General features: G+C 46.7%; 2 protein-coding genes across 2 annotated transcripts; one reads left to right on the top strand and one right to left on the bottom strand.

The window, feature by feature from the left end:
• Nucleotides 1-14,167: 14,167 nt before the first annotated feature.
• LOC134353523 (toll-like receptor 13) lies at nt 14,168-25,223 on the bottom strand. Its single transcript, XM_063061522.1, has 2 exons — nt 22,240-25,223; nt 14,168-15,855 (listed from the first exon to the last, which is right to left on the bottom strand). Exon 1 carries the CDS (start codon nt 25,148-25,150, stop codon nt 22,253-22,255), a length of 2,898 nt encoding a protein of 965 aa, XP_062917592.1. The 5' UTR covers nt 25,151-25,223; the 3' UTR covers nt 14,168-15,855; nt 22,240-22,252.
• A 15,814-nt stretch (nt 25,224-41,037) lies between these two features.
• Nucleotides 41,038-105,045, top strand: LOC134354071 (neuronal pentraxin-2-like). The gene is made up of 5 exons (XM_063062810.1): nt 41,038-41,782; nt 85,646-85,868; nt 98,132-98,376; nt 99,917-100,096; nt 100,639-105,045. Exons 1-5 carry the CDS (start codon nt 41,180-41,182, stop codon nt 100,870-100,872), a joined length of 1,485 nt encoding a protein of 494 aa, XP_062918880.1. The 5' UTR covers nt 41,038-41,179; the 3' UTR covers nt 100,873-105,045.
• The last annotated feature ends 39,134 nt before the right edge of the window (nt 105,046-144,179 follow it).

The raw sequence follows: 144,179 nt of genomic DNA, 5'->3' as shown, positions 1-144,179 counted from the left end.
GACTCAGTCTAGGGGACAGCACCGTAGGGGGGCCGTTACTGTCACGCCATTACGGCGCCAGTGACCTGGGTTCGGTTCCTGCCGCTGCCTCGTAGGGAGTTTGTGCGTGCTTCCCGCGACCGCGTGAGTTTCCTCCGGGTGCTCTGGTTTCCTCCCACAGTCCAAAGACGTACCGGTTGGTTGGCCACGTGGGTGTAGTTGGGTCGTGCGGACTGGTTGGGCTGGAAGGGCTTGTTACCTGTATCACTAAATACAGAACAAAAAGATTGGCTTGTACTTTAGGAGTGTGAGCTTTGGCTGAGGGCTGACACCTTTTGTCCTCTTTGAGTCAGAAGGTTGTAGGTTCGAGACCCACTCCAGAATCTTGACTGTAGCCTATTGGTCGCTGCTGGTGTCTATCTAAGGAAGGTTACCTCCCTGACTATTGAGTCTTTAAATTGTGGTCATGGCCGAGGTGGACAAAAAACCCCACTGTGGTTACTCTAAGAGCCTTTTTGGCCTGTTGGGATCTGCTGCCAATAGAACCACTTGAAGGGGACTAGATGTGACATGGAGATTCCTGGAAGCCTTCTGTTAATTGTACCGTAGAATTCCCCCCCCCCCCACCTTGCTGGGGTTGAGGATTCAGTGAAACCTCAGTGTGGGTGCCCTCTGATCGTGGTGGGCAAGGGCGAGTGTGTCTGTGGGCACTTGGTGTTGTGAATGGCCAAGCGATCTTTCGGGATTGGGGAAAACGGCGGGTGGGGTGGGGCAGGGGGTGGCGAGGGTTACGCAGGGTGATGTCGCCACGGGACCGACCTCGGCTGGACTCCAAGCCTTCAACTTGATGCTGAATGTTGGGGGATTTGATTAGAAGTTGGGATTCCCCCGCTATAGTGCGGGGAGTGTTGGGGGAAGTCGGGGGGAGGATACACTGGTCAAGGTAGCGTTGGAGAGCTCCAAATAGTTTCTGTAATAATCTTTTATTACTTTGCCGTTGATGTGACCTTGTATAGTAATGACTTCCTTTGGGAGCGGCCACCGTCATCGTTTTCCTCCCCCCACCTTTGGAATTGATGTTTTTCTTTCATCCCCCTCCCATTTTTAATTGGTTTTTCCTTCCCACCCAACATTAAAGGGGGGGGGGAATGAGGTGGAGGAGGGATCCTCTGGAGGTGGGGGGTTGTGAAAATGGGCAGGCAGGGGTTTCCCAACTTTGTTTTTACAGCATGGCGCTCTACCGTTAACCAAAGGAATCCATGGACCCGGGGTTGGGAACCCCTGGTAGTGGGACGGAAGCGTAATGTAACAGTGGGTTAAATTAAGTGTGTGGGGGTGAGTTATGATGACGATCCCAACCTTCCCTACCAGAGGAAGTGTCAAGCGATGACCGCGGTGTACCTCGTGGTAGGTCAGTGATGTGGCTGTTCCGCACGGCCGACAGAGATGCAGCGAAGGACGTGGAACCGGCGGTGGGGGGTGTTGTCTGGTGATGGAGGCACGGTCTTTGATGTCTTGAGAGTGTTACACAGGCAGCCATTTTTGGCGATGCGGTTATCCATCGACTTATTCCCAGGGAGAGGGGAATTCCCGTTCTCTGGAGTTAGTGCGGATGTGTGTGTGGTTCTCTTGCCTGACTCGAGCCAAGGTTGCTGCCGACGGGATTGGAAGGGGAGGGGAAGTGAATTTTGGAAGGAGGCTGCGTTTGTGGTGATGGTGAGTCACAACACTTGTGACTCCAGTGCTATCTGGGGACCCCCCCCCTCCCCACCCACCCACCCAACCCCTCCCACGACTGTGTGCTGGGGGGGGGGTATTGTAGTTGCTTGCACTAGTTAAGACCGGCTTGCTAATACTGCCCCCAGAGTCTTGAGATGAACTCTGTAAAGGGTGTGTTTGGTGACTGTTACCTGTACAACTGTGGACAGTATAGGATTAGTCTGTGTGCGAGAGTTATACTGAAAATAATCTCTCATCTGTCCCGTTTCTGGATCCCGTCCACCCAATGAAAAATCACCTCTGAACAGACGATTTTCCCCACCCCTCCCCCTTCCCCCATTCCCCAATATTTGTTTTGTAAGTACTTTTTTTTGTAAGGACGATTAACAATCGGGAAATGTCTGTCAATAATGTGTTTGCTGTTTTTTTAAAAAATCTTTGCATTAACATAGGCAGCACTTGGCACTTGTGTCGCGCTTTGGAAGTACAAAATAAATAAATGTCACATTCCTAAAGAAAGGTGTGAGAGGTTCTTGTCTGTAAAGGCACGAAGGTTTGCAGTTGAAACTGGAAGTGTGGGAAACGACACCACGGTTACCTGGAGAAACTTTAGATGCCAGAAGCAGCCGACACAGTTCTCGACTTTTGGGGCCCAGTGTAGGGGTTGACTGAGATTTCACTGCGGCCTCCATGTTCCACGTTTAATTCTGGAGCAAAGAAATTTCATGAGCAAGCGGTGGGAGAGGAGAGGGGTAGAGGAGTCGGTGAGTTCATTAACCAGCAAACTAAATACTCAGTGGCCACTTTGTTAGGTAGACATCTACAGCTGCTCATTAATGCGAGTATGTAATCAACCAATCACCTCAATATATAAAAGCACGTGGGCATGGTCAAGAGTTTCAGAATGGGAAAGAAACGTGATCAGTGACTTTGCGGAACTCTTGTTGGCGCCAGACAGGGTGGTTTGAGTGAGAAACCACTGGTCTCCTGGGATTTTCGGGCACATCAGGGGTTCCCATCTTGGGGTCCTGGACCTCTTGCTTGATGGGATTGGCCCATGGCATAAAAAAGGTTGGGAACCCCTGCATTAGAATTTACAGAGAATAGTGGGGGGAAAAGTTCCTGTGAGTGAAAACACCTTGTAATGAGAGGGGTCAGAGGAGAACGGCCAGACTGCTTCAAGCTGACGGGAGGGCAACAGTAACTCAACCGTGCATTACGACAGTGGCGTGCAGCCGAACATCTCTGACCACACATCGAACTTTGATGTGGACGGGCTACTGCAGCAGACCACACACTGGTTTCCACGTCTCCACCCCGCAAAGTGGGCGCTGAGTGTACGTTTGAGATTGTAAGTCAGGGTACGAAGAGTGGAGACTCTTAGCAACACGCACAACATGCTGGAGGAACTCAGCAGGCCAGGCTGCATCTATGGAAAAGTAACCAGTCGACGTTTTGCGCCGAGACCCTTCAGCAGGACCCGAAACGTTGACTGTACTCTTTTCCTGGCCTGCTGAGTTCCTCCAGCTTTTTGTCTGTGTGTTGCTTGGATTTCCAGCATCTGCAGATTTTTTTCTGGTTTATAATTAGACTCTCTCGAATAGGACAGCGCAGGGGCAGTGGAGTTTATTGTTATCTGCAGGTGCAATGAAAAACTTGCAGCAGCCAGCAGCATCAGAGGCCCAACCCGTAAGTTACACATAATTAATTACAAGAAAGAACGCCAGAGGAGCAAACCACACTGTACACTGCTCACTGTACACCAGTGTTATACACTACAGCACTACTCCGGTAGTGCTGGGGGTTGTTTCCCGTTTGGTTCCAGAACTGAATGGTTGAAAGCAATTAACTCTTTAGATTCCTTTATTTAGCAAGTACATTGAAACAGTTCGTGAAATGTGCCATTTGCGATAACAGCTTACACAACCTAATGATGTGCTGGAGGCAGCCTGCGACCATCGCCCCACATTCCAGTGCCAACATAGGGTTGTAATGCTGAACAAAATCACTGGAGAGATGCAGCTGGTAACTATAAAAGTCTTTATTTGGGGCACCCACATGCTGGTAACTTTTGGAGGCATGAGAGAGACTCCCCGACCCAACATTACAACACATTTTTATATTTTAAAGAACAATGGTAACAGGACAATTTCTATAGTTACAATGCCCTCATAATGCTTCTTTCTGAGTTGCGTGTAATTTTTTTTGAATGCCTGGATCAGGAATGAAAGAATTTCCCCCTTGGGATCAATAAAGTGTTTGTTACCTTCCTACCAACGCACCTAAAACGAGTGTTAATTACTGTGGTCTCTGCGTACACGCGATGGGGTGTTGATTGCATTCATACAAATGCGGACATCTCAAATCAACTGGATGTTTCCTGTTCCGAGCTGCATTTAAAATTTAATATACAAACCCACGTTCAGATCTGAAGACTGGTTGCAGTTGAGATTAATATTTGCTCTATGCCCTAGTTCCAGAAAACACCCTAAAAATAACATGGCTACATATTAAATAGCACATTTCCTTGGAGAGCAATAAAGCAAGATACAATTACAAATTTACATTTTATTTTCTAACTCAACACGTCACGGCACGGTACTGTACTGTAACACGTCATGACAGTACTATAACAGACCAATCTTCAGGATCTCTCATGATTAGCGTGTAAGACATCTGTATAAATTGTTGATCTTAGGAGAACAATTACAGGGAGAAATGTGCAATGCATTGGCCAGCAGGATTCGACAAACCCTGACCAGTACTGCGCTATCCGCTGTGGTTCATCTGCACCTTAGCCTCCTCCACCTCACCTCCTGCCCGATGGTAGCTGCGGGAAGATGGCCTGGCCGGGATGGTGGCAATCTTTGGGAATTGGTGTCACCCGCTGTGAAGTAGGGCCTCGATGGTGGGGAGGGATGTGCCCGCGATGTATTGGGCCGAGTCTGCAACACTGCGTTGTCTTATGCGTTTGAATCGCCGTGGCAGACAAAAATGCAAGCAGTCGCCCCATGTGCCAACCTCCATGCCAATCTAAACTATTCCTAACTACACGCACAGGGACTACAGTTCTCCATTCTCCGCTCGTTCACGTGTCTGTCTAAAAGCCTCTCAATGTGTCTATTGGATCTACTTCCACAGCGTCCCCTGCAGTGCATTTCAGGCGCCTACAGCTAAAAAAAACAGCCCACAAATCAGGACTGTGCCTCCTTCCCGATGGTAGCAATGAGAACAGGGCGCGTCCTGGGTGATGGGGGTCCTTAAGGATGAATGACGCCTTTTTGAGGCATCGCTCCTTGAAGATGGCCTGGGTACCGCGTGCCCAGGATGGAGCTGACTAATTTTATAACTCTCTGCAGTTTATTTTGATCCTGTGCAGTAGCTCTCCCCTCTCCCCATTAGCGGTCAGTCAGAATGCTCTCCACGGTACATCTGCAGAAGTTTGCGAATGTTTCTGCTGACAAACCAAATCTCCTCAAACGCCTAATGAAATATAGTCGTTGTCTTGCCTTCTTTAACTCTGCATCGATAGGTTGGATCACTCAGAGATCCTCAGATCATTGGCCATATTGACACCCAAGAACGTGAAAATGCTCACTCTCTTCACTTCTGATCCCTCTATGATGACCGGGGTGTGTTCCCTTTTCTGACACCTGTATAGCTCCAGTTGAACTCTAATGCTGTGGTGGTAATCTGCAAGCCCTCTCCGCAAAAGGCCATGGGTTAAGCAGAGATTTCTGATGTTACACACGAATAAAATCTGGAATAAAATGGAACGGGTCAATCCAAACCGGCGTTAGTCAATTAGGGCACCCGGTTGATTTCGAAGCGGTAAGGTTGCACTGACTCCGGCGTCCAGGAGGTGGCAGTGTCACACAGGACAACAGGAATTCTGCAGATGCTGGAAACTCAAGCAACACACATCAAAGTTGCTGGTGAACACAGCAGGCCAGGCAGCATCTCTGGGAAGAGATACAGTCGACATTTCAGGTCAAGACCCTTCGTCAGACGAAGAAATGTCAACTGTACCTCTTCCTAGAGATGCTGCCTAGCCTGCTGCGTTCACCAGCAACTTTGATGAGTGTCACACAGGGTTTGGAGGAAAGGTTAAAGATTTAAACAGTATTTTTCACATGTACGTGGAAACATAACGAAATGCGTCGTTTGCATCGACAAGCGCCACTGACCGAGGATGGGGGCAGCCCGCAAGTGTCGCCACGCTCCTAGCACCAACTCCCTAACCCTAGACAGCAGGTCTTTGGGATGTGAGGGGGACCCACGCCGGTACGGGGAGAACATACAAACTCCTTAGGCAGTGGAACTGAGCTGGGCTCTCTGGCGCTATAATCACGTTACGCTAACCCCTACACTGCTGTGGCACCGTGGAAGTAGGAATTGTTCTCATGGGAGCTAGGTGGGACCAGCCCTCAATCAGCTCCATGGCTGGTCATCTGTTTTCCTCTCTAAACCTCATTCTCCACAAGTACACAATAAAAATATGAACGAGTGGTGGAGTGGGGGGAGAGCAGCCTGGGATTAGTTGGATGGAATAACCTGTGCTTTTCAAAGTTCACCATAAATAACCCTGAGATTCATTTTCTTGCGGGCATACCCAGTAAACCCATAATAGATTAATAAACATAATAGAATCAATGGAAGACCTACCAACCTGGGCATTCCACCAGTGTGCAAAAGGCAACAAACTGGGCAAATAAATAAGCAATAAATAGCGAGAACATGAGATGAAGAGTCCTTGAAAACGAGTCCATAGTTTGTGGGAACATTTCAATGAGCCAGGTGAGTGAAGTTAGCACCTTTGGTTCAAGAGTTTGTTGGTTGAGGGGAAATAACTGTTCCTGAACCTGGTACTGTGAGTCCTGAAGCTCTTGTACCTTCTTCCTGATGGCAGCAGTGAGAAGAGAGCATGACCTGGGGGTGGTGGGGGTCCCCGCTGATGGATGTTGCTTTCCTGCAATACTGCTTTGTGTTGATGTACTCAACGGTGGAGAGGGCTTTACCCGTGATGGATTGGGCCATATCCACTACCTTTTGTCAGACCAAGGGCATTGGTGTTTCCATTCCAGGCTGTGATGCAGCCAGTCAATATACTCTCCACTACGCATCTATAGAGGTTTGTCGAAGTTTTAGATATCATGCCAAATCTTCGCAATCTTCTAAGGAGGTAGAGATACTGGTGTGCTTTCTTTGTAAATGGTCTTATATGCTGGGCCCAGATCAGGTCCTCTGAAATAGAACTGATCCTCTCCACCTCTGATACTCTGAGGAGGACTGGCTCATAGACCTCCGCTTTCCTCCTGAAGTCAATACTTGGCTCCTTGGTCTGGCTGATATTGATTAAGAGGTTGTTATTGCATAGATTGGATGTAATTGTAGACCCCACAAGAGGCTGCTAATGCTGGACACTGGAGCAAAAAAAGATCCAAGCAAACAGCTGGATGATAAACACACACAATTCTGCAGATGCTGGAAATCCAGAGTAACACACACACACAAAATGCTGGAAGAACTCAGCAGGTCGGGCAGCGTCTATTGAGAGGAGTAAAGGGTTGATGTTTCAGGCCAAGACCCTTCATCAGGACTGGAAGCTTGAGGGGAGGTATCCAGGAGGAAGAGGTGAGAGGAAGGAATGGAATTAGAGCTGGAATGTTTTAGTTGGATCCAAGTGGAGGCGGGAAGAGCTCAGAGGTTGGGAGGTGATGGGTGGAGTCAACCAAGGGCAGCAGAGGTTGAAATCTGTTAGGAGAGGAAGATTGATGAAGGTTCTCAGTCCAAAATCTTTATAGATGCTACTTGACCTGCTGAGTTTCTCCGGAATTTTGTGTGCCTTAAGTAGCTGGTTGAATTCAGCAGGTCAGGTGGTATCGGTAGAGGGGGAAAGGGCAGCTGACATTTCAGCCTGGGACCCTATATCTGGACTGGAAGCTAAAGCAGAGATAGCCAGGATAAAAAAGGTGAGTGGAAGGGATGAAGTTGGAGCTGACATGTGATAGTTGGATCCAGGTGAGGAGGGAAGACATAGTAGTCATAGTCATAGTCATAGTCATACTTTATTGATCCTGGGGGAAATTGGTTTTTGTTACAGTTGCACCATAAATAATTAAGTAGTAATAAAACCATAAATAGTTAAATAGTAATATGTAAATTATGCCAGGAAATAAGTCCAGGACCAGCCTATTGGCTCAGGATGTCTGACCCTCCAAGGGAGGAGTTGTAAAGTTTGATGGCCACAGGCAGGAATGACTTCCTATGACGCTCTGTGCTGCATCTCGGTGGAATGAGTCTCTGGCTGAATGTACTCCTGTGCCCAACCAGTACATTATGTAGTGGATGGGAGACATTGCCCAAGATAGCATGCAACTTGGACAGCATCCTCTTTTCAGACACCACCGTGAGAGAGTCCAGTTCCATCCCCACAACATCACTGGCCTTACGAATGAGTTTGTTGATTCTGTTGGTGTCTGCTACCCTCAGCCTGCTGCCCCAGCACACAACAGCAAACATGATAGCACTGGCCACCGCAGACTCGTAGAACCTCCTCAGCATCGTCCGGCAGATGTTAAAGAACCTCAGTCTCCTCGTGAAATAGAGATGGCTCTGACCCTTCTTGTAGACAGCCTCAGTGTTCTTTGACTAGTCCAGTTTATTATCAATTTGTATCCCCGGGTATTTGTAATCCTCCACCATGTCCACACTGATACCCTGGATGGAAACAGGGGTCACTGGTACCTTAGCTCTCCTCAGGTCTACCATCAGCTCCTTAGTCTTTTTCACATCAAGCTGCAGATAATTCTGCTCACACCATGTGACAAAGTTTCCTACCATAGCCCTGTACTCAGCCTCATCTCCCTTGCTGATGCATCCAACTATGGCAGAGCCATCAGAAAACTTCTGAAGATGACAAGACTCTGTGCAGTAGTTGAAGTCCGAGGTGTAAATGGTGAAGAGGAAGGGAGACAAGACAGTCCCCTGTGGAGCCCCAGTGCTGCTGATCACTCTGTCGGACACACAGTGTTGCAAGCACACGTACTGTGGTCTGCCAGTCAGGTAATCAAGAATCCATGACACCAGGAAAGCATCCACCTGCATCGCTGTCAGCTTCAGAGTGACAGATGGTGGAATCTGACAGGGAAAGAAGGTGGGCCATGGAACCAAATGAGGGAGGTGGGGCGAGCAGATGGGTGGGGAGTTCCAGAGGGAGGAGTGTATGTGTGTGATGGGCAGATGGTGTGGGTGAAGGAAGCAGGTGATGGGGTGGGGTGGCTGTAGGAGGAACTGGGCATATCAGGAGGAGGAAGAGAAGGGACAGAGGGGGAGCGTTATCTGAAATTGAGAAATTCATTGTTCATGCCTTTGGGTTGTAGATTAACCGGGGGAGTTTTTCTGTTTGAATTGTGTTCATTCTTGTAAAAATTTGCACAATTTCTTTCTTTCTTTTTCAATCTTTTTGTTAATTTCAACATCATACACATTACAAAAAATAAGTGCAGAGCGATTGGGGTTGTATTAATTGATAATTATTTTATACAAGTATATAGTCAAGTAACACATAGTTGGTAAACCTCCCAAAATCTCACAAATTAGCAATAGAATATGTAGAAAATATACATAAAATACAAAAATATCATTAAAAACAGAAAAAGAAAAAAAATCCCATTAGAAAAAAAACTAATCTACCTAAACTAAAAGAAAACTAAGGAAGAGGAAAAGGAAAAGGAAAAGAAAGGGCTATTACGATACCTCAGATAAAACCAATAGTGTCACCACTTGCGATCTTCTCGAAATTTGCACAATTTACGGGTAATTTATATTTATGAATGCTGCTGCAAGTCAGTTTTTCTTTGCACTTGTTCAGAAGTTCACCTGTGCACACATGCACTTGTGCATTTGTCTTTGATTTGGGTAGGTTAAACTCCGTTTGCCATTTCTTTGCCCACGTTTGCAACGGATCTATGTCCGGCTGTGTTGTCCACAACACCATCAATCTCTGTATCGTTTGCAAACTTACCAACCCACCCATCCACGTTTTCATCCAGGTCTTATATATCCCAAAGAGCAGAGGTCGCAGCGTGGTCCCTGCAGGACTCCACTAGTCACAATCGGTTTTGACTTTGATGTGAAGAGCTGACATAACTGTATACAGCAAAGTAGCTAACACTCACGCCAATCCCCAAGAAAACCCAGGATGAAGCCCGAGGGATCGACTGTCCAGAAGATCAGCAGTGCTGTGGTGTTGAGGCTGAGGACGATGGACGAGCCGATGGTCAGCTCACTGCTCCGTGAGACTTTACTCAGCATCGAACTGACTCTGCAGCCACCGGCTCTCGGCTCAGCACCGAACCTGGGCCGGCGGCCGAAGGCCTGTAGCCATTGGGCTCCTGGACCGGCTGCGGCACTGAACTGGTGATGTGGCTGTGGACTTCCTGGGACCCCGCGGTTCATGCTCTGTAAATTGTTTGAACGACCTGTTCTTTCTTTCTCGCACATTGGATGTTTGTCCGTGGTGTGGTGTTATTTTTTAGTCAATACTATTGTGTTTCTTTGCTTTGTGGCTGCCTGCAAGGAGATGAGTCTCATATTTGTATGTAGTATACACACTTTGCACTTTGAACTTTGAACTGAACACCCATGTTCCGGTCATATGGAAGGACTTGCATCAACACACACCCTTCCTAGGCTGCTGGAGGGTTTGTGTAAATGGGTGTTTAATGGCCAGTGTAGGCTGGATGGACTGTTTCCACGCTTAGGACTCAATAGTACAAAGAGGACCAGGCTCTTCGACCCACAATATTTTATTGAGATAGTGGTGAAAGCACAGAGGAACATCTGGAGAAATTTCTGAAACGCCCATCCGCTGCTGTCGTTACTGTGTGGTCGGGAATCTTTCGGAGGGTAGGCCTCAAAATCCCCAGCCTTGCCTGCTTTTGGCGACAGAGAAGGAGGTCAAATCGTTCGGACAGAGATGGCGCTCAGTACTCGGTGTCGGAGAGCTGATCAGAGCTCGAAGTTTTTGGGTGACTCAGAATCGGATTGTGGTCGGCATGGCAGGGAGAGTTTTTCTTCCCTCTCCCGTCTGCGTGAGATGTGGGACATCTGAGAAACTTTGAACTTTACTGTGCTCACGGACTTCTTCATCAAGTTATGGTATTGTTGCACTGTTGTAACTATATGTTATAATTATGTGGTTTTGTCAGTTTTTTCAGTCTTGGTCTGTCCTGTGTTTTTTGTGATATCACACCGGAGGAAATAATGTATCATTTCTGAATACATGCATTACTAAATGACAATAAAAGGGGACTATGTGTCTTCATAATCTAATTACACTAGTAATTAAATGCTCAACTAAAATAGCACTGGACAACAAAGATTTTGCTTCCTGAATACTTTTGGGTATATATTATGGATTTTGGGCTGCCGATCATGAAAACTACCATGAAATTTCCCTATCACTTACCAGTTTAAAAAATTGCCTATATTTGTTATTTCAATCATCAATGACAGAAAATGCAAAGAACTTCTAGTGGGACCGGAGAAAATTGCATGGAAGGCACTTAAGGATGTTGTTGAAATTTTTCTTGCCAACTACAGAGCACCAAACTACGTGCAGCTGGTTGACAACATGCTCCAAGCACACAAAACCATGTCGCTAAAGATTAATTTTCTGCCTCCCATTTGGACTTCGTCCCCTACAAATCTTGGTGCTGTCAGTGACGAGCATGGTGAAAGGTTTCACCAGGACATTGCGGTCATGGAGAAACGGTATCAGGGCAACTGGAATCCGTCAACGCTGGCCGATTATTGTTGGACACTTAAGCACAAAGCCTCAGATATCGAGTACAAATGAAAATCATCAACAAAACATTTTTGGCTTAGTTGAACTATTGCAAAGCGTCAGCACTGTAATGCAATTAAACACATTATATTCAATAGAAGTTAATTTCATGCTTCTCCAAATTCTTACGTGATACAAGTAGTCTGAAGTTATAAACAAGAGAAAATCTGCAGATGCTGGAAACCTGAGCAACACACACACTCAGAATGCTGGAGGAGATCAGCAGGTCGGACAGCATCTATGAAAGAGAGTACAGTCGACGTTTTGGCCTGAAATGTCAACTGTGCTCTTTTCCATGGATGCTGCCTGGCCTGCTGAGTTCCTCTGTTTTGTGAGTCTGAAATTATATTTGTGTTCAGCTTCAAGAAGTCTATCATAAACAAAAAAAACTCTTTTGAAAAAAGTTGTTGACCAGTATTATCCCATCTGCCAACACAATGTCCATATTCCTCCATTCTCTGGGATATGGCAAGGCAGACTTCAATAGGTCAAATGGTCTAATTCTCCTCTTATGTCTTATGGCATATGCTCCACACATTACTGTCTATCTTTTAAAACCGTTATTGTATTTGCCGCCAAAACCACTCAGGCAGCACATTTCGGATATCTAGCACTCTCCATGTAAGGTAAAACACAGTAGCCCTCCCAGAAATCAATTATTATGTACAGAACTGGGTAAAAGTCTAAGGCGAATATAAAAGGCTAGGGTGCCTAAGACTTTTGCACAGTACTGCAGTAATTTTATATATTGCCCTGTACTGCTACCGCAACAAAAAAAATTCATGACATATGTGAGTGATGATAAACCTGATTCTGATATGGGTCTCTGTTGTGGACTGAGAGTGGGAAGGGGGAGAGGGAGCACCAGAGAGACATTCTGTAATGATCAATAAACCAATTGTTTTGAATCAAATGACTTTGCCTGATATCTAACGGTTGGGTGTGCCAGCATCAGTGCCACTCCCCATTCCTGGCACTCCTTCTCTGCCACCTGTCCCACATTCATTTAGGATTCCTGGAATGGATCATCACAAATTTCAGGAGGCTGTCACGCAGTCTTTCCACATTAATTTGTAAATCAATGTTGTACAGGTTTTATGTAGAGCATATCTATATATGTTAAGTCCTGTATTATATACAAAAAATATTTTATATATTATGTCAGATATGTTAACATGCCGCGGTTAAAACAGCAAGTTCCCTTATGTAAATGTCTGGCTGAAACTCCCCAAACATTTGCGATGGTGGGATCTTGTTGGTCTGCCTGACGAGGATGAGATAAAGTGTTGGGGTTGAGTTGTTTTCTTCCAGGAGGACCACCGCCTTGTCGTAAAGTTTGGAGACTCGCGTGCCTCAGTGACCCAGAGAGCGATGTGGCTGGAGTCAGGGCTTTATGCTGTGGCTCTCGGTAGGGTCACCCATGTCAAACAGGTCAAAGGGTAGAGGACAGACCAAGAGTGGGCCACTGGTCCTTCAGGTTCTGGGGTTCATCTCAGGGCTAACAACCCGGACTGGTGAAACAAAATTGTGATGGAAGCAGCAATGAGGAATCCCTTTACATCTGAGTGCGACGGTATTTCTGACTCTGCACTCAGGACTTGTGTGACTGGCAGTCATGAAAACCGAGGGGAAGCTACTGGCACGATGAAGGAAGCCCTGAACCCCGCCAGAGATGGAGGACCTTCATTGCTGCTCGAAATGCCAGCATAACGGGCAGTAGATGAGTCAAGTTGCTCTGGAACTTCGCAGACCCAGTAGGCGAGTCACCCAGGCCCATGGTGCTGATCAGCAGGCATGACAGTTCCTTCTCCAACACCAGCAGAATGGGGGCCGTCAGCTCACAGGGCGATGCCACATCGGGCCATGATGGAGGTTATAGGAAAGAAATGGAGAGGGATGGGATCAAGTGGAGAGGCACTTAACTGAAAAGTGAACCACAAAAGGGAAGGTCATTGGGTCTTGTTTCACTAGAGAGCGCAATAATTATAGAGAATACAACTGATACATGTGGCAATCTCTCAACCAGTAACAGACATAATGCAGGGCATTTGTATGTTGAAGAAGACTGTTAAAAAACAAAGCAGAATCATAGAACCGTAATAGCACAGAGGAGGCTATTTGGCCCATTTAAACCGTGCCAGCTACTAAATTATTCTCTTTCTTCCCTCCCCAACCCCGAGTAGCCCTGCAAATTAATTCCACTCAAATGCCCATTTAATTCCCTTTTGAACACGGCTCTTATCTTCCTCCATGCTTACAGCAAACAAAGAATACTGAATGAATACTGGATACAGCGTCAGGTAGCGTCTATGGAGAGGAATAAGCAGTCAGAGTTTTGGGCCGAGACCCTTCATCAAGACTGAAAGGAAGGGGGAAGAAGCCAGGATAAGAAAGTGGGAGGAGGGGAAGGAATACATGCCAGCAGATGATAGGTGAAGCCGGACGAGGGGGAAGGTGGATTCCTGGAACGGGTTACAAATTGCTGGAGGTCATCACAGTCTTTCACACAATGTTTTGTAGATGTATATACTTAACATGTATGTAAAAACACCACAGACAAAGACTGTTACAGAACTTTATTCTGAATGTAGTCCTTAAAATTACTTTCTCCCAAGAAATTCATTCTGAAGACTTTTGACTGTACAATGAACATATCTGAAAGTCTGAGTTCTTCCTTATGAGTTGCTCTGTCCATATTCAAACCTGTATTGGGAACTGCCCGTGTAAACATGTCGGGGGGAATCACACACTCCCAGGACTGTGTGTCTTTGTGCAGGATTCTCTAAAGGTGACTTTGCAGGTTGAGTCTGTGGTGAGGAAGGCAAATGCGATGTTAGCATTCATTTCGAGAGGACTGGAATCTGAAAGCAAGGGTGGAATGCTGAGGCTTTATAAAGCACTGGTGAGGCCTCGCCTGGAGTATTGCAAGCAGTTTTGGGCCCCTTATCTTAGAAAGGATGTGCTGACACTGCAGAGGACTCAAAGGAGCTTCACGAAAGTTATTCCATTCCAGGATTGAATGGGTTGTCTTATGAAAGGCATTTTGACAGCTCTGGACCTCTACTCACGGGAACTCAGAAGAATGAGGGTTGACCTCATTGAAACCTATCGTATGTTAAAAGGCCTTGATAGAGTGGCTGTGGAGAGGATGTGGTGAGAGAGTCTAGGACCAGAGGACACAGGCCTCAGAATAGAGAGTTATCCTTTTAGAACGGAGATGAGGAGGAATTTCTTTAGCCAGGGAGTGGTGGATCTGTGGAAATCTGTGGAAGTAGATATTTAAGGCAGAAGTTGATTGGTCAGCGCATGAAGAGATACGGGGAGAAGGCAGGAGATTGGGGCTGAGAGGGAGAACGGGTCAGCCATGATGAAATGACAGGGCAGACTCGATGGGCCGAATGGCCTAATTCTGCTCCTACATCTTATGGTCTTATGGACTTCTAAGTAGGGGGATCACACACTGCAGTGGGATGTTACTTTAACAACCTGGCTGCACTGACACAGAGCAAAGACAAACTAATGGCCTTTCATCTCAATCTTACTGGAATACTAATGAGAGAAAACTATATTTAGGCTGGAGGGTGCCTTGGGGCAATAGCGTGCGGGAGTTGTTGGTCTTTCAAATGCATGCGGGTTAACCAAAAGACTACTAGAGTTTAAAGGCAGGAGGTCTGTGACTGTTCCGCGGGGATCTGTACTGGGGCCTCTCTGCTGTCTGTGATTTTATTTATTTACCCTACTATGCAAAAGCCTTGTTGCTGTTGTTCCTTCTGGCACATCGGGCAACATTTTTACCATTTCCATAGCATTTGTCCTTTCTTTTTTAACGAGGTTAGGTTGTTAGCTCAACAATCAACCCAGCATGGATGGAAAACGTGCGGGGAGCCGGCCGGATTCGAACTTGGAACCATTCAACTTGAAGTCCAGTGCTGTTGCCACTACACCATGCAAAAGTCTTGACACACATATAAAAAAAATTCTGTAAAGTGAAGATGCCTTCAAAAGTAATGAAATGAGAAGTTTGTAAATTGCAAAAAAAAAGACTATAAAAAACAGTAAACAGTAAAAAAAATCAAATCAATATTTGGTGTGACCACTCTTTGCCTTTAAAACCATGAATTCTCTTAGGTACACTGCTGTGCAGTTTTTTAAAAAAGAAAATCATCTGGTAGGTTGTTCCAAGCATCTTCAAAATCTTGCCAGAGTCCTTCTGTAGACCTTGGCTGTCTTGCTTGCGTCTATCTCTCCAGGTGACCCCAGAAAGCCTCAGTGATGTTGAGATCTGGGCTCTGTGAAGATCATACCATCTGAAAACACACAAAAAAAAAAGTTGAGGGCACTTAAGACTTTTGTACAGTACCGGATTCAGAGATAGAGTGTAGAGCAGGCCCCTCTGGCCCAACATGCCATGCCACCCAGCGACCCACCGATTTAACCCCGGCCTGACCACAGCACAATTCACAACGGCTAATTAGCCAACTAACTGGTACACCTTTAGAATGCGGGAGGAAATCGGAGCACACGGAGGAAACCCACGCGTTCACGGGGAGGAACGTGCGAACCCCTTACGGGCAGCATCGGAATTAAATTTGAAAATCTGAGCTGTGATAGCATCACGCTAACTGCTACGCTGCTGTGGCACCATACAAATGACCTGGCTGAGAACGTAGATGGGTGGGTTAGTAAATTCGCAGATGAGACGAAGATTGGTTGAATTGTGGAGAGCACAGAAGACTGGCACAGTGGAATATAGACCATAACACATGGGAGCAGGATTTGGCCATTCAGCCCATCGCAGATGTGGTAGAGAAATAGTAGATGGAGTTTATGTGAAGTGTTATACCATGGGTGCATGGCGCGTGGCCAAGTGGTTAAGGCGTTCGTCTAGTGACTTGAAGATCGCTAGTTCGAGACTTGGCTGAGGCAACGTGTTGTGCCCTTCAGCAAGGTACTTAACCACATATTGCTCTATGATGACACCGGTGCCAAGCTGTTTGGGTCCTAATGCCCTTCCCTTGGACAACATCGGTGGCGTGGAGAGGGGAGATTTGCAGCATGGGCAACTGCTGGTCTTCCATACAACCTTGCCCAGGCCTGCGCCCTGGAAACCTTCCAAGGCGCAAATCCATGGTCTCATGAGACTAATGGATGTCTATAAACACCATGGGAGATCAACTGTAAAGAGGTAGCACACAGTTACTGGCAAGACCCTTAAAACTGTTGATGTGTGGAGGGATCTTAGGGTCCACATCCACATCTCCATGTAAATGGCTGCATGGATTGATAGGGTGGTGGAGAAGGCATATATGCATGCTTGTCTTTATTGGTCCAGGAATTGAGTTCAAGATTTGGGATGTTAAGCTGCATCTGGAGATATTCGGTTCAGTTTTGGTCTCCTCATCATAGGAAGGATGGGGAGGCTTTGGAAGGGGTGCAGAAGAGGTTCACCAGGATGCTGCCTGGTTTACAGGGCATGTGCAACGAGGAGAGGTTGGACAAATTTTGGTCATTTTCTCTGGAGCATCAGAGACTGAGGGGAGATGTGATAGAGGTTTATAAGATTATGAGAGGCATAGATAGGGTAGACAAGGTTGAAGCACTGCCAGGGGTTGAACAGTCATGGAAAAATACAACACAGAAACAGGCCCTTCAGCCCATCTAGACTGTGCCAAAGTATTTAACCCGCCTACTCCCATCAACCTGCACTGGGACCATAGTCATCCATACCCCTACCTTCCAAACTTCTCTTAAAGTTGAGATTGAGCTTGCATGCACCACTTGCTCTGGCAGCTTGTCCCACATTGTCGCAGCCCTCTGAATGAAGAGGTTTCCCTCATGTTTCCCTTAAACTTTTCTCTTTACACCCTTAACCCATGACCACTAGTTGTAGTCTCACCCAACCTCAGTGGAAAAAGCCTGCTTGCATTCACCCTCTCTATATCCTTCATAATTTTGTACACCTCCTCTAAATTTCCCCTCAATCTTCTACGTTCTAAGGAATAAAGTCCTAACCTATTCAATCTTTCTTTAAAACTCAGGTCGTCCAGTCCCTTGTAAATTTTCTCTGTACTCTTTCAACCTTATTTACATTTTCCCTGTAGGTAGGTGACCAAAACTGCACACAATACTCCAAATTAGGCCTCACCAACGTCTTATACAACTTCAACAAAATATCCCAACCCTTGTATTTAATACTTTTATTTATAAGGGCCAATGTGCCAAAAGCTTTCTTTACAACCCTATCTACCTGGGCTGCCACTTGCAATGAATTTATGAATCTGTATTCCCAGATCCCTTTATTCTAGCACACTTTCAGTGCCCTATCGCTCACTGTGTAAGACGTATCCTGGTTGGACCTACTGAAGTGCAACACTTCACACTTGTCTGCATTAAATTCTTTCTGCCATTTTTCCAGCTGGCCCAGATCTCAGTCTTCCTTGCTGTCCACTACATCCCCAGTCTTGGTGTTACCACAAATTTGCTGATCCAGCTAACCACATTATCATCCAGATCATTGATACAGATGACAAATAACAATGGATCCTTGTGGTACTCCACTAGTCACAGGCCTCCAGTCAGAGACACAACCATTTACCACCATTCTCTGGTTTCTCCCACAAACCCAATGTCTAATCCAATTTACTACCCCATCTGGAATGCCGAGCGACAGTAACTTCTTGACCAACCTCCCATGTCGAACCTTGTCAAATGTCTTGCTAACATCCATGTAGACAACATCCACTGTCTTGCCTTCATCAACTTTCCTAATAACTTCCTCGAAAAACTCTATGAGATAGGATAGACATGATCTATCATGCACAAAGCCATGCTGACTATCCCTACTCAGTGCATGCCTATCCAGATACTCATATATCCAGTCCCTTAGAATATTTTCCAAAAACTTTCCCACTACTGATGTCACTGGCCTATAATTTCCTGGTTTACTTTTAGAGCCTTTCTTAAACAGTAGAACAACATTAGCTATCTTCCAATCCTCTGGTATCTCACCTGTCGCTAAGCATGATTTAAATATCTCTGCTGGGGCCACTCCCATTTCTGCACTTGCCTCCCACAGGGTCCAAGGGAACACCTTGTCAAGCTCTGGGGATTTACCCATTCTGATTTGCCTCTAGACAGAAAAACACCTCCTCCTTCATAACCTGTATTGGGTCCATGAAGTTGATGCTGTTTTCTCTTCACTTTTGTAGACCCTCTGTCTGTCTCATGAGTAAATACAGATGCAAAACACCTAGATCTCTCTCATCTCTTTTGGCTCCACACATAGATTGCCATTCAGATCTTGCTGAGGATTAATTTTGTCCTTTGCGATCCTTTTGCTTTTAACATATCTTTAGAATCCCTCAAGATTCTCCTCGCGCCTTCTTTTAGCCTTCCTGATTTCTTTCTTAAATGTTCTCATTTGTTCCTACATGCCTAATCTGGGCCTCAATATCTCTTGAAAATCAAGGTTTCCTAAACCTGCTATCCTTACCTTTTATTCTGACAGGTACATACAAACTTTGTACTCTCAAGTATTTCACTTTTGAAGGTCTCCTACTTACCAAGTACATCTTTGCCAAAAAGCGCTCGTCCCAATCTACGCTTGCCAGATCCTTTCTGATACCATCAAAATTGGCCTTTTTCCAATTTAGAATCTCAACACACACACCAGACCCATCTTTTTGCATATTTACTTTGAAACTAATGGTGTTGTGATCACTAGATGCAAAGTGATCTCCTACACAAACTTCTGTCACCTGCCCTGTCTTATTCCCTAATTGCAGATCAAGTATCACACATTCTCCTGTTGGGACTTCTATATACTGATTAAGGAAACTTTCCTGAGCGCATTTGACAAGCTCTTATCCCATCTAGTCCTTTTACAGTATGGGAGTCCTGGTCAATATGTGGAAAGTTAAGATCACCTACTATAACAACTTTATGTTTCTTGCAACAGTCTGTGAACTCTTAACAAATTTGTTCCTCTGAATTTGGCGGATTGTTGGGTGGTCTGTAATATAGCCCCATTCCTTTCTTATTCCTCAGATTCCCCCCATAATATCTCACTAAAATGTTCTCCAGTCCATCCTGACTGAGCATTGCTGTGACATTTTCCCTGACCGGTAAAGCCACCCCACCTCCTTTAATCCTTCCCACTCTGTCGCGTCTAAAACAACAGAACCCCAGAATATTGAGCTGCCAGTCCTGCCCCTCCTGCAACCAGGTCTCACTAACAGCTACAATGTCATAATTCTACATGTTGATTCATGCCCTGAGCTCATCTGGCTTTCTTACAATACTTCTTGCATTGAAATACTCGCAGCTTAGGATGTTAGTGGCACCATGCTCAACCTTTTGATTCCTGGCTTTGTCTGAGGTCTTAACAATATCTGTCCCTCCATCCCATAGTGTAAGTAAATATGATAGAGGCATTTTAGGGTGGGTGGGCATGGATGGGCAGAGAATGGAGGCGTGGTTGAGAGTGTGCTGACCTTTTGCATCACAACCTGGTACTCCAGCTGCAGTGCTGTCGACAAAAAAGCCTTGCAGAGGGTGGTTAGGGGAGCAGAGAAGGTTACTGGGGTCTCCCTACCTTCTGTCCAAGACCTCTTTCAGAGTCGATGCCTCCAGAAGACACGGTACATCATTAAAGACCCCTCACACCCTCTCCATGAACTGTTTGTTCTTCTGCCATCAGGCAAACATTACAGGAGCATCAAAACTAAAACCACAAGGCTACTAAACAGCTTCCTCCCACAGGCAGTCAGACTGCTAAATAGCTGCTCCACCTGACTCTGCTTTTGGACACTTTTAACTTGCACTGGACACTTATAACTGATTTTAACTGACATGTGGCTGTTGTGTTTTACTATTTATTGTTATGTTTATTATTTAGTGTTGCATTTGTTATGTTATGATTGCACTGCTCCTGAGAAATGCTGTCTCATTCTGCCCTGCAGAGCTGATGTACAGTTAGAATGACAATAAAGTTTTTTGAATCTTTGAATCTTTGAATTTGGACTCTGACTGGGCAGAAGGGTGTAGTTTAGTTTGGCATTTAGAAACATAGAAACATAGAAAATAGGTGCAGGAGTAGGCCATTCGGCCCTTCGAGCCTGCACCGCCATTTATTATGATCATGGCTGATCATCCAACTCAGAACCCCGCCCCAGCCTTCCCTCCATACCCCCTGACCCCCGTAGCCACAAGGGCCATATCTAACTCCCTCTTAAATATAGCCAATGAACTGACCTCAACTGTTTCCTGTGGCAGAGAATTCCACAGATTCACCACTCTCTGTGTGAAGAAGTTTTTCCTAATCTTGGTCCTAAAAGGCTTCCCCTCTATCCTCAAACTGTGGCCCCTCATTTTGGATAACTAATCCATTTAATAACTAGTTCAATTATTTATCCACAATATTGTGGGCCAAAATGGACTGTTCCTTTGTCAAAGAGAAGTACACAGAAACAGGTTCTTTGGCCCATCTAGTCCATGCCAAAACCTCTTAAACTGCCTATTCCCATCAACACAGCCCTCCATACCCCTACCATCCGTGTACCTATCCAAACTTCTCTTAAACATCGAAATCGAGCTCGCGTGCACCAATTGTGCTGGCAGTTCGTTCCACACTTTCACAACCACATGTGAAGAAGTTTTCCCTCATGTTCCCCTTAAACTTCTCACCTTTCACCCTTAAAACCCATGACCTCTGTTTGTAGTCCCACCCAACCTCAGTGGAAAAAGCCTACTTCCATTTACCCTGTCTATACCGCTCATCATTTTGATTTCCTGTATCAAATCTCCCCTCAATCTTCAATGTTCTAAGGAATAAAGTCATACTATTTTTTCCCTTTATAACTCAGGCTACACTATGTTCTAAATGTCTAAAACCAGACAGCATGCATTGAAGGTGAATGGGGTCCAGTTCACAGGAGATCTGTGGGGGAGGTTGTGTTATACTGTGAGCAGTTAGTGCCTAGAATATGCTGCCTAGGGTGTCAGTATCATAGAGGTGTTCAAGAGGCTCTTAGGTACAGTATGTGCAGGAAATGAGAAGATATGAACATTGCGTAAGCAGATATGAGTGGATTAGTTAGGCATTTGAATACCAATTAAATTAGATTGGCACATCATCATGGGGGGAAGGGCCTTTCCCTGTTTCGTCCTGGTCCGAGTTCTACATTCTAAAGGGTTGATTTGTGGTTAAAGTTGCGTGAACCTGGGTTCCATTTCTTTGGGAAGAAAGTTTGAGGTGGCGACTTAAGGGGGGTGGGGTTTGGGGTTCTGTTTACATTAATTAGCAACTTGATAAGTTGGGATTCTAAAACAGGAGGGGAATTATCCTAAACCGAGATAATGAGAACAGCCAATGGTATTTAAAGTGGAAGTTGACAGGTTCTTGACTAGCAATGGCTTCAAAGGTTACGGAGAGAAGGCAGGGGAATAGGGGTTGAGAGGGGTAATAAATCAGCCATGATGGAATGGCAGATCAGGCTTGACGGGTCGAATGGTCTTCCTCCTCTCCTGTGTCGTTTGGTCTTACTTCTACACATCTGAAGTATGTTAAGGAACAAGAGTATGAAATGGTGGGGCATCCTCTTGGTCTACTTTCCCCGCCCACCCGAACACATCTGGAGGTGAAAGGCCAATGACTAAGTCTTCGGGCTCGCGTCCCGGTCAGTGTAACGCACCTGGGCTGAGAGTTTAGTACAGTAAGCTCTTGTGCTGGATGAGCGAATACGCCGGTTTCCTAGAAGTTGAGCAGTCTGCTTTGAGAGCGTCCCGCAACTTGGCCCAAAACAGCCTCTGGCCTGCGTCATCAGTGGGCCAACTGATGTAAGTCTTCTTCCACAGCAGCTTCCGCAGGTGGTGGTAAGGAGACCACACGTGGCCAGGGATCTCATCGAGAAAGACCAGGATAAGGACATCGCTGTATTCATCGAAGAGCCTGTACAGGGCTACCTGCATCTCCATCGAGCACCACTCGCTTTGCAGGTAACTCTTGGAGATGACGCAAAGCGTCTTCTTGCTGTTGTATATGGCGTCGACGATGTTCTCCACGATGGGTTTGCCGACCGCAAAGTCCCTGTGGTGGAAGCAAAGTCGGTGAAACGGAGGACCCTCAGTCTCCAAGTGCGGCATCAGCTGGTCAAACACCCAGTCCTCGTCGTTGGAGTTGTAGGACACGAAGGCGTCGTACTGGTGGCCCCGAGTATGCGACCTCCGCAACTGTTTCTCGCGAATCCACGCACGGAGCAGGTAGTAACTGTAATAAAAGTTCCACTTCCCTTTGTGGTACAACAGAGTCGTCACCACAAAGGCGAAGATCGTCAGCGCACTGAGGCAAAACGCCTCAAAACCGTCGTTGCAAATCAATCTGTCGAACTGTGCCAAGGGTTTTTTCCCTCCTTGGCCCTCACACGAGTAGTTGTAGAACAGAGGCACCTCTACCTTACTTTTCACCGCCCACCACAGAAACCACAGGTTCTCGCACACGCAGCCTAACCGGTTCTTCTGGAGGTCCAGGTAGCTGAGGTTGCCCAGTTGAAGGATATCGTTCTTTCCGACGACGCGGATACCATTGCTCCCGAGCAGCAGGGTGGTGAGGCTGGCCAGGTTTTCGAAGAGGGCCTGTCGGATGGACTCCAGGCCGGCTCTCTCCAGGCTCAGCAGCCGGAGGTTGACCAGGTTGGCGAAAGTCTTGTTGTGCATGGTTCCGAAGTCCAAGTGAATGTCGTTCATCCGCAAGACTTGCAGTCGGCCGAGCTGATGAAAGGGCAGTGTGTCCAGAGTCATGAAGTTGTTGTTGGAGATGTCCAGAATCTGGAGCCTCTGGAGGCCATCAAACAGGTTTCCAGGTAGCGACATGCTCTCGGAAGTATACTGTCTTTGCAACTTCAGCATGCGGAGATTGCGCAGCGCATCGAACGGGGACGAGTGGTCGGGCGCTTTCGCGAAGGTCAACTTGTTTTGGGCCAAATCTAACACTTGCAACGACCGCAAATCTTTAAACATATCCTTCGAAAGATCCGACAACCAGTTCCCATCCAAGTAGAGCCTTAACAAAGATCGGAGTCCTTCAAAACCTCCGTCTTCAATCTTCTCAATGTGATTTCCGCCCAAATCCAGCGTGATTAGCTTGGAAAGGTTGGAGTAATATCGATTGTAGATAATGGGAATCCTGTTATTTCGTAGCTTTAAGTGTTCCAGGTTCCCAAGATGCATGTAGGTCTTGGGAAAGATTTCTCCGATTGCGTTGTTAGTGAGGGATAGAAACTTCAGTTTACTTAGACCAGCAAAGGCAGAGGTGTTGATGAAATTAATTTCGTTCAACGCCAAAGTGAGAGTCTCCAGGTCGGGAACCTGTCGGAATGCATGAGACCCAATGGCCGAGATGCGGTTGTACCTTAACGAGAGGTAACGCAGTTTCCCCAGGCAAGGGGTGGTCGAGCTACATTGCCTTCCGTCGGGGCCCACGGCGCACAGAGAGACATCTCGAATTAAATTATGATCCAGTATTAAAGTTTGTAGATCGTTGGGAGCGCCTCCACAGGTAAACATGTGCGGCGTTTTAATCCTGTTGTGGGACATGTCCAGAAATAAAATTGAATTGCACCGGCTGAAGGCCCCCTTCACTTCCCGGAAACGATTGCCCTCCAGGTTGACTGACCGAATCCCCCGCTTCTGAAAGATCCCGCACAGAACTCTCAGCGTGTCGGTGTTTTTCAGCTTCAAGTAGCTGAGGGTGATGTTTCTCAGGGGCGCATTTATGTTCCGCACAGTTTCGATCACCTCGGCCGGTTCCAGCGGGTTGGCCCCGATGCTCAGGGAGTGCACACCGGATAAATTGATGGAGGTGAGGTTCTCGGCTCGCGACAAGCTGCAGTTGGACATGTTCAGGTAGTTAATGCCGGCAAAAAAATCGGCGGGAGCCCAGAATCTGGAGAGGGGGTTGTCGGCGAGAAGTAAACTGCTCAGCTGCGGGGGGAAACTGGTCGAAATTTCCAAATATCTTATTCTGCAGCTCTGAAGATACAATGTTCTCAAAGCATGAACTCGTCTCAGAGCTGCAATTACAGACGAGGCGTTCCTGAAATCATTGAAGGAGATATCCAGAATTTGGAGTCTTTTCAGGGGGAAGACGGCGGCTCCGGAGAGATGCCCCAACTTGTTGTGCTGTAGGCTGAGGCTGGTGAGATTGGACAGGGATATGAAGGCGTCTTGCTGCAGAGACTCCAGAAAGTTGTGGGACAGATTGAGTTCCCGCAGGGAATGGAGTTTCCAAAAGGCTTGCGGTGCGATTCTGCTCAGGTTGTTGCGGTCAAGCCTTAGATACTCCAAAAACACCAAATTTTCCAGTCCTCTCTTAGGCAAATCGCTGATCATGTTGCCGGAAATGTTCAGAACCGTGGTGTTGGAGGGGATGTCCGAAACAGCGTGGGCCAGCTTTTGGATACCCCGGTTTACGCAGTTTAGAGAGTTCGTCCGAAGATATAAACTTACACAGTTTCTGAAAGCCAGACAACTCACCGCTGGCATTTCCCTCCAAGCTAAAAGAGCCAGAAAGCTCCCGAGCAGCTCTGCTCCGGAGAAAGGCGCCATGCTGACCGGGCCCGGGCAGCACTCAAAGCGCAGACCACCCGATTATTCAGTCGGCACTTTTATCTCCGGGGCAGCTGGGTTCTCAGCCGACACGGAGTCTGAAACATTCTGCACCACATCCGTAAACGTTGCATTTCTCACAAAACTTCCTTGCTGGACCAGCTGGGGGAGGGGTGCTGGCAAACGCTTATGTTGATGTCATAGTTTCTCGCCAATTCGAGAACCAGCTTCCAACAAACACTAGTTTCATTCTGATTATGGAGAAGTTTTTTGTCGTGGGAAGGTCAAGACACATTAATATTAAAGGTATCCGTTAGTCTTGCGAGACCATGGATCTGCGCCTGGAAAGTCTTCACTCTCCATTAATATTATGATGGTGGATAAATACTCAATGGCCACTTTATTAAGGACCTCCTGTACCGAACAAAGTGGCCTCCGAGCGTATGTTCGTGGTCTTCTGCCGCTGTGGACCAGTCACTTCAAGATTCGATGTGTTGTGCGTTCAGAGTTGCTCTCCTGCACACCACTGTTGTAACGCGTGGTTATTTGAGTTACTGTCACCTTCCTGTCAGCTTGAACCAGCCTGGCCATTCTCCTCTGAATTCTCTCATTAACAAGGTGTTTTTTCCCACAGAACTGCCACTCACTGGATGCTTTTTTTTTTGTTTCTCACACCACTCTCTGTAAACCCTAGAGATTATTGTGCATGAAAGTCCCAGGAGATCGGCAGTTTCTGAGACTCAAACCACCCCGTCTGGCACCAACAATCACTCCACTTAGATTGCATTTCTTCCCCACTCTAATGTTTGGTCTGAACAACAGCTGAACCTCCTGACCATGCCTGCATGCTTTTATGCATTGAGTTGCTGCTAGGTGATTGGCTGATTAACGAGCAGTGTAACTTGATCATGGCTGATTTTGTTATCTCTCTTAAACCCGTTCTTCTAGCTTCTCCCTGTAATCGTTGATGCCCTTACTAATCTTTAAAGGATAGAATCAGAGAGGACAGGGAAATTTTAATTGGGGAAAGGCAAATTATGAGCCTATAAGGCTAGAACTTGCGGGTGTGAATTGGGATGATGTTTTTGCAGGGAAATGTACTATGGACATATGGTCGATGTTTAGAGATCTCTTGCGGGATATTAGGGATAAATTTGTCCCGGTGAGGAAGATAAAGAACGGTAGGGTGAAGGAACCATGGGTGACGAGTGAGGTGGAGAATCTAGTCAGGTGGAAGAAGGCAGCATACTTGAGGTATAGGAAGCAAGGGTCAGATGAGTCTATTGAGGAATATAGGGAAGCAAGAAAGGAGCTTAAGAAGGGGCTGAGAAGAGCAAGAAGGGGCTGAGGAGAGCAGGAAGGGGGCATGAGAAGGCCTTGGCGAGTAGGGTAAAGGAAAACCCCAAGGCATTCTTCAATTATGTGAAGAACAAAAGGATTACAGGAGTGAAAATAGGACCGATTAGAGATAAGGGTAAGATGTGCCTGGAGGCAGTGGAAGTGAGCGAGGTCTTCAATGAATACTTCTCTTTGGTATTCACCTATGAGAGGGAACTTGATGATGGTGAGGACAATATGAGTGAGGTTGATGTTCTGGATCATGTTGATATTAAAGGAGAGGAGGTGTTGGAGTTGTTAAGATACATTAGGACGGATAAGTCTCTGGGGCCTGATGGAATATTCCCCAGGCTGCTCCATGAGGCGAAGGAAGAGGTTGCTGAGCCGTTGGCTAGGATCTTTATGTCCTCATTGTCCATGGGAATGGTACCAGAGGATTGGAGGGAGGCGAATGTTGTCCCCTTGTTCAAAAAAGATAGTAGGGATAGTCTGGGTAATTATAAGGCCAGTGAGCCTTATGTCTGTGGTGGGAAAGCTGTTGGAAAAGATTCTTAGAGATAGGATCTATGGGCATTTAGAGAATCATGGTCTGATCAGGGACAGTCAACGTGGCTTTGTGAAGGGCAGATCGTGTCTAACAAGCCTGATAGAGTTCTTTGAGGAAGTGACCAGGCATATAGATGAGGGTAGTGCAGTGGATGTGATCTACATGGATTTTAGTAAGGCATTTGACAAGGTACCACACGGTACGCTTATTTAGAAAGTCAGAAGGCATGGGATCCAGGGAAGTTTGGCCAGGTGGATTCAGAATTGGCTTGCCTGCAGAAAGCAGAGGGTCGTGGTGGAGGGACTACATTCAGATTGGAGGATTGTGACTAGTGGTGTCCCACAAGGATCTGTTCTGGGACCTCTACTTTTCGTGATTTTTATTAACGACCTGGATGTGCGGGTAGAAGGGTGGGTTGGCAAGTTTGCAGATGACACAAAGGTTGGTGGTGTTGTAGATAGTGTAGAGGATTGTCAAAGATTGCAGAGAGACATTGATAGGATGCAGAAGTGGGCTGAGAAGTGGCAGATGGAGTTCAACGCAGAGAAGTGTGAGGTGGTACACTTTGGAAGGACAAACTCCAAGGCAGAGTACAAAGTAAATGGCAGGATACTTGGTAGTGTGGAGGAGCAGAGGGATCTTGGGGTACGTGTCCACAGATCCCTGAAAGTTGCCTCACAGGTAGATAGGGTAGTTAAGAAAGCTTATGGGGTGTTTGCTTTCATAAGTCAAGGGATGGAGTTTAAGAGTTGTGATGTAATGATGCAGCTCTATAAAACTCTGGTTAGGCCACACTTGGAGTACTGTGTCCAGTTCTGGTCGCTTCACTATAGGAAGGATGTGGAAGCATTGGAAAAGGTACAGAGGAGATTTACCAGGGTGCTGCCTGGTTTAGAGAGTATGGATTATGATCAGAGATTAAGGGAGCTAGGGCTTTACTCTCTGGAGAGAAGGAGGATGAGAGGAGACATGATAGAGGTGTACAAGATAATAAGAGGAATAGATAGAGTGGATAGCCAGCACCTCTTCCCCAGGGCACCACTGCTCAATACAAGAGGACATGGCTTTAAGGTAAGGGGTGGGAAGTTCAAGGGGGATATTAGAGGAAGGTTTTTTACTCAGAGAGTGTTTGGTGCGTGGAATGCACTGCCTGAGTCAGTGGTGGAGGCAGATACACTAGTGAAGTTTAAGAGACTACTAGACAGGTATATGGAGGAATTTAAGGTGGGGGGTTATATGGGAGGCAGGGTCTGAGGGTCGGCACAACATTGTGGGCCGAAGGGCCTGTACTGTGCTGTACTATTCTATGTTCTATATGTTTCTGTGTATATATTTTAAGAAAACTTCTGTTAACCATGAGTGTGGGACAGAATCAAATACTTTTTGGTAGTCAATGTAGCAACACAAAAGAATTCTGGTTTTCCACTGGGCTTTATTTAGAAAGAATCTATTACTAGTTGTTTTTTATATTCTTTCATACTCTTCTACTCTTCTGTGAGTATGTTGTGGTTATCAAAGTGAGTGGTGATTAGTTGTGAGATGCATGATGTTACAATTTTCTACATAGTTTTTAACAAACAATAGAATGATATTTTGATGGGTCATTTCTGATTTCTCCTTTAGGGAAGATGTTCTACTTTCTGTCAAAAATTTAGACACTTTTTCAGTATTTTGAAGAAAATTGTCGATACGTACGAATGAAGGTAAGTTCAATTTTTATGCCAATAATTATGAATATTATCACTGCCGGCAGTGATAGTATTTTCCGGCTATGGGTATTTTTTATAACTGCTTTTAACATATCCATTGGTGTTTGCATTTGTTCAATTGTGTGAGTGTATTCTTCTTCCTCCATAATCCAGCTTGCTTCTTGATTGTACATTGCCCTGTTTGACCAGATATTAGACTAAAAGTTCATCGTCTCTGTGTTTGTTGGTAATTCTGTGCTAGGGTTGGTGACATTTTGATGTGTTGGATTTAGTTTCAATGCCCTGTATAAACCTGTATCATTGTTCCTAAACTGATAATTCTGTTTTCTTTGTCTGATACATTTCATGTATCTATTTTGTCTAGCTTTGTATGCACCAAACTTCTGTTTCTGTATCTATGAAGTCTGCAATTAGTTTGTTAAGTAGATCATGTCTTGTATGGACTTTATATTTGCCTAATATTTCCTTAGCTTTACTCTTAACTTTCTTGTTCATGTTATCGATTTTATACTCCATTAGACAGACTATTTCTGCTCAGAAGGTTTCAGTTTTGTTTCTTAATCTCTCCTGCCATTTCAGTGTTCTCATTTCATTACTCTGGTTTGTGTTTCCATTATTGAGTGTCTCTATTTTGGAGTTATTAGCTGCTAATGCTACAGTATGTTATTGTGCGTAGTTCTTCAGATGTTTCAAGTTTTCCCAAATATTGTAGTAATATAATATTGTTGACAGTATGAACAATTTTTGCAGATTTTGGTGATGTGTTTTGGCTTGGTATGTAGGGCGTTTTTGTTGGGTAAGTGCCCATGTATTCTGTTAGTGTGGTGTTAAATGTAGGGATAATTTTGTTGACAAGCTCAGCTTTGTCATCATGTTTCTGCAGAAGTCCACATCTGTGTTGATATTACTGTCATGTTGTGGAGCAGTTGCTAAAGTAGTTCTATTTTCATCAGGGGTGGTGGTTGACATCTTCATTATTTCCTCGTATAGCATTTTTGTTATATTTAGGTTGATTTCCTTCTAGCTCTTGTGCAACTTCACGTTTTACTTGGTTTAACTTGTCGACAGGGATTAAGCTATTTTTTATTATCACTCTACATTAATCTGCTATTTGTTGTGCACTTACTTTTATGGAGAGATGTTGTACTATAAACTGTTGAAGTTTGTCCCTGTATGCTGTCTTTTCAGTTCCATTACTCGATAGTACATGTGTTAGGAATGTGTTTGTTTCTAGCAATCACTTCATGCGTGTCTTTCTTCCCTTAACTGCTTGAGTGGTCTCATTTGTAAGTGGACTACTCCTCTGAGCAAGTCGCAGCCTTTTAGTGTCATAGGGTGACTTTGAATGCTCTCTCTGGTTTCCTGGTGCCTGCCGGCCTATTCAACAGTGTGCCACTAGTGGTTTGCTTACTGACCCACCCAGCGCTAGCTCTGACCTTGCCTAGCGACCCCTAGTCAGTGGCCATATTGCTCTATTCTGCAGACTTCTCTCCATTTCTAAAGTGAAAGGGAATAGCTTTTTATACCTACAGCCAGGTTTTGGTGTCAGCTGCCCAATCTGGGTACAGGCATGCCTGGATTTGTTTCTGATTTGGTTCGCAGGTGTTATTTTATTTCCCACCTGCCCTGCATATCTGCAGAGCTTTCCCCAGTATGCCACTTGGAGAGTCTTTGTGACTAGTTTTTTATGACTCTCCTGTATTTCTTTGTCTACTCTGAATGCCTGCAAGAACATGAATCTCAAGGTAATATATGGTGACGTATATGTTGTTGTTGTTGTATGTTGATAATAAATTTACTTTGAACTTTGAAGTTTGGGATAGGTTAGATGTTTTGTCAACTCTGGTTGGGGGCAGAACTGTGGCTAAGCAAAAAAGGAAAAAACTAAGTTTGCAGGTGATACCAAGATTGGTGGAGTTGTGGATAATGTAGGAGACGGGCAAAGAATACTGCGCAATATAGATCAGTTGCAGATATGGGCAGAGAAGTGGCAGATGGAGTTTAACCCAGATAAATGTGAGGTACTGCACCTTGGTAGGGCAGATGCAAGGAGACAGTACACTGTTAAGGGCAAGATCCTTAACAGTGTTGTTCAGCAGAGAGATCTTGAGATCCAAGTTCATAGCTCCTTGAAAGTGGCCACACGGGTTGATAGGATGGTTAAGAAGGCTTATGGAATGCTTGCTTTTACTAGTCGAGGCTTTGAGTGGAACTTTATGTTGCAACTTTATAAAACTTCGGTTAGGCCACACCTGGAGTATGCATACAGTTCTGCTTGCCCTGCTATAGGAAGGATGTTGAGGTTTTGGAGAGGGTGCAGAAGAGGTTTACCAAGATGCTGCCTGGTTTAGAGGGCATGTGCTATCATGAGAGGCTGGTTAAATTTGGGCAGCTTTCTCTGGAGCGTCAGAGGCTGAGGGGAGATATGATAGAGGTTTATAAGATTATGAGAGGCAGAGACAGAGTAGACAGGGAGTATTTGTTTTCCAGTGTTGACATATCTAATACAAGAGGGCATGCATTGAAGGTGAGAGGGGGTAGGTTCAAAGGGAATGTGAGAGGTAAGTTTTTTAATCTGAGAGTGGTGGATGCCTGAAATGTGCTGGTTGGTATGGTGGTAGAGGTAAATACATTAGAGGCTTTTAAAAGACATTTAGGTAGGCACATGGTCATGAGGAAGATGGAGGGATAGGGACATTGTGTATACAGGAGGGATTAGTGTTTGGGTGTTTTTGATTTGCCTTTTAGCTGGTTCAGCACAACATTGTGGGCCGAATGGCCGGTTCCTGTGCAGTAATGTTTTATGTTCTAGTTATGAAAAAGGATCATGAACCTGAATCATTACTGCTTATTCTCTCTCCACAGATGCTGCCTGACCAACTGAGTATTTCCATTTTACATACGTTAACGGGTTATTGTTACATTTTTGGGACCTTGAAATAGTTTCATTGCTGAATTTCATTATGTTGCAACAGTGACCACATTTCAAATTGATGTCCTTGACTGCAAAGTGCTTTAGGTCTTCCAGAACTTCCATAAATACAAGCCTTTCTTTACTCCAATAGGCTTTAACTTGAGCAGCACACTTAATTTTCCATTGTTCATTTGCTCTCACTTGTTTGTTCTATTGAATTATTCAAGCCTGCTTGACACACTGTGACTTACACACAGTGGTCACTTTCTGGGTGGCAGGGTGGAGATATGTCCCTATGAAAGGAGGTGTAAGGTGCTCCTTCCCTCCACTAGCCTGCAGGTCACCCTTGGACAAGGTGTAGCACCTGCTTAGCCCCTCGATCAGGGTCACGTGAAGCCATGGGAGCAGGTGGTGGATGGTTGTATGAGCAGCTGGTGCATATCACAAGCCCTGGTTATGCCACAACTGACTCCAGGCAGACAATCTCTAAAGGGTATTGATAATGGCTGGGGTCACCCGTCTTGTAAAAACACTGCTCAGAAGACAGGCAAGGGCAAACTACTTCTGTAGAAATATTTGCCAAGAATACTTATGGTCACAAGACCATGATCGCCCACGTCATATGTCATGGCACATAACGATGATGATGTGTTGATGGCCACTTTAATGGGAACAGGAATGGAATCTGCTGTGGTCTTTTGCTTCCACTTCAAGGTTTGATGTGCTGTGCTTTCAGAGGTGTTCTTCTGCAGACCACTGTTGTAACGTGTGGCTATTGCATGATTATTTGAGTTACTGTCGTCTACCTCTCAGCTTGAACTATGCTGGCCATTCTCTGCTGACCTCCCTCATTAACAAGGTGTTTTTGCCAACAGAACCACAGAACTGGATGTTTCTTTATTTCTCGCACCATTCTCTGTAAATTCTATAGACTGTTGGGCGTGAAAGTCCCAGGAGATCTGCAGTTTCTGAGATGCTCAAACCACCATTCCACACTCAAAGTCATTTAGATCACATTTCTTTTCCCATTCTGATATTTGGTCTGAGCAACAGCTGAACCTCTTGACCATGTCTGCATGCTTTTATGCATTGAGTTGCTGCCCCATGATTGGTTCATTAGATGTTTACATCAACAAGCAGGTGTACAGGGGAGTGTACCTAATAATAATATTCCCCATAATATCTATTATAGTTATTTCAATAGCTATTCCTTTTGATAACTTTTCGAAGTTTTGAAGTACGCAACTGTGCTGCTCAAACACTATCCAGACACTTAAAGTGATAAATAAGCTTAGAAGAGAACTGTTTAACAATATGTGAAGATCTTACAGGAAGACAGTCACTGCAGGCAAATTATTAATGACAATTTTATAGCAGCCCTTAGCAAGGTCACAAGTAATACCCTTACCCTTATACTTACCCTTCTTCACTGCAGCTTTTGGGTCAAACTGACTAATCTTTCTCCCCTGAGTTCTTCCTTGAATGGGGCTTGTCATGTCTCATATCATCCTCTGATAATTACTGATATTGCAACCAACAGAATTGGTTGCAATAACCTTCTTTCTCATCCCTGGATCACCCTCTCCTGAGATCTCCAATCCCTCCTCCACTCCCATTCCTTGCCGTGTGCTGTCTTGGTAGTAAATTGACTACAGTATCCTTCAAAAGACCTAAAGGAATTTCTTTAGCCAGAAGGTGTTGAATCTGGGGAATTCATTGCCACAGATGGCTGTGGTGGCCAGATTATTTAGTATATTTAAAGTGTAGGTTTCTCTAAGAGGACCACTTCCTTGTCATTGGGTTTGGAGGCTTGCGAGCCTCAATGACCTGGAGAACTATGTTAGCTGGAGTCGGGACTTTATGCTTTGGCTCTTGGGTCATGCCAAATGAGTCAAAGGGTAGAGGGTAAGAGCAGTTCACCGGTCCTCCAGGTTCAGGGGTTCGGTTCAGGGGTTCAGCTCAGGGCTAACAACTCTGACTGGTCAAACAGAATTGTTACAGAAACAGCAATGAAGAATCCTTCTACATCTGAGTGCAACGGTATTCCTGAGTCTTCACCCAGGACTTGCATGACTGACAGCAGCGAAAACCGAGAGGAAGCTACAGGCATGATGAAGGAAGCTCTGAACACCACCAGAGATGGAGGACCTTCATTGCTGCCCTAAACTCCAGTGATATAACAGGCAGAAGAAAGAAAGTGTAGGTTGATATGTAGGTTCACATATTCTTGATTAGTAAGGGTCAAGGTTTATAGGGAGAAGGCAGGAGAATGGGGTTGAGAGGGATAATAAATCAGCCATGGTAGCATAGACTTGATGGGCTGAATGGCCACCTTCTGCTCCTATGTCTTATGGACTGCCTCACTACCATCTCAAGATCCCTTCTCTGCACCCAGACCTGAATGGGCCACAATTTCCCTGACTTTTACATTTGACACCGCTAAATCCCATTACTGACCCACTGAGGTTTATTTAATTTGAGCAGAGTAGTTGGTTCAGAAAGAGCTTCTTCTGGTGTGAGTTGCTTTGGGACGTCCTAAAGTTGCGACAAGTGCTCTACAAATTTCTTTCCTGACATTAGGAGCTATTAATAAAGAGAGATAGAAATAAATTATTTCATTTTTACACTCAGGAAGTAACTGCTACTGAGCAGAGGGAGATAGGGAGCTGTTTAATTACAGTAACGTAACCTGGTGGCTTTAAAGGCAGGAAAAATGTCACCCTCACAGCAGAAATACACGTATTGAATCAACAAAAGGTAATGGGTCAGCCCTGATATTAATTCAACAGGGGGTTTTCACAATGAATGCTCTATCTGTCAAAAGGTCATTGTGGTAATTGTTCACCTTATGTTGTCATGGTTACCATTTTAACTTGGAGACAGATGAAAGGACAATAGGGAGATACAGTGAAGATACAGGCCCTTCAGCCCGTTGAATTCCTGCCAGCTATCAACAGCCCAGTTCCACTTTTCCGAGACAAATCCAATTTCTTTTATTCTCCCTACGCTATGGTTAGCGTGATGCTATTACCGCTCAGAGTGCTGGGGTTCAGAGTTCAATTTCAGCGTCTTCTGTAAGAAAGTTTGTACTGTACATTCTTTGCATGGGTTCCTCTGAGCGCTCTGGTTTCGTCCCACAGTCCAAAGATGTACTGGTTAGTAGGTTAATTGGTGAATTCTCCTGTGACTAGGCTAAGGGAATGACTGGCAAACTCCACACAGACAGCCCCTAAACCCATTGCAGCGGAGTGGTGAGGCAGCTCTCCTAGCTGTGCCCGCTGTGAGCGTTTGTGAAGGAAATTGCCCCCCTGGGAAATTGCAGGATGACTGGACTGATGGGGTTGATGGTGGAAGACGCGGACAAAAGGGCACTTTCAGTGATTGCTTCTAGTTCAGCAACCCTCTGGCGATTAGGAAGAGCAGATGGAAAACACCCCACCATGAATCACACAGTGTATCACTCTGTCTTCATCATTGCTGGCTCACAACTGCCTTCTCAAGGCAATTATTAAAGGGCACCGCAACATGCCCTGCCAAGTAATGAGTACAGTCACAGCTAATGAATCAGAGCTGTTCTCACACACACACACACACACACACATTATTATGCAGCCCATATGGAGAAAGCAAGAAGCATTCAGCACAAGGATTAGTCAAGGGGAGGGCTGATTTTGTTCCTTGCATTAGTCATTGGGTCGAGTCGCTCCTCTCCCAGCCCTTGCAACGACAGCCTCTCTACTATACACTCTGTGCCCACTTTATGAAGTACCACTTTTCCCCCTAAATTGTAATGGCCAGTATTCGCAAAAATCTTGCCCTCTACAATCTTTTGGCTGGTGACAACAACATGTACGCACTGAATAATTTCTTCAATAAAAGCAGTATAAAATCTGCCGGTTCTAAAACCTGCCGACAAAGCGTTTGCAAACTCCACCTCGTCAACACCGTCTGCACCGGAAACCGTGAAAGGAAATGTGATTGTGAAATATACTTAACATGCCAACGAGGTAGAGGGTGACAATCTTTTGTGCGCAGTTTTAATTCCTTTGTGTGCCAATAGCAAAAGATGTCTGGGCTCACACACCTTGGAGGGAACGCTGCTCAGTACACCTGTACACCTGCTCGTTAATGCAAATATCTAATCAGCCAATCATGTGGCAGCTACTGAATGCATAAAAGCATGCAAACATGGTCAAGAGGTTCAGTTGTTGCTCAGACCAAACATCAGGATGGGGAAGAAATGTGATCTAAGTAACTTTGACCGTGGAATGACTGTTGGTGCCAGATGGAGCAGTTTGAGTATCTCAGACACTGCTGGTATCCTGGAATTTTCATGCACAAGAGTCTTTGGAGTTTATCGAGAATGGTGTGAAAAACAAAAAAAAAATCCAGTGAGTGGCAGATCTGTGGGTGAAATTGCCTTGCTGATGAGAGAGGTCAGAGGAGAATGGCCAGACTGGTTCAAGCTGACAGGAAGGTGACAGTTACTCAGATAGTCACCCATTACAACAGTGGTGTGCAGAAGAGCACCTCTGAATGGACATTTCAAACCTTGAAGTGGATAGGCTACAACAGCAGAAGGTCGTGAGCATACACTCAGTGGCCACTTTATCAAGTACAGGGGATATCTAATAGTACGGCCAGTGTGTGTATATCCCAGCGGTAAAATTCCAAGATTCAGGCAACTCACTGTAGAGATATCTCACTCATTAGTGTGGAATGGGAACTGGGGGGTGGGGGGGGGGGTTGTCCAGAGTGAAATAGGCTGTTCAACCATAGATAGGGGTCTGAAGTCCAGCCAGGGCTGGGTTTGGAGTCTGCACTGTGTGCTGGGGTATGTGTCTGCAGGTGGGGTTGGGCTCAGAGCATCTGGGGTCGGGAAAGCAGGTGAATATACCGCTCCCTGGTGCTGGCAGCTGGTGTCTTTGTATTTTTCTTTCTGCCTCCCTTTAAGCTCATCAGAAGATTTATTGAACTATGGTGGGACATGTATGGGTGGCGAGGTGGAGATACGTCTCTACCAAAGGAGGTGAAAGGTTCTCCCTCCCTCCACTAGCCTGCAGGTCACCCTTGGGCAAGGTGCTTAGCACACTGCTTAGCACACCTCCCCACCCAATGACCAGGGTCACGTGAAGCCGTGGGAGCAGGTGGTGGATGGTCGTATGAGCAGCTGGTGCATAATTGAAGGCAGGATGTAGTGTTACAGTTTTAACTAGCTTGTAGTGGTTGAAAAGTAGCTGGGTATGCACTGACATGTTAAAAACTAACAAAATAATGGACCAAAACTGGGAATTAGGTTAAGCTAAGAGCTCATTTATGGCTAAGGTAGGGACATGTTCGGCACAGCTTTGTGGGCCAAAGGGCCTGTATTGTGCTGTATGTTTTCTATGTTTCTATATCACAAATTCTGGTTATGCAACCACTGATGCCAGGCAGAGAATCTCTGAAGAGTATTGGTAATGGCTGGGGTCACCCACCTTGTAAAGACACTGCCCAGAAGAAGGCAATGGCAAACCACTTCTGTAGAAAAATTTTGCCAAGAACAATCATGGTCGTGGAAAGCCCATGATCGCCCACGTCATACAACACAGCACGTAATGAATGACCAAACAGTGTGGAACATGTAAAGCTAAATGAAATTAAAATATGTTAGTATATTAATAAGAGTAACATCTAACAGTCTGGAAAATCTGCCAGCCTCAACATCACCAAGCCAATTAATCATCTGAGCTTTAAGTAAGTGGTCATGTTGACAAATAATGTCAATATGGTCCACCCAGTTAGTTTCCTCTGTACCACTGACTGTTGATGTTCAGGTAAATGCAACGGTCAGTGTGTGTACAGTCAGCTTCCACAGGCTACAGAAGAAAGAACACCTGCTTATCTATAGCCCCTTCCATGGGCACAAGTTTGGAAGTTCAACCTGTGTGGGAAACGTCAGGGCAAATTTGCACACTTCTGTCACGAACAGCAAAGTGACAGTGTCACATTGTCTGCTTTAATGATGTGGGTAGAGGGGAACGCCGTCCAGGGCATCTACAGAAGTCCATGTAAGACCCCTTGGGAAACTGATTGGCTATGACAACCACATTTACTCTGCTAGTACTTTCTGACAGGCGTATCACCAGTAACCTGTTTGTATATTTCCCCAGATGATCCATCCTGACTGTGCTGTAGGAGACACAGTCTTTCACTGCTTGTGCAGTTAAACATGTGATAGGAATACAATTCGATTTAATGGATTTGTGTGGCCGCCTGGCTTTATTGAACAAGATTGCAAGGCTGTCAAATACTATATTGTTAGAAGAACCTGAGCTGTCTCTCCTGGCGCTGCAGTTTGTCACTGACTTTCAATGGGTACATGATGGTAATTATAAAGTTCGCCAGCATCAAAAGCTAAGGGGAAGCCTCTCTAGTGTTTGGGAGGAGCGCCAAATGCTAATTTCCCCTCACACACCTTGGCCCTTTTGTGTTTCCTAGAATGAATTGTTGCACAATTCCAGAGTTGTTGACCCCAAGTAGCCACCTTTCACTTAGAGGTGTGGTTAGCAAGTATTGGCAGCCTATTCGACCACTGTTGACCTCTCTTGAAAGACCCAGAAGCACTCATATACACTTATAGGTACTGAAGTATACACATATACACTTAGTGGCCACTTTATTAGATACATCTATACATTTGTTTATTAATACCAATATCTAATCAGCCAATCGTAGAACAACTCAATTCATAAAAACATGCAGACATAGTCAAGAGGTTCAATTGTTTGTTCAGACCAAATATCAGAATGGGGAAGAAATGCGATCTAAGTGACTTTGACCCTGGAATGATTGCTGGTGCCAGCTGGGGTGATTTGAGTATTCCAGACGCTGATCTCCCGGGATTTTCACGTACAACAGTCGCTTGAGTTTACAGAGAATGGTGTGCAACATCCAGCGAGCAACAGTTCTGTGGGGAAGAACACTTTGTTAATGAGATAGGTCAGAGGAGAATGACCAGACTGTTTCAAGCTGACAGGAAGGCGATGGTAACTCTAATAACAACAGTGGTGTGCAGAAGAGCACCTCTGAATGCACAACACATCAAACCTTGAATTGGATGGGCTACAGGAACAGAGGACCACGAACATACTCTGAGTGGCCACCTTATTAGGTACCTCCTGCACCAGCAGAAAAGGTAATTGTCTGCAGTCTCCCATCACTGCAGGACTTGTACGTGTCCAGGACAAAGAAGTGGGCAGGAAAAAAAATCATTGTAAATATTACCTACAAAGCAAACTACATTTTCAAAAGCTTTCTGGAAAGCACTGTAGGTCTATTAAAACAAACACTTCATGCCATCTTAAAAGTTTCTACCCCCTATGCAGTTAAACTAATCAACCATTCTAGTTACCCCCACCCCCCTGTCTATTACCTCAATCACTGCACTGTAAATACTTTAAACCACTTTTTATGATGCTGTTTACATTGTAAATAAATGCTGGTATTTATGTATTTATGGATATTTTATTCTATATCTGTGCTTTTAGCTTTATTCTAGTAATTCTTTATTCTGTGTAATTGTTGAAGGTTGTTGTTTTCTGTTGCATGTCACACCAGTACACCACAACAAATTCCTAATACATGCAAATATATATGGCAAATAGAGTTGATCCTTGATCCATACACTTCACTCTCACTCTCTCCTCTCCTATCAGATTCCTTCTTCTCCAGCCCTTTGAATTTTCCACTTATCACCTCCCAGCTTCACACTTCACCCCTCCCCCACCCATCTTGCTTTGCCTTTCACCTTCTAGCTTGTCCTCCTATGCTTGCATATTTGGGCACCTCCCCCTTTCTTTCCAGTCCTGATGAAAGGTCTTGGCCCAAAACATTGACTGTTTATTCCTTTCCATAGATGCAGTCTGGCTGCGGAGCTCCACCAGCGTTTTGTGCCCATTGCTCCAGATTTCCAGCATCTGCAGGATCTCTTGTGTCCATAATCATACGCATTGCTCACACTCATGCTTAGGCGGCAAACTCATCCACAGGCATTGCAGCTGGTAGGCATGCTAATCCATTCATTGCACTGATTAATCAACACACACACTCATGTGCACTCTAGTGCTTATAAGGACACACATTAAGTAGAGCAGTACTCTCCCATGCTTGTCTCAGGAAGTAACAGGCAAACTATAGCGCCCCACCTGAAAGCAGGATGGATCTCCACATTCCGACTGGAAGATTTGTCCGCCAATGAGGGAAAAGAGTTGAACAGCCTCTCGAAACCCCCTGTATTTTCTGCCTTAAAAGAATCCCTAGAAACCTCTTCACTACACTGTCTTCCACCATGGGTATTCGGGTTTTTTTTAATTTAATTCCTCCCAGTGGTAGCTGGCTTTGCTTGGGACATAGGTGTCTCCTTATTCCACTCATTTTGAGTGCTATCCCTCGCTCTATTCACCTCAGATGGGGAACTGAGCTGAGTTTTACCATAACCTCTTGTCTATTTCCCGATCAAAATCTCCATGCTACAAGTATTGGACTTTGGAAATGGAGCAGAAAACGGCCGTGACACTCATCAAGCCAGGCGGCTCCTGTGGAGAGAGAATGAGGCCAGAAGTTTCCGGTCAATGACCTTTGATCTGTGCGGGCTGACATGAAACACTAATCTAGATTCACTCTTCTTGTTCCTGCCTGCCTTGCTAATGTTCTCCAGGATTCTCTGTTTCTCTATGCTACATGAGCCTTTTCTGAAAGAAAATTAAATCCCACAGCAAAACACTTCCATCATAAATATTAAATCTGTAATGAATGGAATAATGTTTGGGGAGTTCATGTTCCGTTTTAGAAATAAAATAACACACTGTATGTTGTTACAAAATATCCCTGAGGTGGTGTATTGTGGAAATTCAAATAATTATTTGGAGATAAATAGTACACGGTCCTGTTCGTGATTTCCCAGCAGACAGAAGTCGCGGACCTTTTGGTTTTTTTTCAGTAAACAACAGAAACAGAGAGGTTATCATTCACAGAATTATAGAGTTTTCAGCACGGTGTCAGATTTATTATGCATGACAACTGCGAGCAGGGTGTTTATGCTCCTAACGAGCTTCCTACCGCCCCTCGTCTTCCTAACCACCCTTTCAGCCGCAGGCCGTTTCCCTCCAATTCCTCCTGGAGCCTGTTTCCAATGCAAATTTCATTTTGAAACATGTTGCCGAAATGCTATACACTCACGCATTTTTTTCCCCAGACAATTGGACCCGAGATGCGTTGCCCGTTTAAGGATTATTGTTAACCGAAAAGAATTCCCTTTTAAGAATGTGGGTCGCTCCTCCGGGAATCAATGACGTCTTCGAGGGGCTGTGATTGACAGATGATTGTAAGGGATTGCCACTGCACTTGCTATCCGGCAGGATCCCACCTCGGTCTCCGAAGCTGCGGATTTCTGTTTTTAATTTTAACTTGATTCTTTCTCGGGTTCTTGTTGCACAAACTCCGTCACCCTGAAGTATCTAACCATCCTGCTAGGGGCAGGGATGCTTGCATTTCTAGGTGCAGTGATCTGCATCATTGCAAGCATCGCCCCTGGTTCTCCGGGATCTGTCCCTGGTGCTGAAAATGAAGCCGGAGCATTGCTTGCAACCCAGAGCGGCGCTGGAGCTGCCCGCGGTGCTGATACAGGGAGAGCCGGCATTCCCGCACCTACCCCAAGCCAAGGCACTGCCATTGATCCTGGTGCTGGCAAAGCTTCTGTGAGCTCTAGGCTTGGATATGGTTCGGATTCATTTATTGGCACTGCCAGTCGCTTCCTCTGTCTGCCTTTGGCTCAGGATTGCCCTTCCCCTTCGATCCGGGAGGATCTGCTGCTGCTGAGGAGTACGGCTGACCACCTCCGCCAGATGGTCATCCAGCAGGAGAAACAGATCGCCAGCGACCAGCAGACCATCAGGGAACTGACCAGCAAACTCAGCCAATGTGAGAATGGCCAGGAACTGAGCTTCTTTCAAAATAATCCCGAGGAATACGCATGGGACCTTGGGAGAAACAGTTTGGAAGATGGGACCGAGGAATCTGACTGGACAGTGTTAGATCTGGAGCAGACCATCCACTCCCTGAAGGACAGCATTGAAAATCTGGAGGTGAGTGGTGTTACCGTGTAGCCACATACACACGGACACGGACACACACATACACACGGACACACGCATGCTCAAACATGCACTCTCTTCTTTATACACACAGAAACACTCACACCATGTCCAATATCTCACACGTAAACGCACACTCTCACGTTCTCACACATTAACACATAAATACTCTCACATACACATGCGTACGCAGTAAGCACAGACAGAAACGCACGCCGATACGCGCACAGACGGACAGACAGACAGACACACAAACACGCGTGTGAGTGCAGCAACAGTTTATATTCGGAAAGGCTTACAATGCACGGTTGTACACGTTGCAATCTCAACAGATGCCGGTGCATTGCAAAACAACCAGAATTGGAAGTCCACAGTTCTATGCTGTATTCTAGATGATTCGCCAGCCGTCCCTTTCTTCCAGGCTGCGTGCAGTTCATCAGGGACCTGTTGAAACTGCTGGAGCCGGGGCTGATATGCGGTGCGCTCCAGTTCTTACAGCGTTAGTGGATGTTATTAAGCTCAATAAATGACGATCGCTGGCACTCGCACAGTAACAGGGCGGAAGCGACAGCGTCCCTTGAAATCTATCGCTCACTCTTCTTCAGTTTGTCTCCCGGTCACCTGCCCCGTTCTCAACCCCTGACGTTTGACAGCAGATTACAAATATAATCGAACCCAGACCACCACCGCCGCCCTCCCGTCGCAGTCCAATTTAATTAACAAGCTGCGGATAGAGATCGTGGGGTGAATGTTGGGAAATTGATCGGTTAGTAGTCCTGAAGGCAGTCGTCTCAATTACCCTGGATTAGGGAACGGGAATCATCCAGTGTTACAGTCTCTAGCATTCGGCCCATCTTTCTGTGTAAGCTCTGTAAAGAATTAGACTCGTTTACACACTCACTCCCAGGTTCAAATGATGACCTGCTTGATATGTAGGTAATCACAAACCACTCGTTTTTTTTAAGTTAACCAATGCATCGATTTATTTATTTGCATTGATTTATTTATTCGTCTGTTCATTTATTTATTCGTCTGTTCATTTATTTAAAATTATTTACCTGTTTGGTTATAGTGTATTTATTTAAATATATTTATCTATCTATCTTTGTGTTTATGTATTTATTATTTATTTATATATCTAGCTATCTACCGACCAATTAATCAATGCATCTATCTATCTATTTTTATTTACACAGTTTGACTTTTGTACATTGGTGGTTTGTCAGTCTGTGTGCATTTTTCCCTTTGACTCTGTTATATTTCTTTGTTTTCTGCATGTTGACATACGTACTTGGGTAATTAATTTACTGTGAATTTTGAAGAGATCCTGCAGATGCTGGAAATCCTGAGCAACACACACAAAATGCTGGAGGAACTCAGCAGTTCAGACAGCATTTACGGAGGGGAATTAGCAGTCGGTGTTTTGGGTTGAGACCCTTCATCGGGGACCTGTTGAGTTCCTCCAGCATTTTGTGAGTATTGCTCTTGATATATAGGTGAAAGGACAATGGGCGAATGCTAAAGGACAGATGGCTGGACAGAACAATCCCATACATATTGGAACGATCCCCTGACAATCACAGGGAGCAGAACCTCAGTAAGCTAATCAGTACCCAGGTCTGAATGCCTTCCTTTGATCACTGCATTCAGAATAAAAGGGAGATTCCTTTTTCAAGCAGGAAATATGCTCTAAAGATCAAAACCACTGGCAGCTTCCCTTTCTCAATCTGACTCCATCTCTGGAGACAAACTGACAACCGACATCTTTTATAAACCCACCGATTCCCAAGGTTATCTTGACGATACCTCTTCCCAGCATGCCTACTACAAAAATGCTATTCCTATTTCTCATTTCCTTTGCCTCCACTGCATCTGTCCCCAGAATGCTGCCTTCCTTTCCAGGATATCAGAGATGTCTTCCTTCTTCAAAGAATGGGGTTTCCCTTCCTCCACTATTGATGCTGTTCTGACCCGCTTCTCATCTTCTTCTCCATTTCTCAAACATCTGTGCTCATCCATCTTCCTGCCACCGTAACAGGGATTGAGTTCCTCTTGTCCTTACCCCATGAGCCTCTACATCCAACACATCATCTTCTGCAACATTTGGAATCTCCAAAAGGATACTACCACTAAACGTATTTTACCTCCCCCCCCCACCCCACCCTCTGCTTTTCACAGGGGTTGCTCCCTCTGCAATTCCCTTATCCGTTTGACCCACCCCACTAACCTCCCTCCCAGCACTTACCCCTGCAAGTGGCCCAAGTACCACACCTGCCCGTTCATCTCCTCCCTCACCTGCATTCAGGACCCCCAAATAGTCCTTCCAGGTGAGGGAACACTTCACCTGTGAACCTGCTGGGGTCATCTAATGTGTCTGGTGCCCCCGATGCAGCCTTCTCTACATTGGTGAGACCTGTCGTAAATTGGGGGACCGCTTCATCAAACAACTCCGCTCCATCCATCAAATGCAGAACTTCCCGATGGCCAAACATTTTAATTCCAATTCCCATTCCCATTCTGAGATGTTGGCCCATGACCTGCTCTTGTGCCAAGCTGAGACTACCTTCAGGGTGGAGAGGCAACACCTTATATTCCATCTGGGAAAGCTCCTACCTGATGGCATAAATATTAATTTCTCCTTCAGGAAAATCTTTTATCCCTCCCCTCTTCTTCTGTTCCCCACTCTGACCTTTTACCTCTCCTCACCTACCTATCACCGGGTCCCCTTCTTCCCCTTCTCCTATGGTCCATTCTCCTCCCCAATCAGATTCTTTCTTCTCCAGCTTTTACCTTTCCCTCCCATTTGGCTTCACCTATCACCTTCTAGCTAGCACCACACAAAAAAGCTGGAGGAACTCAGCAGGTTAGGCAGCATCTATGGAAAAGAGTAAGCAGTCAATGTTTCGGGTTGAGGCCCCTCACTGGGACTGAGAAGGAAGTCGGAAGATGCTTGAATAAAAAGGTGAGGGGGGAGGAGAAAGAGGCTAGCTGGAAGGTGATAGGTGATAGGTGAAGCCAGGTGGGTGGGAAAGATCAAGGACTGGAGAGGAAGGAATCTGATAGGAAAGGAGAGTGGACAATAGGAGAAAAGGAAGGATGAAGAGGAAGTAATAGGCAGGTGAGATACAGTGAAAGTTCAGACTGGGGAATAGAGGAGGGGCGGGGAAATTTGTTTACTGGAAGGAGAAATCGATATTCATGCCATCACTTTGGAGGGTACCCAGACAGAATATAAGGTGTTGCTCCTCCCCCCTGAGGGTGGCTTTAACCTGGCACAAGAGGAAGTCATGGATTGACATGTCAGAACAGGAATAGGAATCAGAATTAAAATGTTTGGCCAATGGGAAGTCCCACTTGTGGTGGATGGTGCAGAGTTGCTCGACAAAGCAGCCCTCCAATTTACGATGGGTCTCACCAATGTAGAGGGGGATGCATCAGGAGGTCTGGACACAATGGACAACTCCAGCAGATTCAGAGGTTAAGTGTTGCCTCATCTTCAATTCTTGGTATGATTTCACCCATTGTAGAATTAGTGCTCCTGATTATTGTGGACTTCAGATCCTCTGGGCTCCTTAATACCACGGTCCTGATAACACTTCTGGAATTCATGAGTGGATCTAGGGTTTTATGAAGTGAAGCAGAGAGATTACACTGCAGTTCAATAAAACCCTGATTAGAATATCGTGTTCTGTTGTGGTCACATCATTACGGGAAGGATGTGGAAGCTTTAGAGAGGGTGTAGAGGAGATTCACTAGGTCACTGCCCCGATTGGGTAGCATGTCTTACGAGGATAGGTTGAGAGATCTTTGGCTTTTCCCGTTGGAGTGAAGGAGGATGACAGATGACTCAATAGAAATGTAGAAGATGACAAAGGCATAGGTTGAGTGGACAGCTATTGATCTTTTTTTTCCTGATCTGTTGACTATAGGATCTCTTAGCTTTGTCTATTGCATGTTTACTTTTCTTGGTTACTTTGTCAATACCCCGTGTGTTGTACCCTCATTGGTTAGGGGCTCCATTATTAGGTAGGGCCTGGCTTTACTCACTGCAAGTTCTTCAACATTCTTTATTAAACCAGGGTTGGAATCTTGGCCTGATTATATTGATAGTATCAGAGATATACGGGGTTGGAACAATTAGCTCAACACTTTGCAGTGCCAGCAGTTGAGCTCGAGGTAAATTGCTGCCACTGTCTGTAAAGAGTTTGCCTGATCTCCCAGTGACTACATGGTTTCTTATGGGCTCTCTGGTTTCCACATTGCTAAGACATACGGGTTAGGGTTAGGAAGTTGTGGGCATGCCACGTTGGCATTGGAAGCATGCCGATGCCTGCGGGCTGCCCCCAGCACGTTATCGGACTATATCGGTTGTTAACACAAACGATACATTTCACGGTAAGTTTTGATTTTTCAAAGTATATGTGACAAATAAAGCTAATCTTTAGTCTTACTAATAGAGGTCTCAGGCTACATGTATTGTGGTGCTGCAGAAACTACACAGTACCTCATGGACGCCCAGTTTTGAGCTGCTGAATTCATTCAACTCAGTGTGATAGTGGTACTACATAACGTGGAGACTGTCCTCAGTTTGAATAGGGGAGTTACACCTTTAAGACTGTATAGGGTGACTTCAGCTAATACAAATGTCTTTGTAGCTGGTAGACTGGTGAATGTCCATCCATTGCCTCCTCTACTGCCACTATAAGGCCAAATTTAAGTTAGAGGAGCAGCACCGTATATTCTGTCTGGGTAGCCTCCAACCTGATTACATGAATGTTAATTCCTCTAGTTTCTGGTCATTTCTCCTCCCTCCCTCATTCTCTCCTTCTTCACTCCCCATTCTGTTTACCCTCTCACCCCTTCTCTCCTCACCTGCCTGTTACCTCTCTCTGGTGCCCCTCCTCCTTCCCTTTCTTCTGTTATCAACTGGCCTCTCCTCTTAGATTCCTTCTCGTTCAGCGCTTTACTTCCTCCAGCTATCCCCTCCTACCTTCTTATTTCAGGTCCGTCCCCCACCCACCCACCTGGTGTCACCTATCACCCGCCAGCTTGTACTCCTTCTCCTCCCGTCACCTTATTTTTCTGGCTTCGGCTCCCCTTTCTTTTCAGTCCCGATGAACCGTCTCAGCCTGAAACACCTACTGTTTACTCCCCTTTGTAGGTGCTGCCTGAGCTGCAGGGTTCCTCCAGCATTCTGTGAGTGTTGCTGAAGATTTCAGGCATCTGCAGAATCTCGTTGTGTTTATGAGAATGATCAAAATGATGTCAGCTGGGTTTAGTCTTTGCATTGAATCTCGTACTCCTGCTGAAAAGGCACCATGACAGCCACATCGTTTAAGACATCCATGGTGCTGAAACCACACCACCTTTGGTGATAGATATCAGTCTCTGTGTAGAGTGTGTCCAACGACTTTGTGTGTAATTTTTCAATGATTTAATTGTGTTTCTTTGTATTTACTGTGAATGCCCACAAGAAAATAAATCACAGGGTAGTATATGGTATGTAGCTTAATAATGGGGTGGCAGTTTTGAAATATGTCTCTACTCTGCCTCTACCAAAGGAGGTGCAAGGCACTCCTTCCCTCCACAAGCCTGCAGGTCACCCTTGGGCAAGAGGGTACACCTGCTTAGCCCCACCCTACCCCCCCAACTCGATCAGGGTCACGTGAAGCCATGGAACTAGGTGATGGATGGTCGTATGAGCAGCCGGTGCAGATCACAAGTCCTGGTTATGCGACGACTGACGCCAGGCAGACAATCTCTGTAGAGTATTGATAATGGCTGGGGTCACCCATCTTGTAAAGACACTGCCCAGAAGAAGGCGATGGCAAAACCACTTCTGTCGAAAAATTTGCCAAGAACAATCATGGTCGTGGAAAAGCCATGATTGCCCACATCGTACGACTCGGTAAAGAATGAACAAACTTCGATAACAAAATTACTCTGAACTCTGAACAGGTTGGATAATGATTCCTCAGCTCAGGGAGGACGGTAAATGGTGACCTGTGGAAGACTTCTTTGTCTGTTTCTACTTTTGATCCATTGGGTCTTGAGACAACATTACGAGTCCAAGGCCATTACTTTCAATTGTTTGCCAACATGGCTCTCTGGTTGGTCTGTCCTATCAGTAGAATACATTAAAGAGTTCTGAGACCTTGAAGGTGAGACTCTGACAGGGTTAAGAGTCTGTGAGAGTGTTTGAAGAACAAACCCCCGATGTTTGTGGGGAGAACTTTGAGAGATAGAGCCAGCTGGAGAAAGTTTCCAGTGCCCGAGTCTGTGCTGATGTCAATGTAAAATGGCCTACATAGTCATTCATGACAGATGCAATTTAATGTGAATAAATGTAAGGTTATCCACTTTGGTGGCAAGGACAGGAAAACAGATTATTATCTGAATGGTGGCCGATTAGGAAAAGGGGAGGTGCAACGAGACCTGGGTGTCATTATACACCTGTCATTGAAAGTGGGCATGCAGGTACAGCAGGCGGTGAAAAAGGCGAATGGTATGCTGGCACTCATAGCAAGAGGATTCGGGTACAGGAGCAGGGAGGTACTACTGCAGTTGTACAAGGCCTTGGTGAGACCACACCTGGAGTATTGTGTGCAGTTTTGGTCCCCTAATCTGAGGAAAGACATCCTTGCCATAGAGGGAGTACAAAGAAGGTTCACCAGATTGATTCCTGGGATGGCAGGACTTTCATATGATGAAAGACTGGATCAACTAGGCTTATACTGGTTGGAATTTAGAAGATTGAGGGAGGATCTTATTGAAACGTATAAAATCCTAAAGGGATTGGACAGCCTAGATGCAGGAAGGTTCCCGATGTTGGGGAAGTCCAGAACGAGGGGTCACAGTTTGAGGATAAAGGGGAAGCCTTTTAGGACCAAGATTAGGAAAAACTTCTTCACACAGAGAGTGGTGAATCTGTGGAATTCTCTGCCACAGGAAACAGTTGAGGCCAGTTCACTGGCTATATTTAAGAGGGAGTTAGATGTCGCCCTTGTGGCTAAAGGGATCGGGGGTATGGGGGGAAGGCTGGTACAGAGTTCTGAGTTGGATGATCAGCCATGATCATACTGAATGGCGGTGGCAGGCTCGAAGGGCCGAATGGCCTACTCCTGCACCTATTTTCTATGTTTTTATCTATGTTTAGTCTTTCTATGGCTTTAATAAAATGGTTGACCTTCAGAATAACTTGCTAGGTCATATCAGGAGGCAGTTAAGAGTCAACCACATTCATTTGGGTATGGAGTCAGTGGCCATTTTATTAGGTACTACCTGCACACCTGCTCATTAATGCAAATATCGAATCAGCCAAGCATATAACAGCAACTTAAAGCATGAACGCATACAGACATGACCAATTCTTCCCCATTCTGATGTTTGGTGTGAAAACAACAACACAGTCATTGGTAAAAGAAATGGGGGGGGGGAGGTGTGGGGTGCTAATGGGAATGTGAGGAAGAATAGGTTATAGATCTGCAGGGAAGTAAGAGGGGGAAATATTATTGACAGGATTACTCTTTTGAGAGCCAGTATGGACTCAATGGGCTGAATGGTCTTGTGTATTTTAGTAAGGAAGTTTAGCATAAGTAATGCACCTCATGTCATGGAGGGATTTTAGATTACATCCCCAAATCTTTGGGAACCTCAGGACCTCAAGGTACTGGTATTTCAACACACACACAATACTGGAGTAATTCAGCAGGTCAGGCAGCGTCTATGGAGGATGCATCTCTTCAACCTTCTGGTGTTGCAGTTGTCAACGTTCCCACAAGGAGTGGTTTTGTAGCCAGTTTCTGACAGGGGAGAAAGGTCAAGTTAGAGAGCTTTGGAAGGGGGAGGAATCCAGAACCCTCAATGGCAAAGAGTCAAAGAAATGGACATCATAGTTAGAAGCACGGCTAGACTTGACAGGCTGAGTGGCCTGATTCTGTTCCTTTGCCTATGGTCTTAAAGCCTACGTGAAAAATGAGGCTGGAAGACGTGATTACGAGGGTGAAAAGTAATCTATGTTACAAGATACAAGATTATTTATCACCCATGGAGCAAATCATACAGTAAACGGCGTCATTTGCTTCAACAACCAACACATCCGAATGTGATGGAGTACATCGCAAGTGTCGCCACACATACCAGCCCTAATATAGTTCCATCTGTATATTTGACTCTTACCCCAAAGGAATGTGGTTGTCTCCAACGTTTGCCAAGGTGGATCAGTTTGAACAAAGTGGAGGCTTTGGGGGCTGCAAAGTGGAGTGCAAAGGCTTTAGGAGCGACAAGCATGAAGTTAAAAGGAGATGGGCTTTAGTACCTGAGCTGCAGCAAAGGCAGATAATGAACTGAAAGCACCATTGAGGAATACACTGGTAGAATTTACGATGGTGTCAGAGTGTAATATTTAAATCAAGGTATGTTAACAAGATAGCAATTTGCTGAATTTGTGGCGCACAGAAACATTTCCCTTCAGCTTTGAATTTGCATAAAATTCAGATCTCACCGTGGACACTGAGCTGAACTGAACTGAAATATGCCTTTTGATTTTGTGTTTTATATTCTGTGTTTTTGCTCTTTTTATGTTGTCCTTTGTGCATTTGATGTGTGATGTTTCTCTTTGGGTGGGTTGGTTCCACTGTTCTTCTTTGTCTTGTGACTATCCGTGGGGAGGATGGATTTCAGGGTGGTATACTCCATACACACTTTAGTAATAAATGTACTTTGAATCTTTGAACCTTTGGATTAAATGTGCCTGTGGAATTTTGTTGATTTACAATGGCCGCTGACATTCTCTAATCCTGTATTCAGGGCACTGGCCGGAAAACTACTGTTGGGATTCAACAACTCTAAAGCAATTCCCAGCTAATGGTATATTGTTATCAGAATAAAATACGATCTACACCCAGTGACCACTTTATTAGGTGCAGGAGTGGAACTTGGTGTGATCTTCTGCTGCTGTGGCCCATCCACGTCACGGTTGGATGTGTTGTGCATTCAGAGATCTTCTGTTCACCACTGTTGTAACCCATGGTTATTTGAGTTACTGTCACTTTCCTGGTATCTTGAACCACTCTTGTCATTCTCCTCTGACCTCTCTCATTAAAAAAAAATGTTTTCATCCACAGAACTGCCATTCACTGGATGTTTTTTTTTCATTTTTTTTCACCGGTCTCTGTAAACTGTAGGGACTGTTGTGCTTAAAACTCCCAGGGGATCAGCAGTTTCTGAGATACTCAGATCATCCAGTCTGGCATCGACAATCATTCCACGGTCAAAGTCCCTTAGATCACATTTCTTTCTCATTCTGATGTTTGGGCTGAACAACAGCTGAACCTCTTGACCATGTCTGCATGCTTTTATGCATTGAGTTGCTGCCACGTGATTAGCTGATTAAGATATTTACATTAACGAGATGGTGTACAGGTGAACCCGATGAAGCAGCCACTGAGTGCATATCAGCCATTTTCTTACAGTAAGACGTCCCAAGCAGCAACGAGCTAGCTGAGACCAGTGCCCGGTCCCATAACAGCTTTCCTGTTAACCCTGTTCCAGCTCTTATAAAAGAACCCATAACATCTATCTCAGAGTTTATAACATGATATATTTTTGCCCTCATCCAAACAGACATGGGAGTCTCTTGCTAGATTGGCATTTTATATCCTTGCCTAACTTTCCTTGGGTTGATGGGGCTGAGCTGCCATCTTGAACTGTCACCGACATAGAGTTAACATAGAACATAGAAACCTACAGCACATTACAGGCCCTTCGGCCCACAATGTTGTGCTGACCATGTATCCTACTCTAGAAACTGCCTAGAATTTCCCTACCGCATAGCCCTCTATTTTTCTAAACTCCATGTACCTATCTAAGAGTCTCTGAAAAGACTCTATTGTATCCCCCTCCACCACCATCGCCGGCAGTGTATTCCATGACCCACCACTCTCTGTGTGAAACACTTACCTCTGGCATCCCCTCTGTACCTACTTCCAAGCACCTTAAAACTATGTCCCCTCGTGTTAGCCATTTCAGTCCTGGGGAAAAAGCCTCTGGCTATCCACACTATCAATGCCTCTCCTCTTCTTATACACCTCTATCAGGTCACCTCTCATCCTCTGTCACTCCAAGGAGAAAAGTCCAAGTTCACTCAACCTATTCTCATAAGACATGCTTTCTAATCCAGGCAACACCTCGAGTTGAAGGGCCTGCAATGTGCTGTAGATTTCTATGATTCTATAATTCTACAGTCCCATTTAAAATCCTCCCCACATTCCCATCATCTCCCCCAGATTATGTTATTCAGCTACACACTAGGGGCAAATCACAGCAGCCAATTAAGCTGCCGACCTGCACGCCTTTGGGATGTGGCAGGAAACTGGAGCGCCTGGAGTAAGCCCACCCAGTCACAGGGAGAACATGCAGACTCCACACGGACAGTACTGGAGGTCAGGATCGAACCAGATGCTCTTGCTGGGCCACCGTACCTCCTGCTGTAGGGGAGGAAGCTTTTGCTGATAATATTGGACACCAAATTTTTCCAAAAGTGTTGCTTCCTCAGAAATGTTTAATGTTTATGATAGACTGCTTGAAGCCAAACACAAATATAATTTCAGATTACTTGTATCACATAGGGATTTGGAGAAACAAGAAATTAGCTTTTTATTGAATATGATATGTTTAATTGCATAATGGTGTTGATGTTTTGCAATAGTTCAACTAAGCTAAAAATGTTTTGTTGATGATTTTCATTTGTGCTCAGTGCCCGAGGCTTCTCGCTTAAGTGTCCAACAATAATCAGCCAGTATTGATGGATTCCAGTTGCCCTGATGTCGTTTCTCCATGACCAGGATGTCATGGTGAAACCTTTCACCATGCTCGTCACTGACAGCGCCAGATTTGCAGGGAAGAAGTCTAAATGGAAATACAGAAAGTGAATTTTTAGTGGCATGTTGCACTTCATGGTTTTGTATGCTTGAAGCGTGTTGCCAACCAGCTGCATGTAGACTGGTGCCAAGAAACTTTTCAACACATCTTTGAATGCCTTCCATGCGATTTTCTCCAGTCCCATTAGAAGTTCTTTGAATTGCCTGTCATTGATGACCTGTTAGACTTGTGGACCAACCAAATCATCTTCCTTAATCTTGGCATCAATTATTCTGACCTGATTTATGAATTGAAATAACAAATGTAGATGGTTTCAGAAAAATTGTGCATGGTAAGAAAATTTCATGGTGATTTTCATGATCAGCAGCCCAAAATCCATAATATACACCCAAAAATAATCAGGAAGAAAAATCTTTGCTGTCCAGTGTTCTCAAAGTACCTATATGTTACCATATGCAACTCTGAGATATATTTTCTAGCAGGCATTCACAGTAGAACAAAGAATTACAGTTTAATCAATGAAAAACCAAATTCCACCCCCACCTATTTTTTTACAGCCTATTTTCCCACACATCTCCCACCATCTACCCACACTAGAGGTGTTTTACCCTAACCAATTAATCTACCAACCCGCATGTACTTGGGATGTGGGAAGAAACCAGAGCTATCTCACGGGCAATTCCAAACTAACCTTGAATGAATGAAGGATGCTTGACAGGGCTTGAATGCTATCACCCCTTACAAAGTGAAACCAAGCGACATAGGTGGCAACAAGGCTTCACTTCCAAATGACATCAATGTCTCCTATGCTCGTTTTGACCGTCAAAACATGGGGGAGCCATCATGAACAACCACAGTCTCCGAGGACCCTGTCGTTTCAGGCCCTGAGGCTGAGCTGAGATCATCCTTCAGGAGGGATGCTGTCACATCTGAGGATGGGTGCAAGCCAGGTGGACTCTCTGTCCAGGCCATACTGAGTTTCCTGCGGCAGCTGTACACAAGGAGAGGGAGCATGTTCCATTATACCCCTGACTTGTGCCCCTCATCAGTGGGGGAAAAGCTCTGGTGACTCAGGACACGAGTCCCTCACGGCAGGCTGGACAGAATCACAAGGCATCCACAGGGTGAATGTGCATTGGGTTATTGAAGCTCAGAGCCAGCCACCAAAGGTGTCCAGGATTGTAGCACTGGGTTGAAAGAGGAAATGATCTCTACAGGTGATTTAAAATCTTTATTTGGCATCCTGTCATGTATTATTTAAGAGAGGCTTGAACTTTAAAGACGGAACTCACTCCTGAAATCAAATGTACCAATGCCATGGCAACATGGCACACAGTACAGTAAGCGCAGTACAGGCCCTTTGGCCCAGGATGTTGTGCCGATCTTTAACCTACTCTGAGATCAATCTAACCCTTCCCTCACCAACAAGAGAAAATCCGCAGATGCCGGAAATCCAAAGCGACACACACAAAGTGCTGGAGGAACTCAGCAGGCCAGGCAGCATCTACGGACAAAGTACAGTCAACGTTTCAGGGCAAAACCCTTCGGCAGGACCCTTCCCTTCCCCATTTTTCTATCATCCAGCTGCCCATCTAACAGGCTCGAAAATGTCCCTAATGCATCTGCCTCTACCATCACCACTGGCAGTACTCTCCACACACCTCTGTGTAAAAACCTTATCTCTGTCAATCCTCCCTGTAATTTCCTCAAATCACCTTAAAATTATGCTCTTTCATATTAGTCATTTGCACCCTGGGAGAGAAAAAATATTTGTCTGCCCACTTGATCTATATTTACTAATATTTGGTACATCTCAATCAAGTCACCTCTCATCCTCCTTCACTTTAGAGAGAAAAGTTTTAGCTCACTCACCCTATTATCCTAAGACGTGCTCTTTAATCCAGGTAGAATCCTGGTAAGTCTCCTCTGCAGCCTCCCTAAAGCTTCTGAATCCTTCCTACAATGAGGTGAACAGAACTGAACACAATATTTCAAGTGTGGTCTAACCAGGGTTTTATAGAGCTACACACATAAAATTTGCTGGTGAACGCAGCAGGCCAGGCAGCATCTCTAGGAAGAGGTACAGTCGACGTTTCGGGCTGAGACCCTTCGTCAGGAGTAACTGAAAGAAGAGCTAGTGAGAGATTTGAAAGTGGGAGGGGGAGGGGGAGATCCGAAATGATAGGAGAAGACAGGAGGGGGAGGGATGGAGCCAAGAGCTGGACAGTTGATTGGCAAAAGGGATATGAGAGGATCATGGGACGGGAGGCTGAGGGAGAAAGAAAGTGGTGGGGGGAATCCAGAGGATGGGCAATAATGGATGGGGTACAAGGGGGAGGTGGGGCATTAACAGAAGTTAGAGAAGTCAGTGTTCATGCCAGCAGGTTGGAGGCTACCCAGATGGAATATAAGGTGTTATAAGGGTCTCGGCCCGAAATGTCGACTGTACCTCTTCCTATAGAAGGGTCTCGGCCCGAAACGTTGACTGTACTTCTTCCTATAGACAACACCTTATGTTCTGTCTGGGTAGCCTCCAACCTGATGGCATGAACATTGACTTCTCTAACTTCCGTTAATGCCCCACCTCCCCCTCGTACCCCATCGTTATTGCCCATCCTCTGGGCTTTCCCCCTCCCCCTTTCTTTCTCCCTCGGCCTCGCGTCCCATGATCCTCTCATATCCCCTTTGCCAATCAACTGTCCAGCTCTTGGCTCCATCCCTCCCCCTCCTGTCTTCTCCTATCATTTCGGATCTCCCCCTCCCCCTCCCACTTTCAAATCCCTTACTAGCTCTTCTTTCAGTTAGTCCTGATGAAGGGTCTCAGCCTGAAACGTTGACTGTACTTCTTCCTAGAGATGCTGCCTGGCCTGCTGTGTTCACCGGCAACTTTTATGTGTGTTGCTTGAAATTCCAGATTCTGCAGATGTCCTCGTGTTTGCGTTTTATAGAGCTATAACATTACTCTGTGGCTTTTGAACTCTGCCCCCATCCTCTAATGAAGGCCAACACACCATGTGCCTTATCAACAACCCTATCAACGTGCACGAGAACTTTGGGGGGATCTATGGGCATGGACCTCAGTAACTGAATGTGCACTCAGTGGCCATTTTATTAGGTCCAGGAGTGGAGCCCAGTGTGGTCGTCTGCTGCTGTAGCCCATCCACTTCAATGTTCAATATGTTGTACATTCAGAGATGCTCTCCTGCACACCACTGTTGTATCGTGAGGTTATCTGAGTTACTGTCGCCTTCCTGTCAGCTTGAATAGGTCTGGCCATTCTCCTCTGACCTCTCTCACTAACAAGGTGTTTTCGCCCACAGAACTGCCGCTCACTGGATGTTTTTTTTGTTTTCTCACCATTCTCTGTAGATTCTGTTGTGTGTGAAAGTCTCAAAAGGTCAGCAGTTTCTGAAATACTCAAACCACCCCGTCTGGCACCAACAATTGTTCCACCCTATCTGGCACCAAAAAATGTTGTTTTTTTTTGGTTTTGTTTTTCATGCTATTCTCTGTAACTCTAGAGGCTGTTGTGCATGAAAATTCAAGTCAATCAACAGTTTCCATGGTCAAGGTCACTTAGATCAGCAGTCCCCAACCACCGGGCCGCAAAGCATGTGCTACCGGTCCGTGAGGAAACGATATGAGTCAGCTGCATCTTTCCTCATTCCCTGTCACGCACTGTTGAACTTGAACATAGGGTTGCCAACTGTCCCGTATTTGCCGGGATATCTCGTATATTGGGCTATATTGGTTTGTCCCATACGGGACCGCCCTTGTCCCGTATTTCTCCAGCTAAGGTAGAACATTCCTATGAAACCTTTTGTGCTGAAATGGCGTAAAGCGAAGAAGCAATTACCATTAATTTATATGGGAAAAATTTTTGAGCGTTCCCAGACCCAAAAAATAACCTACCAAATCATACCAAATAACACATAAAACCTAAAATAACACTAACATATAGTGAAAGCAGGAATGATAGATAAATACACAGCCTATATAATGTAGAAATAATGTATGTACAGTGTAGTCAGGAAGATTAAGGCAAAACTGATTTGTGGGAAAAAAATTGGCACGTACGCGCATGCGCACACAGGTGCCCGCGCAAGGCTTCATGGTCATGGTAGCCTTTCCTGGGGTAAACACAAGTGTCTTGGGATTTGACTGCTACTTTTGTCCCTTATTTGGGAGTGAGAAAGTTGGCAACCCTAACTGTAAAAGACATGTTGGGGTGAGTTTAACCCTACTTGAACACCCACCCCCCTGGTCGGCCGGTCCGCAAGAATATTGTCAATATTAAACTGGTCCACAGTGCAAAAAAGGTTGGGGACCCCTGACTTAGATCACATTTCTTCCCCATTCTGATGTTTGATCAGAACAACAACTGAACCTCTTGACTGTGCCTGCATGCTTTTATGCATTGAGTTGTTGTCACATGATTGGCTGATTAGACACTTACATTGGCGAGCAGGTGTAGCTAGTGAAGTGGTCCCTGACCGTCTAAGCAGCACAACAGAAACAGGCAGAGGGCGGTTGTTGGTTAGCTGGAGACAGGCAGTCACACAACAAACCCATTCAGTAAAGCAGGCAGCGGAGAGCGTATGGCTTGATGGAATTAGTTTGCTCAGAAGGCCACTGGGACCTGCTGTTCGTTTGGCCTTTCAACCCACTCTGGGTGTGTAATGGTGATTGAAATTTCTAACAGAAAGGGATCGCAGCCAAAAGAGCACCATCAGCCGCTGGTTTGTCAGAGTTAATCACAGCTCCATGAATCATACAGCGCTGACTGGGCGAACACATCCTGTTAATCATTTCAATCTGCGTGCATTCTGGTTAAGCCTTCCACGAGTGACAGTGACCAGTCCATTGGCCTGAACAAAAGAACTTGTCCTCCTTGGTAACACACACAGAACACTGGAGGAACTCGACAGGTCAGGCAGCATCAATGGAAAGGAATAAAGAGCCAACATTTTGGGCTGAGACCCCTCATCGGGGCTGGAGCGGAAGGGGGAAGAAGCCAGAATAAGCAGGTGGGGAGGGGATGTGTGGGGAAGGTGGAAGTGATCGGTGAAGCCAGGTGAGGGGGAAGGTAGGTGGTTAGGGGAGGGAGGATGAAGTGAGAAGCTGGGAGGCAATAGGTGGAAAGGGTAAAGGGCTGAAGAAGGAGGAATCGGATCGAAGAGGAAAGTGGACCATGGGAGAAAAGGAAGGAGGAGGGGCACTAAGGAGAAGTGGAAGGAAGGTGAGGAGAAGAGAAGGGGTAAGAGGGAAGCCAGAAAGGGGAATGGAGAAAGAGTGAAAGGGGAAGTGGAGAAATTACTGGAAGTTGGAGAAATCGGTGCTGACGCCAAAAGGTTGGAAGCAATGCAGACGGAATTCCGGCTTCTTCCCCAACCTGAGAGTGGCCCCATCATGGAAGCAGAAGAGGCCATGGACTGACATGTCTGAGTGGGAATCGGGCTGGAATTAAGATGGGCGGGCACTGGGAAATTCCGCGTGTCGTGGATGGAGTGAAGGGGCTTGGCGTTCTTTTGTTCAAACTGTTTGGACGTCCATGCGAGTCTAGAAGCCGAGCCCTAAAGGCCATGATCGGCAAGTCCTGGGGTCTGTTTTGATATTGTTGTTCTTGTTGCTGCCTGTCTTGTCCTGCTGAACCTTGTGGGCATGAAATGTTGGAGCTGGAACCTGCGGCAGCACTTTTGGGCTGCCTCCAGCACATCATGGAAACAACACATTTCACTGTATGTTTCGACTTAATTCAGGGATCTCCTGGCACCCTACAACTACTATTCTCCACTTTAAACCTGAGCTGGGGGAGCTCTCTTGCCCTATTTTGCCTTGACCTTGCAACAAGAGTCTATACTTGGTTCTGAGAAGCTGTAGGACATCAGGGTGTAAGCATGAAACCAGATGGATAAAACTAGACGTCAACGAGAGGCTGTTGAACATCAATAGGTAATGTAGGCTCTGTTATAACAGTCATCATCATTATACGCCATGTCGTATGACATGGACGATCATGGTCTTTTCATGACCATGTTTGTTCTTGGCAAATAATGTACAGAACTGGTTTGTCATTTCCTTCTTCTGGGCAGTGTCTTTATAAGATGAGTGGTCCTAGCCATTATCAATACTCTTCAGAGATTGTCTGCTTGGCAATAGTGGTTGCATAAACAGGACTTGTTATTTGCACCAGCTACTCAGACGACCATCCACCACCTCCTCCAATGGCTTCACGTGACCCTGATTGGGAAGGGCGAATCAGGCGCTACACCCTGCCCAAGGGTGATCTGCAGGCTAGTGGAGGGAAGGAACGCCCTACACCTCCTTTGGCAGAGACATATTTCCACCCCGCCACCAGTAAATGAAAATAGAGCATCCTGCAGATGTTGGAAACCTGAAAAAAATACAGAAAATGCTGGAAATACTCAGCAGGTTGGACAGCATCTGTAGAAAGAGGAACAGTTAAAATATCAGGTCTGTGATCCGTTATCAGAACTTGGAAAGAGAGAGGTGCAAATTAGTCTTTAGCAAATCAGGGGGATAGCTAGAATAAAAGGAATGTCTGTGATAGGATGAGTTGAAGTGGTGCATGGTGGCAGTTACCATCACATTCAGCTTCTCGGTCTGTTGTAATGAGCTCTTAATGTTTGCTGGCCGTACCTGTCTCAGAAACGTATACAAGTAAACTGAGCCAATCTGATGTAAAAACAGAAAATGGTGACTGCTGGAAACACTCAGCAGGTCAGTCAGCATCCGTGGAAAGAGAAGCAGGTAACGTTGCAGAAATATTAATAGTTTCTGTTTCCACCGATGCTACCTGACCTGCTGAGGTTTTCCAGCATTCTCTGTTTCCTAGCTCTCCTGCCAGCACGATGCTCACTCTCCCATTATTGTCAAAACCAGAAGAGCAACTGTGGTGTGATTGGAGGTTGAGTTAGTATAGCCTAGAGGGGCTGAAGGGGGCCTCCTTCAATGTTATAATATAGTACAGCACAGGAATAGGCCCTTTGGAGGAACAACTTAAGCTAATGGCATCTAATCCCGACTGTCTACACATGGTCCATATCCCCTCTTTCCCTACATATTCGTGTGCACATCCAAGAGCCTCTATCACATTTGCCTCCGCCAGCAGCCCAGGTAGCACATTCCTGGCACTCTCCACTCTCTGTGTTAAAAACTTTTCCTGTACCTCTCCCCTGAGCTTTCAGTCCCTTTTCTTAAATGCGTGTCTTCTAGTATTAGACATTTTGAACCTGGGAAAGGGATACTGGCTGTCTCTATATGATAGAAGCCACTCATAATTTTATAAAGTTCGATCACACTTCCCCTAGGCCTCTGTCACTCCAGACAAAGCAACCCCGGTCTGTCCAAACTCTCCTTTGTAACACACCGATGAATTACGCCAGCTCTCCCTTCCTCCTGCTATCACATCTTTCCTAAAGTATGGTGCCCAGAACTGGATGCTTCTCCAGTTGTGGCCAAGTTAGTGCTTAATGAAGATTTATGACAGTTTCCTCGCTCTTGTACTCTGTGCTTCTAATTATTTAGTTAATTAAGATCATAAGACACAGGAGCAAAATTAGGCCATTTGGCCCATCTCAATTACTCTGCCATTCCATCACGGCTGATTTATTTTCCCTCTCATCCCCACTCTCCTGCCATCTCCCTGTAACCATTAAAGCCCTGACTAACCAAGAACCAACCACCCTCCACTTTAAATGTAACCAATGATTTGGCTTCTGCAGTCGACTGTGGCAATGAATTGCACAGATTCACCAGCTTCTGGCTAAAGAAGTTCCTACTCATCTCTGTTCTAAAGGGGTGTCCTTCTATTCAGAAGCTGTGCCCTCTGGTCCTAGACTCTCCCACTATAGGAAATATCCCCTTCGCGTCTACTCTATCTAGGCCTTTCAATATTCAATAGGTTTCAATGAGATCCCCCACATTCTTCTGAGTTCCAGTGAGTACAGGCCCAGAGCCATCAAACGCTCTTTATATTAACCCTTTCATTCCGGGATCATTTGGGAATATACTTATTTAAACACGAGCTATATTCTTATCGTTTTAACTAGAAGAGCAGTATTCTTACTACCTTTGACAATTACGTTAGATTGTTAATGACCTAAAGTATTCTGCCTGTGCAGAGGGATCCCAAGTCCAGTGACAATCGACTGGTAGCATGGGCAAATCCCGAGAGCTGGGAAGGTACTTACCATGATCATTTTGAATTAATCATAGCCTGTTGAATGAGAAGTCCTGCCAGCAATGTCACTTCCAGGTATACCCACCCTCTGACTATCTGCTCAGACCAAGCCCACAGAGAATCTGTGATGCCTCCACCATCAAAAACAGACTTAGTGGCCTCTTTATTAAATACACCTGCTCGTTAATGAAAATATCTAATCAGCCAATCACGTGGCAGCAACTCCATGCATAAAAGCATGCAGACATGGTCACGAGGTTCAGCTGTTCTTCAGACCAAACATCAGCATGGGGAAGGAATGTGATCTAAATGATTTTGACTGTGGAATGATTGTTGGTGCCTGATGGGATGATTTGAGTATCTCAGAAACTGCTGGTCTCCTGGGATTTTCATGTCCGGTGCCAGACGGGGTGGTTTGCGTATCTCAGAAACTGTTGATCTCCTGGGCTTTTCATGCACAACAGTCTCTGGAGTTTACAGAGACTGGTGCAGAAAAAAAGACTCTGGTAAGTGACAGTTCTGTGGGTGAAAAGACCTTGTTCATGGGAGAGGTCAGAGGAGAACGACCAGACTGGTTCAGGCTGACAGGAAGGCGACAGTAACTCAAACAACCTCACGTTACAACAGTGGTGTGCAGAAAACCATCCCTGAATGCACAACACACACACACACACACAAAATACTGAAGGAACTCAGCAGGCCAGGCAGCATCTCAGGAAGAAAGTACAGTTGACATTTCGGGCTGAAACCCTTCGGCAGGACTGGAGAAAAAAGGCTGAGGCATAGATTAGAAAGGTGGGGGGGAGGAGGGGAGAGAGGAACACCAGGCAATTGGTGAAACTTGGAGCACAATACCTCGAACCTTGAAGTGGATGGGCTACAGCAGCAGAAGATCATGAATATACATGCTGAGATCATTTTATTAGGTACAGGAGGTCGCTAATAAAGTGGCCACTGAATGTAACCTATAAATACACCTTGGCCGAAGGGAAATGGACAGAAATGCGTGTAAATAAAGGAGGAAAGAGAAGCTTGTCAGATTTTGATGGAGTGAGCGCATAACTAATGACCTCATCATTCCATCCAATGTTCTATATTCGTAACCGGTGAATTGAAAACCTTCCTGTACAAGAAAGACTAACATTATAAATTTATATCCTTGGACATTGGTTAATAACTTTCTGTCTCCTATGAGGCTCTTAAAAGACATTGTCACCAAGATGAAATGGTGCAATGCAAAGGAAAGGGAAAGATATATTGCAGCAGATAGAAACTAGTCTCATGAAACACGTTGATTAATAGATGGATCTGTGTGAATCCCAGGAAGTATATATTACTGTAACAGCTCACTTCAACTGTCGCAATTTATAGGATCTAGTGAGTCATCTTTCCCCACTAACCATCAGCTTATAGAATCTCAGCGGTATAATTCCTTATTTATCACCAATATAGAATCCAATGGATCAAATTCCCCCAGTTTCTCGAATCCAGAGGATCATCTTTCCTCATTAATTCTCAACTTATAAAATCCAATAAGTCTCCCCATTCATTACTGACACATAGTCCACAAGATACAGGGCAGAATTTGGCCACTTAGCCCAGTCAGTCTGCACTGCCGTTGGATCATAGCTGATTTAATATCCCTCTCAACCCTATTCTCCTCCAAGAGGACCACATCCTTGTTGTAAAGTTTGGAGGTGGTGTGTGCCTCAACGACCCAGCGAGCTGGGCTGGCTGGAGTCAGGTCCTAGTGCTTTGGCTCTTGGTAGGGTCACCCATGCCAAACAGGTCAAAGGGTGGAGAGACCAGACTAAGAGTGGTCCACCAGGTTTGGGGGGGGGGCGGTTCAGCTCAGGGTTAACAGCCACGACCGGTTTAAAAAAACTTGTTGCAGAAACAGCAATGAAGAATCGTTCTACATCTGCGTGTGACAGTACGGACAGACAGAGATGGAAACCTTTATTGCTGTCCTAAATGCCAGCAGCACAACAAGCAGGAAGTAAGTAAGTCAACCCCATTCTCCTGCCTTCTCCCCATAACCTTTGATGTCCTTACTAATTAAGAATCCGTCAACCTCCACTTTAAATATACCCAATGATTTGGCCTCCACAGCCATCTATGGCAATGAATTCCACAGAATCATCACCCTGTGGCTAAAGAATTTCCGCTGTATCTCCGTTTTAAAGGAGAGCTCGTATTCTGAGGCTGTGCCTCTGGTCCAAGACTCTCCCACTAATAGAACCATCCTCTCCACATGCACTTTCAATAGGCCTTTCAATATTCAAGTAACACACACAAAATGCTGGAGGAACTCAGCAGGCCGGGCAACATCTAGGGAAAAGAGTGAACAGCTGACATTTCGGGCCGAGACCCTTCAGCAGGACTGGAGAAAAAAAGATGAGGTGTCAGAGTAAGAAGATGGGGAGGGGGGAGGGTACCCTTTTCCTTAGACATACCGGGTAGGTTAATTGGTCATTGTAAATTGTCCCGTGATTAGTTTAGGGTTAATTGGGGGGTTGCTGGGGTGACGTGACTTGAAGGGCCAGAAGGGCCTTCTCCGTGCTGTATCGCTAATTAAAATTAAAATAAATAGCCCTGCCAGAGAGAGGAGGGCAGGTTTCCTTCAGCCAATATTCCATGAGCTACACAGAGGTGCAGCTGCTCAGATCCAGAGGCCTGCATCCAGTGCTGGGGGAAGACTTTGGTGAAGCCAAATTTGGAGTCTTGTGTGCAGCTCTGGTTATCCACCTACAGGAAAGATATCGATAAGGTTGAAAGAGTGCAGAGAAAACTTACGAGGATGTGGTCAGGAATTAAGTTGTAGAGGAAGTTTGAAAAGGTTAGGACTTTATTCTCTGGAGTATAGGAAAATGAGGGGGAGATTCGTGGGTTACAGAATTATAGTGAAGTATAGATAGGGTAAAGACAAACAGGCTTTTCCTACATTTATGAGAAATTTGGATAGATACATGGATGGCAGGGGTATGAAGGGCTAAGGTCCAGGTGCAGGCTGATGAGACTAGGCAGAATATAATTCTGTACAGACTAGATGGGCTGAAGGGCCTGTCTTTGTGCTGTAGTGTTCTATGATTCTATGAGGTTTGAGGTGTGAGGCTGATGGGTGGTGGAGATGTTAGAAGATACAAGAAATAAGTTTTTAACAAGAGACTGCTGATCTCCAAGTACATGTTACTAAAACCAGCTCTATTTGGAAAGAAGTTTTCTAAAATTCAGCTTGCTTGCATTTCCCAACTGGATTGATGGGATTTGAACTCACAGATCACTCATTCTGTAATGGACTCCTCTCCAGACTTGGCTACAGCTCAACACTGAATCTTTTCCACTCTGCATTGAGCATCTAGTCTGCATCAGAGAGGCACTGTTTTTAAAACATCTGTTAGACTGATGTAATTTGAAGTTAAGTCATATCTTTGATTGAAGTTCTGACTGATACACTGGCTCTGATGGCTACATAAGAGAACCAGAGGGACACAGTTCCCGGGAGATTCCATGGTGGGATCATTTTGGTCTTCAGTATCTAGAGACATCTGCACAGAAACGGAGAGAGAACAAATCTCAGCTCGGGTGGAGTGGGAGTGTACAGCTGAGGCAGGGGGCTGGGAGAGGATGAAGTAGGTCTGGGGTGGGTTCACTGTAAGAGACTGAATTAAGATGGAGTCCTTCTCTCTCCAACTCTTATTCTCTCTCCCTCATCCCACCTCTCTCTCTCCTATCTTTCTCCCCCCTCTCTCTCCCTCCCCATTCCCCCATCTCTACCCCTCTCCCTTTCCATTTTCCTTCTCTCTTTATCCTTCTTTTGACCTTCCTCTCTCTCTCACCCCATCTTGATCTTTCTCTCTCTATCTTCCCCTCTCTCTTTCTCTCTCTCCCCCTCTCTCTTTCTTTCACCCTTTCTTTCTTTCACTTTCTCTCTCCACCCCCCTCATTCTCTCTCTCAGCACACTCTTATCCCAGTCCCTATTTTCCTTCAGACCTTTCTCTCCCACTGTTGTTTGCTGATTTAACAACAGATGATGTCATTACTCCGGGGAAACATTCAACGCAGCATGCCGCACGCAATCTGGAAAGAGAAAAACAAACGTGATATTGTCACTTATCGTACACACCGGGACAGGTACGCATTCGGACAGGTGCGCACCGGGACAGGTACGCATTCGGACAGGTGCGCACCGGGACAGGTACGCATTCGGACAGGTGCACACCAAGACAGGCACACCCTGGCACAGGTGCATACTGGACAGGTATACATTGATGCAGATACTGACTAGGGCAGGTGAATGCTGTCACAGGTACTTGCTGGGATGACACTTAGGTGCTGACTGGCACAGGTGCACTCTGGGACAGGTACACACCGAGACAGGTACACTCTGTCTCTGGTAATCATTGCTACAAGTTTTACCTTCAGTCAGAAATTATAGGTGTTTGCGGGACATGAGAAACAGATCCCTGAAAAGTACAAACAAGCTTTGGTTTAAACTGCGGCATTATAGACAGCAAGTAATCCAATAATAATAGTGTTTAAAGTATATTTTTTCTGTGATTTAATCCAGTACATAGTGACATTACTTGTTTCCCCAATCCCCTTTCTCTCACCTCATAATCTACCCAGCATCTGACACTGACCCCACCCTCAGACCCCCATCTCTCTGTTTACTTACTGTCCTCTACCCACTTGCTCATTAGCCACACCATCCTCCCAGTAGGACTAGGACCCCTCACCCCACTGTTCCCATCTGCCCTCCTCACTCCCCTTATTTGGTTCATGCTCCATCTTCCTTTCCTATTGGATTTCACTATCTTCAGCCCTTTGTCATGTCCACCCATCACCTCCCAACCTCGGTCGTTTTTTTTCTGTTCTCCTTCTTTCCGTCCCCTAACCCCTCCTGGATCCACCGGTCTCTTGCGAGCTATTTCCCCACCCCTCTTTAGAGTAGCTCTATCCCCTCTGTCTCTCAGCAGGCCAGGCAGCATCTGTGTGGGGAAGTGGGCACTTGATGCTTCGGGTCGCGACCCCTCACCTGGACTGAGATGAAGCCAGTCCAGATGATGGATGAAACGTCAAAGACACTGGATTCTGCAGATCTTGAGCAACACACACCAAAGGCTGTAGGAAATCAGCGAGTCAGGCAGCATCTACGGAGGAGAGAACAGGCAATCGACGCCCTGGGCTGAGACCTGATGAAGGGTCTCGATCCTACACTTCGGCAGCCCATTGCCCTCCACAGATACTCCCTGGCTCGTTGACTTCCTCCAGGAATTTGTTTTTCCTTGCTTCAGGTTCCGGCATCTGCGGTCTCTTGTTCTCCAGAGGTGACTGTCCATATCAGTAGCAATGAGATAAGTTGGAAGAAGGACGATGTACCGCAGATAGATTAGAAGGAGTTAAGAAAGAGATTAAGGTGACAGGGCATGAAAGGGAGTAATCAGAGGATTGCGCCCTGGAGAATATAGGAACAGGAGATGGCACAAATAAATCCCTGGCTGGCAAGGTGGTCCCGGTGAGATTCAGACTCCAGGGATATCGGGATCAGTTCAGGGATCTATACACACCGGATGGTTTGCATCTTGGCAAAGCGTGAGTTTTTGTTATGCTGTGGTGTGGTCCCAACTAATACTGGGGTTTGGGCACAGGAAGATAATATTAAAAAGGAGGTCAGCGGTGCAAGAAAAAAATCTGGGATATAGATAGGTTAGGTTGAGCAAACTAGGGCGTTTCTCTTTGGAGTGAAGGAGGATGAGAGGTGACTTGATAGAGGTCTACAAGATGATAAGAGGCATGGATCAGGTGAATGTCTGGAGACTTTTTCCCAGGGTGGAAATGACTAATACGAGGGGGCATGAAGTTTAGGGGGGAACGTCAGTGGTACACTTTTGATGCAGAGACTGGTGGGTGCTTGGAAACCTCTGCCAAGGGTGGTGGTAGGAGCAGATACATTGGGGCATTTAAGAAACTCTTAAACAGGCCCATGGGTGGTAGAAAGATGGAGGGCTATGCAGGAGGGATGGGTAGATTGATCTTAGATTGGACTAAAATCTCAGTACCACATTGTGGACTGAAGGGCCTGTACTGTGCTGTAACATTCTATATTCTATTGAACATAGGACAGCACCAGCACAGTACAGGCCCTTCGGCCCACAACGTTCTGCCGACCCATATAAACATACTCCACAATCAATCCAACCCTCTCTCCTACACTGCCCATAACCCTCCATTTTTCTTTCATCCCTGTGCCAAAGAGTTTTTTAAATGTCCCTATTGTATTAGGCTCTATCATCAACACCGGCAGTGCATTCCAGCTACCCACCGCTTTCTGTGTTGAATACATCTCAGCTAAACTTTCCTCCTCTCATGCTAAATGCATGTCCTATGATATTGGCCATTGCTGCCCTGGGAAAGGCTGCTGCCTGTCCACTCTCTATGCCTCTCTTAAACATATACAGAACTGTGCAAATGTCTTAGGAACATATACAGTATATAGCTAGGGAGCCTAAGGCTTTTGCACAGGACTGGAGTAATTTTATGTATTGCTCTGCACATAGGTCGAGCAGCATCTAGAGAGGGAAGAGATTGTTGATGTTTTGAGTCCAACCCTTGAAGAGTTCTCATGCTGGGCTTCAACCCAATGTGAACCATTATTTCCCTCCCACAGACTCTGCTTAACTGTGGCTGCAAAAGTAAGCACATTTTATGACGCATGTGAGTGATGATAAAGCTGATTCTGATAAGTGTCTCTTTTGTAGACTGAGAGTGGGAAAGGGGCAGGGAGAAGGGAATCATGGTTGGGAAAAGGGGAAGGGAGAAGGAGGGAGTGGGAAGCAGGGAGACATTCTTTAATCCAATCACAAACAGGAGAAAATCTGCAGATGCTGGAAATCCAAGCAACGCACAGAAAATGCTGGAGGAACTCAGCAGGCCAGGCAGCATCTATGGAAAAGAGTAAACAGTCGACGTATCGGGCCGAACAAATAAGCAATTGTTTGGAATCAAGTGACCTTGCCCGGTGTCTCAGGGCTGGGTGTGTCTGCACTTGTGTCACCCCAGCCCTGGCACTCCTTCTGTGCCACCTGGCCTACACCCCTCCCACAGCACTCCACCCTGGCACTCCCAACATCCTGTGCTCCCTCCAGAATTACAAACTCGCTCTCCGCTGCACGTTGAGAAATACAGTACTGTGCAAATCTGAAGCACCCTGGCTATATATACTGTATGGGCCTGAGACTTTTGTGCACCTCTTTCAAGTCACCACAGTGGCCCAATTTCTCTCCTGATCTCTGATTGTGTGGGATTTTCCCTGTGACTGCACGGCCTCCTCTGTATGCTCTGGTTTCCTCCCAGATTCCAAAGACTGCGGCTGGGAGGTTAATTGGCCACTGTACATTGCTCCTATGGTGTAGGTGAGGGATAGAATCTGGGGAGCTGATGGGAACATGGGGATCGTAAAATGGGGTTCATGTAAAACAGGGACACAGGAGACCGTCGCGGCTCAGAACTGGAACAGCAAGCAATCTGCCGGAGGGACTCGTGGGTCGAGCAGCATCTCGAGAGGGAAGAGATTGTTGGTGCTTTGAGTCCAACCCCTGCAAAGTTCGTCGACTGCACCTCTTCCTATAGATGCTGCTTGGCCTGCTGCGTTCACCAGCAACTTTGATGTATGTTGCTTGAATTTCCAGCATCTGCAGAATTCCTGTTGTTCTCTGCTCAACCTGCTGAGTTCCTCCGGCAGATCATTTCTTGCTCATTTCAATGGGTTTTCGATGGCAGGGGGCAGACGTTGTGGGCCAAAGGAACGTATGATTCAATGACTCTCTGTATGAGAAATAGCAAGTCTTCAAACAAGGCTGTCATGGTAACGTGGCGAATAATGTAATGATATTACGGTCACGGTGACGCAGATTCAGTTCTGCTGCTGCCTGTAAGGAGTTTGTACGTTCTCCCTGTGACCACGTGGGTTTCCTCCGGGTGCTCTGGTTTCCTCCCACAGTCCAAAGATGTATAGGTTAAGAAAGAAATGAGTTATATTCATCAGATGTACATTGAAACATACCGCGAAATGCGTTGTTTGCCTTAATAATCTGAGTACGTGCTGGGGGCTGCCCACGCGTGCCACAATGCTTCCAGTGCCAATGTAGCATGCTCAGAACTTTTACATGTGCATAGCAAGGATGCCGAAGACTTCTGCGCAGTATTGTATTTGTCAACATGGAGCGTAGAGCGAGTTTGTAATTCTAGCGGGAGCACAGGATGTTGGGAATGGCGAGGGTGGTGCGTCGAGGGAGGGGTGTGGGGTAGGTGGCAGAGGACTGCTGGGGCAGGGGGGTGGCATGGGTGTAGACGCACCCAGCCCTGAGACTCCAGGCAAGGTCATTTGATTCCAAATGATTGGTTTATTGATCATTACAGAATGTCTCTCTGGCGCTTCCCACTACCTCCCCTCTCCCTTCCCTTTTTCCCAACAATGATTCCCCTCTCCCTGCCCCCTTCCCGCTCTCAGTCCACAATAGAGACCCATATCGGAATCAGGCTTATCGTCACTCACATATATCATGAAATTATTTCTTTTGAAGCAACAGTACAGTGCAATACATAAAGTTACTACAGTACTGTGCAAAAGTTTTAGACACCCTAGCTGTACATATGTGTCTAAAACTTTTGCACAGAACTGTCGATAGTAGGTTAATTGGACAGTGGGGGCTTGTTGGGCCAGAAGGGTCTGTGTCAAGTTCAATCACTAAAATAAAAGATTTAGAAAAATTAGAAAGGCTAAGAAATAATAAAGAAGTTGTTGGAAAGGTGGAGACTTGTCTCAAGAAAGGGATAGGAGTGGGTTCTAAGTATTCCTAGACTGAAGGTGTTCAAGAAATAAGGGGTGGAAGGGAAGGGTTGATTACGATAAATATGTCTCCCCCCTCGCTGGGTGATACCTCTCTGCTCAGTATTTAGGGAGAGAGAGAGAGAGAGCGCCTGCGGTATGTCAAATTGTCGGGTGAACGATTAGTTTTTGTCGTACTGCCTATCGTGGTCTTTCTTGGGGGCTTTGCTATTGCTTGCTTGGTGGGTGGAGGGTACTGGTGCTTTTGCTGTAGTAGGTGTCGGGGGGGTCAATGCTTTGCTGCTGCTTGTGCGTGGGAGGGGGAGTGAGGGGACTTTGGGGTTCGAACATTTTTACTGTCACTCATTCTTTGGGGAACCCTTCTGTTTCCCTGGATGTCTGAGAAGAACAAGAATTTCATACTGTATATTGGACACATTCTCTGATATGAAATGGAACTATTGAATTAATACAGGGCTGGAGAGTGAGGGAGATCAAGGACAGAGTCTGTCTAGATTTCAAGCTCAAGAGAAGCTTCGTTACAATACTGGAAACTTTTCTGTAGGCTTCCAGCCAGTGAGAAGGAAGTCAAAGAGCAGGTTTGCTGGGAAGTTTGCCAAGATGTGTAAAAGCAGTGATGATAATTTAGACCTGGTTAGCAAGTCTATATTACATAGAGGCAAAGAGAAGCATGTTGAACAGAGCTTTCTTAATCTGTGCATTTCTGTCTCAGTGGGAATGACGGCTTTGCTGAACAATGAGCCAAGTCAAATGGGGCAACTATCAGAAATAGCAGTCAAACAATCAGTAGCCACTTTATTGGGTTCCTTCCTTATCTAACAAAGAGGACCCTGAGTGTATGCTTTTGGTATTCTGCTGCTGTAGCCTGTCCACTTCAAAATTCTAAGTGTTGTGCATTTAAAGATGCTCTTTTGCACGCCACTGTTGTAACACGTGGTTATTTGAGTTACTGTCGCCTTCCTGTCAGCTTCAACCAGTCTGGCCATTCTCCTCTGACCTCTCCCTTTAACAAGGCATTTTCACCCACAGAGCTGCCACTCACTGGATGTTTTTTGTTTTTCTCTGTAAACCCTCGAGACTGTTGTGCATGAATATCCCAGGAGATCGGCAGTTTTTGAGATACACAAACCACCCCATCTGGCACCAACAATCATTCCACAGTTAGATCACATTTCTTCCTCATTCTGATGTTTGGTCTGAACAACTGAGCCTCTTGACCATGCCTGCATGCTTTTATCCATTGAGATTTTTTGATAAGATGGTACGAGATTCAATGTTCAAAGTAACACACACAACACGCTGGAGGAACTCAGCAGGTCGGGCAGCATCCGTGGAAACGAATAGTCAACGTTTTGGGCCGAGACCCTTCGTCAGGACTGACAATCAACGTCTCAGCCCGAAACGTTGACCGTTCGTTTCCACTGATGCTGCCCGACCTGTTGAGTTCCTCCAGCGTGTTGTGCGTGTTGCTTTGACCCCAGCATCTACAGAGTATTTTGTGTTTAATGTTCAAAGTAAATTTTATTATCAAAGTACATATACGTCTCCATATCCAGCCCTGAGATTTATTTTCCTGTGGGCATCCTCAGCAAATCTACAGAATAGTAACGATAACAGGGTCAATAAAAAATGAATCAGAGTGCAGAAGACAACAAACTATGCAAATGCAAATATAAATAATTAGCAATAAATAACGGGAACATGAGATAATGAGATAAAGAGTCCTTAAAGTGAGATCACTGGATGTGGAAGCATCTCAATGGATGGGCAAGTGAGTGTGTTTATCCCCTTTTGTTCAAGGGCCCGATGGTTGAGGGGTAGTAACTGTTCCTGAAGCTGGTGGAGTGGGTCCTGAGGCTCCTGTACCTTCTACCTGATAGCAGCAGGGAGAAGAGAGCAAAGAGGTTTGTGTTCAAGTCCTGAAATAAAGGGGGATATTGCAATGTAGTTAGAAAATTGACTCCATTACAAGAAGCAGATAATTCTCGTACAATCTGGTTCTGGTATTGGAAGGAAGTGTAGAGTGCAGTTTCCCAGTGGCTGGTACTACGACCAATACATTTCTTAATATAGACTCATGAGTTGGACGTGGGTGTAGAGGGCATAATTTGCAAATTTTGCAGATGACACAAAACTAGTAAGCAGATTGAGTTGTGAGGAGGATAATAATAGACTTGGAGAAGGAGAGGGTGGTGGGAACGGGCGGAGAGTTGGCAGATGCATGTTAAGGCTGATCCGTGTAAAGTAATGCATCTAATTAGGAGGAATGAGAAGCCTTAGAACGGGTGCAAGAATCAAGACTGTGTGCAAAGTTCACTGAAAGTGGCAGGACAGATTAAAAATAAAACGTGACAACCACTCTGCTGGAGGATCGCAGAAGGTCGGGTAGGGTTTCAACCAAAAATACTGACAATTCCTTTTCCCCCCGCAGATTCTGTTCGACTTACTGCATTCCTCCGGCAGATTTAGAATTTATTTAAATCTTACATCCATCCCACGATTGTCTGCTGCTCTTGATTCCAACCCCTGCAACCTCTTGCCTCTCAAAGTTTAACCAAACATGGGTTCCTGGAATTTATATAAATAGAGACAGAGTTTACAAGAGCAAAGCAAACACATGAAGCACTAACGCAGGTAAGACTGGAGAAGAGTGTACTGGAATACTCGCCACTCGCCTGGGTGAGTACAGCTCCATCAACACTCAAGGAGCTGGACACCACCCAGTACAAGGCAGCCCACTGGATCGGTACCCCTTCCACAAACATCCAATCCCTCCACCATCGATGAACAGTTTCAACAGTGTGTGCTATCTACAAGACGCACTGCAACAACACACCAACGTTCCTAAGGCAGCACCTCCCAGATCCATGACCACTACCATCGAAAACAGCAGATACCTGGGAACACCACCACTTAGAAATCCGCCTCCAAGTCACTCACCATCCCGACTTGGAAAACATATCGCCGTTCCTTCATTGTCGCTGGGTCAAAATCATGGAATTCCCTCCCTAACAGCACGGCGGGTGTACCTACACCTCAGGGACTGCAGCGGTTCGAAAAGGCAGCTCATCACCACCTTCTCAAGGGTGAGCAACTAGGGACGGGCAATAAATGACGCCCACATCCCGGAAATGAATAAATTTTTAAAAAAGCCCAGTTCTGGGCACCACACTTTAGAAAAGATGTGAAAGCAGAGTGCGGAAGAAATTCATTGATGTTACAGCTCGGTGCAATTCACTATAACAAAGGTGTTAAGGCTTTGAAGAGGATGCAGAAGAGGTTTATCAGGATGCTTCCTGGTTTAGAGGGCACGAGAGGCTGGATAAAGTTGGGTTGTTTTCTCTGGAGTGTCGGAGGCTGAGGGGAGATCTGAAAGAGGTTTATAAGCTTATGAGAGGCATAGATAGAGTGGACAGGGTGTATCTGCTTCCTAAGGTTGAAGTATCTAAACACCAGAGGGCATGGATTGAAGGTGAGAGGGGGTCGGTTCGAAGAGGATGTGAGTGGTAAGTTTTTTACTCAGAGAGTGGTGGATGCCTGCTATGATGGTAGAGGCAAATACATTAGAGGCTTTTAAGGGATGTTTGGATAGGCACATGGATGTGAGGAAGATGGAGGGATATGGATGTGGTGTAGGTAGGAGGGATTGGTGTTTGGGTGTTAATGATTTGCTTGTTAACTGGTTCAGCATTGTGGGCCGAATAGCCTGTTCCTGGGCTACAATATGTTCTATGACATAGTACGAGGAGAGGCTGATCATAATAGGAGTGGTACTGGCTGAGGGGTTGATAGAACCCGATAGAAGTTCATAAAATTCTGAGGGACATAGTATTTAAGAAACTCTTGCATAGGCAGATAGATGAGAGAGAAATGGAGGGCAATGTAGGAGGGTAGGCTTGGATTGATCTTAGAGTAGGTTAGCAGGTGGCACAACAATGTGGGCTGAAGGGCCTGTACTGTATTCTATCTTCTAAGTAATATCAACACAGACCTTACTGAATTGTGTAGGAGGTACTGCAGGGTGGAGTAAAACGTCTATCCCATTTCTAGTTTTCTTTTCTTTTCAAATCTTTTTATTGTTATTATCCAAAATTATCACGAGTACATCGAAGTAGGCAACACTTACAATGTCTCAAAACAAAATATTGTTTTAAAGGTTGAAAAATTGTTGGTGACAAAAAAAGAGGAAAAAAACCCTACTAAGCAAGGAAAAGTGAGGAAAAAAAACCACCATTTCTATTTTTTATGGCCTCCTTCATCCCCCCAGCGTTGCAGTGACATTTCAAAGGACACCTCACCGGGTGTAAGATTCTTCAGGAGAAGCGGGGGCCGTTGGAGAATGGCTTCACGTTCAGTTCCTGTGATGTGCTGCACCAGTGAAGTGGAAGGCAGATGGAGCCTCAGTCAGTGAGACGTGACTCAGCTCTGAGATGCCAGGGGGCCCATCTGCCACGTTCGATTGTGAATCGTGTTGCTGCCTGGGATGAGGCTGGTGCGGATCTGTGCCAGACCATCAAAAGCAAAAGGACGGTGTGGCTCATGCTCACACACAAAACTCTCCAACAGCCTTTGAAATCACGATTTACAATGCAGCATAGAATAACTTAATGGAGTCAATAAAGAGCCGTAAAATACAGCATCGTACGGCTAATTTTCCCCACAGTTTTCACTCACATTCCTCACTAGCAGACGCAGAACTTGGTATCGCACATCAAGATACATTCTCCAGTGTCACTGAAACCGCTGTCACACACAACTCACTGTCAGACACACACCCCACTGTCAGACACACAATCCACTGTCAGACACACAATCCACTGTCAGACACACACCTTACTGTCAGACAAACACCCCACTGTCAGACACACAATCCACTGTCAGACACACACCCCACTGTCAGACACACACCTCACTGTCAGACACACACCCCACTGTCAGACACACAATCCACTGTCAGACACACACCCCACTGTCAGACACACACCCCACTGTCAGACACACAATCCACTGTCAGACACACAACTCACTGTCAGACACACAATCCACTGTCAGACACACACCTCACTGTCAGACACACACCCCACTGTCAGACACACACCTCACTGTCAGACACACAATCCACTGTCAGACACACACCTCACTGTCAGACACACAATCCACTGTCAGACACACACCTCACTGTCAGACACACAATCCTCTGTCAGACACACACCCCACTGTCAGACACACAATCCACTGTCAGACACACAACTCACTGTCAGACACACAATCCACTGTCAGACACACACCTCACTGTCAGACACACACCCCACTGTCAGACACACACCTCACTGTCAGACACACACCCCACTGTCAGACACACAATCCACTGTCAGACACACACCTCACTGTCAGACACACAACCCAATGTCAGACACACACCTCACTGTCAGACACACAATCCACTGTCAGACACACAACTCACTGTCAGACACACAATCCACTGTCAGACACACACCTCACTGTAAGACACACAACTCACTGTCAGACAAACAATCCACTGTCAGACACACACCTCACTGTCAGACACACAATCCACTGTCAGACACACAACTCACTGTCAGACACACACCCCACTGTCAGACACACAATCCACTGTCAGACACACAACTCACTGTCAGACACACAATCCAATGTCAAACACACACCTCACTGTCAGACACACAATCCACTGTCAGACACACAACTCACTGTCAGACACACACCCCACTGTCAGACACACAATCCACTGTCAGACACACAACTCACTGTCAGACACACACCCCACTGTCAGACACACAATCCACTGTCAGACACACACCTCACTGTCAGACACACAATCCACTGTCAGACACACAACTCACTGTCAGACAGACACCCTACTGTCAGACACACAATCCACTGTCAGACACACACCGCACTGTCAGACACACAATCCACTGTCAGACACACACCCCACTGTCAGACATACACCTCACTGTCAGACACACACCTCACTGTCAGACACACAATCCAATGTCAGACACACACCCCACCGTCAGACACACACCTCACTGTCAGACACACAATCCACTGTCAGACACACAACTCACTGTCAGACACACAATCCACTGTCAGACACACACCTCACTGTCAGACACACACCCCACTGTCAGACACACAATCCTCTGTCAGACACACACCTCACTGTCAGACACACAACTCACTGTCAGACACACACCTCACTGTCAGACACACAATCCTCTGTCAGACACACACCTCACTGTCAGACACACAATCCTCTGTCAGACACACACCTCACTGTCAGACACACAATCCACTGTCAGACACACAACTCACTGTCAGACACACAATCCACTGTCAGACACACAACTCACTGTCAGACACACAATCCACTGTCAGACACACACCCCACTGTCAGACACACAATCCACTGTCAGACACACACCTCACTGTCAGACACACACCCCACTGTCAGACACACAATCCACTGTCAGACACACAACTCACTGTCAGACACACACCTCACTGTCAGACACACAATCCAATGTCAGACACACACCTCACTGTCAGACACACACCCCACTGTCAGACACACAATCCACTGTCAGACACACAACTCACTGTCAGACACACACCCCACTGTCAGACACACAATCCACTGTCAGACACACACCTCACTGTCAGACACACAATCCACTGTCAGACACACACCCCACTGTCAGACATACAATCCAATGTCAGACACACACCCCACTGTCAGACACACACCTCACTGTCAGACACACAATCCACTGTCAGACACACAACTCACTGTCAGACACACAATCCACTGTCAGACACACACATCACTGTCAGACACACACCCCACTGTCAGACACACACCTCACTGTCAGACACACACCCCACTGTCAGACACACAATCCACTGTCAGACACACACCTCACTGTCAGACACACAATCCACTGTCAGACACACACCTCACTGTCAGACACACAATCCACTGTCAGACACACACCTCACTGTCAGACACACACCCCACTGTCAGACACACAATCCACTGTCAGACACACAACTCACTGTCAGACACACACCTCACTGTCAGACACACAATCCACTGTCAGACACACACCTCACTGTCAGACACACACCCCACTGTCAGACACACAATCCACTGTCAGACACACAACTCACTGTCAGACACACACCCCACTGTCAGACACACAATCCACTGTCAGACACACACCTCACTGTCAGACACACAATCCAATGTCAGACACACACCTCACTGTCAGACACACAATCCACTGTCAGACACACAACTCACTGTCAGACAGACACCCTACTGTCAGACACACAATCCACTGTCAGACACACACCGCACTGTCAGACACACAATCCGCTGTCAGACACACACCCCACTGTCAGACAGACTATCCACTGTCAGACACACACCTCACTGTCAGACACACACCTCACTGTCAGACACACAATCCAATGTCAGACACACACCCCACTGTCAGACACACACCTCACTGTCAGACACACAATCCACTGTCAGACACACAACTCACTGTCAGACACACAATCCACTGTCAGACACACACCTCACTGTCAGACACACACCCCACTGTCAGACACACAATCCACTGTCAGACACACACCTCACTGTCAGACACACAATCCACTGTCAGACACACACCTCACTGTCAGACACACAATCCACTGTCAGACACACACCTCACTGTCAGACACACAATCCTCTGTCAGACACACACCTCACTGTCAGACACACAATCCACTGTCAGACACACACCTCACTGTCAGACCCACACCTCACTGTCAGACACAGAATTCAATGTCAGACACACACCCCACTGTCAGACACACAGCCCACTGTCAGACACACAATCCACTGTCAGACACACACCTCACTGTCAGACACACAATCCAATGTCAGACACACAATCCACTGTCAGGCACACACCCCACTGTCAGACACACAATCCACTGTCAGACACACACCCCACTGTCAGACACACAATCCACTGTCAGACACACACCTCACTGTCAGACACACAACCCAATGTCAGACACACACCTCACTGTCAGACACACAATCCTCTGTCAGACACACACCTCACTGTCAGACACAAAACTCACTGTCAGACACACACCTCACTGTCAGACACACAATCCTCTGTCAGACACACACCTCACTGTCAGACACACAATCCAATGTCAGACACACAATCCACTGTCAGACACACACCCCACTGTCAGACACACAATCCACTGTCAGACACACACCTCACTGTCAGACACACACCCCACTGTCAGACACACAATCCACTGTCAGACACACACCTCACTGTCAGACACACAATCCACTGTCAGACACACACCTCACTGTCAGACACACAATCCACTGTCAGACACACACCTCACTGTCAGACACACAATCCACTGTCAGACACACACCTCACTGTCAGACACACAATCCACTGTCAGACACACACCTCACTGTCAGACACACACCTCACTGTCAGACACACAATCCACTGTCAGACACACACCTCACTGTCAGACACACAATCCACTGTCAGACACACAACTCACTGTCAGACACACAATCCACTGTCAGACACACACCTCACTGTCAGACACACATCTCACTGTGACACACAATCGACTGTCAGACACACACCTTACTGTCAGACACACAATCCACTGTCAGACACACACCTCACTGTCAGACACACAATCCACTGTCAGACACACACCCCACTGTCAGACACACAATCCACTGTCAGACACACACCTCACTGTCAGACACACAATCCACTGTCAGACACACACCTCACTGTCAGACACACAATCCACTGTCAGACACACACCTCACTGTCAGACACACAATCCACTGTCAGACACACACCTCACTGTCAGACACACACCCCACTGTCAGACACACAATCCACTGTCAGACACACACCTCACTGTCAGACACACAATCCACTGTCAGACACACACCCCACTGTCAGACACACACCTCACTGTCAGACACACAATCCACTGTCAGACACACACCTCACTGTCAGACACACAATCCACTGTCAGACACACACCTCACTGTCAGACACACAATCCACTGTCAGACACACACCTCACTGTCAGACACACACCCCACTGTCAGACACACAATCCACTGTCAGACACACACCTCACTGTCAGACACACAATCCACTGTCAGACACACACCTCACTGTCAGACACACAACCCAATGTCAGACACACACCTCACTGTCAGACACACAATCCTCTGTCAGACACACACCTCACTGTCAGACACACAACTCACTGTCAGACACACACCTCACTGTCAGACACACAATCCTCTGTCAGACACACACCTCACTGTCAGACACACAATCCACTGTCAGACACACACCTCACTGTCAGACACACAATCCACTGTCAGACACACACCTCACTGTCAGACACACAATCCACTGTCAGACACACAATCCACTGTCAGACACACACCCCACTGTCAGACACACAATCCACTGTCAGACACACACCTCACTGTCAGACACACACCTCACTGTCAGACACACAATCCACTGTCAGACACACACCCCACTGTCAGACACACACCTCACTGTCAGACACACAATCCACTGTCAGACACACACCTCACTGTCAGACACACAATCCACTGTCAGACACACACCTCACTGTCAGACACACAATCCACTGTCAGACACACACCTCACTGTCAGACACACAATCCACTGTCAGACACACACCTCACTGTCAGACACACACCTCACTGTCAGACACACAATCCTCTGTCAGACACACACCTCACTGTCAGACACACAATCCACTGTCAGACACACACCTCACTGTCAGACACACACCACTGTAGACACACACCCACTGTCAGACACACAATCCACTGTCAGACACACAACTCACTGTCAGCACACACCACTGTCAGACACACAATCCACTGTCAGACACACACCTCACTGTCAGACACACAATCCACTGTCAGACACACACCTCACTGTCAGACACACAATCCACTGTCAGACACACACCTCACTGTCAGACACACAATCCACTGTCAGACACACACCTCACTGTCAGACACACAACTCACTGTCAGACACACACCTCACTGTCAGACACACAATCCTCTGTCAGACACACACCTCACTGTCAGACACACAATCCTCTGTCAGACACACACCTCACTGTCAGACACACAATCCACTGTCAGACACACACCTCACTGTCAGACACACAATCCACTGTCAGACACACACCTCACTGTCAGACACACACCTCACTGTCAGACACACAATCCACTGTCAGACACACACCCCACTGTCAGACACACAATCCACTGTCAGACACACACCTCACTGTCAGACACACAATCCACTGTCAGACACACACCTCACTGTCAGACACACAATCCACTGTCAGACACACAATCCACTGTCAGACACACACCTCACTGTCAGACACACAATCCACTGTCAGACACACACCTCACTGTCAGACACACAATCCACTGTCAGACACACACCCCACTGTCAGACACACACCTCACTGTCAGACACACACCTCACTGTCAGACACACAATCCACTGTCAGACACACACCTCACTGTCAGACACACAATCCACTGTCAGACACACAATCCACTGTCAGACACACACCTCACTGTCAGACACACAATCCACTGTCAGACACACACCTCACTGTCAGACACACAATCCACTGTCAGACACACACCTCACTGTCAGACACACAATCCACTGTCAGACACACAATCCACTGTCAGACACACAATCCTCACTGTCAGACACACAATCCACTGTCAGACACACACCTCACTGTCAGACACACACCTCACTGTCAGACACACAATCCACTGTCAGACACACAACTCACTGTCAGACACACAATCCACTGTCAGACACACACCTCACTGTCAGACACACACCCCACTGTCAGACACACAATCCACTGTCAGACACACACCTCACTGTCAGACACACAATCCACTGTCAGACACACACCTCACTGTCAGACACACAACCCACTGTCAGACACACACCTCACTGTCAGACACACAATCCACTGTCAGACACACACCTCACTGTCAGACACACAATCCACTGTCAGACACACAATCCACTGTCAGACACACACCTCACTGTCAGACACACAATCCACTGTCAGACACACACCTCACTGTCAGACACACAATCCACTGTCAGACACACACCTCACTGTCAGACACACAATCCACTGTCAGACACACAACTCACTGTCAGACACACAATCCACTGTCAGACACACAATCCACTGTCAGACACACACCTCACTGTCAGACACACAATCCACTGTCAGACACACACCTCACTGTCAGACACACACCTCACTGTCAGACACACAATCCACTGTCAGACACACACCTCACTGTCAGACACACAATCCACTGTCAGACACACACCTCACTGTCAGACACACACCTCACTGTCAGACACACACCCCACTGTCAGACACACAATCCAGTGTCAGACACACACCTCACTGTCAGACACACACCTCACTGTCAGACACACAATCCACTGTCAGACACACAACTCACTGTCAGACACACAATCCACTGTCAGACACACACCTCACTGTCAGACACACACCTCACTGTCAGACACACAATCCTCTGTCAGACACACACCTCACTGTCAGACACACAACTCACTGTCAGACACACACCTCACTGTCAGACACACAATCCACTGTCAGACACACACCTCACTGTCAGACACACAATCCACTGTCAGACACACACCTCACTGTCAGACACACAATCCACTGTCAGACACACACCTCACTGTCAGACACACAATCCACTGTCAGACACACACCTCACTGTCAGACACACAATCCACTGTCAGACACACACCCCACTGTCAGACACACAATCCACTGTCAGACACACACCTCACTGTCAGACACACACCCCACTGTCAGACACACAATCCACTGTCAGACACACACCTCACTGTCAGACACACACCTCACTGTCAGACACACAATCCACTGTCAGACACACACCTCACTGTCAGACACACACCTCACTGTCAGACACACAATCCACTGTCAGACACACAACGCACTGTCAGACACACAATCCACTGTCAGACACACACCTCACTGTCAGACACACAATCCACTGTCAGACACACAATCCACTGTCAGACACACACCCCACTGTCAGACACACAATCCACTGTCAGACACACACCTCACTGTCAGACACACAATCCACTGTCAGACACACAATCCACTGTCAGACACACACCTCACTGTCAGACACACAATCCACTGTCAGACACACACCTCACTGTCAGACACACAATCCACTGTCAGACACACACCTCACTGTCAGACACACAATCCACTGTCAGACACACACCTCACTGTCAGACACACACCTCACTGTCAGACACACAATCCACTGTCAGACACACACCTCACTGTCAGACACACAATCCACTGTCAGACACACACCTCACTGTCAGACACACACCCCACTGTCAGACACACACCTCACTGTCAGACACACACCCCACTGTCAGACACACAATCCACTGTCAGACACACAACTCACTGTCAGACACACAATCCACTGTCAGACACACACCTCACTGTCAGACACACAATCCACTGTCAGACACACACCTCACTGTCAGACACACACCCCACTGTCAGACACACAATCCACTGTCAGACACACAACTCACTGTCAGACACACACCTCACTGTCAGACACACAATCCAATGTCAGACACACACCTCACTGTCAGACACACACCCCACTGTCAGACACACAATCCACTGTCAGACACACAACTCACTGTCAGACACACACCCCACTGTCAGACACACAATCCACTGTCAGACACACACCTCACTGTCAGACACACAATCCACTGTCAGACACACACCTCACTGTCAGACACACAATCCACTGTCAGACACACACCCCACTGTCAGACACACAATCCACTGTCAGACACACACCTCACTGTCAGACACACAATCCACTGTCAGACACACACCTCACTGTCAGACACACAATCCACTGTCAGACACACACCCCACTGTCAGACACACACCTCACTGTCAGACACACAATCCACTGTCAGACACACAACTCACTGTCAGACACACAATCCACTGTCAGACACACACCTCACTGTCAGACACACACCCCACTGTCAGACACACAATCCTCTGTCAGACACACACCTCACTGTCAGACACACAACTCACTGTCAGACACACACCTCACTGTCAGACACACAATCCTCTGTCAGACACACACCTCACTGTCAGACACACAACTCACTGTCAGACACACACCTCACTGTCAGACACACAACTCACTGTCAGACACACACCTCACTGTCAGACACACAATCCTCTGTCACACACACACCTCACTGTCAGACACACAATCCACTGTCAGACACACACCTCACTGTCAGACACACAATCCACTGTCAGACACACACCTCACTGTCAGACACACACCTCACTGTCAGACACACAATCCAATGTCAGACACACACCCCACTGTCAGACACACAGCCCACTGTCAGACACACAATCCACTGTCAGACACACACCTCACTGTCAGACACACAATCCAATGTCAGACACACAATCCACTGTCAGGCACACACCCCACTGTCAGACACACAATCCACTGTCAGACACACACCCCACTGTCAGACACACAATCCACTGTCAGACACACACCTCACTGTCAGACACACAACCCAATGTCAGACACACACCTCACTGTCAGACACACAATCCTCTGTCAGACACACACCTCACTGTCAGACACAAAACTCACTGTCAGACACACACCTCACTGTCAGACACACAATCCTCTGTCAGACACACACCTCACTGTCAGACACACAATCCACTGTCAGACACACAACTCACTGTCAGACCCACACCTCACTGTCAGACACACAATCCACTGTCAGACACACACCTCACTGTCAGACCCACACCTCACTGTCAGACACAGAATCCAATGTCAGACACACACCCCACTGTCAGACACACACCTCACTGTCAGACACACACCTCACTGTCAGACACACAATCCACTGTCAGACACACACCTCACTGTCAGACACACAATCCAATGTCAGACACACAATCCACTGTCAGGCACACACCCCACTGTCAGACACACAATCCACTGTCAGACACACACCTCACTGTCAGACACACAATCCACTGTCAGACACACACCCCACTGTCAGACACACAATCCACTGTCAGACACACAACTCACTGTCAGACACACAATCCACTGTCAGACACACACCTCACTGTCAGACAGACAATCCACTGTCAGACACACAATCCACTGTCAGACACACACCTCACTGTGACACACAATCCACTGTCAGACACACACCTCACTGTCAGACACACAATCCACTGTCAGACACACACCTCACTGTCAGACACACACCTCACTGTCAGACACACAATCCAGTGTCAGACACACAACTCACTGTCAGACACACAATCCACTGTCAGACACACACCTCACTGTCAGACACACACCCCACTGTCAGACACACAATCCACTGTCAGACACACAACTCACTGTCAGACACACAATCCACTGTCAGACACACACCTCACTGTCAGACACACATCTCACTGTGACACACAATCCACTGTCAGACACACACCTTACTGTCAGACACACAATCCACTGTCAGACACACACCTCACTGTCAGACACACACCCCACTGTCAGACACACACCTCACTGTCAGACACACACCCCACTGTCAGACACACAATCCACTGTCAGACACACACCTCACTGTCAAACACACAACCCAATGTCAGACACACACCTCACTGTCAGACACACAATCCTCTGTCAGACACACACCTCACTGTCAGACACAAAACTCACTGTCAGACACACACCTCACTGTCAGACACACAATCCTCTGTCAGACACACACCTCACTGTCAGACACACAATCCAGTGTCAGACACACACCTCACTGTCAGACACACAATCCACTGTCAGACATACACCTCACTGTCAGACACACAGCTCACTGTTAGACACATAATCCAATGTCAGACACACGCCCCACTGTCAGACACACACCTCACTGTCAGACACACACCCCACTGTCAGACACACACCTCACTGTCAGACACACACCCCACTGTCAAACACACAATCCACTGTCAGACACACAATCCACTGTCGGACACACAATCCACTGTCAGACACACACCTCACTGTCAGACACACAATCCTCTGTCAGACACACACCTCACTGTCAGACACACACCTCACTGTCAGACACACAGCTCACTGTTAGACACATAATCCAATGTCAGACACACACCCCACTGTCAGACACACACCTCACTGTCAGACACACAATCCACTGTCAGACACACACCTCACTGTCAGACACACAATCCACTGTCAGACACACAATCCACTGTCAGACACACACCTCACTGTCAGATACACAACTCCCTCCTTGGCCATATGCACACCTTTTCATTCTGGCATCTTCCCCTTTCTTCTTGGTCCTGAAGAATGGTCTCGGCCCGAAACGTCGACTGTCTGCTCTTTTCCATAGATGCTGCCTGACCCGCTGTACCAGCATTTTGTGCGTGTCGCTTTGGATTTCCGGCATCTGGAGATCTTCTCATGTTTGTGACGCTAATACCTGATGTGCAGACTGTGTTTATGACGTGCTACCATTCTTGTTCTGTTCTGTCTTGCCTGCCGACTAGGGGGAGTTGTTGTCTCGGGGCAATGGTTCCTCAGCGACGCTGTCTGGCGTGCAGCAGGTCCACTTCTACCAGAAGATGCAGGAGCTGGAAGGCCAACTGCTTGCAAAGCTCTCCGAGCTCGAGAGAGAGCGCTCCCTCCTACAGAACAAGAGCGACCGGCAGAGGCACCGGATGGAGGAACAGCTGCAAGCTCTTCACCAACGCATCGACAATCTGGAGAAAGGTAAGCACGGGGACAGTCCTGGGGCACAGTGTGATGCCCGTTGCATGACACCAGCACAGAAGTTCGCTATCCAATCAGTAAATACGGGACAGCCAGGTGTGGCCCTCCTGAAAAATTCTCCGTGCCTTCTAGAGTTGACTCACCTACAAAGTTCTGCAGGAACTCAGCGGGTCAAGCAGCATCTATGGAGGAGCATTTCAGGCTGATGGAAGTTTTCAGCCCAAAAGGTAGACTGTTTATTCCCCTCCATAGATGCTGCCTGTCCTGCTGAGTTCCTCCAGTATTCTGTGTGTGTTGCTCAAGATTTCCAGCATCTGCAGAATCTTGCGTGTCCTCCGGTTTTTTGAGAGTTGACCCTCTCCTTCCTCCAGGTCACCTCAAACTCTACTGCCCACGTTGGAACCAATACCAGGTTTCATTCAATCATCCTTAAAAAAATACCTGCATTATAAATTACATTCTCTAATACCGCAAGATACAACATCAAAATATAGACAAAACAGTGACTAATACAACTAGTAACACAAGCTAAGTTAAATTAAAAGGTTTTCATCCTTACGGCGAATCATAAAAATTCTTATCCCCTGCAATGCCCAATGACCCATCATCCCTGCCTGTGTTTGTGCACCCATACTAAGTCCGGACTGTCTGTGCTTCAGATTTAATATACACATTGGTTTTCTGTTTCCTTCACAGTCTTACCCCCTCCCAAACCCCTCCATTTTTTTGAGGATGTAACTAGTAGAGTGGATAGGGGAGAACCAGTGGATGTGGTATATTTGGATTTTCAAAAGGCTTTTGACAAGGTCCCACACAGGAGATTAGTGTGCAAACTTAAAGCACACGGTATTGGGGGTAAGGTATTGGTGTGGGTGGAGAATTGGTTAGCAGACAGGAAGCAAAGAGTGGGAATAAACGGGACCTTTTCAGAATGGCAGGCAGTGACTAGTGGGGTACCGCAAGGCTCAGTGCTGGGACCCCAGTTGTTTACAATATATATTAATGACTTGGATGAGGGAATTAAATGCAGCATCTCCAAGTTTGCGGATGACACGAAGCTGGGTGGCAGTGTTAGCGGTGAGGAGGATGCTAAGAGGATGCAGGGTGACTTGGATAGGTTGGGTGAGTGGGCAAATTCATGGCAGATGCAATTTAGTGTGGATAAATGTGAAGTTATCCACTTTGGTGGCAAAAATAGGAAAACAGATTATTATCTGAATGGTGGCCGATTAGGAAAAGGGGAGGTGCAACGAGACCTGGGTGTCATTATACACCAGTCATTGAAAGTGGGCATGCAGGTACAGCAGGCGGTGAAAAAGGCGAATGGTATGCTGGCATTTATAGCGAGAGGATTCGAGTACAGGAGCAGGGAGGTACTACTGCAGTTGTACAAGGCCTTGGTGAGACCACACCTGGAATATTGTGTGCAGTTTTGGTCCCCTAATCTGAGGAAAGACATCCTTGCCATAGAGGGAGTACAAAGAAGGTTCACCAGATTGATTCCTGGGATGGCAGGACTTTCATATGAAGAAAGACTGGATGAACTGGGCTTGTACTCGTTGGAATTTAGAAGATTGAGGGAGGATCTGATTGAAACGTATAAGATCCTAAAGGGATTGGACAGGCTAGATGCAGGAAGACTGTGCCCAAAGTTGGGGAAGTCCAGAACGAGGGGCCACAGTTTGAGGATAAAGGGGAAGCCTTTTAGGACCGAGATTAGGAAAAACTTCTTCACACAGAGAGTGGTGAATCTGTGGAATTCTCTGCCACAGGAAACAGTTGAGGCCAGTTCATTGGCTATATTTAAGAGGGAGTTAGATATGGCCCTTGTGGCTACGGGGGTCAGGGGGTATGGAGGGAAGGCTGGGGCGGGGTTCTGAGTTGGAGGATCAGCCATGATCATAATAAATGGCGGTGCAGGCTCGAAGGGCCGAATGGCCTACTCCTGCACCTATTTTCTATGTTTCTATGTTTCTATCTCTGTAAATCTTCTTAAACTCCTGTGATATCTGCACTCTGGCCTCCTAATCTTCTCTGATTCTAATACCTGGGCCCTAAGCTCCAAATTTCCCTTGATAGAAACTGCAGAGAGTTGTGGACGCTTCTCAGCACATTACAGAAACCAGCCGTGAATTCTGTCTACAATTCTTGCTATCTCAGCCAGATAGCCACCATAATCAAGGACCTCATCTGCCTTGGACATTCTCAGCTTCCTCCTTCCCATCAGGCAGAAAATACAAAAACTTAAAAGCATGGACATCAGATTTAAGGAACAGCTTCTAACCCTGCTTAAGGTTTTTGCTGATGTTATGTAGGTATTTCATTTTTAGCAGTTCTGTAAGAGCTGAGATAAGGGGCTTTGCTGTTCAACTTAGGAACGTGGTGTCAGCCAGTCAGGATGGTGCAATTGGGAGAAGGTTCTAGAGAATGCTGGGTGGAGAGGTTTTTGTAAGGGAAACTGGTGTGGGTCGAGGTCTTTTTTGGCGGGAGCTGGGAGAAGACAGGAGGGAAGATGGCTGAGGATGCCGTCCCTGTTGCACAAGGTGCTTTGTGCAGATGAGTGGCTTCAAGGGGGAAGGGCCAATACTCCCGTGGGAAAGCCCATTTGTTTGGGATGGGTTTTGAGCGACATTTGGGAAGGTGGTGCGTGCTTTCACGCAGACTGAGGAACCAGCAGGTGATTTAAAGACAAATGCAAGATGAGCTCCAACTTATCTGCACATTTGCCTGTTTAGTTATGATGGGCCCGTTTGTTTTTTTTCTTTTTCTTTAATAACTGTTTGGTTAACATTCTTAAATATGCTTCCTTTATAATTGTATGCAGTGTATGATCTGTGATTTCTTGCCAACGGTGATTGCAGGGGGTGGGGGGAAGTAAATCTCACAGCACTCACGCAAACTGGGGTTTGGGTGGGTGAGACATCCCAACCTCACGGGTTTGGCGGGTCCAAGGTCGTGTACATCCTAGACGTACGGACCCTGAGAAAGGTGGGTTCTTCGCTGCAGAGTCCAGTGGCTGTTAGCGAGGGGCTAACGAGCTGCATTTTCAGAGACGCCCAGTAAAAAGGGGTTTCACCACTTTGATATATTCTGTTATGGACTTGCATCTTATTATCTGCCTGCACTACAACTTCCTCTGGAACTGTAACATTTTAACCTGCATTCAGTTATTGTTTTCCTTTGTACTACCTCAGTCCACTGTTGCAAGGAAACGAATCATAAACAGAAGAAATTCTGCAGATCTCCTCAACAGCTTTCAATTCCCTGGCCCTGACCGCTTAATTTTCACCATGGATGTCCAGTCCCTAATCACTTCTGTCCCCCATCAAGAAGGACTTAAAGCTCTCTGCTTCTTCCTCAGCAAAAAAACAACCAACCAGTTCCCCTCCTCTGTTTGGCAGAATTGGTCCTCACCCTCAACAGTTTCTCCTTTGGTTCCTCCCACTTTCTCCAGATTGAAGGGGGTAACCATGGATACCCTTATAGGCCCCAGCTATGCCCACCTTTTTGTTGGCTAAGTAAAACAGTCCATGTTCCAAGCCCTCCCTGGTAAATGCTGCCCAACTCTTCCTTTGCTACATTGACAACCACAAGTCGGTCCATGGCCTCCTCTTGCGCCAGATGAGGCCACTCTTAGGGTGGAGGAGCAACACCTTATTTTCCATCTGTGCAGCTTCCAACCTGATGGAATGAACATTGATTTCTCCTTCTGGTAAAAAAAAAATTCCCTACCCCTCCCTTATTCTTCTATTCCCCATTCTGGCCTCTTACCTCTTCTCACCTCCCCTTGGGTCCCCTCCTTCTTCCCTTCCTCCACTCTCCCCTCCTATCAGATTCCTTCCTCTCCAGCCCTTTCCCTTTCCCATCCACCTGGCTTCACCTGTCTCCTTCCAGCTGGACCTCCTTCCTCTCTCCCCCACCTTTTTTACTCTGGCATCTTCCCCCTTCCTTTCCAGTCTTGAAGAACAGCCCCGGCCCAAAACGTCGACTGTTGGTTCATCTCCACAGACTCTGCCTGACCTGCTGAGTTCCCCCAGCATTTTGTGTGTGTGTGTGTGTGTGTTGTTCCTGAGGCAGTCCCTGCTGTAGCTGCTGTCAGCGCTGGGGAGGGATGTGTCCATGATGGACCGGACTGCAGCCTCTTGTGCTCCTGTGTGATGAAATGGGATCAAGAGAGAGCAGGGTGATGAGAGACACGAATAAAGATTGTAAGACCTTCCAAAGATACGTAAGATACGGGCGCCACGGTAGCATAACAATTAGTACGACACATTAACTCAGGTTGGAGGAGCAACACCTCATATACCGTTCAGGTAGTCTCCAGCTCCTTGGTATGAACATAGAATTCGCCAACTTCCGGTAATTCCCTCCCCCTCCCTTCCCCTATCCCTATGTCACTCTGCCCCCTCCCCCAGCTGCCTATCACCTCCCTCACGGTTCCGCCTCCTTCTACTACCCATTGTGTTTTCCCCTGTTCCTTCTTCACCTCTCCTGCCTCTCCCGTCCCTGCTTCCCCTCCCCCACCCCTTTATCTTTCTCCTTACTGGTTTCTCACCTGGAACCTACCAGCCTTCTCCTTCCCACCCTCCCCCACCTTCTTTAAAGGGCCTCTGCCCCTTCCCTCTTCAGTCCTGATGAAGGGTTCCGGCCCGATACGTTGACCGATCTTTTCCATGAATGCTGCCCGACCTGCTGAGTTCCTCCAGCGTGTTGTGAGTACGACACATTTACCCCTCGGGCCGTTACAGAGTTCAATTCCAGCGCCACCCATAAAGAGTCTGTATTTTCCCCTCCCCACCCCGCGAAGTGCGTGTGTTTTCCCCAAGTGCTCCGATTTCCTCCCACATGCCGGGAAGGTTAATCATTGTAAATTGTCCCATGATTAGGGTAGTGTTCATTGTGTTTGTTGGGGATCACTGGGCCAGCGTGGCTTGAAGGGACCACAAGGGCGTTCCCTGCACTGTATCACTAAGTAAATTAATTAATCAATGAAATGTACCTGAGGCCTCCGTCGGCCGGGGTCGACCATCCCAGCTGTCGAGATACACAAGCCTGGGCAGGACAATATGGAGGGCAAGCTGTTGCACAAGTAGCAAGCTCCCCCTCTCCACATTGATCAATCCAAAGGAACAGCAGAGACTGATACAGTTTGGCCCCAGCGACATCGCAGGAGTTGCCAGTCAGCGTTGAGCTCAGCGTAGGACTGCCTTAGGGACTCCATCTCCGGGTCTTTCCCTCTCAAAGCCTTCTCCATGAGTGTGTACAACTGCAAGGCAGAGGAAGTTTGAGAGCAGTTTTCCTCCTCCTAGAAGAGCTTCCAACCACGGCTGATAGGCCCCAACTGCCCGAAGCGACTGGTTTCTAAGGTGCCAGTAACCCACCTTTGCCCCTTCTCCTGTCAGTAGCAATGGTCCTGCTGGGCTTGGTTGCTAAGCCACACGTGAAGGCCAGGAGCTGGACTGGTTGTCAGAGGCTACTCGAGGCACACGCCATTGGGGGCGTGTTTAATAGGTAGCGGGAGCTTGTCCCCATTACCAGCCCAGGCTGTAACAACCTGAAGGAACCTTAAGTATGTAAAATAGAAAATAGTAAAAGTTACTGTGTGTCCCTTAAAGAATCAGGAGAATTAAAGACGCAAATATGAGGAATTCTACAGATGCTGGAAATTCAAGCAACACACATCAAAGTTGCTGGTGAACGCAGCAGGCCAGGCAGCATCTCTAGGAAGAGGTACAGTCGACGTTTCGGGCGAGAGATTTAAAGATATTAAGTGATTAACTTGTTTCTGTTTTCAACAAAGAATACACAGAATACGTTCAGGAAATTGTGGAGGACTATAGACTGAGGGCAGTGAGGAGTTGAAAAGAATTAGAATTATTAAAATATTAACACTGGAGCAAAGATGGAAATGCAATAAATCCTCAGGACATGATAAGCTGTATCCTGGGGATATGAAAGAGGTGACCATGGAGATAGTGAATGCATTGAGCATCACCTTTCAGATTTTCACATTCTTTGGAATGGTTTCTATGGTTTAGGAAAGGAGAGGGAGAGAGAGAATAAAAACACAACGATAATCCATTAGATTGGCAGGGAGAATGTTAGAGTTTATGACTCAGGAAGTGGTCGTTAGGCAGTGAAAATAATAATAGGACTGGGCGGAGTCAACGTAATTTAAGGGATAGGAAAACAACAGGAATTCTGCAGATGCTGGAAAGGAAATTGTTTGCAGATGTGTTGGAATTCTTTACGATTCTAGCTCACTGTTTAGACAAGGGTGAAGCCGTTGCTGTGATGTGTTTGGACTTTCCGAACCTTAGATAAGGTGCCAAACAAAAAATTATTAAATAAACTTAAAGTGCACAGTATAACAAAAACACAAGGGATTCTGCAGATGCTGGAAATCCAGAGAAACGCACTCGAAATGCTAGAGGAACTCAGCAGGTCAGGCAGCATCTATGGAGAGGAATAAACAGCTGATGTTTCAGGCCAAGACCCTTCTTCAGGACTGGAAAGGAAGGGGGATGGAGCCATAATCCTGGGGAATGAAAGCCAAGCCGTAACAATGCTCACTGATTGTGCTGGGGTGGAAAACTCTGGTACCAGACAGGGATTATTCACAGGGCACCGGATAACTCCACACATAGAAACATAGAAAATAGGTGCAGGAGTAGGCCATTCGGCCCTTCGAGCCTGCTCTGCCATTCAGTATGATCATGGCTGATCACCCAACTCAGAACCCCGCCCCAGCCTTCCCTCCATACCCCCTGATCCCTTTAGCCACAAGGGCCATATCTAACTCCCTCTTAAATATAGCCAATGAACTGGCCTCAACTGTTTCCTGTGGCAGAGAATTCCACAGATTCACCACTCTCTGTGTGAAGAAGTTTTTCCTCATCTCGGTCCTAAAAGGCTTCCCCTTTATCCTCAAACTGTGACCCCTCGTTCTGGACTTCCCCAACTTCGGGCACAATCTTCCTGCATCTAGCCTGTCCAATCCCTTTAGGATTTTATACGTTTCAATCAGATCCCCCCTCAATCTTCTAAATTCCAACGAGTATAAGCCTAGTCGATCCAGTCTTTCATCATATGAAAGTCCTGCCATCCCAGGAATCAATCTGGTGAACCTTCTTTGTACTCCCTCTATGGCAAGAATGTCTTTCCTCAGGTTAGGGGACCAAAACTGCACACAATACTCCAGGTGTGGTCTCACCAAGGCCTTGTACAACTGCAGTAGTACCTCCCTGCTCCTGTACTCGTATCCTCTTGCTATGAATGCCAGCATACCATTCGCCTTTTTCACCGCCTGCTGTACCTGCATGCCCACTTTCAATGACTGGTGTATAATGACACCCAGGTCTCGTTGCACCTCCCCTTTTCCTAATCGGCCACCATTCAGATAATAATCTGTTTTCCTGTTTTTGCCACCATGATAGTCTTGCTCCAGATTACATCATACCTTTTTCCAGCCCAATAATCTCCAACCCACCCCATAATCTGTGCCTTCTTCCAGCAGTCCTGATCAAGGGTTTCAGCCCAAAGCATCGACTGTGAATTCCTCTCTATAGAGGCTGCCTGACTTACTGAATTCCTCCAGCATGTTATGTGTGTTGCTTAAAGTGCCCAGTTATGAGGGAGCACAGAGACATAGATGACAGATTATGGTTAAGGAATTCAAGTGCAAAGGCAATGCCTCAAAAAGGCAGCGTCCATCATTAAGGACCTCCATCACCCAGGGCATACCCTCTTCTCATTGCTACCTTCAGGGAGCCTGAAGATATACAATGATTCAGGAACATCTTCTTCCCTTCTGCCATCCAATTTCTGAACAGACAATGAACTCCCAGTATTTTTCCCCTAGTATTATATATGTATAGCTAAGGTGCCTAAGACTTTTGCACAGTATTGTATTTGCCAAGGTGGAGTGTGGAGCAAATCTGGCGGGAGCAAAGGATGTTGGGAATGGTGAGGGTGATGCGCCAAGGGAAGGGTGTGGGACAGATGGAGCAGGAGGAGTGACAGGGGTTGGGGTGTGCGAGAGCGGACACACCCAGCCCCAAGACACCAGGCAAAGTCGTCTGATTCCAAACAACTGGTTTATTGATCATTATAGAATGTCTCTCTGGTGCTTCCCGCTCCCTCCCCTCTCCCTTCCCCTTTCCCAACCATGATTCCCCCCTCCCTGCCCCTTTCGACTCTCAGTCCACAGTAGAGACCCAGATCAGAATCAGGTTTATTATCATTCACATATGCCATAAAATTTGATTTTTTTTGTGGCAGCAGTACAGTGCAATACATAAAATTAATACAGTACTGTGCAAGAGTCTTAGACATCCTCTCTCTCTCTCTCTCCCCCTCTCTCTCCCCCCCTCTCTCTCCCCCTCTCTCTCTCTGTCTAAGATTTTTGCATAGTGCTCTATGTCAGTGATATTAAACTGATTCGGATCCTGATTTTTGGGTTGGAAGGCTATGGCCAGTTGGTTTCCTCAGGAATCGATGTCGGGGCCCCAGCTATTCACAATGATTGCCAAGTTTGATCTATAAAAGTTTACAATCAATAAAAAGCTGAAAGGCAGTGTGGTCTCTGAGAGAGATGCAGTGAGACACCAGGAATATACATAGTGGCCACTTTAATAGGTACCTCTGCACACCTGCTTGTTAATGCAAATATCTAATCAGCCAATCAGGTGGCGGCAACTCAATGCATAAAAGCATGCAGACATGGTCAGGAGGTTCAGTTGTTGTTCAGACCGAACATCAGAATGGGGGATGACATGTGATTTAAATAACTTTGACTGTAGAATGATTGTTGGTGCCAGATGGGGTGGTTTGAGTATCTCAGAAACTGCTGATCTCCTGGGATTTTCACGAAAACAGTCTCTAGTTTACAGAGAATGGTGCAAAAAACATCCAGTGAGTGGCAGTTCAGTGGGCAAAAATGCCTTGTTAATGAGAGAGGCCAGAGGAGAATGGCCAGACTGGTTCAAGCTGACAGGAAGGTGACAGTAACTCATATAACCACGTGTTACAACAGCGGTGTGCAGAAAAGTATCTCTGAATGCACATCATGTCAATCCTTGAAGTGGTCGAGCTATACCAGCAGAGGACCACAACGGGTTCCACTCCTGTACCTAATAAAGTGGCCTCTGAGTGTAACTGCCAGCTACGTGAAGATCAGGGAGGTGGCAGATGGAATATAATGTGGAAAGTGGGGTCATAACAGATGGCTGGAAAAAAAATAAAAGAAGATTTTTTTTTAACGGTGAGTGTCTGGAGCATTGTGTTCAGAGGGATTTGAAGTTAAGCATGCAGGTTTAGAAGCCAGTTTGGAAGGCAGACAATATGTTGTCCTCATTGCAAGAGGATTTGAGGACAACAGCCGAGACATCTTGGTCTAATTATGTGGAGACCTTTGGACAGTACATCTAAAATATTGTGCATAGGTTTGGTCTCCCTCTCTAAGGAAGAATACCCTTACCTCTGTGATATTTCAGTGAGAATTCCCCACATTGATTCCTGGGATATAGAGTCTGTCCCATGAGGACAGTTTAAGTGAACTAGGTCTGCACCCTCATGAGTTTAGTAAAATGGGAGATAATCGTATTACATATTTCAAAGGCTTCAAAGCTACATTTAATGTCAGAGAAATGTATGCAATATACATCTTGAAATGCTTTTTCTTCGCAACTATCTACGAAAACAGAGGAGTGCCCCCAAGGAATGAAAGACAGTTAAATGTTAGAACCCCAAAGTCCCCCCACAGCACCCCTCCCTCCTGCGCTTAAGCGGCAGCAAGCAATGATCCCCCCTCTCCCCAATGCAAAAAAAAAGCACGGCTCCCACCACCGAGCACTCAAGTGTGAGCAAAGCAACAGCAAAGATACAGACTTGCAGACACCCCAAAGACTTCGCATTTCACCCGGTATTTGACATACCACAGGCTCTCTCTCTCTCTCCCTAATAAGGGAGAAAGTGATGTCTCCGTTTCACAGCGAAGAGGGGAGACGTAACTTGCTGGTTTACGATGTTAAAAGTCTGTTATGCCACTGTCTTCGAGCTCTGTGCCCAAAGATCTCGAGTCTCTGGACACACAGCCGCAGATCTTCCGACTCTCCCAACGACACACAGAATTCCTGTTGTGACATCGACCTTCGATCTGCCCAGCTCCAGAGCCCCGAGATCCTAGGCCTCCAAAGGCCAGCTGAATTCTTAGGCTGAGCCCCGACGTGCCGAACAACGGCCAGTTATGAAAACATGAGAACGGGTCCCATTCCCGCAAAGAACCAGAGTCAGCGTGTAACTCCAGGTCAGGGTCTTCAAAAGAACCCTGATAGGGAAAAATAGAGATTTTAAAGATGGAAACTGAGCTGTTTCCAAAGATGCGAGCAAAGGAGTCGCTGTTTAGCGGCGTCATCACTCCGCTCCACCTATGGGGCTTGACATTGGAGATTCAGGTTTGGGGGTGTAAACACAGGGGCATAGGCTCCAAACAACGCGGTTTTTTACAAAGCAGAGATGAAAAGAGAATTCTTCATTCAAAGTGTTGTTTCTTCTACAGTGTGTTGTTTCATTGATGTGAAACTTCTGACAGCTGAGCACTCCCTCGGTACTGTCCCTCTGACAGTGAGACACTCCCTCAGTACTGTCCCTCTGACAGTGAGACACTCCCTCGGTACTGTCCCTCTGACACTGAGACACTCCCTCAGTACTGTCCCTCCGACAGTGAGACACTCCCTCGGTACTGTCCCTCTGACAGTGAGGCACTCCCTCAGTACTGTCCCTCCGACAGTGAGACACTCCCTCGGTACTGTCCCTCTGACACTGAGACACTCCCTCAGTACTGTCCCTCCGACAGTGAGACACTCCCTCGGTACTGTCCCTCTGACAGTGAGGCACTCCCTCAGTACTGTCCCTCCGACAGTGAGACACTCCCTCGGTACTGTCCCTCCGACAGTGAGACACTCCCTCGGTACCGTCCCTCTGACAGTGAGACACTCCCTCAGTACTGTCCCTCCGACAGTGAGACACTCCCTCCGTACCATCCCTCTGACAGTGTGACACTCCCTCGGTACTGTCCCTCTGACAGTGTGACACTCCCTCGGTACTGTCCCTCCGACACTGTGACACTCCCTCGGTACTGTCCCTCTGACAGTGAGACACTCCCTCAGTACTGTCCCTCTGACAGTGTGACACTCCCTCGGTACCGTCCCTCCGACAGTGTGACACTCCCTCGGTACCGTCCCTCCGACAGTGTGACACTCCCTCGGTACCGTCCCTCCGACAGTGAGACACTCCCTCGGTACCGTCCCTCCGACAGTGAGACACTCCCTCGGTACCGTCCCTCCGACAGTGTGACACTCCCTCGGTACCGTCCCTCCGACAGTGAGACACTCCCTCGGTACCGTCCCTCCGACAGTGAGACACTCCCTCGGTACCGTCCCTCCGACAGTGTGACACTCCCTCGGTACCGTCCCTCTGACAGTGTGATACTCCCTCGGTACCGTCCCTCCGACAGTGTGACACTCCCTCGGTACCGTCCCTCCGACACTGTGACACTCCCTCGGTACCGTCCCTCCGACACTGTGACACTCCCTCGGTACCGTCCCTCCGACAGTGAGACACTCCCTCGGTTCCGTCCCTCTGACAGTGAGACGCTCCCTCGGTACTGTCCCCCCGACAGTGAGACACTCCCTCAGTACTGTCCCTCCGACAGTGAGACACTCCCTCAGTACTGTCCCTCCGACAGTGAGACACACCCTCAGTACTGTCCCTCTGACAGTGTGACGCTCCCTCGGTACTGTCCCTCTGACAGTGAGACAATCCCTCAGTACTGTCCCTCCGACAGTGAGACACTCCCTCGGTACCGTCCCTCTGACAGTGAGACACTCCCTCAGTACTGTCCCTCTGACAGTGAGACGCTCCCTCAGTACTGTCCCTCTGCCAGTGTGGCACTCCCCCAGTACCGTCCCTCTGACAGTGTGGCACTCCCTCAGGGCTCCCTCGGTACCGTCCCTCTGACGGTGAGACGCTCCCTCGGTACTGTCCCCCCGACAGTGAGACGCTCCCTCGGTTCCGCACCCCGACAGTGAGACACTCCCTTGGTACTGCCCCCCCGCGACAGTGAGACACTCCCTCGGTACCGTCCCTCTGACAGTGTGACACTCCCTCAGTACTATATCAGGGGTAGTAGATAGAATTGCGACTTTTGCCAGAGATGAATGATCATAAAATCTAAAATCAGTATTTTTACTTCTTCCCAACAGAAACCACTGCTTATAAATTGCAGGAAAGTTACAAAATATCACTGCCTGTGCGGACAAACTATATGTTTGCCCAAATGAAGAGGAGCCTTCCGGAACTGTACTCTCTGACCGTCTGTGTGTGGCTCAAGTCTAAGGCCAGTGTGGGGATGGGAACCCCTTTCTCCTACGCCGTGCCCGGACAGGTGAATGAGATTGTCTTACTCGAGTGGGGGAAGAAGCCAGCTGAACTGCTGATCAACGATAAAGTAAGTTCTGATTTCTTGAGCGATTGAGTGAATCACTCATGCTAGAAGCCCTCCCAGTTGTAGCAGGGAGGCTAGAATTGGACAGGATGTCCCTGCCTAGGGCATTGCATCTCGCCTCTGAGAGGGACTCTTTGGGTGGTTGGAAAGCAGGGTGGGGCACTGGGGCAGAAGGCAGAGGTGCGCATCAGTTTGGGTTCAGTGCTGACTCTGGGTGCTGCCTTAATGGGATTTGTACGTTCTCCCCGTGACCGCATGGGTTTACCCCCGGGGTGCTCCGGTTTCCTCCCACAGTCCAAAGACCTGCTGGTCGGTTGGTTAATTGGTCAATGTAAATTGCCCCGTGATTAGGTTAGGGTGAAATCGAGGATTGTTGGGCGGTGTGACTCAAAGGGCTGGAAGAGCCTATTCCGCGCTGTCTCTCAATAAATAAGTAAAAAAAGTAAATAACGAACATTGATAAGTGTAGGTAGTTAAGAGTTGTCTGCCCTGGGTAGAGGCAGATACATTGGAGTCATTTAAGAAAATGAGTCATTCTGTTGGGCACGTGGCCAAGTGGTTGAGACGTTTGTCTAGTTACCTCAAGGTCGCCAGTTCGAGCCTCAGCTGTGGCAGCGTGATTGTGTCCTTGAGCAAGGCAATTAATCACACATTGCTCTAGTGTCCGTGCAAGGAGTAGTGCCCCACACAGACTTCCAATCTGCGCCTTATAAGGCATGAAAATGCTCGACGCAGGCCTCTCATGGTCTGAGTCAACATTCCCTCCCTCCCCTAAGAAACTCTTAGGTTGGCATATGGGTGGCTATGTAGGAGGGAAGGGTTAGATTGATCTTAGAGAAGGTTAGAAGGTTGACACATATTGTGGGCTGAAGGGCCTGTACTGTGTTGTAATGATCTACGTTGTATGTTCGAAATGTCAGTCTAGTGGGCATGGCTTTAAACCAGGGGATCCCAACCTTCTTCATGCCATGGACACCTACCATTGTCCATGGGAGGGGTCCGTGGGAGTCCATGCTTTGTAGTGAGAGTGAGAAAGGAGATGTATGGGGGCGAGCTTTTCTGCACGGAGAGCTGTAGGTGGTCTGCCAGGGGAAGCAGTGGACGCAGATATGATAGAGGCACTGAAGAGGCTTTTAGAGGGGCCCATGAGTATGCAGGGAATTGTGGGACAGCTGTCATGTACAGGCAGTGAAGATTTAGTTTAATTTGGCATCATGCTCAGTACAGGCATTGTGGGCCGAAGGGCCTGTTCTGTGCTGAATTGTTCTATGAGAGTGGCTAGGCTGTAGGAAAGTCATGGGTCAGCTACTGTAACCGATGAGCATGGCCTGAGTGCAAGCACAGATTCAATGGGCTGAATGGTCACCTTCAATATTATAAGGAAATATGAAAAACCCTGTGTGGGGCAAGATCCCCTGGTGCCTTTGGTCATCCACTCCAGTTGCCTGGAATGGTGTGTGTGTTGGCATCCTGTTGTTTCCATGGTTTCTGCACTGACGACAGGCGAAGCAAAGTTCACATCGAGATGAATTGGTGCTTCTAGGTGGCGCGGCTGCCATTGAAGATTAACGACGGACGGTGGCACCATGTGTGCATCACCTGGACGACCAGGGACGGCCAGTGGGAGGCTTACCAGGACGGCACGCGGCAGGGATCAGGAGATAACCTGGCACCTTGGCACCCAATCAAGCCGGGAGGCACTCTGGTCCTTGGGCAGGAGCAGGTCAGTACTAAGAAAGTGATCCAACCATCCCTTCCCTCTCCATTTCCATCATACTCTGTCTTCTCCATCCCCTCTCCATTCCTTGTTCCATGGAGAAGTGATTCTATAGATGACCCCTCTGTTGGCCAAGCATTACTGGATGGGGAACTGGTTGGGGAGCTTCCTACTGCTGTGAAAACTACACTTGGGTGGTTCACCAATCTGCTGGAAGATCTTAGCTGGTCAGGCAGCATCTGTGGAAGGGGAAGGACTTGTCAACGTTTCAGGTCAAACCCTGCAGGCTTTCGACATGAAGCATCGAGAATTCCTACCCTCTCACAGACGCTGTTCGACCTGCTGAGATCCTCCAGTAACAGCTGCCTCTTGGTTCCTCCAGCTGGGATAGAAACAGGAATGTGAGTCCATTTAGAAGAAGCTTCACTTCCTGGTACGTCTGGTGAGGACTTTTTCCTCTGTCTCATCCCCCTCTGATTTTGTGTGTTTCTCTCTATATCGGGTAGCTAAGCTTGTGACTTGGGTCCCTCTGTTCTTTGCTTGTGCAGGATATGGCCGGGGGAAGATACGACGCGGCGCAAGCCTTTGTCGGCGAGCTGGCGGAGTTCAACGTCTGGGACAGGATTCTAACAGCGGCCGAGATCCAGAGCATCGCCAACTGCTCGTCCGATCCGGTGGGCAACGTCCTCTCCTGGGAGGGTAGCGGGATCGATCTGTTCGGGGGGGCGACCAAGTGGCCTTTCCAGAGGTGCAGCCAAGGTACCGTCTCCAGGGAGGACTAATCCTTCGCCCCTTGGCGTTGCCCGCCCTTCACTGGGCCAGCTACAGCCGAGGCCAGCTTCTGCACTCTTCACTATGTCTCCAGAGTGGCTGGGGTGCCTCCAGGGGTGCGTGACCGACGGCGAGCGCAGACGAACGAGACTCAGGCTTCTCCAAGGCCAACACTCTGACTGGAAGCCTCGCTCACCCGTCCAGACCTGCACTCGTCTGCCCGTGCTTCCCAACTGTCTGTTCCCAGCGGATGAGGCAAACGCTTGGAGTGTTGGATTGGAAAACCAGTACCCCTGCAGGCACTGGCCAACAATCATGTACCATTCCAGTGTACATAGCTGTTCATGTGTGGACCTACGCGCTTGGGGGCAGGGGGTCACCAGGCTTTCTCTGGCCAATGTGTGGTAATGTGTCGAGTGAGGGTGTAAATTTGTTCGTTTTGATATTTATGATATTCGGATGAACCCTTTCTGTTTGTGCTTCTGACATCACAAACTCACAGAGCCCAGGTCAATAATCTCACTGCCCCAAATTCAACAGAAGACTATTGGCAATCTCCAGGAGGTTTGCTGTCTGCTTTATGTCGTTCTGAGTGTACGTGGTCCTCATGCATCACACTAACACCCGAGACCCTGATTGGCCCTCAGTTCTCTGATTAACTCACAAGAGGACGTAATTTTAAGGTGATTGGAGGGAAGTAGAGGGGTGATGCCAGAGGTAGGTTTTTCACACAGGGAGTGATGATGGGTGCATTGAATGCCCTTGCAGGAGTGATGGTAGAGGCAGATACATTAGGGGCTTTTATGAAACTCTTAGATAGGCGCATAGATGATAAAAACATAGAGTGTTATGTATGAGGGATTAGATTGCTCTTAGAGTAGGTTAAAAGGTCAGCACAACATCGTAGGCCCAATAACCTGTTCTGTGCTGTAATTTTCTATATTCTATGTTTAATTAGTCCTCCGATAATCCCAGAACGATGCCTCAATTAACCTGTATCAATCTCGAGTCTCTCGGCCTTGAAGGTTCCTCGATTTCCCAACCATCCCTCACTTGAGACTCGATCTTCTCACCCCCAATCGATCCTTAAACTTCAGTTGACAATTGATTCTTCATAACCTGCCTCACTCAATGCTTAAACTGAAGGGTTCATCCTGTGCCAAATCAGCTAGATGCCCAGAGGGAGAAAAACCTGTAAAATCCACCAAATCTCTTCAGTTAGTACCTTTTGGTGTTTTCAATGGGGAACTGTTATAGTTTTTTTTAAAAGCAGAATTCTTTGTTAAAGGCAAGTTGTTTAGGACATTAGAAAACAACATTGCAGCCTAAACCCATAATGTTGACTCTAAGGGCATCCCAGGGACCATGGCCACCTCTCAAACAACAACCTAGTACTAAACACGGAATGAGGGTGGTCACCCAAAGGGATGTAACGGCCTCGTTTCTATCTGACCTTTATGTTGTAATGTACTTTGAACTTTGAACTTTACTTGTTAATCTCGGTATTGTCAACGCTAATCGTTTGCATATGTTTTTCAGATGAATTTGACGTTAAAGGCCGGTGTAGGTAAAGCGGAGACATTTGCAGTCAGTTAATCTGGCTCCAGTGTTGGACGATATTGTCCATCTAGCTCTGACCAGCCTAGGCCCGGGATTATAAAGAGGTATAAACAGCAAGAAGATGGTCCCTCCACCAGGGATTAAGTATTGTCCATGTATAAATATTCAGCTACCAGGACAGTACGTCCGTCAAAATACAATGCGTTACTGGAAATAACTCTAGATATGCAGCTTGGCTGGTTGACGGTTGGGTTGAGTTGTTCGCCATTCCTGGGAATCCATTTGCAAACGTTTCATCACCATGCGAGGAGACCTCATCAGTGTACTATTCATTGGTGGTGTGTCCTCTGAATGAACTGCACACTGACGATGTCTCCTCGGATGGTGGCGAAACGTTTGCAAATGGATTGCCAAGATCGAAGAACAACTCAACCCAACCAAAATGTATTACTGAAGTACATATGTTATCTTATACTACCTTGAGATTTAATTGCTTGCATAATAGATCTATAGATACATACAGTGGAAGGTTATAACTCTAGACATCCACAGGAAGGGTTTATTTCTCCTCCTGAGTACTTATTCTACCATTGTTTTCACTAGTATGGACACAATGGGCCAAATATCCTTTTTTTTGTGCCATAATCCCCACCCCACCCTATTTTTTAAATAACCCCCACCTACCCCTCGTCTCCTATCTTTAATAATTCACCAGCAGTAGTTTTCAAAGAAACACTTTTTTTATTAACTTCCCTCTGATAACTCTCCTTGGTGGTTCTGTGACCATTGAGACTCCAGGGGCAATTTAAAGAGATGGACAGACCTCAAAGAGTTGCCACTCTTTGAGCTGTAGAATGGAGATTTGCCTCATTATGGTGAAGCAGCCGTCAGTTTACAAACGTTACTGGTAAACGCTCACTGAATGATATGTTCGCTTCTTCCCTCATGTACGTGAACTCTGGATTTTGACATGTGTCCTTAGCATGTGTTAACCTGTTGGTTGTTAAATGTGACCTGATTCCGACAAGGCTGCTAAACCCATTCTCTGCTCGTGTATGAGCAATGCTGCTGTTGTCCGTGTCTTTCAATCGCTGAATATCGATGGTCTGTCAATCTCTTTCGAAACGATCACTAGTTAATATCTTTCGATACTGTGTGGTATTTGTGGTGACTTATGCAGATTCTGTTACATCGGAACCATTAAATGGGCTACTGTTACACAAGCCTTCTGCAGTTGTGCATGTTTATTGTGGCATCCTTCAGTGAGTGAAGCATTCTGCAAAATCCCTACAGTGGGAGAATCTAAAATTTCGAATTGACTCAACAAGTGCTGGAAATTTGAAATTAAAACAAAAGAAAAATGCCGGAAACTCTCAGCAGGTCAGGAAACACCTGTGGAGGGTGTTAGAGAAATTACTCAAGTACTCCATTTGGGCATTTCAGACTTCGAAATGAAGAGAGCTTTACTCACGATATCATGGGGAGTGGAACCGCTAACGGTGGGTTTCGAACTCCAAATAATACAGAGAGCACAGCTCCTTTCATACACGTACAAATCGATTGCAAAAGCAAAGTCTGTTCTATTCCCTCGTGAATTACCTTGATTGCCTTGTGAATTACTAAAGGTAAGCTAGGTTCATATGCAGTTCTCTTGTGATAAGCTACACTCATAGCAAGAGGCAAAGTTTTAAAAAATCAGTCCCATATACGTTTAACAAAGAGTTTGTCCCATATCCTTGAGGCTAATTCTTTCAAGATAAGCTACTGCATGTATTTATTCTACGAACTGTCTCTGCTAAAAGACTCAGCCATATCTATAACAGACTAAGCTGCAAGCTATTTTCCACACTCAAAAAGCCAATATTAACCCTTTGTCTATCAAAATTTTTTCCTCCACAAGGGAGAACTTATTCACTGCCCATTCCACCATGGCGTTTAAGGTATCAATGAAGGTCCTTCATCTCTGATTGCTGTTTCATTGTTTTTTGACCAGTCAGGGTTGTTAGACCCTGAACCTAGTCCACTCTTAGCCTGGCCTCTACCCTTTGACCTGTTGGGTATGTGTGACCCTACCAAGAGCCAAAGCACAAGGCCCGTGACTCCTGCCAACTGGGTCTCTGGGTCATTGAGGCACGTAAGACTCCAAACCCTACGACAAGGTTGCAGTCCTCTTGGAGAAAGAGGAGGGAGAAACAGAAAGGTAATATTTTGGGTAGGAGAGCTTTTATCAGAGCTGAAAAGAAATGAGAAAACAGATTAGTTTTCAGGTTTGGAGAGGGTGGGGAAGGAACAGATAGGATAAAAGGAGTATCTCTGATAGGATGAGACCAGTATTGCCATGGTGATATGCTAATTATGAAGCTCACAGGTTGGTAGAGAGAGAGTGAGAGAGATCATAAAGGGTAAAAGCTGTGAAATAAAGGTCAAAGCTGTCGCAGAGAGATGAAAGTGAATGCTGAAAGACAGGTCAGGCAACGGACAGATCAAAGATGTACAGGTTTTTAGGTTAATTGGCCATTGTAAATTATCCCGTGATTAGGCTATGATGAAATTGGGGGATTACTGGGCAGTGTGGCTCAGGGAGCTGGAAAAGCCTACCCTTTGATGTATCTCAATCAAGCAACAAATAAATAAGTACATATTACAGAAAAATAACCTGCAGCCAGTCCTAAGAAGTCAGAGAAAACAAATCACCTGAATTCATTGAATTCGATATTACATCCCAAAGCCTGTGATGTCCATAGGCCAGGGGTTCCTAACCTGGTCTCCACGGGCCCCTTGTTTAATGATGTTGACCCACAGCATGCAAACGGTTGGGAACCCCTGCCATGGACAGACAATGATGGGCCTGCTCCTCAACATTGCATTGAAACAGTGTAGGAGCCCCCGGACAGACGGGTCGGAGTGGAAATGGGATACAGATGAGTCTGAGTCTGCAGCCTGGAATGTTGGCTCTTTTTCTCCTCTGATGGTGCTGCTGGGCTGCTTGGTGTTCCCACTCCAGATCTTGTTCCTCTCTGACGCTGAGCATCAGAGAGGCCAGCTCTCAGGGTCTCACTGCAAGAAGGCATCTATGTCGTCGCCACATGGCTTCAAATTGGGGAGATGATTCCTTTCATTTTTTAATATTCTTTTATAGGACGTGAACGCTGTGGGTCTGCAACGTCCCTTCCGAATTATCCTTGAGATGGCAGTGAGCTTGACATTGAACTGCTTCAAGTGGAGCGTGCTGCTTGGGGGAGAGATCTAGAACCAAGATGCAGCATCAAAGATCAACATAAATAAGTACATATATGTCACCATAAACAACCCTGAGATTCATTTTCTCGTTGCCACACACAATGAATTCATAGCATACTAACCAGAACAAAATCAATGAAAGACTGCCTGACTTGGGTGTTCAACCAAGAAGATGAGAAACTTTGCAAATACAAAAGGAAAGAAATAATAGATAACTTGTAAGGCATCTGTTAGTCTTGCAAGATCATGGATCTGCACCTGGAGTCTTCACTCTCCAGGGTGCAGGCCTGGGCAAGGTTGTATGGAAGACCAGCAGTTGCCCATGCTGCAAGTCTCCCTTCTCCACGTCACCAATGTTGTCCAAGGGAAGGGCATTAGGGCCGATACAGCTTGGCACCAGTGTCGTCGCAGAGCAATGTGTGGTTAAGTGCCTTGCTCAAGGACACATCATGCTGCCTTGGCTGGGGCTCGAACTCACGACCTTCAGGTCGCTAGTCCAATGCCTTAACCACTTGGCCACGTGCCCACACAATAGATAACTAAGCAATACATATCAAGAACATGAGGTGAAGAGTCGTTGAAAGTGAGTCAATTGGTTGTGGGAACAGTGCAGTGATGGGGCAAGTGAAATTGAATACAGTTATCGCCTACATGATCATGGGGACACACCTAACATATTACACTTTAAGAGTGTGCTTTTCCTTTCCGCTCCTTGTGGCACATCAGGCTTTTCCTTAGCATATAACCATATAACAATTACAGACCTTCTAGTCCGTGCCGAACTTTTACCCTATCCTAGTCCCACCGACCTGCACTCAGCCCATAACCCTCCATTCCCCCCCCCGGTCCATATATCTATCCAATTTAACTTTAAACGACAACATCGAACCTGCCTCAACCACTTCTGCTGGAAGCTTGTTCCACACAGCTATCACTCTCTGAGTAAAGAAGTTCCCCCTCATGTTACCCCCAAACCTCTGCCCTTTAACTCTCAACTCATGTCCTCTTGTTTGAATCTCTCCCACTCTCAATGGAAAAAGCCTATCCACGTCAACTCTATCTATCCCCCTCATAATTTTAAATACCTCTATCAAGTCCCCCCTCAACCCTCCAAACAATAAAGACCCAATCCGTTCAACCTTTCTCTGCAACTTGGGATTTTTGTCAAATTTTTACAATGCCAAGTTGTTAGCTCAATGCTGAACCCAGCACGGATGGAAAGCATGCAAGGAGCTGGCTGGATTCGAACCTGGAACCATTTGTTTCGGAGTCCATGTGGATGCCACTACACCACTGCCTGGTTAAACTCTAAGGGGGTGCCAATCAATATTAGGGAGGTTGAAGTCACCCTTGACAACAACCCTGTTGCAAAGAATAGTATTATTTACAAAATAAGTGCGAATAAAAAGGAAGTGCTACAGCACACAAATATAAAAGTACTGAGACAATACAATATGGGTGCAATACTGCTTAGCGCTGTGATGAGAGGTTCAGCAGGGTCACAGCCTCAGGGAAGAAGCTCTTTCAGTGCCTGCTGGTGCGGGAGCGGAGGCTCCTGTAGCGCCTACCGGATGGGAGGAGAGTAAAAAGTCCATGGTTAGGGTGAGATGCTCCTGTATCTCCTCTCTGAAGGTAGTAGTGAGAAAAGGGCACATCCTGGTTGGTTGGGGTCCATTTCTGAAGCATTGAATTTTGAAGATGCCTGCGATGGAGTGAAGGTTCGTGCCCATGATGGGAGCTGGCTGAGGTTACAAGCCTCTGCAACCTTTTCCGATCCTGTGCAGTGGCCCCTCCAAACCAGACGGTAATGCAGCCTGTTAGAATTCTCTCCAGGGTATATTTGTAACAGAAATTGCCTCAAACTCCTAATGAAATATGAATGCTGGCATGCCCTTTTCGTAATTGTATCAATATGTTAGGCCCAGGGCAAGTCTTCAAACATGCAAAATATCGATGCAGCTATAAAAAAGGCAAGGCATCAGCTATATTTCATTAAAAGTCTGAGAAAATTAGATTTGTTATCTAAAACATTCAAAACCTTCTACAGATGTACTGTGGTGAGCATTCGCTCTGGTATGTGGGGGGGGGGGGTTACTGCACAGGGTCAAAGTAAGTTGCAGGAAGTTGTAAAATTAGTCAGCTCCATCATGGGTACTGGCCTCCATAGTATCCAAGACATCTTCAAGGAGCGATGCTTCAGGAAGGGGACATCCATCATTAAGGACCGCCATCACCCAGGACATGCCCCCTTCCCATTGTTAACATCGGGGGGGGGGGGTACAGAGGCCTGAAGGCACACACTCAACAATTTCTTCCCTTCTGCCATCCAATTTCTGAATGGACATTGAGCCCTTGAACACCACCTCACTTTTTAAAAAATTATTTCTATTTTTGCACTACTTAATTTAACTTAACTACGTATAATCAATGAAAGATCACACCAACTTGGGTGTTGCCAGTGTGCAAAAGGCAAAAAAACTGTGCAAGTACAAAAAGAAAAAAATAATAAATACATAATACATAAATGGATAGATAGATAGATAGATAAATAAATAGATAGCTAGATGGAAAGGAAAGGTACGTTGCATCTGGAGTTTCTCCGGTTAGCGGACGATTTCCCTCCACGCCTCTCTGACATAGTGGGGAACCGCGTACGAGGCAAGTTACAGCAGTGGTTTGCCATTTCCTTCTGCCGGGTGAGTTTCCAAAGAGATCACCAGCTCGTAACCCAGCACGGATGGAAAGCGTGCAGGGGAGCCGGCTGGATTCGAACTCCGGACCTCTCGTCCCGTAGTCCGACGCTGATGCCACTACGCCACCAGCCGGGTCAGGTAGATAGATAAGCAATACATATTGAGGACATGAGATGAAGAGTCCTTGAAAGTGAGACCATTGGCTGTGGGAACACTTCAGTGACGGGGCAAGTGAAGTTGAGTGAAGTTACCAGCTTTGGTTCAAGACCGTAACTTGTTCTCACATCACCAGATTCAGGAAACTAATAGCTTAATAACAGGTATTACCCCTCAAGAATCAGGCTCTTCACTCAACTTCACTTGCCTCATCATTGAAATGCAGCCTGGTGTGCAAGGATTGCTTGTCCAGCATAGAACATTGCAGTGAAGTACCGGCCTTCAACCCAGGAGGGTGTGCCAACCTTCGGACCTACTTTAAGATCAAACTAATGCTTCCCTTCCACATAGCCCTCACTCAGAGGTTCATCTTAATGTCAGAGAATGTATACAGCACACAGCCTAACATTGTACTCTTCACAGACATCCGCAAAACAAAATCCCATAGGATGAATGACAAAGACCTCGAAGCCCTTGCAGCCCATTTTTTCCTATCATCCATGTGCCATCCAAGAGGTTCTTAAAGGTCTCCAATGTATCTGCCTCTAGCACCCCCAATATAGAGCGGTTTGCACACCCACCAATCTCGGTGTAAAAAAAATACCTCTGACATCTCCTGCACACATCATCTCCTCCAATCGCCTTAAACTAATACCCCTTCTATCGGACAGAAGGACAGGCAAGGGATCATTAAATCTCCTCCATACTTTATTTTCTTGCTGCCTGCGCCCTGTCCTGTAGTTTATACTCCAGATCCGTCAGGAAGCTGCCCTTTCTCTTGTGAGATTCTGGCACCATTTGACGGATTGTGTTTACCCTATTGCCTCTACATCAGTTCCTGGACTGTTTTGTGCAGTGACAGACCAAGCTTTGTGGTTCTGATTTATTTTAAACAGTTATGTGCAAGTCTCTTCGTAGTCATGGTCATAGTCATACTTTATTGATCCCGAGGGAATTTGGTTTTTGTTACAGTTGCACCATAAATAATTAAATAGTAATAAACCATAAATAATTAAATAGTAATATGTAAATTATGCCAGTAAATTATGAAATAAGTCCAGGACCAGCCTATTGGCTCAGGGTGTCTGACCCTCCAAGGGAGGAGTTGTAAAGTTTGATGGCCACAGGCAGGAATGACTTCCTATGACGCTCTGTGCTGCATCTCGGTGGAATGAGTCTCTGGCTGAATGTACTCCTGTGCCCATCCAGTACGTTATGTAGTGGATGGGAGACATTGTCCAAGATGGCATGCAACTTGGACAGCATCCTCTTTTCAGACACCACCGTCAGAGAGTCCAGTTCCATCCCCACAACATCACTGGCCTTACGAATGAGTTTGTTGATTCTGTTGGTGTCTGCTACCCTCAGCCTGCTGCCCCAGCACACAACAGCAAACATGATCGCACTGGCCACCACAGACCCGTAGAACATCCTCAGCATCATCCGGCAGATGTTAAAGGACCTCCGTCTCCTCAGGAAATAGAGACGGCTCTGACCCTTCTTGTAGACAGCCTCAGTGTTCTTTGACCAGTCCAGTTTATTGTCAATTTGTATCCCCAGGTATTTGTAATCCTCCACCATGTCCACACTGAGCCCCTGGATGGAAACAGGGGTCACCGGTGCCTTAGCCCTCCTCAGGTCTACCACCAGCTCCCTAGTCTTTTTCACATTAAGCTGCAGATAATTCTGCTCACACCATGTGACAAGGTTTCCTACCATAGCCCTGTACTCAGCCTCATCTCCCTTGCTGATGCATCCAACTATGGCAGAGTCATCCGAAAACTTCTGAAGATGACAAGAATCTGTGCAGTAGTTGAAGTTCGAGGTGTAAATGGTGAAGAGAAAGGGAGACAAGACTGTCCCCTGTGGAGCCCCAGTGCTGCTGATCACTCTGTCAGACACACAGTGTTGCAAGCACACGTACTGTGGTCTGCCAGTCAGGTAATCAAGAATCCATGATACCAGGAAAGCATCCACCTGCATCGCTGTCAGCTTCTCCCCCAGCAGAGCAGGGCGGATGCTGTTGATTAGGTAGGAATAGGAATAAGGTTTCATATCACTGGCATATGTCATGAAATGTCTTGTTTTGCAGCAGAGAAACAGTGCAATACATAAAAAAACTATAAGTTGCAAACGGAAATATACTATATATATACACAAACAAGTCGTGTGAAAGAGAGCAAAGAAAATAGTAAGGCTGTTCTCATTGTTCATTCAGCAATCTGACGGCTGAGGGGAAGAAGCTGTTCCAAACATTGATTGTGTGTCTTCAGGTTCCTGGTATCTCCTTCCTGACGGCAGCAATGAGAAGTGAGCATTTCCTGGGTGATGGGGGTCCTTAATTACGGATGTCCCCTTCCTGAGGCATTGCCTTTTGAAGATCCCGATGCTGGGGTGGCTAGTGCCCAGGATGGAGCTGACGGCTTTTGCAACTTTCTGCAGCCTTTCCGATCCTGTGCGGTGGCCCCTCCATTACCAGACAGTGGTGCAACCACTTAGAATGCCCTTTCACCGAACGTACGTGGAGACTTGCTGGAATCTTTGGTGACGACCATATCTCTTCAAACTCCTAATGGAATACAGCCGCCGCTGTGGCTTCTGTGAACTTGCATCAATAGGTCGGTCCCAGGATAAATCTTCAGAGATGCTGACACCCAGGAACGCGAAACTGCTCACCCTGCTGAGGAAATTATTGATCATTATTGCTGAATAACAAGGTGGCCTCTGTGAGTGTGTAATGTGCTTGCACTCGAGGAATGAGTAAGAAAGCTTAAATTGTACAGGACAGGACTTTAATGCAGGCAAGAGTGAGGTGTTGCACTTTGGGAAGAAAAGCCAAGGTATGACACACAAAGTGAAGGACAGGGCTATAAGGTCACAAACAAACCAAGAAACTCTGCAGATGCTGGAAATCCAAGCAACACACACAAAAAATGCTGGAGGAACTCAGCAGGCCAGGCAGCATCTACGGAGAAAAGTACGGTCGGCGTTTCAGGCCGAAGCCTTTCGTCAGAACTGGAGAAAAAAAGCTGAGGAGTAGCTTTAAAAGGTGGGGGAGGGGAGAGGGAAACACCAGGTGACAGGTGAAACCTGGTGGGGGAGGAATGAAGGGAACAGAAGGCCATGGAAGAAAGAAAACGGGGGGAGGAGCACCAGAGGGAGGTGATGGGCAGGCAAGGAGATAAGGCAATTAGGGTGAATGGGAGAACAAAGGGACCTGGGAACAATTCCTTGAAAGCGGCATCACAGGTAGATACGGTTGGAAAGAGAGCTTTTGGCAGATTGAACTTCATAAATCAGGCCATTGAGTACAAGAGTCGGGATGTTATATTGTAGCCGTAGAAGATGTTGGTAAGGCCAAATTTAGTTCTGGTCACCTCCCTACAACACAACAAAAACACAAGAAATTCGACCGAAGCTGGAAATCCAGAGCAACGTACACAAAATGCAGGAGGAACTCAGCAGGTCAGGCAGCATCTGTGGAAACGAACAAACAGTCAACGTTTCGGGCTGAGACCCCTCTTCAGGGCTGGAAAGGAAGGGGAGAAGATACCAGAATAAAAAGGTGAGAGAGGGGAAGGAGGAGAGCTAGAATGTGATAGGTGAACCCAGGTGGGTGAGAAAGGTAAGAGGCTGGAGAGGATAGAATCTGAGAGGAGAGGAGAGTGGGCCATAGGAGAACGGGAAGGAGGACGGGCATCGGGGGAGATGATAAGCAGATGAGAAAAAGTAAGAGGCCAGAGTGGGAAATTGAAGAAGAGAGGAGGGGGAGGGAAATGTTTTATCAATAAGCCTGAAAGAGTGCAGAGAATATTGACAGGGATGTCGCTGGTACGAGTCCTGAGTTACAGGAAGAGGTTGAATAGGTTTGGACTTGATTCCCTGGAGCGCATGAGAATGAGGGGAGTTCGTAAAGAGGAACACAAACTTATGAAGGGTACAAACAGGGTGAATGCATACAGGATCCTCCCCCTGAGGTTGGGAGAAACTAGAGCTAGGAGTATTTAAGAGGAATCTGAGGGCGAGCTGCATCACTCACTGCATGGTGCTAGTGTGGAACAAGCTGCCGGCAGAACTGGCAGGTGCAGGTTTGACTGGAACAGTTAAGAGAAGTGTCGGAGATATATTGATCAGAAAGGGACGGAGGGCTATTGTCCAGGTGCAGGTGTATGGGAACGGGCAGAGAACCAGGCCGGCATGAGCGGAAGGGCCTGTTTTGGTTCTGTAATGCTCCGCCACTGCATGAGTCTAGGGCACCACTGTAACCATTAGCTACTCAGATAAAAGTGGATATACCACTTCAAGCTGAAAATTAAAACTAAATTTTCTTTGTGGTTGAGCAGAGAGAGAGGCTCTAAGTACAGTAATGGCCTGAAAAGTGATTTCTTTGTAGCCTTTTATTTCAATCTCCATGGTTAAATGGGTGTTTTTCAAAACAAGACAAAGATTAATACCACAGTCAGCTCTAGTTTCTATTTTACAAAGAGCCCTAGAAGCAAATTAGAAAGTGAAAATTGGGTTTACAGGAATTACTTCAGTTTATAATCAGAATCAGGTTTAATATCACCAGCATATGTTGTCAAATTTGTTAACTTAGTGGCAGCCGTACAATGCAATACATGATAAATATAGAAAAAAGAGTATTACGGTAAATGTCTGTATGTATTTTAAATAGCTGAATTAAACATAGTAGTGCAAAAACAGAAATAACTTTTAAAACAGGTGAGGTAGTGTCCATGGGTTCAATGTCCATTTAGGAATCGGGTGGCAGAGGGGAAGAAGCTGTTCCTGAATCGCTGAGCGTGTGCCTTCAGGCTCCTGTACCTCCTACCTGACACTAACAATGAGAGGAGGGTCATGAGGTGATGAGGGTCCTTAATAATGGACGCTGCCTTCCTGAGGCACCGCTCCTTGAAGGTAGCTTGGATACTGTGGAGACAAGTACCCATGATGGAGTTGATTCATTTTACAACTTTCTGCAGCTCCTTTCGATCCTGTGCATTAGCCCTCCCTCCCCATACCAGGCAGTGATGCAGCCTGTCAGAATGCTCCCTACAGTACATCTGTAGAGGCTTTTGAGTGGTTTAGGCAAACAGGCAAGAGTTCCTTTCTGTCAAAGAGCTGATTGGAGATGTGCTTTTTTAAGATCGTCACAGTGATTGGGGAGAGCTTCTCGTGAGTGTGGTTGCACTGCAGGACAGAGATACATTGAAGAGGAAGCTTGGGGTGGGGAAGAAGAATATGAAACAGGGATGAAAAAATGAGCTGCTGGAAGAACCAGGCAGCATCAGTAGGAGGACGTGGACAGTCAATATTTTGGATCAAGGCCCTTCAGTTTCGTCCATCTGTATGCCTGACCTGAAACTTCGTTTACCCAATTCTCTCCACACAGATGCTTAGTTCCTCCAGCAACTCATTTTTTTTTCTCTTCAGCTTCCAGCATCTGAAGGTTCTTGTGTCTCCATGAAAATGGGGTGATAGGGTGAAATGAGGCATGTTAGCAAGACGTTGTTATGAAGCAAAGAGCAGTAGAATGGACTAGCTTGGCTGAATAGAACATAGAACAGAGACATCTATAGCCCTTCGGCCCACAATGTTGTGCTGACCATGTAACCTACTCTAGAAACTGCCTAAAATTTCCCTACTGCATAGCCCCCTATTTTTTTAAGCTCCATGTACCTATCTGAGACTCTCTTTAAAGACCCTACTGTATCCACTTCCACCACTGTCACTGGCAGTGCATTCCACGCACCCACCACTCTCTGTGTACGACACCTATCTCTACATCACCTCTGTAGCTACTTTCAAGCACCTTAAAACTATGCCCCCTCGTGTTAGCCATTTCAGCCCTGGGGAAAAGCCTCTGGCTATCCACATGATCAATGCTTCTCGTCATCTTATACACCTCTATTAGGTCACCTCTCATCCTCCATGACTCCAAGGAGAAAAGGCCAAGTTAACTGAATCTATTCTCATAAGGCATGCTCCCCAATCCAGGCAACATCCTTGTAAATCTCCTCTGCGCTCTCTCTATAGTATCCACATCCTTCCTGTAGTGAGGTGACCAGAACTGAACACAGCACTCCAAGAAGGGTCTGACCAAGGTCTTATATAGCTTTAACATTATTTCACGTCTCTTGAACTCAATCCCACAGTTGATGAAGGCCGTCACACCAAATGACTTCTTAACAACACTGTCAACCTGCGCAGCAGCTTTGAGTGTCCTTTGGGCGTGAACCCCAGCATCTCGCTGATCCTCCACACTGCCAGGAGTCTCACCATTAATATTATATTCTGTCTTCAAATTTGAACAGTTTTATTCTATCTGTACACTCAGTGGCCATTTCATTAAGGACCTCCTGCCTCTGGGTGAGTGTTCATGGTCGTCTGCTGCTGTAGCCCGTCCACTTCAAGGGTCAATGTGTTGTGCATTCAGAGATGCTCTTCTGCTCACCACTGTTGTAACGTGTGGTTATGTGAGTTAGTGTTGCTTTCCAGTCAACTTGAACCGGTTTGGCTGTTCTCCTCTGACCTCTCTCATAAACAGGGTGTTTCCACCCTCAGAAATCCCGCTCACTGTTTTTTTTTTGTTTTTCACACCACTCCCTGTAAACTCTAGTGTTTCAGCAGTTTCTGAGATACCCAAACCATCCCGTCCGGTTAAAGTCACTTCGATCACATTTCTTCCTCATTCTGAGCAACAACTGAACCTCTTGACTGTGTCCGCATGCTTTTATGCATTGAGTTGCTGCCACGTGATTGGCTGATTAGATATTTGCATTAACGAGCAGGTGTACAGGTGTACCTAATAAAGTGGCCACTGAGCGGAGGTTCACCGTCATTGCATAATTAGGAAAATTAGCTGAAAGTAGTTACTGAATCCACGATGTGTCAGTGACTAAGCATTTGAATTTGGCTGTGGCCACTTTCACTTCCTCTCTGCGTCTGGTCGCTTTCCCTGAATGAATCCTCATTATATAACTGAATAAAGACAAATGAAAGCATGTGCGCGGAGCTGAGGAACACACAAATATTGCCTGTGTTCAGCGGATGCAGCAAAGAGAGATTGGAAAAATATTCCAAAAGGACAGTTGAAAGTAATGAAGGCTTTTCTCTCTGGAGTTATTGAATCTGTTTCTGCGGCAAAGAAGATCGGTACCCAGATGGAGCAAATCTCTGGTCATCAGCAATGCAGAAACAAAAGCGAATGTTTCTTTTAACAAGTTGAAAAAAAAAACAAAAACCTGCAGTAATCAGAAACCTGAAATAAAAGCAGGGAATACCGGAGAGAGCTGTCAAAGTAGGCAGGTTTGTAACTGCAAGAACTGACGATCAGTACTGACCTTCAGCACTGCCTGAATGGAGCGTGTACACTCTCCCATAACCGTGGGGGTCACTTCAAGTTGTCCGAGTTAACGTTGCAGAGGTTAATTGGCTACTGTGTATTCCCCTTTGATGTGGGTAATTAGCAAAGCATTCAGAAAGGAATTGCAGAGTGCATGCAGAGAGATAAGAGGAGATGAGATAGGACTGATGAGTTTGTTCTAATTGAAGCCAGCACTTGAAGTGAGGGAGAGAAACAGTATTAATACTTCAAATCTAATAACAGGTCATCAACTACAACCATTACATTCTCTCCCTCTCCCTCCCCCTCTCCCTCTCCCTCACTCACTTCCGTTCCCTCTCTTTCTCCCTCCCCCTCTCCCTTTCCCTTCCCACCCAGATTCAGACGGAATTCGATGGGAGACCCTGGGGCAAGTATACTGAGGCATGGGACATTAAGAGAGTTTATGCGGGATTGGGCACAATAAGCTGAATTCAAAACAAGAACTTAAAGGGACAGTACCGAGGGAGTGTCTCACTGTCGGAGGGACAGTACTGAGGGAGTGTCTCACTGTCAGAGGGACAGTACCGAGGGAGTGTCGCACTGTCAGAGGGACGATACTGAGGGAGTGCCTCACCGTCGGAGGGACAGTACCGAGGGAGTGTCACATTGTCAGAGGGACGGTACTGAGGGAGTGTCTCACTGTCAGAGGGACAGTACTGAGGGAGTGTCGCACTGTCGGAGGGACAGTACCGAGGGAGTGTCTCACTGTCAGAGGGACAGTACTGAGGGAGTGCCTCACTGTCAGAGGGACGGTACCGAGGGAGCGTCACACTGTCAGAGGGACAGTACCGAGGGAGTGTCACACTGTCAGAGGGATGGTACCGAGGGGGTGCCTCACTGTTGGAGAGACAGAGAGATTGTTTTTAAGAAGTTGAGCACCGAATTGATAGATTTCCTTTCTGAACAAGTTTGCTATGTTTAGAAACATAATGGCGCAGCAAGAGAGATAAATAAGATTTAGAAGATCTTGAGAAACGGTAACATTAAAAAAAATGAGGTAAATCCAGATAAAGGACACAGATACACAGTAGTACCAACACTGAGGACAGAGGCAAGAGGTGAACTGTCATGGTCCGGTCCGTGAAGTCTGCATTCTGCTTTATTTGTCTCTTCGTGTTCAGTGTTCTGTGTATAGAAAGAGCCCCAGCCCTTGGTCCTGTTCCCAAGGAGGGGATCCTGGCTCTGTGTGCTGTGTACGAGTCCTGGCCCTACGTCCTGCTCCCAAGGAGGAGTCCTGGCTCTGGGCTCCGTGTTCTGTGTTCCTGTTCTCCCAAGATCAAGTTAAGGCTTCGGGTTCTCATCCTGTCCATGTGCCTTGCCCAACCCTGTGCTGGAATTCCCTCGTCGAAGAACCCAAGCCTCGCCTAGTCCTGTAGCCAAGCCTCGAAGAACCCAAGCCTTGTTTAGTCCTTATCCAGTCGCTGGCTCAGACTCCAAGCCCAGGCTCCTCGTTCCCAGTTCCTCGTCCTGGTCCCGCTTTCCTAGCCAAGGTCCGAGCCCAAGTCTGTGTTTCTGTCCCAGCTAGTCTATGTCCTGTCCCGTCCCTAAGTCCAGTCCAGTTCCTAGTACTTCAGTGTCTGTGTCTTGCATTTGGGTCCGCTACCAGTGCCCCCAGTTATGACAAGAACAGTTTATTTGGATACAATCTACCTTCTTATTAAAACGACACCGGGGAAATTCTTGCTCCAATTGTCTATAGATGAGTAAGCGCAACACACACAAAATGCTGGAGGAACTCAGCAGGCCAGGCAGCATCTATGGAAAAGAGTGAACAGTCGACATTTCGGGCTGAGATCCTTCATCAGGACTGGAAAAGAAGGAAGAAGATGCCCAGTTTTGTAGCGGGGGGGGGGGGGTTAGAAATGAAAAAATCCAGAGCAGCCAGAGAGCCAGGGTGGAGTGTCTAAAGAGAGGAGGAGGGGTGAACATGGGAGAAGGGGTCATCAGCGCGGGACGTGGACTCCTTGTCAAAGAAGTGGGCTCGGAGACAGCGGCAGCTGAAGAAAAGCTCGATACTTTTTATAGGCAGGGTGTATATACTCAGTCGGGCAGATGGAGCTCGTCAGCCTGGGAAGGCAGTCCATCTAAGGGAGGGAAAACTCTGATCTCAAACCTCTGCTGCCTTGCGGCCATACCCACTGATGGGAAAGGCTTCGGGAGTAAACCCTGAGGACAAATCCGGAGCTGGAGTCCCTCAGGCAGTCCGACGTTGCCTTCAACCTCGTTCAGGCAACTCCTGCGACGACACTGGCGCCAAGCTGGATCGGCCCTTGCCCCTCCCTTGTACACAACATTGGTGTCGTGGAGAGGGGAGACTTCCAGCCTGGGCAACTGCCGGTCTTCCATTCAACCTTGCCCAGGCCTGTGCCCTGGAGAGTGAAGACTTTCCAGGCGCAGTTCCATGGTCTCGCAAGACTGACGGATGCCAACATTATATTTACTGTATATATACTTATAGTAATTCTTTTGTTTTCTACATTTGTCATGTATTGCACTGTACTGCTGCTGCAAAGATAACAAATTACATGACATATACTGGTAATATTAAGCCTGATTATGATGTTGAAACTGCTTATTCTTTCCACTGCTGACCCCTCAACGGGGGTTGGAATCCACAATTAATGCTTTGGTCTTACCGAACTTGAGGGAAACGTTGTTGCTGTGACACCACTTAACCAGCCGACCGAGCTCATTCCTGGACCCTTCACTTCCATTGCCCTTTACGTTTACTGTCGCCTCTAGCACTGTCATCTGCTGGGAACTCAACCCTCAGCATTTCAGTGTAACTGAGGAACTATTCCAGAACCTTGGTCCAGGCAGCCCGTGGCTCTCACAGAACAGCTCCGACATTTGGTGAGGCCCCACCCCTCCGTTCACCGACTGCCGCCCATGAAGACCCTAGCAGACGCTTTTAAAGGAAAAGTAAAGTCTTGTTTTTTTTTCACATTAACCAATTTTCATGTTAAAAAAAAATGAAGCTAAATAAAATACGTTTAAGAATAAACAATATTAAGGGTGGCACAACCTATAACTAGCAGAGCAGCTCCAGGGAGTTGGTTTTAACTCTGACCTCCAGTGCTGTCTGTGTGGAGTTTGCCTGCTCTCTGTCTAATTTTGTATTATTTATTTATTGCAATACAGTGTGGAATAGGCTATTCCAGCCCTTTGAGCTGTGTCACCCAGCAATCCTCCTGCTTGAATCCTAGCCTAACTATGGGAAAATTTACAATGACTAATTAACCTACCAACCGGTACGTCTTTGGACTGTGGGAGGAAACCCACACGGCCACAGGGAAAATGTACAAACTCCTTACAGGCAGCGGCGGGAATTGAACCTGGATTGCATTATGTGTGTCCCTGAGTCCATGGGGTGGTAGTCAGAAACAGGAAGGGAGCATTTACTCCATTGGAAGAATTCTATAGGGACCTCCCTCGCCTTCGGTAGCAACAGAGACACTGAAGAACAGATTGCGAGGTAGATTTTGGAAAGGTGCAAAAATAGGGTTGTTGTCGGGGTGACTTCAACTTCCCTAATATTGATTGGCACCACCCTTAATGCTAAAGGTTTAGATGGGGTGTTATTTGTTGGTGTTTGATTATGTCAGTGTCTTTCCGCATTTTAAAGACATCCAGCTACCTTGGATGCTGTAAGTGCCTTCAGTGTGTGGGTTAGTGGCAGAATCTAGTGAGGGAGGGGAGTAGGTTGTAAAAAGGGAGAATGCACCGGGAGCAGTGTAGGATTAGTGTAAATTGGCACTTAATGGTTGGCACAGACTCAGTAGGCCAAAGGGTCTACTCCCTGTGCTGTATGTCTCTAATTATCTACTCTCCAGAACCTGATTTCTACCGTTCACTGAATGAAACTACCCTGCAGACGCCAGGTTTAACCGAGCTCACTGGGCAACAGTGCCAGCCCGAAGGCCAGGGAGTGCTTGGCGTTGCCACATGCAACTCCAGTCCACTGCAGTGACTAAATCAGTGGTTGGAAGATGCTAGCATTGACTTAGACGCACGTTAGGATCAGAATCCGAATGGGGCTTAACGTCACCAGCGTACGTCATGAAGTTTGTTGTCTTTGCGTGAGCAGAACAATGCAGTACATAATAATAGAGAGAAGAAAACAAAAATTACAGTAAGTGTATGTACTAAACAGTTACATTAACTAAGTGGACAAAAATAGAAATAAAAAAGTAGTGAGGTAGTGTTCATGGGTTCAATGTCCATTCAGAAATCGGATGGCAGAGGGGAAGAAGCTGTTCCTGAATTGTTGAGTGTGTGTCTTCAGACCCCTATACTTCCTTCTTGATGGTAGCAATCATGAACAAGGCATGACCTGGGTAATGGGGGTCCTTAATGATGGATGCCGCCTTTTTGAGGCGTCGCTCCTTGAAGATGTCCTGGAGACTACGGAGGCTCGTGCCCATGATGGAGCTAAGTTAACAACTCTCTGCGGCTTCGATCCTGCGCAGTAACCACCCAACCCCCACCCATTCCAGACGGTGATGCAGCCAGCCAGAATGCTCTCCATGGTAGACCTGTAGAAACTTCTGGGTGTTTTTGGTGACATACCAAATCTTTTTTTTAGATTATGAGAACACTCAGTCCTCTTTTATTGTTATTTAGAAATGCATACATGCATTAAGAAATGATACAATGTTTCTCTGGAGTGATATCACAGAAAACAGGGCAAACCAAAGACTAACACTGACAGAACCACATAATTATAACATATAGTTACAGCAGTGCAAAGCAATACTATAATTTGATGAAGAACAGACCATGGGCACGGTAAAAAAAAAGTCTCAAAGTCCCGAGTTGATCGACTCCCGAGTCCCCGATAGCAGGCGGCAAAAGGGAGAAACTCCCTGCCATAAACCTCCAGGCACCGTCAACTTGCCGATACCTTGGAAGCAGCCGACCCCAGCCGACACTGAGTCCATCCGTCCGAAAACTTCGAGCTTCTGACCAGCTTCTCCGATACAGCCTCCCGAGCGCCTTTGACCTCTCCCCGGCCGCTGAAACACGCAAGGCTGAGGATTTCGGGGCCTTCAGCTCCGGAGATTCCGGTTACCACACAGTAGCAGCGGCTTCTTAAACTCCTAAGGAAATATAGCCATCGTTGTGCCTTCTCTGTAGCTGCATCAATATGTTGGGTCCAGTTTAGCTCCTCAGAGATATTGACACTCAGGAGTTTGAAATTGCTCACTCTTTCCTCTCCTGATCCCTCCGTGAGGACTGATGTGTTTTCCAAGCAACACACACAAAATGCTGGAGGAACTCGGCAGGCCAGGCCGCATCCATGGAAAAGAGTGAGCAGTCGATGTTTCGGGCTGAGACCCTTCGTCAGGACTGAAGGGTGTGTGTGTCCCCTTCTGAAGCCCACATCAGTCCTTGGGTCGTTTCCTCTGATATTGAGTGCAAGGTTGCTGCTACGACACCCACCAAAATCAGAACCGGAGTCAGAATTACCGTCACAGATTTAAGTGAGATGACAATTGCTGTTTTGCAGGAGTAGTACGGTATAAAGACACAAAATTATTGGAAATCACAAAGATAAATTTGCCAGGACGATGCCTGGATTAGAGAGCTTGAGCAAGTCAGGGCTTTTTTGCTTTAGAGCACGAGAGGATGAGAGGTGACCTGATCGAGGGGAACAAGGCATAGATCGAGTGGATAGCCAGGTTTTCTTTCCGGGGTGGACACGGGTAATTCGAGGGGGCATAATTTTAAGGTCATTGGAGGAAAGTGTAGAGGATATGTCAGAGGTAAGTGTTTTATAGAGAGAGTAGTGGGTGCGTGCAGCTCCCTGCCAAGGGTGGTGTTGAAGGCCTTAGGGACATTTCAGAAACTCTTGGGTAGGCGCATAGATGAGAGAAAACTGAAGGCTATGTGGGAAGGAATGATCTTAGAGTAGGTTAGTGGGTCATCACGGCATTGTGGGCTGAAGGGCCTTTACTCTGCTGTAGTGTTCTATGTTCTATACTCTGAATAATTAGTTCAAGAAGAGAAGAATAAGGGGTTTGTGAGAAAGGGTTCACTGACTGCTCAGAAATCTGACGGCAGAGGGGAATGAGTTGTTTCTGAATCACTGACAGTGCTTCCTCAGAGTGGAATTGTTCAGGGAGTGTGGCTGTGTTGAAGGTGGGAGGAAATATTGAAGGAGCAGTGTACTGTGAGAGGGGGAGGGCACTGGGGGAGAGCTGCATTGCTAGAAGGGTAGAGAATCCTCGTTTTTATATCTCCAGGAGGATATAGAAGGGCTTGTGACGACTGCTTACAACAGCAGAAGATTCCCCCCAGTCGTCACTGAGATGTTTCTGAATCGCTGAGTGTGGGTCTTTAGACTCCGCTGCCTCTGCCCCAGTGGTGGCAACAGGAAGAGGGCATGTCCCAGATGGTGAGGGTCCACACGGATGGATGCCACCTTCTTCAGGCACCTCCGCTTGAAGACGTCCTCATCGGTGGCGAGGGTTCTGCCTGCGATCAAGTTGGCTGAATCTACAAGCCTCTGCAGGCTCCTTCAACCCGGCGCATTGGAACCTCCACAGCAGGCTGGTGGAAAGCAGGATTTTCATTTTTGTGGTGGGGGGGGGAACAAACACACTCACGCAAAGGAGGCAAGTTTGAAAAATACACTGAATGCACCCCTTCAAAGCTCAGCTTCCTGTGCATCCTGTGTTGTTTTCCAGCTGAACATCTGGAGCTGTATAGAGCTGGAAAGGTACAATCTGATTAATTATGGACCTTTACCCAGCAAACCCTGCTAACTAGATAGAGGAAGACACATGATCAGAACCGGAATCAGGTTTAATATCACTGGCATATGTCGTGAAACTTGTTAACTTTGTAGCAGCAGTACAATACAATACAAGAGAAGAAGAAAACTGTGAGTTACATTAAGTATATATATTAAATAGTTAATTTAAATAAGTAGTGCAAACGAAATAGGAAATAAACAAAAGGAGTGAGGTAGCGTTGATGGGTTCGATGTCCATTTAGAAATCAGATGGCAGAGGGAAGAAACTGTTCCTGAATCGTTGAGTGTGTGTCTTCAGGCTCCTGTACCTCCTCCCTGATGGTAGCAATGAGGAGAGGGCATGTCCTGGGTGATGGGGGTCCTTAATGTTGGACGCCGCCTTTCTGAGGCACTGCTCCTTGGAGATGTCCTGGATACTACGGTGGCTCGGGCTCATGACGGAGCTGGCTAATTTTACAACTTTCTGCAGCTTACTCCGATCCTGTGCAGTAGTAACCACCCTCACATACCAGACAGGGATGCAGCCAGTTCGAATGCCCTGCGTGGTACATCCGTAGAAATCCGTGAGCGTTTTTGGTGGCATACCAAATCTCAAGCTCCTCACGATTGCTTCAGGCCGGAGAATGCTCAGTTTCCATCTCTGATTTCAACAATCAAAGGGCCATTTAACTGGAGGTATAACTAGTTTATACAGCTTTCAGACCACAGACTCCATCTGGATCCCTTTGGGACCTTTAACATATGCTGTTGCACAAACCACATCAATTTGCGATGGCAATCCGACATGCATCTCGAGTAACAAATGGATTGTAATTAATAATTTCTCCTCCAAAGAATTTTTGGCTATATTTTAACCCCGCACATTTTTTGATAATTACAGGCAATTTCCTTTACATAACCTGCTCTTTTAAACATCAAGTGTGGGTAATGGTCTCTGACGATCTGGTCCATTTTTCTCAACGTTATTACAGAGATCTGCTAATTCCAGGCTCTGTCTTTTCTGGATGTTGAATCAATTCAATATAAAAGCAAGGATGTAATGTTGAGACTTTATAAAGCACTGCTGAAGCACTTGAGGTATTGTGAGTAGTTTAGGGCCCCTTAACTTAGAAAGGGTGTGCTGAAACTGGAGAGGGTTCAAAGAAGATTCACAAAAATGATTCTGGTATTGAACGGCTTGTCCTATGAGGAGCATTTGATGGCTCTAGGTTTTCTAATTCAGAAGAATGAGGGGCGACCTCATTGAAACCTATCGGATGTTGAAAGGCTTTGGTAAAGTGGATGTGGAGAGGATGTTTCCTGTGGTGGAGAGTCTAAGACTAGAGGACACAGCCTCAGAATACAGGGGCATCCTTTTAGAACAGAGATCAGGAGGAATTTCTTTAGCCAGAGAGTGGTGACTCTGTGGAATTTGTTGCCACAGGCAGATGTGGAGGCCGAGTCATTGGGTATATTTAAGGCAGAGGTATACAGATCCTGGGTTGGTCAGGGCAAGAAGGGATATGGGGAGAAGGCAGGAGATTGGGGCTGAGAGGGAGAACGGATCAGCCATGATGAAATGACAGGGCAGACTCGATGGGCCGAATGGCCTAATTCTGCTCCTACATCTTATGGTCTTATAGTTCCCAAGTACTGAATTCTATTCTCAGTAATAGGCAAAGCAGACAATTTCTTACTGATATTGTCAGTGAGCCATGCTTTCCAACAGATTTTCTCTGCAGTCCGTTGACGTTTCAACCTGCACACCTTCGGGATTAAACTGGAGCACCCTAAGGGAAGCCAGGTGGTCACAGGGACAACGTGCAGATGCAGCGCGGACCGCAGTGGAGGTTGGAATTGAGCCAGGGTGGCTGCAGAACTCAGACGGTTGCCCTACCTGCAAGCAGCCCTCAGCAGAGTGGACACGGAGAGGGTGGTTCCATTAGTGGGGGGAGCCTGGGACCAAAGGGCACAGCCTCAGAGTACAAGGACAATAGACAACAGGTGCAGAAGTAGGCCGTTCAGCCCTTCGAGCCAGCACCACCATTCACTGTGATCATGGCTGATCATCCACAATCAGTACCCTTTTCCTGCCTTCTCCCCATATCCCTTCACTCCGCTATCTTTAAGAGCTCTATCTAACTCTTTCTTGAAAGAATCCAGAGAATTGGCCCCCACTGCCTTCTGAGGCAGAGCATTCCACAGAACCACAACCCTCTGTGTGAAAAAGTTTTTCCTCAACTCCGTTCTAAATGGTCTACCCCTTATTCTTAAACTGTGGCCTCTGGTTCTGGACTCCCCCAACATCGGGAACATGTTTCCTGCCTCTAGTGTGTCCAATCCCTTAATAATCTTATATGTTTCACTCAGGAACATATAGTAAAGGACAGAGATGAGGAGGCATTTTCTTAGCCAGGGGTGGTGAATTTATGGAATTCACAGCCAAAGGCAGCTGTGGAGGCCAAATCGTCGGGTATATTTTAAGTAGAGGTTGATTGGCTCTTGACTAGCAAGGATGTCAAATGTTACAGGGAGAAGGCAGGAGAATGGGCTTGTGAGAGTTATATTAAAAAATTCAGCCATAATGGAATGGTGGAGCAATCTAGATGGGCCAAATGGCCCAATTCTGCTCCTGTGTCCGACTCTCTTATGATGAACAGCCCAGTGATTGTACCTCAATTTCCCTGGTGAGTCGTATTTACTATTTCCAGTAAGCTTATCACTCTGACCACTGCCTGGGTGGGGGAGATTCTTTGTAGTCACACTCAGTGATTGGCAGAGCTGCAGTTGTAAGTTCTGTAGTATCCAGAGTAGCCACAGCCACAGAATGGCTTAATTCTGTTCCTATGCCTTTATGGTCTGACAATGGGACAGCCCAAGGAGCAGCTGGGACACACTAAAGTTGACAAATAACCGGGAGTGGGGCAAGTGAAGGGCAGCACACCAGCACAACTGTTAGAGCTGGCGTTTCACAGCGACAGAGACGCAGGTTCAATCCTGCCCTCGGGCGCTGTCTGGGTGTGCAGTTTGAGTTTTTCTCCCTGCCTGGGTTTCCTCTGGGTGCTCCAGTTTCCAGCCACATGCTCTTGGGTAGGATGACTGGCCATGGTAAATTGTCCCTAGTGTCGAGGTGGGTGATGGACTCTGGGGGGAGTGCAGGGCGAATAACAAGTTCCTGGGGGTGCACCTGGATAACAGACTTGAGCGGAGCACCAACACGGAGACTGTGTACAAGAAGGGCCAGAGTCACCTCTGCTTCCCGAGGAGACTGAGGTCCTTTGGAGTATGCAGGCCTCTCCCTCACATGTTCTACCAGTCTGTTGTCGCCAGTACAATCTCCTTTGCGGCGGTGTGCTGGGGCAATGGCATCAACACGGGTGATGCCAACAGGCTCAATAAACTGATTAGAAAGGCTGGCTCTGTTATAGGGGTCAAACTGGACCCACTGGAGGCTGTGGTAGAACAAAGGACCCTACGGAAAAACCTGGCAATTCTGGACAATGTTTCTCACCCTCTGCATGCCACCTTGGCCGAACAGAGGAGCACTTTTAGTGATAGACAAAGACAACTGCGCTGGTCCAAAGAGCGTTATATGAGGTCATTCTTGCCCGCAGTCATCAGGCTGTATAATTAGTCAACCTGCAGCCAGGGAAGTGATCTTGAAATCTTTGACTTGTAAATCTTGTACATCTTATTTTTAAGGTAACTTGCTTTTATTCTTTCTTACTTCTCTTCTAATATTTGTATATTAGATTAGATTAGATTATGAGGACACTCAGTCCTCGTTTATTGTCATTTAGAAACGCATGCATTAAAAAATGATACAATGTTCCTCCAGAATGATATCACAAGAAACACAGGACAAACCAAGACTAAAACTGACAAAACCACATAATTATAACATATAGTTACAACAGTGCAAAGTAATACCGTAATTTGATAAAGAGCGGACCATGGGCACGGTAAAAAACCATGTGCACTTGTCACCATAATTTCCTTTGGGATCAATAAAGTATCTATCTATTTATCTTAAAATGATGCTAGTGTAGGATTAGTGTAAATCAGTGTGGACCTGGTGGGCCAAAGTTTCCATGTTGTATCTTGCTATGACCATGTGATCTCCATACAATACTGTCAGAATTTCCAAATGGCTTTAGTGGGCCCAATATTACCTGCAGCCTGTGGTGGTCAGTCTAATGCCTCGGTGACAACTGATACCATCCTTCACTTGTTGCACTGCATTCAGTTAGAAAAGGATTCATGGAGACACAAGAGACTGCAGACGGTGGAATCTGGAGCGAGAAAAAGAACACGAAAGGAACTCAGAAGGCCAGGCAGCATCAGTGTGGGGAAATGGAAACTCGGTGCTTTGAAGTCATCCTGAAATGTGAAAAACACAACATTCCGGAAATCCTGAGCAACGCACACAAAATGCTGGAGGAACTCAGCAGGCCAGGCAGCATCCGTGTGGGGAAATGGAAACTCGGTGCTTTGAAGTCATCCTGAAATGTGAAAAAACACAACATTCCGGAAATCCTGAGCAACGCACACAAAATGCTGGAGGAACTCAGCAGGCCAGGCAGCATCCGTGTGGTGAAATGGGCACTTGACGCTTCGGGTCACGAGCCCTCATCAGGACTGAGATGAAGCCAGTCCAGATAATAGATGAGGGTCTCGACATGAAACATCAGCCAGACACAGCAGTTTGAGCAGCACATGCCAAATGCTGGAGGAACCCGGCAGCTCAGGCAGAATCTACACAGGGGAGAATAAGCAATTGACATTTTGGGCCGAGACCTGACGATGGGTCTCGACCCGAAACATCGACTGTACACTTTCCCCCACAGGTGCTGGAGTTCCTCCAGCAGTTAGTTATTTGACTGAAAGGAAAAGCTGAGAGAGAGTCCCTGGAAAACAACTCTGTTTATATAGTAAGTGCTGCACTTTACAACTGGAGATAGTGGACTTAGGTTGTTAAAGACACGGTAGTGTGGTGGTTATGTTACTAGGCTCGTACCTAAAGGCCTAAATATTGATCTGAAATGCGAGTTCGAATCCTAAGAATGCAGTTGGGAAATTTAAACTCAAATGAATGAACTCTACAATGTCAACAGTACTGGCTATAAACTTTGAGAGGTTAGGCCCTGCATTAATAATGAAGCACATATACCATTGCCCAGGCGAGATGAAGATAAATCTGCTTCTTCATTGCCGTACTGTTGCAAATTTTCTTAAAAGGGAAATGCACTGTGTTCTTAAAATGGAAATAATCACCGTAAAGAGCGAACATACGCTGTGAAACTGTTGCACAGTCATTGAAATTAACGTAGTCCAGGAAGACAAACACTTGATTGATTCAAGCAACACACATCAAAGTTGCTGGTGAACGCAGCAGGCCAGGCAGCATCTGTAGGAAGAGGTGCAGTCGACGTTTCAGGCCGAGACCCTTCGTCAGGACTAACTGAATGAGTGAGTAAGAGATTTGAAAGTTGGAGGGGGAGGGGGAAATGCAAAATGATAGGAGAAGACAGGAGGGGGAGGGATGGAGCCGAGAGCTGGACAGGTGATAGGCAGAAGGGGATACGAGAGGATCATGGGACAGGAGGTCCGGGAAGAAAGACAAGTGGGGGGGGGGAACCCAGAGGAGGGGCAAGAGGTATATTCAGAGGGACAGAGGGAGAAAAAGGAGAGTGAGAGAAAGAATGTGTGTATAAAAATAAGTAACAGATGGGGTACGAGGGGGAGGTGGGGCCTAGCGGAAGTTAGAGAAGTCGATGTTCATGCCATCAGGTTGGAGGCTACCCAGACGGAATATAAGGTGTTGTTCCTCCAACCTGAGTGTGGCTTCATCTTTACAGTAGAGGAGGCCGTGGATAGACATGTCAGAATGGGAATGGGATGTGGAATTAAAATGTGTGGCCTCTGGGAGATCCTGCTTTCTCTGGCGGACAGAGCGTAGATGTTCAGCAAAGCGGTCTCCCAGTCTGCGTCGGGTCTCGCCAATATATAAAAGGCCACATCGGGAGCACCGGACGCAGTATATTACCCCAGTCGACGCACAGGTGAAGTGTTGCCTCACCTGCAAGGACTGTTTGGGGCCCTGAATGGTGGTAAGGGAGGAAGTGTAAGGGCATGTGTAGCACTTGTTCCGCTTACACGGATAAGTGCCAGGAGGGAGATCAGTGGGGAGGGATGGGGGGGACGAATGGACAAGGGAGTTGTGTAGGGAGCGATCCCTGTGGAATGCAGAGAGACGGGGGGAGGGAAAGATGTGCTTAGTGGTGGGATCCCGTTGGAGGTGGCGGAAGTTACGGAGAATAATATGTTGGATCCAGAGGCTGGTGGGGTGGTAGGTGAGGACCAGGGGAACCCTATTCCTAGTGGGGTGGCGGGAGGATGGAGTGAGAGCAGATGTACATGAAATGGGGGAGATGCGTTTAAGAGCAGAGTTGATAGTGGAGGAAGGGAAGCCCCTTTCTTTAAAAAAGGAAGATTGATTGATTCAACAAGGTTCAGGGGCCAGTGGAGCTGGATCGGTTTTGTCCCACAAACTGGTTCATGACAATATAGATTCAGTGGCCACTTTATTAGGCACACCAGTACACCTGCTCATTAATAAAAAGGTATCATCAGCCAAGCACGTAGCAGCAGCTCAATGCGTAAAAGAGCCACGATGTGCGCTGGCAATGTTGGAGCCCACGCGCGGAGGAAAGGCAGACTCCAACGTAGAGACGGCGACTAAGTTTATTCTTAAGGATTCCAACAGAATATCTGTGGCTCGGACGAGTGACACCATGAGAAGTAACAGTCTCAAAACTAGGACCCCGTAAGTAGCACTAATTGGGCGTCCGCTTAACACGAAAATCCTTGAGCCTATCAAGATAAACTTAACAAGTTTAAACAGAAAGCACCAGAAGACCACATTACAAAGCCACAAGTCACTAGAGAAAAAGAGAAGGAACTCTTAAGTGTTTAATGTCTCTCATTAAACAACAATTAACCAATTCAGGTCCTCTAAAAACCTCAGAGCCCAAATGCCCACACAAGCCCGAAGAGCTCATTGCTTAAGAGCATACAGACATGGGTAAGAGGTTCAGTTGTAGTGCAAACCAAACATCAGAATGGGGAAGAAATGTGATCTAAGTGGCTTTGACCATGAAATGATCGATGGTGCCATGCTGTGTGGATTGAGTATTGCAGAAACTGCTGATCTCCTGGGATTTTCATGCATAACAGTCTCTAGAGTTTACAGAGGATGGTGTGAAAAAAAAAATCCAGTGAGCAGCAGTTCTGTGGGCGAAAATGCCTCGTTAATGAGAGAGGTCGGAGGAAAATGGACAGACCGGTTGAAGCTGACAGGAAGGTGACAGCAACTCAAGTAACCACACGTTACAACAGTGGTGTGCGGAAGAGCATCTTTGAACGCACAACACATCAGTCCTTGAAGTTGTTGGGTTACAGCAGCAAAAGACCACGAACATTCAGTACACTTAGTGGCCACTTTATTAGGTATAGGAGGTCTACTCTACAAGTCACCTCTCATCCAACTTCGCTCCAAAGAGAAAAGCCCAAGGTTGCTCAAGCTCTCCTTATAGGATATGCTCTCTAATCCAGGCAGCATCCCGATAAATCTCCTCGGCACCCTCTCTAAAACTTCCACATCTTCCTATAATGAGGTGACCAGAACTGCACACCAGCATGGTCTAATTAACGTTTTATAAAGCTGCAACATTACCTCGTGGCTCTTTAACTCAATCCCCTAAATAATGAAGGCCAACGCACCATATGCCTTCTTAACCACCCTATCAGCTTGTGCAGCGACTTTGAGAGATCTACGGACCTGGACCCCAAGATCCCTCTGTTCCACCACACTCCTGAGAACCTTGCCACTAACCTTGTACTGAAACCTGCCCTTTGTGTTTTATAGTCTATATTTTCGATTGTGGTGTTTTTTGCTGTTTGCGTGATATTTTTTGCGATTTGATGTTTGATATTTTTCTTTGGGCAAGTTGGTTCATGTTGTTCCTTGGTTTTGTGACTATCTGTGAGGAAGACGAATTTCAGGGTCGCACACTGCATACGCAGTTTGATAATATATGTACCTTGAGTCTTTGAATCATTGCCTCCAGTTCGACCTTCCAGAATGTATCACTTGAAATTTTTCCAGACTGATCTGTACCTGCTGCTTCTCAGCTCAGCTCTGCAGCCTGTCACTGCCCGCTGTAACCTACAACAGCTTCCACGCTATTCCACAACACCACCAACTTTTGTATCATCGTAAAAATAATCAATTAGGTCGGTGAAAGAAGGCTTAACGAAAGGAAGAAGAAGAAAGAGAGTTGCCTCTAGCTGTTGATAAGAACAGTGGTTTGAGATTTTAATGAGCATCCCAACACTGCTTATTCACCTTCGGCCGAGAAGGAGATGTCTTTACCCGAGGCAGTTGTATCTACCCAGGGAATTTCAGTTGCTTGAGGAGCACAGTCCAGAGCAACACTAACCATTCTTCAGTCGAGCAGCTCCAGCTCTCTAGTGCCAGGCAGTTGGGGTTGGAAGGGATTTTGTCTGTGTGAGAGGCAGCCACTCTATAAATAAGAGACAGTTCCATCTGTAGATCTTGCGTTTTCTTTATACACTCTGCTTGATACAAAATGTCCGTTGATGCTCAGACACTCAGCTCAGTTAAAAAAAGATAGAACATAGAAATTTACAGCACGTTACAGGCCCTTCGGCCCACAATGTTGTGCCGACCATGTAACCTACTCTAGAAACTGCCTAGAATTTCCCTACTGCATAGCCCTCTCTTTTTCTAAGCTCCACGTACCCATCTAAGAGCCTATTGTATCCACCTCTACTACCATCACTGGCAGTGCATTCCATGCACCCACCACTCTGTGTGAAAACCTTAACTCTGACTTCCCCCTTGTACCCTACTTCCAAGCACCTTAAAACTATGCCCCCTCATGTTAGCCATTTCAGCCCTGGGAAAAAACCTCTGGCTATCCACACAATCAATGCCTCTCCTCATCTTATACACCTCTGTCAGGTCACCTCTCATCCTCCGTGGCGCCAAGGAGAAAAGGCCAAGTTCACTCAACCGATTCTCATAGGGCATGCTCTCCAATCCAGGCAACGTCCTTGTAAGTCTCCTCTGCACTCTCTATAGTATCCACATCCTTCCTGTAGTGAGGTGACCAGAACTGAGCAGATGCTTTGCTCTTGGTTTTCAACTATGATTCTTTCTCCTGTCCCACACCAGAAGAGTAGCTTCTTCTCCCTGTTCTTTGTACTACTTTTGCCCCCAGCAGATAGGCCCCACAACTCTATTTAGCGGAATCTAGAGTCCTCTCCTGTGTTTTTTAAACAAGCAACTCTTAGCCAGATTTATGAAGCTCCACACCTGATTAGAAACATAAGGTTTCGCATTGAGTGTGTTGTAAAGTTTCAGGGAGACACTGAAGCTAATGGATACAGAAGTGTTTTATTCAACAAAATGAAACATTCTTGGTAGAAGAGGCCTGTTTGACCCAATATTACATGACATTTTATATGCTACAGATCAAAGGACAATTCTATAGTTATAATGTATCTACAATGCTTTGAATTACATATAATTCTCACATCTCCTTCTTCGCACCCACACTCCAGACACCCAAAATGAACGTTAATCAGCATTGTCTGATTTTTAATTAACCGATGTCCACAGCTCTAGGGCTTCATTTTAAATTTAACCTACAATCCACATTCGGGTCCAAAGATTGGTTGCTGCAGTTCTTATTTGCTATGTGAGGAGCCTAGCCCTTAACAGACCTGTCCTGGGACTTTGACGCTGGGTCAGATTCAGCCTGTTTCAATCTGTGTCACAAATTTGACCACAAAGGGAACCTGAAAGAACAGCCCTTTAAATAGAATGGCACAACAGCATCCAGCTTGTCGCAGTGTGACTGAGTTCCTGTTCTGCACATTTGTGGCTGATGGTCTCCGCCGCTTGGATCTCACCCCCAATTCGCAAACGTGAGTCACCGCCAGATTGCATCAAAGATCTTGGGCCATCAAAGTGAAGCAGAAAGTTTTAGAGCTCAAAGCCCCGTGAATGATTCCTTCAACAACCGGATTTTGGCTGGCTTGCGGGGTTTGAGTGAGCAATTTCCCTCCCAGTTGAGGGAGTCCAACACTGCAGTATGGGTTCGTTTCCTCAAATAGCTGTTCGTGTCTGTTCTGCCTGTGCAAGGATTCTATCAATACATCGGGAACAGTAGCTATGATACAGGCTTCGGTGCCAGAAGATTGAGATCAATCCTACCAAGGGCAGTGAGAGAATACAGATTCAGTTCATAAGGTTGAGAAATAAATGCAGGAAAAGTCTAGAAACTGATGAATAGAGCCTGGATCATCACAGGCAGAGCCGCTCGCTCTCATGGAGCACACTTGCAAGGAGCGCTGCCGCAAGGAAGCACTATCCGTCTTCGAGGTCTTCCATCAATCAGGCCGTGCTCTCTTCTCACTACTGTCCTGAGCCCTGCGGGCCTCTGTGGCTTGCTGTAGAACATTGATCCAGGCTTCTCGAGCGCTCGTATTTGCTAACCGCTGTCCTAACTCGCCCTTTCGGTTTAATCTTGTCAAGCGAATTGTGCCTGGCACGTGTTTTCCGCATTCTGTGATTATTTAAAGGGGTCTCTCAGTTGTCCCTCCTGAGGCTCTGTCGGCGTTCCTAAGCCTACCCTCTTGTTTCGTCCCTTCTGCCGTTCCTCTGCTCCTGGGTTGGATCGTGAGTTGAGTTGAGACGCTGCCTATGACCACTGTGACTGAGAAAGCCTGCTGTTCCTCTGTATTTTTTTAGATTATGAGGACACGCAGTCCTCTTTTATCGTCACTTAGTAATGCATGCATTAAGAAATGATACAATGTTTTTCCAGAATGATATCACAGAGACACATGACAAACCGACTTAAAAACTAACAAAAACCACATAATTATAACATATAGTTACAACAGTGCAAAACAATATCGTAATTTGATAAGAACAGACCATGGGCACGGTAAAAGTCTCAGAGTCTCTCGAAAGTCCCATCATCTCACGCAGACGGTGAACCTCCAGCGCCGCCAACTTGCCGATGCAGCGTCCTGGAAGCTTCCGACCACGGTCCGACTCCGAGTCCGTCCGAAAAACTCCGAGCCTCCCACCAGCTCTCCGACACCGAGCACCGAGCGCCATCTCTGCCGAGCGCTTTGACCCCAGCCCCGGCAATGGGCAATAGGCAAAGCCGAGGATTGGATCCGGTGCTGTGAGTGCACACAATGACACTACCACCATCGGGCAGGAGGTCCAGGAGCCTTGGGTCCCACACCACCATATTCAGGAACAGTTATTATCTGTCAGCCATCAGGCTCCTGAACCAGCACAGATAACTTGGCCCATCTCAACACAACTGACACCCAAACACAATGAAACCCAGAGCAGAACACACAAAATGCTGGAGGAACTCAGCGGGTCAGGCAGCATCTATGGAAATGAATAAACAGTCGATGTTTTGGGCCAAGAACACTTCATCAGGACTAACTCCCCAAGAGTTCCAAAGCTTTTTTTTAATGCCATGGGCCCCATTAACAGAAGTGTCTGCAGACCGCAGGCTGAGAACCCCCCGAGCTCTACACTTACTTTCAAAGAGTCGACAACTCAGGTTTTACTTATTTACTTTTTTGTTATCTGTACGACTGGTGTTCTTTTACACATTGGTTGTTTGTCGATCTCTGTAATTTCTTGCTTTACATAATACCTATTGTATTTCTTTGTTGTGTCTATTCCTCTCTGCGCCTTGTGGAGCGTCGGGTGGCAACCTTGTCGCATCTTTAGCATTTTTGACTTTTTTTTATGAGGCCGGGTTGCTAGCCTGGCGCTCAGATCAGGCACGGACAGAAAGTGAGCAAGGAGCCGGCCGGATTCGAACCCAGGATCATTTGCTTTGAAGACCGATGTGGATGCCCCTACACCATCAGCCGGCACTGTTGTATTTTCCAGTAAGTGCCTGGAAGGAAATGTATTCCAGGCTTATATCTGTAATGCCCTGGTTCACATGGTTCATTTGTTCTCTCTGTTATGCTTTTCTGTTCTCTGTGTAAGCTGCTTGCTTGGGTTACTGTTGAAGATAAGAGATAGGAGAAATGTGTGCCATACAGTTGGGATGAACGGATTCAGGGGAGGATTCTTTGGTAAGGGACACTAAGGTTGGGCTTGGGACTTTTGAGAGGGGAGAAGAGAGAGAGGTCAGAGGGTCAACCTGGAGTGGGGCCAGGAAACTGTGAGCTCCAACTTGGGGTGCACGTTAGACTGTTCCATTTAAAATGGGCCCTTTTCTTTACAGACCCTTTAGCCAAATTAAGAATCATAAACATAGAACGTAGAACATAGAACATAGAATAGTACAGCACAGTACAGGCCCTTCGGCCCACAATGTTGTGCCGACCCTTAAAACCTGCCTCCCATATAACCCCCCACCTTAAATTCCTCCGTATAAAGCTAAATCTTTTAATTGTATGTAGCATCCACACAAACGGGGGATTCGGAGGGGTGTGCACTTCAATTGCCCTCGTTTGGCGGGGCCGGAGGGTGCCTTCCCTAGACTTACACAGTTCACGGAACCGGAGTGTTACATATACGCACTTTGATAATAAGCTTACTTTGACTTTGACCAGTGCCTGTGGGAGTAACTGCGAGGCTGAATCCTTGTAAACACTCACGGGGCACACGACTCACTCGAGAACGGCCTTTTTGAGCCAATGAACCGTTTTTAGCTGAGGCAATTGGGAGAGGGCAGCAAATATGAATCAGGCCTGCCTTCCAAGGCTGAACGAAGCAGAAACTCCTGCCCAGTCCCTGTTCCCCATCAGAAATATGTTGATCTGTGGGATCTTACTGTGCACAAACACAGCAACTGTGTGAGAGACAATTAGGTCCAGCAAAGCATTTCAGCCTAGTAAGAAGGGTGCTTCTAATGCAAGTAGCCTCAGATAATCTCTGACAGGCAGGGCCAGCTCCTGGCCTTCACGTGTGGCTTTGTTACTAGGCCTGGCAGAACCATTTCTACTGACAGGAGAATGGGCAAAGGCAGGTTACTGGTGCTTTAAAACCGGCTGTTTTGGGCAGATGGGACTCATCAGCTGTGGTTGGCAGCTCATCTAGGAGAAGGAAAACCCTGACTTCAAACCTCCATTGTCTAGTTGCTATACCCATTCATGGGGAAGGCTTCGGGAGTAAACCCCGAGGGAAAAATCTGGGGCTGGAGTCTCTTTGGCAGTCCTTCGTTGAGTTCAACACTGACTATCAAAACTGGTGCTAAACTGTTTCGATCTCTGCCGTCCCTTTGAGTTCATCAGATGCAGACATCCCACCTCTCCTGGAAGTTCCGGGAGTCTCCTGCATATTAATTGTGGCTCCCTGATGCCCGCAAATTATATACAATATCACCGAAATCAATTTTTTTGAGAGTGAGCGAGCGAGAGAACGACCACGAGAGAGAGAGAGCGCGCGAGCGAGAGTGCGCCATGGCAGAGTGTTCCAAAAAGAAAATATAAAACGTACGTCACCCCAGACTACACTAAAGTGTACCCCTGCCTAATAGGGGTCAAAAATAATGACAGTGTTGCTCGCTGCACTGTTTGCAACAGTGACTCTTCTATTGCCCATGGTGGGTTAAGACTGTAAAAGACATGTTGAGGTGAGTTTAACAGGTGTCATTTGTTTATTAGCATAGCTAACGTTATTTAAACTAGCTGGCTGGCTGCTAAGGAGCTACTCTATTGCAGACATCCCGCCTCTCCCGGAAGTTCCGGGAGTCTCCCGCAAATTGATGGTGCTACCTCCCTGAAATGAGTTTTTGCAGGGTGGGATGTCTGCAGATGTGCGGACAGGGGGAGCTTGCTACAAGGGCAACAGCTTGCTCTCCATATCATACTGCCCAGGCTTGTGTATCTACACAGCTAGGACACAATATTCATGGTCGACTCCAACCGACGGAGCCCTCAGACTAATGCAAGTTCAGTCATTCTCTCCTTTAATAAATGGTTCAATTGATTCTTAACCATCAGATTCTTTCATCCTATTCTCCATGATGATAGGAATGACTGCTCTGTGCATCTTTGGGTCTAGGAAGGAGAGCAGGCTGGCACACAACTTCCTTCCTCATTTCCTAATTCCTCCAAGCTATTTTCAGTCTCAGAAGACACTTTTTTTAACTCCAGCACTGCTGCACTGTTCCTGTTCAATCATTACCCTTTTGCCTGTTGGTTTAAGCAAAGCCTTGGGGTGGAACAGTCCTGCAACGGTTAGCGTGAGGTTTTACACTGCAGGTGACAGGGGTTCAATTCCCACCGGTGTCTGTAAGGAGACGGGTTTCTCCCACATTCCCAAGGTACACGGGATGGGTTAGTAAGATGCGGGCATGTAATGTCACTGCTGGAAGTGCGGCTGCACTTGTGGGCTGTCCCTGGCCATTATCGAAATATGTTTGTCATTGATGCAAACAACTCATTTCACTGTATGTTTCGATGTACATGTGACAAATAAAGCTAATCTTCTGATTCAAAGATACCTCCTGCTCCCGGAGAAGGTGACACCAGCGGGAAAGGCGGCATTCTTCAGAGGGTTCACAAGGTTGTTTCTTTTACTTTGTTTCTTCTTCATTCAGATACGATTCTGCTACGATTGGAGCCTGTGCTCTACAGTTTGACGGTGTGTTTTCAGGCCAGTTGAGCAATTTGGTGCTTTGCTGTCTCCGAGGGAGGTCTGGTGAGGCTTCGAGCAAAATGTGCGGCCTGGAGACTGGGCGCAAGTCCGTGATCGACTTCACTTCTCACCGCTCTCGCTGACGAAAGCTTCAGGGAAGATTGAACTCAGCGAGGACGAGAGCAGAGGGCGAGTGGGTGTTCAGTATCGCTTGCCTGCTCTCTCTCTCTCTCTCTCTCTCATTCTCCTGGAGGAAGGTGCCTGCATTCGACCAGTGTCTCTCTCTCTCCCTCTCACTCATTGTTACCAGAGGACGGTGCTGGAGTCCTGTATCTTGGGCAAGGTTTAATGGATGAGGTTTGCGGATTGGACTCTGTAGTTCACGTTATGATGTGTTTCCAGTTTTTGGTTGCTTCTTTTTTGTTGCTATTTTGATTGGGGTGGACAGGCTCTGCGGCCTGCAGTGGATGAACAACACAGCGCTGGATCGAACTGAACTGAGCTGAAACTGAACATTCCTGGGCTGTTTGTGGCTTAATGTTTTATATTCTGTGTTTCTCCCTCATTTTTTTTTGCCATTTGCGCGATTTGTTCTTTTTCTGCATGCTGGGGGTGGGGGAGGGGTTGACGTTTTTCTTTGAACAGGTTTCCATGGTTTTCTTTGTTTCGTGGCTGTCTGTGGGACGACAAATCTCAGGGTTGTGTAGTGCATAGATACTTTGAGAATAAATGTATTTTGAACTTTGAAAACTCAAGCTAGTTTTAAGGTCCCTCTGTGGATGCACCTCTCCCCATCTCCCTAAACTCCTCCACCCCTTGTAACCCACTCCATCAGTTTGCCTGTCTGACTCTGCCCTCTTACCATCTCCCAGATTTAAACAATCCACCTCTTCAAAATTCCTCTTCACAGTTCAATGGACGATTAGTCACCTGCCTTCACATCTTTGCACATGGCTCAGGGTCAATTCTTTTTGCCTGGTCGCACTTCTGTGAAGCAAAGTGGAAGGCCGTTGCTATAGAAATGAAGTTTTATTGGCACATTCCTGTTGCTGAGCCTCATTAGACTAGAGATTAAGATGAGACGACACTTCAACTCTCCAATGCAGCGGAGAATCCAAGACACTGAATCAAGGTGAAGAATCCTGAAATGTCAAAACTTCCAATCTGTCAGCAGAAACTCAATGGAATCTCTTTAAAAATGCTCACGAACAACTTCAAGTATGTTTATGCAGAAGGTTCTATCTTTGCCTGTCGGTCTGAGAAGGAGCTTTAAGAATCACATTTCACGCAATTTTTTCAGATTTCTGGGGCGTTGGATAGTTTGTGTTTGGTCTCTTTTATTGAGTGGCTGTGTCTTTCTACCTGATATGTGTTACGTGTGCTTTGTGCTGTGTGTGACTGTTGGTACTGCATTTTGTACATTGGCCCTGGAGTAAAGCTGTCTCGTTTGACTGTGTTCATGAGTAATGGTTGAATGACAATTAAACTTGAGTTGAATTGAATTGAATGTAGGTCTTGCATCAATTATGACTTTATCTTTGTTTGTAACAACCATAGAAAAAAATATTTCCAAATGGTGATGGATTACAAGCTGTTCAAATATCTGAATATTATTTGGAATTTTACTCATCTTGGGTCCTCAGAGCATCCATTTCCCTCCCACCCCACCTTCCCTGAACACCTCAACCCTCCTCTCCCCTCTGACACCACCAGCAATTTTCCCCCTTCTGATCCCAGCTCCCTTCCATGCCAGGTCTTCACTACTTCCTCGAACCTTTCCTCTCTGAGGCAGAAAGATCTGTCCTCAGCGAGGGCTTCACCTTTGTCCTCCTGTGCCCGCACCTCAGTGAGTTCCGCGCCCGCCACAATGTCGAGGTTTTCTTCAGTTGCCGCTGTCTCCGAGCCCACTTCTTTGACAAGGAGTCCACGTCCCGCGCTGATGACCCCTTCTCCCATGTTCACCCCTCCTCCTCTCTTTAGACACTCCACCCTGGCTCTCTGGATTTTTTCATTTCTAACCCCCCTGCCCCGCAAACTGGGCATCTCCTTCCTTCCTTTCCAGTCCTGACGAAGGATCTCAGCCCGAAATGTCGACTGTTTACTCTTTTCCATAGATGCTGCCTGGCCTACAGAGTTCCTCCAGCATTTTGTGTGTGTTGCGCTTATTCATCTATAGACTATTGGAGCAAGAATTTCCCCGGTGTCGTTTTACTAGGAAGGTAGATTGTATCCAAATAAACTGTTCTTCTCTTGCCTCTCTCTTCAGTGTTGGTACTACTGTACATCTGTGTCCTTTATCTGGATTTGCCGGATTTTTTTTAATGTTACCATTTCTCAAGATCTTCTAAATCTTTTTTATCTCTCTTGCTGGGCCATTATGTTTCTGAACATAACAAACTTGTTCAGAAAAGAAATCTATCAATTTGGTGTTCAACTTCTTAAAAGCAATTTCTCTGTCCCTCTGACAGTGCGACGCTCCCTCAGTACCGTCCCTCCCACAGTGAGGCACTCCCTCGGTACTGTCCCTCCGACAGTGAGGCACTCCCTCGGTACTGTCCCTCTGACAGTGTGACACTCCCTCGGTACCGTCCCTCCGACAGTGAGACACTCCCTCGGTACCGTCTCTCCGACAGTGCGACACTCCCTCAGTACCGTCTCTCCCACAGTGTGACACTCCCTCAGTACCGTCCCTCTGACAGTGTGACACTCCCTCAGTACCGTCCCTCCGACAGTGAGACACTCCCTCAGTACCATCCCTCCGACAGTGTGACACTCCCTCAGTACCGTCCCTCTGACAGTGTGACACTCCCTCAGTACTGTCCCTCCGACAGTGAGACACTCCCTCGGTACCGTCCCTCCGACAGTGAGACACTCCCTCAGTACCGTCTCTCCGACAGTGTGACACTCCCTCAGTACCATCCCTCCGACAGTGTGACACTCCCTCAGTACTGTCCCTCTGACAGTGAGGCACTCCCTTGGTACTGTCCCTCCGACAGTGAGACACTCCCTCAGTACTGTCCCTCTGAGTGTGACACTCCCTCAGTACCGTCCCTCTGACAGTGAGACACTCCCTCAGTACCGTCCCTCTGACAGTGTGACACTCCCTCAGTACCGTCCCTCTGACAGTGAGACACTCCCTCAGTACCGTCCCTCCGACAGTGAGACACTCCCTCAGTACCGTCCCTCCGACAGTGTGATGCTCCCTCGGTACCGTCCCTCCGACAGTGTGACACTCCCTCAGTACCGTCCCTCTGACAGTGAGACACTACCTCAGTACCGTCCCTCTGACAGTGTGACACTCCCTCAGTACCGTCCCTCTGACAGTGAGACACTACCTCAGTACTGTCCCTCTGACAGTGTGACACTCCCTCAGTACTGTCCCTCTGACAGTGAGGCACTCCCTTGGTACTGTCCCTCTGACAGTGAGACACTCCCTCAGTACCGTCCCTCCGACAGTGAGACACTACCTCAGTACCGTCCCTCTGACAGTGAGACACTCCCTCAGTACTGTCCCTCCGACAGTGAGACACTCCCTCAGTACCGTCCCTCTGACAGTGAGACACTCCCTCAGTACCGTCCCTCTGACAGTGAGACACTCCCTCAGTACTGTCCCTCCGACAGTGAGACACTCCCTTAGTACTGTCCGTTTAAGTTCTTGTTTAGAATTCAGCTCATTGTGCCCAATCCCACATAAACTCTCTTAACGTCCCATGCCTCAGTATACTTGCCCCAGGGTCTCCCATCGAGTTCATCGAATTCCGTCTGAACCTAGGAGGGAGAGGGAGAGGGAGAAGTTGAGGGTGAGGGAGAGGGAGGGGGGAGAGAGAGGGGGAGGGAGAGGGAGAGCTATGTAATGGTTGTAGTTGATGACCTGTTATTAGATCTGAAGTATTAATACTGTTTCTCTCCCTCACTTCAAATGCTGGCTTCAATTAGAAGAAACTCATCAGTCCTATCTCAAGCAACACACATCAAAGTTGCTGGTGAACGCAGTAGGCCAAGCAGCATCTCTAGGAAGAGGTACAGTCGATGTTTCAGGCCGAGACCCTTTGTCAGGACTAACTGAAAGAAGATTTTAATTCCACGTCAATTCCTTTCTGAATGCTTTGCTATTTACCCATATCAAAGGGGAATACACAGTAGCCAATTAACCTCTGCGACGTTAACTCGGACAACTTGAGGTGACCCCCACGGTTATGGGAGAGTGTACACGCTCCATTCAGGCAGTGCTGAAGGTCAGTACTGATCGTCAGTCCTTGCAGTTACAAACCTGCCTACTTTGACAGCTCTCTCCGGTATTCCCTGCTTTTATTTCAGGTTTCTGATTACTGCAGGTTTTTATTTTTTTTTCAACTTGTTAAGAGAAACATTTGCTTTTGTTTCTGCATTGCTGATGACCAGAGATTTGCTCCATCTGGGTACCGATCTTCTTTGCTGCAGAAACAGATTCAATAACTCCAGAGAGAAAAGCCTTCATTACTTTCAACTGTCCTTTTGAAATATTTTTCCAATCTCTCTTTGCTGCATCCGCTGAACGCAGGCAATATTTGTGTGATCCACAGCTCCGCGCACATGCTTAGTAATGCAAATATCTAATCAGCCAATCACGTGGCAGCAACTCAATGCATAAAAGCATGCGGACACGGTCAAGAGGTTCAGTTGTTGCTCAGAATGAGGAACAAATGTGATCGAAGTGACTTTAACCGGACGGGATGGTTTGAGTATCTCAGAAACTGCTGAAACACTAGAGTTTACAGGGAGTGGTGTGAAAAACAAAAAAAAACAGTGAGCGGGATTTCTGAGGGTGAAAACACCCTGTTTATGAGAGAGGTCGGAGGAGAACGGCCAGACCGGTTCAAGCTGACTGGACGGCGACAGCAACTCACATAACCACACGTTACAACAGTGGTGAGCAGAAGAGCGTCTCTGAACCCACAACACATTGACCCTTGAAGTGGACGGGCTACAGCAGCAGACGACCATGAACACTCACCCAGAGGCAGGAGGTCCTTAATGAAATGGCCACTGAGTGTACAGATAGAATAAAACTGTTCAAATTTGAAGACAGAATATAATATTAATGGTGAGACTCCTGGCAGTGTGGAGGATCAGCGAGATGCTGGGGTTCACGCCCAAAGGACACTCAAAGCTGCTGCGCAGGTTGACAGTGTTGTTAAGAAGTCATTTGGTGTGACGGCCTTCATCAACTGTGGGATTGAGTTCGAGAGACGTGAAGTAATGTTACAGCTATATAAGACCTTGGTCAGACCCCACTTGGAGTACTGTGTTCAGTTCTGGTCACCTCACTACAGGAAGGATGTGGATACTATAGAGAGAGCGCAGAGGAGATTTACAAGGATATTGCCGGGATTGGGGAGCATGCCTTATGAGAATAGATTGAGTTAACTTGGCCTTTTCTCCTTGGAGTCATGGAGGGATGAGAGGTGACCTGATAGAGGTGTATAAGATGATGAGAGGCATTGATTTGTGGATAGTCAGAGGCTTTTTCCCAGGGCTGAAATGGTTAATACCAGGGGGCATAGGTTTAGGGTGCTTGGAAGCAGGTACAGAGGAGATTGCAGAGATAGGTGTTTTACGCAGAGAGTGGTGGGTGCGTGGAATGCACTGCCAGTGACAGTGGTGGAAGCAGATACAGTAGAGTCTTTAACGAGAGTCTTAGTTAGGTACATGGAGCTTAAAAAAATAGTGGGCTATACAGTGGGGAAATTTTAGGCAGATTCTAGATTAGGTTACATGGTCAGCACGACATTGTGGGCTGAAGGGCCTTCAATGTGCTGTAGATTTCTATGTTCTATGTTCTATTCAGCCAAGCTAGTCCATTCTACTGCTTTCGCTTTGTATTTATCGTGTATTGCATTGTACGGCTGCCACTAAGTTAACAAATTTGATATGCCAGTGATATTAAACCTGATTCTGATTATAAACTGAAGTAATTCCTGTAAACCCAATTTTCACTTTCTAATTTGCTTCTAGGGCTCTTTGTAAAATAGAAACTAGAGCTGACTGTGGTATTAATCTTTGTCTTGTTTTGAAAAACACCCATTTAACCATGGAGATTGAAATAAAAGGCTACAAAGAAATCACTTTTCAGGCCATTACTGTACTTAGAGCCTCTCTCTCTGCTCAACCACAAAGAAAATTTAGTTTTAATTTTCAGCTTGAAGTGGTATATCCACTTTTATCTGAGTAGCTAATGGTTACAGTGGTGCCCTAGACTCATGCAGTGGCGGAGCATTACAGAAACAAAACAGGCCCTTCCGCTCATGCCGGCCTGGTTCTCTGCCCGTTCCCATACACCTGCACCTGGACAATAGCCCTCCGTCCCTTTCTGATCAATATATCTCCGACACTTCTCTTAACTGTTCCAGTCAAACCTGCACCTGCCAGTTCTGCGGGCAGCTTGTTCCACACTAGCACCATGCAGTGAGTGATGCAGCTCGCCCTCAGATTCCTCTTAAATACTCCTAGCTCTAGTTTCTCCCAACCTCAGGGGGAGGAGCCTGTATGCATTCACCCTGTTTGTACCCCTCATAAGTTTGTGTTCCTCTTTACGAACTCCCCTCATTCTCATGCGCTCCAGGGAATCAAGTCCAAACCTATTCAACCTCTTCCTGTAACTCAGGACTCATACCAGCGACATCCCTGTCAATATTCTCTGCACTCTTTCAGGCTTATTGATAAAACATTTCCCTCCCCCTCCTCTCTTCTTCAATTTCCCACTCTGGCCTCTTACTTTTTCTCATCTGCTTATCATCTCCCCCGATGCCCGTCCTCCTTCCCGTTCTCCTATGGTCCACTCTCCT

This window comes from Mobula hypostoma, chromosome 11 (genome assembly GCF_963921235.1).
Source record: "Mobula hypostoma chromosome 11, sMobHyp1.1, whole genome shotgun sequence".
Taxonomy (NCBI): Eukaryota; Metazoa; Chordata; class Chondrichthyes; order Myliobatiformes; family Myliobatidae; genus Mobula; species Mobula hypostoma.
This window is presented reverse-complemented; position numbering and strand designations above follow the sequence as displayed.

Excerpts from the sequence above, each read along its gene's own strand:
- LOC134353523 (XM_063061522.1), bottom strand. The coding sequence starts at position 25,150 with ATGGCGCCTTTCTCCGGAGCAGAGCTGCTCGGGAGCTTTCTGGCTCTT.
- LOC134354071 (XM_063062810.1), top strand. The coding sequence starts at position 41,180 with ATGCTTGCATTTCTAGGTGCAGTGATCTGCATCATTGCAAGCATCGCC. Across the intron at positions 41,783-85,645 it reads ACAGCATTGAAAATCTGGAG|GGGGAGTTGTTGTCTCGGGG; the intron begins GTGAGTGGTGTT and ends CCTGCCGACTAG. Across the intron at positions 98,377-99,916 it reads AACTGCTGATCAACGATAAA|GTGGCGCGGCTGCCATTGAA; the intron begins GTAAGTTCTGAT and ends TGGTGCTTCTAG.